This window comes from Micromys minutus, assembly GCF_963924665.1.
Source record: "Micromys minutus genome assembly, chromosome: 6".
NCBI lineage: Eukaryota > Metazoa > Chordata > Mammalia > Rodentia > Muridae > Micromys > Micromys minutus.
Window position 1 is genome coordinate 25,666,822 of NC_137975.1, and position 143,664 is coordinate 25,810,485.

The 143,664-nt window shown below is 44.6% G+C and overlaps 2 protein-coding genes and 1 pseudogene across 3 annotated transcripts; 1 reads left to right on the forward strand and 2 right to left on the reverse strand.

The window, feature by feature from the left end:
- Positions 1 to 649: 649 nt before the first annotated feature.
- Positions 650 to 6,211, reverse strand: LOC308421735 (alpha-1,3-mannosyl-glycoprotein 4-beta-N-acetylglucosaminyltransferase-like protein MGAT4E; the record flags this gene model as incomplete). Its single annotated transcript, XM_080918151.1, has 2 exons — positions 6,094 to 6,211; positions 650 to 1,779 (listed from the first exon to the last, which is right to left on the reverse strand). Exon 2 carries the CDS (start codon positions 1,724 to 1,726, stop codon positions 650 to 652), a length of 1,077 nt encoding a protein of 358 aa, XP_080774277.1. The 5' UTR covers positions 1,727 to 1,779; positions 6,094 to 6,211.
- A 14,318-nt stretch (positions 6,212 to 20,529) lies between these two features.
- KDM5B (lysine demethylase 5B) lies at positions 20,530 to 85,909 on the forward strand. The gene is made up of 27 exons (XM_080918431.1): positions 20,530 to 20,830; positions 45,184 to 45,261; positions 47,321 to 47,447; positions 48,149 to 48,315; positions 52,486 to 52,620; positions 54,406 to 54,502; positions 55,548 to 55,657; positions 58,184 to 58,342; positions 59,672 to 59,791; positions 61,612 to 61,770; positions 62,588 to 62,769; positions 63,769 to 63,931; positions 64,965 to 65,084; positions 66,570 to 66,764; positions 67,776 to 67,957; positions 68,451 to 68,575; positions 70,078 to 70,228; positions 70,380 to 70,494; positions 71,807 to 72,162; positions 73,853 to 73,991; positions 75,005 to 75,184; positions 75,987 to 76,145; positions 78,506 to 78,991; positions 80,995 to 81,106; positions 82,266 to 82,420; positions 83,671 to 83,991; positions 84,503 to 85,909. The coding sequence occupies exons 1-27, from the start codon at positions 20,627 to 20,629 to the stop codon at positions 84,638 to 84,640; spliced, it is 4,635 nt and encodes a 1,544-aa protein (XP_080774557.1). The 5' UTR covers positions 20,530 to 20,626; the 3' UTR covers positions 84,641 to 85,909.
- Positions 85,910 to 107,442: 21,533 nt separating this feature from the next.
- LOC308421772 (alpha-ketoglutarate dehydrogenase component 4-like) lies at positions 107,443 to 107,750 on the reverse strand (annotated as a pseudogene). The gene has a single exon. The product of its transcript is annotated as an alpha-ketoglutarate dehydrogenase component 4-like (transcript).
- Positions 107,751 to 143,664: the final 35,914 nt, after the last annotated feature.

Consider the following 143,664-nt stretch of genomic DNA (forward strand, 5'->3'; position numbering starts at 1 on the left):
TACACTGTGATTGCTGGGAATTGAACTCGGGACCTCTGGAAGAGCAGTCAGTGCTCTTAACCACTGAGCCATCTCTCCAGCCCCCTGATGAACTTGGGTGACATCATGACCCTATGTGAAGTATTTTTGCTTTATGATGATGAGCCCTTGCACATTAATCACGCTTGATTGTCACAGTAATCCTACAGAGATGTCACCTCTGTCTTACATCCCTGATCCAGCACATCATCCTTACCCTTCCTTCTGGTACCAGCAGGTACCTGTCTCCACCCACACTGACGGAGGGAAGGTGGTAGGGGATGTTGCCAGTGGGAGCTCAGGGAACCTGGCTTCTCTGTCCTATCTCTTGTGACATATTGCTTCTTGAATCTCAGGTTTCTTAAAGTAGCTCAGCCAGAAGGGAGAGAATCCTACTCTGAGGCTTTTTGGTTGGAAGAAAACCCACCCCTCCCTTCTCACCTGGGACAGAGGTGGCGATAATAAAAATGTCCTACATGTCTGGGCCTGTCCGAGACTTCCTCTGCAGACCCAGTGAGCCGGGCGTGTAGGGCTGCCAAAGGCTGAGGCTGAGGCTGCTCCATTTGTGGATTTCTCAGATTGACTAGATGAAATGGTTTGAGCTTTTAATTGTTCATATGCTGACATAGCATCAGCTCTCATCATCTTGTTGATAATATTCTCTGTCTTCTGCATTTTCCCCCCAGATGTAAATATGCCTGACCATGAGGCCACCGGCCTGCTTAGCATTCACTGCCAGCTTCACACAGCTTACTTCATACCCAACGCTTTTCAAGATGATCTGATCCATCTGCCCTTGCACAAGATGGCCCAGCAGGGTAAAGCTGGTACAGTTTGGGGGCATTCCTTCAGGCTCATAGCCGAGCTCCACCTGTCCTTTTTCTAGGATGTACTTGCCATCTACAATGGAGCCTGTTCTGACTTGCACTCTGTTGAGGTTCGCTGGATTGTTCAAAACCACTATCAAATAGTTCCCTGTACTGACATTGTAGGACCAAAAGAATGACTCATCCAGAGTGTAGGCCTCCTGTGGGGAGTGGATAGCAGAAAACCTCATGTCCGTGTAAACAGTCCCAGTGAGATTCTTTTCCTGGCCTGTTAAGTCCTTGTTCCCGTAAGTGAAGTGAGTCAACCTGTGGTAGAAGAGAAATGGTCTGTAGATGATTGGACTTTGCTGGGCCAGGAGGGTGCGGAAATGAAGGATCAGCCAGTAGAGAGGTCGATCCTTGTGGAAGAGGAGGAGGAAATGGGCCAGGAGTGGAAGGTCCCTGCTGTGGAGAAGTTTGCCCAGGATGCCCATATTAGAGAACTCCAGGAGCACCCATGTGTTGGGTTTCTCGTGGATCACCTTTGAGCGAATGTGCCTGACAAAATTGGGGGCACAAAAGACATTGTCCTCAATCAACAGGAAATAAGTGGAGAGCTTTGTGGCAAAGCTCATGAGGAAGGCGTGATCTACATTCTGCTTGGAGTAGATCTGCCCCTGAGAGGTCTCATTCTGGTCATCACTCACAGGGGGGTAGGCACCAGGTGGGGCATGGATCAGTAGTAATTGTCCTGTCAAGATCTGGGACCTGTAGAGACTGGAAATATGGAAGACGGTTCTTCTGAGGCAGGTGGGATCAGACTCTGTTAGGTGGACCAGCACTGTCATTTGTCTCTGCTCAGATGGGGAGGAGGCGTGGTAGACGGAGGCCAGTGTATCCATGAGGGCGTTTTGACCCTGTTGTGACTCTGAGGTGATCCCCACTGTCAGCCATGCTGAGAGGTAAAACAGAGACAGCTGTCAGTGGATGGTAGTGATGAGTGTTCAAAAGGTTAGAGAAACTAACGGTGAAACTCACGGGGAGGCATGGCTGGAGCCTCATCTTGGTACCAAGGAAGCTGAGGTAGGAGGATCATGAGTTTGTTAAAACCCAGTCATAAATAAAGTGAACCTTAGGGTGCTGGGGAATAGGCCTAGAGCAGTGCTCACCCTTTGGTCTTGCAGAAGACCCAAGTTTGGCTCCCTGTACCCGTGTTAAGAGGCTTAACTGCCTGTAACATTGGCTACCAGATTAGGTACCTTCTTCTGGCATCTATGCACATTGACACACACATGTGTGTATACTCATACATAAATCTTAAAGATTAGAGGATGCTATTTGGGATATTTTTCTTTTCTTTACTGAGCAGAAAGAATATGCACATTATTGCTACTCTTTTTTTTTTTTTTTTTTGTTTAATCTTTAAAAATAGATCATGGGTTCTGTTTAAAGACCAATTCATTATTTATTTATTTATTTATTTATTTATTTATTTATTTAATGTGAATTGGTGTTTTGCCTGTATGTAAGTCTGTGAGGATATCAGATCCCCAGGAACTGGGATTACAGACAGTTGTGAACTGCCATGTGGGTGCTGGGAATTGAATGAGGGTCCCCAGAAAGAGCAGGCAGTGTTTGTAACTGCTGAACCACTTCGGACCCCATTCTTGGTACTCTTAAATGTGGTATCAGTCTGTATTTTAGCCTCATCTGCAATGCTATTAGACACACAGAATCCTGAGGTCATCTTCAGAATATATTTTGACTGTATCACTGGTATGTACTTAAGAGCTGAAGAAATACCAAGCTCCGTGCTGCTGAATCCCTGTGGAGCCTTCTGATTTTTTTTTTCTAAGACAAGGTTTTTGCCAGGTATGCCTTTAATTCCAGCACTTGGAAGACAGAGTTGGGCAAATCTCAACCTGGTCAACAGAGTGAGTTCCAGGACAGCCAGGGCTACACAGAGAAACCCAGACTCAAAACCAAACAAACTACCACCAACAAGAAGAAGACAAGGTCTTTCTCTGTAGACCTTGCTGCCCTGGAACTTACTTTGTCTTCTGCAATGACCTTGACCTCTCATCAGTTCTCCTGGCTCAGCCTCTTAAGTGTTGAGATTGCAGCCTGTGCCAGCATGTCCAAACTTCTGTGTCTTTTCTTAAACCTGAAGCTTGTGGCTAAAAAGCTTGATAAATATTAGCTAATTGTTATGGTTATTATAATTCTTTTGGCTTTAAGCCTTTCATCCAGCCTATCTTCCCAGTGGTCCCTTTAAAGAGGATACATTAGAAAGAAGAAAGAAAGAAAGGAAGGAAGGGAAGAAAGAAGAAAGAAAGAAAGGAAGGAAGGAAGAAAGAAAGGAAAAAAAAAGGAACGACATTTTCTAGAATCCAGGAGCCCAAGGCATTTGTTTTGTTCTCATGCACTGTCTTGGTTTTTGTCAACACGACACAAGCTAGAGTTATCCAGAAAAGGGGAATCTTAATTGGAAAAAAATGCCTTTATAAGTTGGGCCCATAGGCAAACTTGTGGACATTTTCTTGATTAATGATTGATGTGGGAGGGCTCAACTCCCTTTGGGCAGGGCAGCCCCGGGCAGGTAGTCCTGGGGTACAGAAGAAAGCAAACAGAGCAAGCCAGTAAGCAGCATCCCTCCCTGGCTTTTACATCAGCTCTTGCCTCCCGGGTTCAGCCAGTTCCTATCTTGGCTTCCTTGAGGGATGATTGTCAACTGCAGGTGTATGCTGACAGAGCCCTTTCCTCCCCTTTGGTGCTAAGATACACACACTCTGGACATACACTCTCTGGGAGAGCACCTGATCTACACTGTTCCATTTTCCCAGCCCAGGATTTTTACCTGAGTTCTGCTACTTCTGACTGTGTTGTTGGCCAATTCCTTTCACCCTGAGCTTAGTCCTAAAACCCAAAAAACCAAAAGGATTTGGGCTCCTTGATCTACAACCCTCCTGTTTCCGATACCCTTTAATCCAGCAACTGTTCTTTCTCACAATGATCAACTTTATTCTTTTCCACCAGTAGTTTAATCTTCTTTTTCAGAAGAAGATCATATATTATATCATATTATAGAATATATTCTGTTTAATCATTGAATCCCTCTACCTAAAAATACATGTAGACAACTTTAGCCACAACTCTTTAAAATTTTTTTAAAATTAATTCCTCTTCCCTTTCATTTAAATGCTGTAAAGCTGGACATGGGGCACACTCCATTAATCCCAGCTCTCAGGACTCTGAGGCAGAAAGAACTCAATTCAAAGCCAGTTTGAGATACACAGCAAGGAGGAGGCCAGCCTTGGCTACATAGTGAAACCTTATCCAAAAGCTTGACTCTCGGAGGACCTGAGTTCAGTTCATAGCATCCAAGTGCAAAGGAATTTTAACCCAGCAGCATGGCTACTCTGGCTGGAACACAAACAGGCCTTTAATCCAAAGAGACAGAGGCAAGCAGATCTCTGAGTTTAAGGCCAGCCTGGTTTAGGGAAAAACAAAAACAAAAACAAAAACAAAAAAAAACAAAAACCTTTGGTCTAGGCATGGTGGTGGTGCACATCTTTAACCCCAGAGCTCAGGAGGCAGAGGCAGGGGGATGTCAGAATCCAGTCATTTTGATTGAGTCTGTGAGTTGAGAGGTGAAGCAGGAAGAGAGAGTGGAGTTGAAGTTGGTTCTGTTGGTCCTGGTCAGACTGTCAGTCAGTCCAGTGGAGTTGAGGACAGTTCCATTCAGTTCTTGCAGTAAAGGCAGTTGTAGCCAGAGAAGGAGGAGCCAGAAGACCAGAACAAATTGCCAGTGTTAGTTTGAGCAATTCAAGAGAAGCCGAGAGAATGCAGATTGAATCAGTCAGCTTGGAGAAGAGTTTGAGTCAGAACAGTTGAGTTGACCTAGCCAGCCAGAGTTCAGAAAGAGGGAGAAGGGTGAGTGTATTCAGCAGAAAGCTTCTGAAATGACAATTACATCTGACAAATAAAAGTTACATTTACACCCAAGCCATGGAGCTCACAATACCTGCAACTACAGCTCTCAGGAATCCCTATATCATAATATACATATGTATGTGTACATATACTATACACATAAGCCAACAAAAAACAATGGCTGATTCCCCCCTCCTGCTTCCAAAAAAGGCCACATGAGGACTGGAGGGATGGCCCAGTGGTTAAGAGTGCCTACTTCTCAGAGGAGCTGAGTTCTGTTGCTATCACCCACCTGGAGGGCTCACAACTGCCTGTAACTGCGGCTCCAGAGAATCCGATGCCCTCTTCTAGCTTCTGTGGACGCTTGTATGCATGTGCATATACCCATAGACAGAGACACATGCCTTCACTTAATTAATAAAGCTGAATGTATGGTATGATGGTGCACACCTTCAATCCCAGCACTCTAGAGGCAGAGGCAGGAGCATTTCTGAGTTCAACCTTATCTACATGGTGAGACCCTTCTTCAAAATCAACCAACAAAAAGCCGCAAGATCATTCATTCCCCAGCTCCCCCCATCCCACAAAAGGCACATAGCAAACCATTTCTAGGGCATAATCATAATTGCAGATTGAAATATTAAGTTACACTCCTTGTTTACCCAATGTGAGGATGTAGAGGTGTTGCAGACAGGTGTATATACAATGTAATTAAGAAATATGTGATCAAGATACTGTTTCCACCTGTTTTATTTTTTTGAGTGTTTTTGTATATGTGTGTGTATGTGCATGAGTGGTGTTTGTGTGCATGGTATGCATGTGTGTTTGTGTGACAGAGAGAGATATGCTGGGAATGTGAACTCAGATCCTCCGGAGGAACAGCAAATACTCCTAACCACTGAACTATCCCACCTATTTCTTAAAACTGCCTCTCTTCCTTCCTCATATTCCTGATTTGTCAGTGTCCCGGGACTGGGGAGGGAGTTGTCAGGCAGATTCAAGTGTCCCTGGACACAGTGCATTTCTCCTCCTGCCCTCTTCTTTCGAGGTCTTCCTTCCTGTGGTCCTCCTCTTCCTGTGACTCTGCACTCTCCCTCTCCCTGGTACTCACTCTTTCTTCTCTGATGGATTTTCTTCAGATACTTGGAAGTGATGCGCTGCCAGTCCTCTTGTGATCTGGAGTTCTTCCTGCCATGTTTGATTACCTGGACCATTGACAAAGGCCAAAAATGAAGGTCTTTTCATAAAACAACAGCCTTTATTTCTCCCAGCTTCCCATATGCCTTTTTAGGTGGAGAGAGTCCATGGTTCTGGTGGAATCTGTTTTGTCTGTTACCTTGAGAAACATGACAGCAAATGTAGCTAACTTACAGAATGGTGGGTAGATCCACACCCAGCTCCACTCAGGGAAAGGTTGGGAAGGGAAGTCCAGGGGCCTTGGGCAACCTGCCTGTCCTCAGCTCTCCCACCACACACTTCCAGTTTCCCAAAGGATAGTCACCACGTTGTGGACATCATTTTCCTCAGGGACTTGCAGGATGATGAAGAACCACAGAAATACGAGGGCCACAAAGGTTCTGAAGCAATGCCTGATGGAACACCACATTGTGTCTGCACCGGGGCAGGGCTCCTACAGCAAGACAGTATGCACACTGGGAGACGGCTCTCCTCCCTGCCCTTTCCTCCCCGACCCTAAGATTACTGGCAGTTTACAGGAGCACACACTGATCTAGAAACCTGACAGAACACAGCCTTGTTCCCTTCCTAGAGAAAGAAGGTCCCTTGTCCTGTGATGACATTTGCTGCCTCTCTTCAGACATTTGTTTGAAGTTTCAACTCTCCCAAAGTTTCCCCTGCTCAGAACGATGTGTCACCTGGAATGCTGTTAACATGCGAGTTTGCACTAAGATGCGGATGGGCTTTGTACTTCATCATTTCAAACAAAAGTCAAACTGTCAGCCAGCTGGTGGTGTGGCTAACAGTTTGATTTTGTTGTTTCTCGTTTATCTTTTTTTTTTTTTTTTTTCATGACAGGGTTTCTCTGTGTAACACTGGAACTCACTCTGTAGACCAGGCTAGCCTTGAACTCAGAGAGGGACCCGCCTCTGCCTCCCAAGTGCTGGTATTAAAGGCCTGAGCTACCACCACTTGGCTCAAAGATATTCTTTTTTTCTTTTTTAAAGAGTTATTTGTTTAATGTAAGTACACTGTCATTGTCTTCAGACACACCAGAAGAGGGCATCGGATCCCGTTACAGATGGTTGTGAGCCACCATGTGGTTGCTGGGAATTGAACTCAGGACCTCTGGAAGAGCAGTCAGTGCTCTTAACCACTCAGCCATCTCTCCAGCCCAGATATTCTTAATATGTTCCTGTCTTTATGCATACTTCTAGGCCTCCATTAGAATAGGATTCTGTTCCCTTGAGTAAGTTAAGTGAGTGCTGGGTTATTGGGACACAGCTCAGGTGCCTGCATTCAGCCCTATTCTTGAGTATCTTTTCCGATTGCTCCCCAGCTATCAGAAGCAGGGCTCCCACGTGTCTTGTGACTGAGTTCTGTTCTTGCTCTGCAGTCCTCAGAACACAGAGAAAAAATGCTGGTCTGTGATTTCTGTGCTCCAGTGGCCACAGTGTTCTCCCATCTCCTTCATTCTTAGGACTGTCCCCCATCTTAGTCGGCTTTCATATTTTTTAACTAATTAACTAGTTAATTACTATTATTATTCTTTTTTCTTTTTAGAGACAGGGTCTCTCATCAGGATAGCTTTGACTGTCCTGAAATTCCTTGCCTTTACTTCCAAAGTGGGAAGGTTAGAAGGCATATGCCACCATACCAGGCATAAAGTCATTAATTTCTTCCTCCTTTTTTTTTTTTGGGGGGGGGTGAGCCTAGTCTCCTTTAATGGTTAAACTATCTCTCTAGTCTGATTTCTTTATTAAAAATTTTGTGCTTATGTCTGTGGAGGCCAGAAGAGGGTGTTGGGTCCCTTAGAACTAGAGTTAAGATGGTTATGAGCTGCCTGTCATGGGTACTAGGAACTGAACTCAGGTCCTCTGAGTTAGCATCTCCTGCTCTTAAGTGCTGAGCCCTTCCTCAGTCCCAAATGTTGTGATAGGCATTAACATGCATCTCTCCCCTAGTTTTTTGATAATAGTTACAAAAAACAACAAACACAAGAAACCCTTACTCATATTAAGATAAAACTTTTCTTACCTGTTTTCCTTAAAGCTTTCTGTCTTGTGAGTATGAACTTCTGTATAAGATACCCAGATGACCCAGACTTCTCCAAACCATAAACACATGCACAACAATGTGTAATGAAAAGGGGCTATATAATTACAGTTAAAAGACCCCAGCACTGGGCTGGAGAGCGGTTAAGAGTACTAAGTGCTCTTTCAGAGGTCCTGAGTTCAATTCCCAGCAACCACATGGTGGCTCACAACCATCTGTAATGGGATATAATGCCTTCTTCTGGTGTGTCTGAAGACAGCAACAGTGTACACATAGCATAAAAAAAAAAAAAAAAAAAAAGAACAAATAAACATGTTTAAAAAAAAGAAAAGAAAAGATCTCAGCACAATAGACATACCTCAGTCCCCTTCTGTCCTTTCTGTGACAGTGTTGGGCAGCAGGGAATTCTTTCCTTATTCAGCCAACTCAAGTCAACACTCCTGGGAAAGGCAGAACAAAGAACAAGAGGAGCTGGAATGGCAGCCAGTCACTCTAGAGTTAGGGACAGAGCCTGGGGTCTTTGCTGCCTACTCCCCTGAGCTCAGCTGCTTCTGTGATGTGACCATTGTGTCCCAGCCCCCACTCATAGCATCAGAAGGGCACAGGTACAAGATACATGTGATGATTGTGTGCTTCATAATCCCTACCTACAAATTGCTCTTTGCCCTAAGAAGCATCAGCAGCTCTCTTTGAACAGAGAAAAGAGATGCAGAGACCGCTGCGCAGAGAACCAGGAAAGGTGGGTTCGCAGAGAACCTCCAAGCTACAGCCCGCCCCATCATACAGTGCTTCCCAGCGACTCCGCCCAGTCTCCCCTTCCCTCCTGAGTCTTTCCTGGCCTCACCTTTTGAATTCCTCAGTCTTGTCTTCATTCTTTTTCTTTTGCAAGATCTCTTCTCCCTCCCTATTGGGCCTTTGTCATTATGGAAAAAGCAGGTCTGTTATCTGCCTGTGGAAGGAAAGTCAAAAAAGATAATACTTCTCTTGAACTCAGGCTTCAAGTTCTGTCCCACTTCTCTGAAATGCTATACAGCAAGTCCTTGGGAATGTGGACTTTAGCTCACTTTGTTGTTGTTGTTATTGTTATGATTATTGTTGTTATTATTATTATATGTATGTGAATATGCTGTCCCTGTTTTCAGACACACCACAAGAGGACATTAGATCCCATTGCAGATGGTTATGAGCCACCATATGGTTTCTGGAAATCGAACTCAGGACCTCTGGAAGAGCAGTCAATGCTCTTAACCACTCCAGCCCTCTTTAGCTCACTTTCAATTCTTTCTCAGCAAATCTACAGTTTTCACTCCACCCAGAACTGCTTCCTTTCTGATACCTGCTTTCCCCTGGCTCATCTTTTTCCTAATGCATCAATGCATATGGTCCTAAAGCTATGTTTCTTTTTACTCACTCTGGCTAATCCCCAGACCCATTCCCCTAACCCCCCCCCCCCCGTGTGTGTGTGTGTGTGTGTGTGTGTGTGTGTGTGTGTGTGTGTGTGCCCATGTATGCGCATGCATGCACACTTGTGCAGAAGTGTTACTATGTCCTCCTGATCTTTCCACATCTGCTATGATTAATTGGTTCCAACACTGTACCACTATTCTCTGGAATCTAACCTCTACTCCAAAGTCAGAGATACCATTTAAAATTACAGAGCAAACTGGGTGTGGTGGTCCCATTTTAGCTCACTGGGAAGCAGAGGCTGGTGGATCTCTAGGAACTCAAGGTCAGCCTTACCTATAGAGTTTCTGGATGTAGTGAGACCTTATCTCAAAAAAAAAAAAAAAAAAAAAGCAAACAAACAAGAACCCCAAACAAACAAAACAACTCCCTCTACACCAAAATTATAAATCCAAGGCTGGGAGAGATGACTCAGTGGTTGAGAGGTTGAGAATACTTGCTGGTCCTGCAGAGAGCCCAGGTTTGAGTCTCAGAACCCACATGGTAGCTTACAATAGCCTGAAACTCTAGATCCAGGGAATGTGATGCTCTCCTCTGACCTCCACATGCATTAGACATGCATGTAATATATACATGCATACATATATACACATAGGCAAAAAACATATAAGATTTTTTTTAAAATTAAAGTTATAAATAAAAGCTAGTGTGGTAGCATATGCTTACCTAGCACTCAGGCGTCTAAGGCAGACTATGAGTTAGAAGCCAATATAGACTTCATAAAAAGACCTGACCTGTCCAAAAAGGGGAAAAGAAGCAGAGCTTTAATAATACACACCTTTCATCCCAGCACTCAGGAGACAGAGACAGATCTTTGAATTCGAGGTCAGACTGATTTACAGTTCCAAGACAGTCAGGGCTACACAGAAAAACCATCTCAAAACCACCATAATCAGTAGGTAGGTAGATAGACAGATAGTGTTGGGATTCTGTAAACCCCATCCCTCAGTTACTTGGCAATAGCCAGATATGCTCTGCTCCAGTGACCTGACACTGTAAAAGTGGCTGCTTGCCCCTCCTCCTTCTCTTGCTCTCTGTCTTGCCCTCTTGCTCTCCCGCCCTTACCCCTCCTCATCCCCTTCCCTCCCCCATTCCTCTCCACATGCTCATACTACTCTATTTCTCTCTCTCTCTCTGTCTTTCTCTCTCTCTGTCTGTCTTTCTCTCTCTCTCTGTCTGTCTTTCTCTGTGTCTCTCTGTGTCTCTCTGTATTTCTCTCTCTCTCTCTCTCTCTCTCTCTCTCTCTCTCTCTCTCTACCTCTACTACCCTCTTAACTGCCCCATTACCTAAATAAACTCTATCCTATACTATACCATCTCATGGCTGGTCCCTTAGGAAGAAGGGATTCCCAACATGGATCCTCCAGAGGTATCCCCCTCCCCTCCAGGCCTCGCCACACCTCCATGGGCCATATCGCCCCCACTCTCTTCAACCTTTTCCTAGCATTGGTGCTGAAACCCAGGACATCATCTTTTAACAACTGATAAAAAGACAGACAGACGGACAGACAGATAGAAAACAAAAAGTCCCAAATCAGATGAGATCCCTCCTTGCCATTCTCTGAGGGCCTTTCACCGCATTTAAAAGAAAGTCCTGGCTCCTGATTATGGCCTGTCTGTGAGGTTACTCTCTCTAGACTTAGGCTTGTTTTCTTGGCGCATGGCCTGTAAGGCACGTAGGACTCTTGAGTCAGGGTCTTTGAACATGTTCTTTGAGAACACTTTGTAGGATTACCATTGCTGCCTCTTCCCTGCCACGGAGCCCAAGCTCAGATGTTCTTCTCTTTGCTGCCCTGCATCAGTCCTGGCTAATGGAGCCCAGAGTCACTTGATGCCACCATTTTCATCTTTCCCTACCTACTGGATGGTCTGTTATGTTTTCCTGAGCATTTGTTGCTTCAAGAAATAATGTTTGTTGTCTGTCACTGTTTACCAAAAACCTAGAATTAGAAGTTCTAGAAGGGCACACACTTTGTTTCATTTGGTACTATATCTACAGCATTTTTTCAGAGAGTTCCTGGCCCAGAGAACATGCTCAACAAGTCATTATTAGCTCATGGGTTGAGAGAGTCCTGATAGTTTGACAGTGATCTGTTCATCAAGAAACACTATGGGAGAGGGCTGGAGAGATGGCTCAGTGGTTAAGAGCACTGACTGTCCTTTCAGAGGTCCTGAGTTCAAATCCCAGGAACCATGTTGTTCACAACCATCTCTCATGAGATCTGATGCCCTCTTCTGGTGTGTCTGAGACCAGCTATAGTGTACTTATATATAATAAATAAATCTTAAAAAGAAAGAAAGAAAGAAAGAAACACTATGGGAGATGCTGGGGGCACAATAGTACCAGGAGCCAGAGAAGGACTGTGGACATAACATGGTTAGAACACATGTGGGAGCTCAGGACTGTCAGGGATACACAGAGAAACCCTGTCTCGAGAATGCAAAACTAAAATAAAAACAAAAATAAATAAATAAAAAACAGATAGATTATAGGTGCTTCTGTTTGACATGTTCATGTGATCTTGGCCAATGACTCAGTCTTTCTGAAGCCCAGCTCCTCCCCTATCAAGGGAAGATGACAGATGACTACCCTCAAGTGCCTACAGGCTCTTCTGTTGTTTAAGACAGGTTCCCATGTAGTTCATGATGGGTTTGGCTTTACTCTTCTTACTCCTATTGGCAATCCTGTAACCTTCTGTAACTCCAGTTCCTGGGCCCCAATGCTCTATGGAGACAAGGCACATGTATACATGCAAGCAAAACACTCATATACATAAACTAAATATTCAAATTGGGGTCTTAGTGGTGCATGCCTTTAATCCCAACACTAGGGAGATGGGGTGGTGGATCTTTGAGAGTTCAAGGCCAGTCTGGTCTTAAATAAATAACTAAACAAATAAGATGTTTGAATTTCTGATATGTGTGTGTTTACCTCTCAAGTGCTAAGATTATGGCTCAAGGGCTCTTATAAGAACTTAAAAAGATCATCTCCACAGTGATACTTGGAACAAACCTCCAGGAACTCAGTGAAATTTTACTCTTCTATACAAGGAATCTCCCACTCTTTTTTTTTTGGATTTTTAAAATTTACATTTCAAATGTTATCCCCTTTCCTGGTTTCCCCTCCATGAACCCCCCCCCCCCATCACATTCCCATACCCTGCTTCTATGAGAGTGTCCACTAACCCCCTGGAATCTCTCACTCTTGACTGGGTCTCACTCAGTAGCTTAGAGGTTTGCCTTGATCTCATGGCAATCCTCCTGTCTCAGCCTATCAACTACTTAGATTACAAGCAGTCTAGAGTAGCTAGCTTGGCCAACTTTCACCAAACTTTTGAGAGCTCCAGATCCCTGATTTCTACATTGCTATCCGAATTGTACTTTTGTATATACACAACCACTCAGAGAGGCTGTCTGTCTGTTAGCACCGGACTCCCACTTCTCTCAAGGATTTAGAGGAGGCAGAAACAAACAAACAAAATCAAAATAAAACAATAAATCTGAAAGAGGCCTGACACCTCTCTGGGTCCTCACCCACATTGTAGTTAGGGGCAGTTGTCAATCTGCCCCACAGTGCATGTTGGTCCTGATGTCCTCTCTAAGGACTCGAGGTCAGAATTCTCCTCTAATCTGACCACACAACACACTCTTGCTTGTGTTCCATCTTGTAACACCCTAGGAAGAATAAGTGCCAAGCATAAGGCCAAGATGTATGTAAGTTCTTCCAACTTTTGCTTTGTTTGGGGTTTTTGAGAGGAGCAATCATTATATCCTGAGCTGACCTTGAACTCACTATGTGGTCCAGGATAACCAGGAATTCCTGGTCCCTTTTCCTCTCTACCTCCCAAATGCTGGGATAACAGGCCTGTGCCGCCCACATTGTTTTGTTTTGTTTTTATAGTTTATTTATTACATATGCTTACACTGTAGCTGTTTTCAGACACCAGAAGAGGGCATCAGACCTTATTACAGGTGGTTGTGAGCCACCATGTGGTTGCCAGGATTTGAACTCAGGACCTCTGTAAGAACAGTCAGTGCTCTTAACCACTGAGCCATCTCTCCAGCCTCACACTGGTTTTTTTGTTTGTCACACTCCTTATCTCTTACTATATAACCCTGAATGGCCTGGAATTTCCAATGTAGAGAAAGTTGTTCTGAATTCACAGAGATTTCCCAGCCTCTCTACTTGGAATTAAATATAGCCTGAATAACTTGAAGTTTTGGAGGCGCTTTCCCATTATGTTTTTTTTTATTTATATTTTCTTTTTTTAATATTTATTTTTATTTATATAAGTATCCTGTAGCTGTCTTCAGACACACCAGAAGAGGGCACCAGATCCCATTACAGATGTGGTTGCTGGGAATTAAGCTCAGGACCTCTAGGAGAGCAGTAAGTGCTCTTAACCACTGAGCCATCTCTCCAGCCCTAATTCAGATTTTCAAATATCGGGGCGGGACTGTTTGGAGCACTGGCCTCTTTATCAGCCAGATGAAACCAGTGGCCAATGAGTTCCCTAGGTCCCCAAACAAACAGTGATTGTCAAGATAACAAGGATGAGCCCCCTGGGGAGAAGGACACAAAAAGGAGGGTGTTCCTCATCATTCCTAACCTGTAGGTGTGGTTCATTTTCCCAGATGGTGGTGGTGGGGAGATTGGGAGGCAGTGGTATACACCTGTAATTCCAGCACTGGGGCTGCCAGCCTGTTCTACAGATCAAGTTCTCAGACAATCAAGGCTACCTAGAGAAACTGTCCTAAAATAAAAACAGGGCTGGAGAGCTGGTTCAGCAGTTAAGAGCACTGACTGCTCTTCCAGAGGTTCTGATTTCAATTCCCAGCAACCACATGGAGGCTCACAACCATCTGTAATGGGATCTGATGCCTTCTTCTGGTGTGTCTGAAGACAGCTACAGTGTACTCACATAAATAAAATAAATAACTCTAAAAACAAAAACAAAAAAAACCAAAAACAAAGAAACAACAAAAAGTGGCCCCTAGGCATGATGGGCTATGAACAGAGGGGGAGGGGAATGAGTGGAGGAACACAAATATATAAGCTGCAGTAAAACCCAAACTGAAGAGCCATGGTATAATTCCCGACTTCCTATACTGTGAGGACAGTGTTTCAGGGGTTAGTGAGGAGATATGGGGGAGGGAGGGGCAGTTGCTGAAATTAAAGATTAGTTAAGTATTTGAGGAAGACTTGTTATGGGATAATTCCCAAGAGCTCTCTAGGGAAAGGAATTCAATAAGGATCTGTAGCTCTGTTCCTAGTCCTAGACAGACATTTGCATCACTAAGATATATCTACATATCAAGAGAGAGGCGGATTTGAAGGAATTTGTTTAAATGGCAACCTTGATAGGAAATTCTGGAAGCTATTTGCCCAAGATCAGAATTGTGGGACTTTTTCTCTAAGGCCTGGTGGCCTAGCTTCTCACCTGCCTGTCCCTCTGCACCTGGTACATCGTTTTAAAGTTGTCAAAACTGTGGGGAAAACTAGCCTTAGAGCAGTCTATTCTCAAACACAGTCCATCACTGGTCACAAAAATCAACTTCACAAGACTCTGCCAGAATACACTGCACCATTGTGCGAGAATATTATTCGAAATGTTTGCTCCCATGTACGAAAAACACTGGAGATTACCAGAGTCATGGTTCGCAGCCACCGCACAGGGGCCTAGAAGGAAGTCATAGGACCCAGGCAGAAGGTGAAGGCACAGCTGGTGGGAGATGAGGCGAGAGTTTTCAGAAGCCAGCCTAGTGTTTGGCAAAGATCATAGGCAGATGCTGACTTCGACATTCTCACCCTGGCTTAGCTGTTATCAGTGTGATCTTTACTGATGGCGGGGGAGGGGGAGGTGTCTCAGTTTCTCTATTTGAAAAAAAAAAAAAAAGAAACAAAGATGATAGCAATACACCTACTTTGTTCATAGGGTTGTTATGCCTAGTAGACTTAATGCAGTATTTCAGGTTTTCTTTCCTTCCTTTCTTTTTTCTTAAGATTTATTTATTACACCTTAAGATTTATTACACATGAGTACACTATAGCTGTCTTCACACACACCAAAAGAGGACGTCAGATCTCATTACAGATGGTTGTGAGCCACTGTGCGGTTGCTGGAAATTGAACTCAGGACCTCTGGAAGAGCAGTTGGTGCTCTTAACCACTGAGCCATCTCTCCAACCCCTTCCTTTCATTTAAAAACACAGTAGAAGTTCATGTCAGGAAAGAAAAATGTAAAAAAAAAAAAAAAAAAAAAAAAGCCTCCTTTTGCATTTTGGAAGTCATGCTGAACATACAATGTAATTTAGTTGGTTGGGAAATTTCAATTAGATAGATGCTCTGGAAGGTCCCAGCGCGTTGCATCCCAGAGACTGAGAATTCTAAACATTTGAGCTATCTGAGGAAGGGCATGCTGACAGGAAGTCTGGAGACCTGAGGTAGGAGTACTGGGGGATAAACAGGGAGTATGACTTTCACCCTTCAGGAGCACAAGATGGCTTCCTTGGCTCAGAAGTAAGGGAGGTTGAAGCAGGAGAATTGCTGTGAGTTTGAGGTCAGTTTGTGAATCTGAGACCATTCTAAGCTGCCTAGAAAGACCCTATCTCCAAACAAACTATACAAATATTAAAAACTGTTCCTTGAGAGTCTCAGGCCTCCAAAGTGGCCCAACCGGAATGGGAAGAAGGACCTGAAGCCCAAGCCTTGGTGAGGGTTACTTTGCCTCTCCCAGCCCCTGTGGGTAGGGCCAGCACCACCGTGGGAACATTCTACTTGAGAGTGTCTGATCCACACAAGGGTCTAGTTCTTTGGGTCTCACACCCAGTTAAACCGATGGTGTTTGTTTTCTGGTTCTCAGCTGAGCTGCTGAGTCTGCAGATATCCCGGGAGTGGCGAGGGGCAGGGTTTGAGACTGTATCTCTGGTGCAGTGCCAATCTAGGCGAGATCTTCCCCTCTGCCCCTCCCTTGTGTGTGTGTGCTTCAGAAACGTGTAGTGATGTGGCGGTGGTGTTTATGCTTCCCCAAAACCCGACCTGCTTTCCAAGGACAGAGCCCGTAATGGGATCCTTTATCCTGGTGTCAGCTGGGGGTGGGGACCAAGAGAGTTCAGATATCCCATAGGGAAGGCCTTGCAGTTGAGAGGGAGGGATACTGGTTCCAGAGGAATTTAGCAGAGGAGGAATGGGGAGGATGCTTTATCTCACTGTATTCACATACTGCGTGGGCTGTTCAACACTTCGCCGCCGAGTTACTGAGAGACAAGTAGAGTCTTCTCCATGTCCAGCCCAAAGCTTCATCCTCAGACAATTGGAGTCACAGAAACTCAAGGCCATTTCCCCTCCCTTTCTACAAATATTTGTGGAGCAGCTCCCACGTGCCTGGTACTGACTTTACTCCTTCCCTCTAGCGGTTTACCAAGGGGTGGGGCACATGTTGAGGAGTTAGCAGGGGAACAGATGCCGTGTTATAAAACTAGCAATAAAGAGAAGCAACGAGACGTTTTGGAAAGACACAAGTAAAGCGGAGGGAAGTCCCATGGTCGCCCATGGGACACCGGACACCAAATATTCCAGAGCATGAAAGGTGCTGAGTTCAGATGTCGCTGAACTGGAGATGAGTAACTGAGATGCTGCGTCGCCGATACTTGGGAAAACAGGAGATGGGGACAGGAAAATACGAGTGGTAGTAGACCCGAATCACTGAAGTAAGGCCAGGTCGGAAGGAAGGCACACGGACGACACCAGAGCCCGGCTGAGTCGGCAGCCGTGCGGAGGGGGTGAGGAGCGGAACCCACACGTGCGCTACGTGCAGTGCCGGCCGCCGCCCCCTCCTGGGCTTCTGGAGAGCCAGGCCTACCCTCCCTCCCCCCATCAGTAGCTCGGACCCCGAGCCTGGCAGGAGGGGTAGGGACGACATAAACGGAGAGCAAGAGGAACACAGAAGCTTGGTCCCCACTGCACCGGCGACCGGAAGAACCAGCGCCTCTTAGACCAGCAGGCAGATTTAGGGCACAGGCTGTGCTCTTGGGGTGCAGGTCGGGGCTGGAATTCAGCCTGCTGGGGGAGGTTAAGGTCTGACGGCTGAGTGGACTGGATAAAGTCATCCATCCCTAGAGATGTATCTAGAGGTTCTCCAGCACTTATGGGGTGCCTGGGGGACGGAGTCGGGGCGGAGGCGGAGTGTTGTTCAAGAGTAAGGAGGGGGGTTCCTGGAGACGTGGCACTCCGAATGGGTCGGTTCTACTCCTGCCGCCGGGGCTGCAGCCCCTCTTTCCCCCCAGAACCTGGCGCTGTGGCTCCGCCCAGCCCTCGCTCCTAGCCCTCTGGGAAGCCGAGCCCCGGCACCTCCAGGCCGGGGTTACCCAGGTTCGGCCTCTGGGGCGTCCAGCCGGCCCTACGCTAGACAATGCGGACCGGGCCCCGCCCCCGGAGGCTGATGCGGCTCGGGCCGCGGCCAATCGTCGTCTGTGGCTAGGCTCTTTAAAAAAAGAAGAGCCGGCCGCGGTGTGGCTGTCAGCTGGAGAGGGATCCCTCCGCCCATGTAAACACACATCATAAAGGGCAAGAGGAAGCATCTGGGGGGGGGGGGAGCTGGTACCTTCAAGTAGAGATTCCGCTCAGGCTCTACTCTTTCCTAGCTTGGCAACCGCCGGCTCCCTCAGTGTCTCTCTGGGATGATGTGGAGCCAATTAGCTGCTCCTTGATTTGAGAGTTGTAGTATCTCATGATTTAGGATCACTACCGGAAATGGAGGAAGACCTTGAAAGTTGGGGGAGAGAGAAGATGCCTAGGCCACAGACAATTAGATTTTTTTCCCCCTAAGCTTGTACCCTCCAGTTACATACCCACAGTTAATGTATTTTAGAAGTCTGAAAGTTATAACCTACTTGTAGGATGCAACGTCGAGGGTAAAAGTACTGCGCTCTCCCAAGGCAAAAAACAGGGGATCAACTCCAGGAAGACTCTCAAACGCACACAACACATATAATACCCAGGGCCAGGGGCAAGAGCGATAAAAATAAAAGATTTTTCTCAGTCAACATGATGGATCATCTGAAATCATGGTCTTTGGGAATGAGGTGATTTTGGGTTACATTGTGAATTTCAGGCCAGCTTTGGCTACAAGTATGCAATCCAGTTTCAATTCCCTCCTCAATACATTATCAGGAAAACAAAAACAAAAACCAAGGTTAAAAAAAATATGGCAAGCTGGGTGAGGTGACACACATCTTTAATCCTAACACCTCCCAGTCTGAAACCAGCCTGGTCAATAGGGCTAGTCAGAGATACATAGTGAAACCTTGACTCAAAAAATTGGTAAATTCTATACTTCTTACCTAGGCTTTCCCATGACTTTATAACCTGCCCTTATCACCTTATTTTACAATGATTTTTTTTTTTTCTGAATAGGTTGTTACCTGCTTCTTTAGTTCTATCTCATCTGTAGCGGGAGAAGTCTTATTCAGTCTCCAATTCCTTGTGGAGCTAAGAAAAGGTTTTCCTTCTCCAGGAACTGCTGAACTGTTTTGGAGGCCAGGTACCTCTATGGAGCTTAGTAAAGAATGAGACTTTTCTCCCCGTTAATGAAAAATGATTTGTGTTTATTTTTATTTTTATTTTAAAATTGTGTGTGTTGCCGGTAGAGGCCAGAAGAGACATCAGAGCCTCTGAGGCTGGCGTGAAGAAGCAGTTGTGCGCTGATGGGCATTGATCTGGAAACTCAGGTTCTATCCTCTAAGGCAGAGGCTTTTTTTTTTTTTTCTTTTTTTTTTTTTCATGCATGATCTCTCATTCTGGCCTGGAACTTTGTGGAGGATTAAAGGTGTGTGCCACCATATCTAACTTCTTGCCTTTAAAGCTGAAGAACCTTAGTGTGTGTGATGGGATGCATCTGTAATCCCAGTGTTTAAGATGTGGAGGCAAGAGGATCAAAGACATCTTTGGCTATATAGAGAAGTCCAGACCAGCCTTGGCTACATTTGTCCTATTAAAAACTAAACCCAGAGGCTAAGAGAGACAGCCTATTCTGAAGGGAGGGCTAGATCCACCGACAATGAGTTTGGTTGCGTTCTAGATTAAATCATTTTTGTGTTCAAGTCCTACTTAAGACCTTTTGACTTTCCCATCTTTGTATTTCATAGTTATTTAGTCTTTCAGCACTTTCATTGCTTCCTCTGAGACCAAACCTCCAGTTCTGATCGCTTCCCTTCAGACTTGCACCCTCTGGCCTGTTGGAAATCTGGCAGAGAAATCTCAAGCTCAGCCCGTTCAGGAGTGAATACACCTTCACTAAAATGGCTTGTGCATGGCATAATCTGGATGCTCGTCCCAGCAATGCCAACTGCTCAGACCCTTAGTATGGTATCCCTATGCTCCCTTCCTAGTCTGGCTTTTATTTTCTACGGTCTCATTTCAATTTATAGCGCTGTTGACTTCCTTTAGGCCCCATCATTCCTTGACTGGATTATTTCAAGATTCTTTTACAACCTTGTATATGTGTAGACTTCTGTGCAGCACCCCCACTTTCCAATAAATAGTCTGAACTGTTGGATTTGGTCAAATGCTTAAGCCCCGCACAGACTAAACAATCCCCAAAGCACTTGCACTTTACACTGTGTCTAGGATAAGCAAGTGCTGAAGAGTTATTACTATCCTCGTTACTATAGCTTGCGTCTGTCCTTTCTAATTTAAAGCTGTTTTCTCTACCTGGAGAATCCTCCAATTTCAGCTCTCTGCCTCTCGGGTTTTACTATGTCAATCCTTCCGGGCGAAACGTATGACGTGATTGATCGATTGTAGCTCTGTTCTCTCTACTACACTGTTAACTTCTTGAGAGCAAGAATTCTGAAACTTGAGTGGTCAACTGTAGCATTAAGGATAAACATCCCAGGCGGAAGGCCCCTGCCCCTCCCGGTTAGGGGGCGGGGCGAGACCTGGCTCGGGGTGGCAGCGGGGACTTTTTTCCTCGCCGTGGCGGCGGAGGCGCACGGCGTGGGGTAGCGGCAAGACGTCGTCGGAGGAAGGCTGAAAAAGCCCTAGGTGTTGCCGTTGCTAGTAGAAGTCGGACTTGTCGCCCGAGCTGTGCGTGTGCACGGGTTTCTGACGGAGCGGAGCTCGCTGCCGCGGTCGCGGAGCCTGCCTTGTGCTCGCCCCTGCCCACGTCGCGGTGATGGACCTGGCCACCGCGCTGCCCCCAGGCCCGCGCCCGACGCTGCCCCTCGGGGGCCCGGGCCCGCTGGGAGAGTTCCTGCCTCCCCCCGAGTGTCCGGTCTTTGAGCCCAGCTGGGAAGAGTTCGCGGACCCCTTCGCTTTCATCCACAAGATCCGGCCCATAGCCGAGCAGACTGGGATCTGTAAGGTGCGGCCGCCGCCGGTGAGTCAGCCAGCACCCCGGATCCTGCTCGCGGCTGGGGGAGGGATCGAGGACGCGCGGCCCGGGAGGCCGGAGGCGCGGGGGCGGGGAGCGGTCGTCCCGCGGGCCCAGTCAAGTTTTGGGAGACTCAGAGGGTGGGAAATGCGGTGGTGGGAGGAGGGCTTCCCGGGGGAGGGGGCTCGTCCCGGGTGGGATGCGGGCCGTGAGGACTGCGGGCTCTGGCAGGGCGGCGGGAGGGCCGGGTCCGTGCGGCTCCCGGGGCTGGTGCGCTGCACGGCCGGGGCAGCAGTGCGGGCTGGAGTGGTGGCAGCCGCTGGGGTGGTCGCTGGGGAGTCCTTCCGAGCCCGGCTGAGACGCGGGCGCGGAGGCAGGGCTCTGGGCCCGCACGGCTTGGTGGCTGGTCCTCGCCTCCTTCTCGGGGTGCGGGGGTGTGTGATGGGTGGGGGTGGGGGACTTGCGAGTTGTCGTGTGAGGAGGAAAGTTTTCAATATGGCGGCGGGAGCCCCTGGTCCTTTGTGTGGTGGCGGCGTCGGCCCGGAGCTGCCCTCACCTGAGCGCCCCACCCTCTGGACCCGGGTCCCCCACCACCACCTGGTCCCTTGGCCTCCGGGAGTCTCCGGGGCGAGCTGGGGCAGGGGGCGGCCAGCGCCACTGGGGGCGGGGAGGAGCCGCGAGTCCGGTCTGGAGCGGATGGCTGAGTGGTGGTGGGGGGTGCAAGGGTCGGGGGACACTTTGAGGATTGTGGGGACAGGCCAGGCGGTGGGGGGCCTGATGCTCGCACGTCCTGGAGGACGCTCCCACACGGACTTCGGGCTGGACCGCTGGGCTCCCAGGGGAGGCCTGGCCGGGGGCTGAGGTGGAGAGGACGTGCTTGTAGGGGAGATGTCAGACGAGCTCTAGGAGATTTTATCCCTGTCCCTAGCCTTCCCTACTCGGCCCCCCAGCGGTGGCTCTAGCCCCTCGAGCTTGGGGGCCTGAGAGGGGTGGGGTGGCCCCGAAGACAGTCCTAACGGCTACAACGTCTGCAGAGAGCCCGGCCCACTCCTTCCCTGTCTCCCCCCCTCCCCTCCCCCCGCAGCCGGAACTGCATGCGCTGCGACACCCCAGGTTTTTCGTCTACCTTTTGGGATGACCTGAGTCTGAGTTGGCCTAAACGACCGTTGGACCGGCCGGGACGGTTGGAAAGGTTTAACTGCCTTGCCTACCGTTTAAGAATTTTTAATCTTCCCCTGCTCTCTCACAACTGGAAGATGACCCTCCCCCCACCCCTGCCTTTTACCCCCTTCTCCCTTAAACTTGCTCTTTGTAATGGCATTTTTAGTTTCCTGATCGTGTACGTAGACGTTCTAGAAAAGCTGTTTGCCAGAGATCCGTGAATAAACCTTATCTTTCCACTACCCCCACGAAAGAAAAATTAAAACATAGGCACCATATTTCAGTTGCTCTTAGACAACTTTGAAGACAAATGAAATGCCTTAGAAAATAACTGGTCAGGTCATGTCGTATGGGAGAAATGTTTAGAAATAGATTCATTTCTTCTGGTGAAATGGACAGGGTCGATTGTCATAGCTCAAAGGAAGGTTTCTCTTACTGTAGAGGCCAGCAGAAGTTACACCCTTGCCTGGTTAGACTTGGGGTTTTAATTCTGAAAAACAGACCACGATTCAAACATTGATCGATTTAGCTTTATTAATGTATTAGGAAGGATGAATGTGACTAATTGCATGTTTGCATTAATGGAATTTTTATCCAGAAATTAGGAAAGTTGACTAAGTTATTAGAAACTAAAATATAGGAGGAGTTGGGTTCCTGTGAGTTGTCCTCCATGTTAGCATTGTGGCGTACTAGGACTGAAGTAGGTCCTTTTTGTTACGTCGTTGCCTGTTATAGAGCTATTTTCTTGGACAAATAAGAGTTGCTCGGGTTAGGTTGGCTACCCATTTCCTCATCTGGGCTAGCAGCTTAATGGCAGTCTTTAGGATTTGTGTGTTTTGCTTTTTCTCATTCTGAATGTCACACATGATGGCCACCATTTTGTATTGAGAATACTATACACTACAGCCTGAGAGGAAAGGGGTAAAGAGAAGAAGTAATGTTCAAACACAACTAGTGCTGTTTTGGAGCCCTCCTTTGTGTGGAGGGGACTTGCTTCCTCCTTTGTTTAACAAACTCCTATGCCAGTGTGGAAGAGTTTACCAGTATTTGCTGTGGATAGAACCACAAAAAAGAAAATCCAGAAGTTGTAGCTCTTGAACAGAGGGGTCCTGGAACAAAGGCTTCTTAAGAGACTGTAAACAGTCTTTGTTTGGGAAGTGTTTTGTGTTAGGAAAGCTGGAACAAGTGGTTTCATATAGTTGAAATGTGGTAACAAAATAAACCTTTAAAAATAAGAAATATCTTCCATGGTGTAGCTTTTTATAATTCCTGTATCTCTAGATTTCTGTTCAATGAGTTTTTGGAACTCTAATGGCTAAATTTAAGTGATTTGTGTGGCATACTTTTAGTATGTAAGGGGGAGAATTATTAAAGCCTATTTCCCTTTGTTTTTAACTTTGTGTCTTAATTAAATTAAAGATACTTAGATGGCTTTGGTCTGTACCTGTTTTCTTAGTGAGGGCCCTGAGCTGCTTGGCTTGTGAAAACTTAGGTGTTTACATTACTTTGTGTATGAGAGCATAAGAGTTAAGAGCAGCTTGTGGAACTAGAATACATACAGTAAGGTAACTGATAAAATGATGAGTCAAGACTATATGCAGACCTCAGGTTTGGAAGGTAAGCGTAAGGGATAGCTAAGCTTACTGTCTGAAGTTAATTTTACTTGGTTTTTATTGTCTTAGTATGCAAGTATTTCCTTTTTGAGTACATCAATGTTGAAGTACAAATGTTATTTTCACTGTAGTATTTGGCTACTCAGTAGACATTTTCCTGAATTTCTCCAATGCAATAGAAATGTGTGATAGCTTTGGGACCTTGACTGCTTTCAGATACCCACCAAGGCTGTGGCTAGGCAGATTCTCCTTCAATGTTGACCAAAAATCAGATTTAAGTCAAGCCCCAGATGTCACAATAAACAGTTTTTAAAAAAATTTTTAGCTTCCTTTGGTTGTTTTGAATCCTTCATCTTTATTGCCATTACTTGAAAGAATGTTGTAATGAAGTCAGCATTAGAGTGAGCTTGTTAATTCCACTTGCAGAACCAGGAGGAACTTAAAATACACTGTAAGAAGCACTAATTACCACAGTGCTAGAGGGGCAGAGGCGTGTCCGTAGCTTTGGCCAAAGCCTTGAACTCCCAGGTCTGCTGGGATTAAGGGTGTGTGCCACCACACCTTCCTCAAGTTTCTCAGCGAAACTCTGGCCGTCCTGGAACCTTCTCCATAGACTTGGCTGGCCTTGAACACTGAGATCCACCTGCCTCTGCCTCCCTAGTGCTGTTTTGTTTTTTTGTTTTTTCCTTCTCAGATTTATTTATTATATATAGCTGTCTTCAGACACACCAGAAGAGGGCATCAGATCCCATTGCAGATGGTTGTAAGCCACCATGTGGTTCCTGGGATTTGAACTCAGGACCTCTGGAAGTGCAGCTTAATCCTAGTGCTGGTTTTAAAAGTGTGTGCCACCATTTTGTTCTGATTTTACATTTTATTTGTGTGTGTGTATTAGTGTGTATGCACATATGTAGACATGATGTGCACATGTGGAGGTCAGCAGACAGTTTGTAGAACTCTGGTCATTTGGGTTCTGGGATCAAATTCATGAACTTGTTTAACTTGGAGGGCAGTAAAAGTCAAGGATGTTTGGACTACAGGAGTTGATAGGCAGAAGTTTGCCAAAATGGCGATTTGCTTTTAGAGGGTTTAACATATATTACATACATAGATATACATATACACATATATAGTCTGTATAGTTATGTGCAATGATGGGATAATTTCATAGATTTGCTACCTTTTTGTTTTCTTTGTGATTTTTTTTTTTTTTTTTTTTTTTTTTGCTGTGTGCTTGGCCTGTATGTGTGTGTATGTGGCCATGGACATGGTTGTTGTTCGCAGAGGCCAGTCCAGTAGAGGGCATTGGACAGACCCCCTGGAACTGAAGTTAGGGAGGGTTGTGATCTGCCATATAGCTGTGGGACCCAAACCTGGCCCCTTTTCAGGAACAGTGCCCTTAGATACTGAAGCATCTGTGTGGCTACTCATTGCTGTCTTAGTGGGTTCACATGAAGATTTATAGAAGGAAATAAGTAAGGGCTTAACAGTTCTAGACCAGTTCCTACATAGCAAGAACCCACCTAAAAAAACAAAAGGCTAAAGAAATGGTCCAGATTAAGAGCATTTGTTCTTCTGGAAGACTCAGGTTTGATTCCCAGCACCCAAATGGTGGCTCACAACCGTCCATAGTTCCACAGGATCTATTGCTGCCTTCTGACTTCTACAGGTATAGGCACCCATGTGGTGTTCATATATACATGCAGACAAACACTTAATATACAAGTCTTATTTAAGGGATGAATAGTTGTCTCTATAATTAAGTTATTTACTGTATAACATGAGGACTAGAGTTTTTTGTTTTCTTTTAAAGATCTATTTATTATATATAAGTACTCTAGCTATCTTCAGACATACAAGAAGAGGGCATCAGATCCCATTACAGATGGTTATGAGCCACCATGTTGTTGCTGGGATTTGAATTCAGTACTTCTGGAAGAGCAGCCAGTGTTCTTAACCACTGAGCCATCTCTCCAGCCCAGGACTGGAGTTCTTATTCAAATATCCAAACATCCACATAACAAATTGGGTCTTGTCTACATTCCCCTGTAATCCCAGCACTGAGTAGGGAATAGAAGATAGGAGGATTGCTGGGTAACCAACCAAAGACTCCAGAGTTTCCAGGTACCAACCAGTGAGTACACATGGCTCCAGGTGCACATGTAGCAGAGGATAACATTCTCTGGCATCAGTGGGAGGAGAGGCCTTTGGCCCAGTGAAGGCTCGTTTTCCCAGTGTTGGGGAATGCCAAGGCACTGAGGTGGGAGAGGGGGGTTGGGAGTGGGAACATCTTCTTGGAAGCAAGGGAGGGGAAAGGGAGGGTAAGGGGATAACATTTGAAATGTAAATTGAGAGAATATCCAGTGAAAGTGATAGGAAAAAAACAATAGAAGAAAAAAAAACCAAAATCTATTTTTTTTTTTTTAAAAGTAGGGTTGCTGGGGTTTCCCTGGTTTCTAGCCTAGTGCAGAGAGTTGTAGAGGACTGTACTTGGTGCCCTCCTCTGGTGCACACACTAGCACACACACATATCATACATGCAGCAATTCACACATGTACACACAGACTCTTCTGACACAAAACTTTATAAAAATAATTTAAATCTTTTTCCTGGACGTAAGGACTACTTTTTTTTTTTTTTTTTTTTTTTTTTTTTTTTTGATCAAGCCTTAACTACATGGGTAGAAATGAAGTTTTAAGCTTCTATTATTTGTGCCTATGGTATGGGGAGGAAGTGAGCAGGTACACACGTTCTCCTGACCACTGTAGGTCAGGACAGCTCTCTTGTTCCCTAAATCATTCTATTTGGAGCCAGGTGTATTTCTGGCTAGCTAGAAAGCTTGAGCGTGCTGGAGATGCCTGCCACCACATCTGGGTTTGTATATGTGTCCCAGGGACCAACCTCAGTTGTCAGGCTTGTGCAACAGGTGAAAAGTATTCACTCACTGTGCCATTCCACCATCTCCTAACTTCTTTAGTTTGTTTTGAGTCAAGGTTTCTCTGTGTAATAGTCTTGGCTATCCAAGGAACTCTTTCTGTAGACCAGGCTGGTCTCAGAGATCCACCTGCCTCCTGAGTGCTGGGATTAAAGGCCTGGGCCAACACGCCCAGCTCTTTGTTTTTTTAAAGACAAGTTATTAGTATAGAAAATAGTTGCTATAGTTATTTTTCTAGATAAAAGCAAGAGCAACATTCCTAGGATGAGGACCAAGCTGATGTAGAGACTGTCAGATTCTGTCCTGTTACAGTTAAACAGGGTGCAGTACTTCACAGTGAGCCCTCTACTATTGGGTGACTTGCTTAGTTAAGTGTGTGGTTCTATTGCCTGGTTTTAGCCAGTACTTTGGTTGCCTTGTTACAGTTTTCAGAACTTGTAAAGAAACTTGATGCTTTTGAGAACAATTCTTACTTAGCAGGCATAGAGGTGTAGGTAGTGGGTGGTCAGATTCTCTGTCTGCCTTGATCCATTGCTGGAATTGGCCATATTTTATTTATATCAACTAATTTGGAAGGGACTTGCTGGTCATATTAATGATTTTGTCTGACAGAACAGTTGAGAGTCAGGAGTGCTCAGGAAAGAGAACAAGGCAACTTTCCAAGACTGTAATGCGTTGATTAGGTTCTTAGCTAACTTTTCTTCTACGCAGATAACTTTCAGCCTTGATACAATTTCTGTGAAAAGAATTGCTAGTTAATATTTTAAAAAAGACTTATTTTATTCAAATGAGTACACTGTAGCTGTCTTCACACATTGGAAGAAGGCATCAGATCTCATCACAGATGGTTGTGAGTTACCATGTGGTTCCTGGGATTTGAACTCAGGACCTCTGGAAGAGCTGTCAGTGCTCTTAACAACTGAGCCATCTACAAACCATTTTATGTATCAGTTTTTTCTTACTTTGTGCTGAGGATGGACAGCCCTGTTGGTGTTGGACAAGTTCTGTAGCACAGAGGGGGCTGTCTGTTCTCAGTCCTTGTTTTGTTCTGTACACAGGGTCTTGACATTTTTATCAGGCTATCATGGAACTCCCAGAGCAGTCCAGGCTGGCCTCAAACTCAGTACTTTGCTTTGAATTCTAGGATTATAAGAGTATATTAACATTGGGCAACCACTCCCTTTAATTTTAAAAAAGTTGTTGCCAAGCATTATGATGGTGCAGCTGTAATACCAGGATTTAAGGCTGAGGGAAGAGGATAGAATGGTTAAGGCTAGCTGCTAATCTCTTAAAAATCTGTTTTTTTCTTTTTAAGAAATGTTTTTTAGGGATAAACATTATTTATCAAATCTGTGTATGTTGTGTGTGTATTCTTCAGTTTCTCTATTATGCAAAGGAAGGACTATTTTAAAAGCTGCTCTGAGTTGTTTCTGAGAGTATCTGTATGCATATTTGCATTGGATTTTACATGGGTTCTGAGGATTCGAATTCAGGTTTATGCAGCAAGCTCTTTTACCCACTGAGCCATCTTCCCAATCAGCCCTAGAATCTTTTAATCTGATTGCATCATGACCTTGGGTAAAGTCTGTTTACCTCAGTGTGTATACCATCTCATCCGCTCTAAAGGCTCTGACACTGACCTAGGGCTTCTGTCTAGATTAATTAGTGAATTGCAGGAGCTTAAACCTTCCAAGTTTCCCCCCCTCCTTTTACATTGGCTAAGGAACAGATGTAGCAAGACAAAAGTCTGGGCCAAATACGTATCCCTTATTTTCCTACAAAGAAGAGTTAATTTCATGAAACTTGGAAAGGCAAAAAGACCTGCAACACCAAAGCTAAAATAAGAACTGGGCATGGGGTACATCACAGTCTGCGTTAGTTTTGAGGCAAGTGAATCAATTAAAGTCAAGCCTGGGGTACTCATTCTAGGTTAGTTTTGGAAATATAGCAAGCCCTCCCAATCCCATTTTTAACCTCTAACCCTAGATTATACCTGGTTGTGATACGTTATTCCCAGCTTTCAGGAGGCAGAGACAGAATCATGAGGTCAAGGCCAACCCTATATATATATATATATAAACCTTAATTTAAAAATTCAAATTAGGGGCTGGAGAGGCGATTAAGTGCACTGACTTTTTCCAGGGGTGCTGAGTTCAAATCCCAGCAACCACATGGTGGCTCACAACCATCTGTAATGGGATCTGATGCCCTCTTGTATGTCTGAAGATAGCTAGAGTACTTATATATAATAAATAGATCTTTAAAAGAAAACAAAAAAACTCTAGTCCTCATGTTATACAGTAAATAACTTAATTATAGAGACAACTATTTATCCCTTAAACAAGACTTGTATATTAAGTGTATATCTGTAATGAGATCTGAAGCCCTCTTCTGGTGTGTTCGAAGACAGCAACAGTGTGCTTATATATATTAATGAATATAAATAAATATTTTTTAAAAATCCAAATTAGGGCTGGGAGGGGGTGGCGCACACCTTTGATTCCAGCACTTGGGAGGCAGACAGATCTGAGTTTTAGGCCAGCCTGGTCTACAGAGTGAGTTCCAGGACAGCCTGGGCTCAGTTACATAAGAAACCCTGCCTTGAAATAAATAGCAACAAACCCCCAAACTAGTGGACACTGGAGGACGGAAGGCTAACTGAAGGGAGGGCAGCTGTGGGGACATCATCTTTCTTGGGGGTGAGACTTTGCAGTGATGACTCTTGTTTTGGGGTTGTTTACACTCCTGTACGTAACCCCTCACCTATTATCTGGGGACCCCAATAAATTCACCGAAAGAAAACCCACACAGAGAAGCCTCCCCCACATGAATCTAATAAATATAATCTTCCTGTTACTTCTTTAAGAGGACTTCATGTAACCCAAGTTGTCCCTGAACTCCCAACCTCACAGGTGTTGGATTATAGCTATTCATTATTCTACTTTATTTATTCCTTGGTTTATATGTGGGAATGTTTTGCTTGCATGTGTGTGTGTGTGTGTGTGTGTGTGTTTGTGTGTGTGTGTGTGTGGACTATTGAGTGCCTGATGCTTAAAGTGATCAGAAAAACCTGTTGGATCCCCTGGAACAAGCTGCCTCATGGATGCTGCGAATTGAACGTGATCTTTTGGAAGAATAGCAAGTGCTCTTCTTAACCATGAAACCATCATTTCTCTAACCCTTATTTGTTTTAATTTTTTAAAGATTTATTTGCCTGTATTTCACTTCTCTCTGTGCGCATGCACGCAGGCATTTATATGTGGGAATTTGTGTACTTGTGTACCTGTAGAGGCCAGAAAAGGACATTAGATTTGTAGAACTTGTAATAAAAGTGTTGGCAGATGCCCCGCTTTGAGATACAGGTTCTGAGATCAGAACCCCCGTTCTCATGATTGTTCAGCAAGTGACTTTAACTGCCGAGCCATGAGCTTTAGCAGCTTTACCTTATTCTTGAGACAGACAGGGTCTCTTGATTCAGATGTTGGTTTTCTCAGTACCTGAGTCTTTAATTTGAAGCCTGCCAGGTCTACAAATTTTTTTGGTATGTGTGTGTACCCATACAGTAATAGCAATTGAACAGGGCCTTGTGCATGCTAGGCAAGCATTGTGCCAATGAGCTCAGCATATCTCCTGCCACTTTTTGTGTCTCTGTAGTAGACAAACTTTTTTAAATGAAAGTAACTAGAATTCATAATCATAAAAGCCCATGAGTTATAGCTTATGGATTTCATAGTGTTTTTGTAAAGAACCTGATTGGGTTCCTAGTGCTTATGTCAGGCTCCTAACTGCCTGCAGTGCCAGCTCCAGGAGTTCAGGGACATCTGAAGTCCCGGGTATATCGCGACATACATATAACTTACTTGTGTATGCCTTGGGATTATGTAATACCTTATTACTTATTAGGTAGATCTGTATTTTATATTTTATCTCTCTTAAGTGGACCTGTGTATTTTATACATTTACTATGTTTTACTACTGTGCTTTTGTGTATGCACCATGGCAAGCATGTGGGGGTCAGAGGGCAACTTTTGTCAAGGTTGCTCTTTCCTTTCACCCTTATAGGTTCCAAGGATTGGTTTGTGAGGCAAAAACTTACTGCTGAGTCAACACTACAGCCCCAGGTACTAAGTTCTAAATCTTCAAATGTTAGGTATTTTGGTTGGTATCTTGTAATTTGGCTAGGTTCTTTTTCTACCTGTGTTGTCCATGTGGTCAGTCCTAGGGGATCCTGTTTATTCCTTTCAGTTTTTGTTATATTGACTTGGGCCAAGTTGGAATGTCCAGAGAACTGAAGTCTAAACCTAGTGTGTTTTTTAAGCTCATACTTGGAGCTATTTCTCTTTTGGCTTTTGAGACTGGTTCTCTGTGTACCTTGGCTGTCCTTGAACTCATTTTGTGGAACAGGCTGTCCTTGAACTCACAGATCCTCCTGCCTCGCTCTCCTGGCCACCACGCCCTGCTGGAACTCTTTAAAAGTATATGTAACATATATTCATATATTTGTTCACGAAATTAAAATATTGCATCATTTCCCTTTTTCTTTCCCAAACCACTTCCACATACCTTTCCCTCAAGTTCATGGGTTTTTTTCTTAATTGCTAAATACACACATTCCTAATGACTTAAATGCATCTTGTTTAGTACATGTATTACTTGTATGCATATGATTGAGTTCAGGGCTGACCACTTGGATAACCAGTAGGATTTTCTTGTTGAGACTTTCCTGTTCCCAGCATTTTTAGTGATCTCTAGTTCTTTGTCTATGGTCCGGGTCCCATGAGATTTTCTTCCCTATTAGCGAGCCTATTGGTGTCATCCTTGTTCAGGTCTTGTTTAGGTACTGTTTAGGCAATGATGTGGATGAGTCTTTATGGGTGTAGCTTCTCTGACATTTTTAAGAGAAGCTCTCATATCAAACTTTCTATTCTCGATCTTAAGAGGTTTTCTCTACTTCATGTTGAACAAAATCTTCAGTTGAGTTGTAGATGTATCAGTTGGGTCTGGGCACCACGCTTGTTCTGAGTTTTGATTGGTTGTAGTTTTCTGTAGTGATCTCTTGTTTCTTTGAGAGGTGAGACCACACAGATTTTTTTTAAAAGATGGATTTATTTATTTATATGAGTACACTGTAGCTATCTTCAGACACACAAGAAGAGGGCATCAGATCCCATTACAGGTGGTTGTGAGCCACCATGTGGTTGCTGGGATTTGAACTCAGAACCTCTGGAGGAGCAGCCAGTGCTCCTAACCACTGAGCCATCTCTCCAGCCATAGTTTTATTGTTTTTTATTTCAATTCTATTCAATCTTAGTTCTCTCATTGTTAGTCTTATGTTTCTTTGTATTTTCTGTTTGTAAAATGTGTCTTTGCTATAAATAATGTGTAATTGTTCAGATTTTTTTTTTTTGGTCATTTTAAAAGAACAGTGCTTAGGATTTTACTTTGGATCTAAAAAAAACATGGTGTGTGTTTTGTGTCTGTATGCACACATACACATCCATAGGACAGTATTAGGCATCTAGTAAATGAAAACTGTAAGAGAAAAAGTTATTTAGTAGGAATTCCAAGGCTTCAATCCGTACCCTGAACCTGGGCTGTTTTCAGAGTTTTCTTAGCATGCGTATAAAGGAAAATAATGCTGACACATGTTTATATATGGAAGCTGGAAAGATAGCATATGGCAGAACTAGGATTTGAACCTAGCCAGTGAAGGTCTTTAGTTAGTGATCATTTGAAGAAATAAACACAGGATCTTACTGTGAATCTCTGCCTGGTCTGAAGCTCACTAATCCAGGCTGACCTGAAACTCTGAAAGTCTGCATGCTTCTGCTTTAGGAATATCCATGACACCCAGTGGCTTTGTCGTTTGTTTTTTTTTTTTTTTTTTTTTTTTCCTTAAACTAATTTGTACTTTTAGTTTTTCTTTTCAAGACTGGGTTTTTCAGTGAGCCCCTGGTTTTGTAGCCCAGATTGGCCTTGAACTCAGAGGTCCAATTTCCTCTATGGTCATGAATGTTGGTATTAAAGGGGTGTGCCACCAAGACTAATTTTTCTCTAGCTCAGGCTGGCTTCAAACTCAGTTACCTCTTGCAGGAGTATTCATGCCATGTGTATAGCTCTTTAACAGGTTTAGTGAAGGTAGCTTTCCCCCTCTGGTCACTGAAATACACGGAAACAGTATGTACAGATGCACATTAGAGCACCATTTTGTATTCAGAGGGAGCCCTAGCTGGCCTTGAACTCTAGCAGAGTGACTTGGAACTCCGGATGCTAATCTAGCTCCTAAAGCACAGGTGTTAGAGCCAGATTAAACATAAAACAACAACAAAACAAAAAACACCAGAAAAGGTGGAGATTTTCAATTACATTCTATCCCTCGTAGGTGTGTGTTTGTGTGTTCATGTGTACAGGGTACATGTGATGATCATCAGCTTTTGGGAATTGTTTCTTCTTTCACCATGGTCACCTCAGCCTGTCAGACCTGACAGCAAGTGTCTTTATCCATTGAGATAACTTTTATAGAGCAGATCCACTGAGCCCAAACAGCTGTAGAAATGATGGCCAGTTCATCTGGCTGCAGGTTTTTAAAATTTTAGGCTAATATGTTGTTTTGGAATGTAGCAGTAGAGAAGCAAAGCAATTGACAGTATTGACAGCAATGACAGGCGTTTGGCCAGCGTGATGGACGCTTCTGTGGGATGGTAGGGAAAAGGAAAAGGCCCACTTACATCTTTAATTGGGCTCATTGGGCATGCTCATTACATCCTTTTCACAGGGAAACTCAGATACTGAGTCAGGAGGATGGTGAATCCTGAGTTATGACCAGGAAACTTTGTCTCAGAGAAAAAGAACAAAAAACTGTAAACAGCCAGAGATCTAACCGTGATTTTTAGTATATTTGTGCTGCTATAACAAAATATTTGATAAGGATACAGTACAGTAGCAGTACACATTCTTTTTAAATTGTCAAAGCTGGCAAGCGCAGGTTAGGCTCTCTTCTGGGTTTTCTGTCTTACAATGCGAGCTATGTCTAGATCTGTACTCAAGTAAAGTATACTAGGTGACCCAGACTTCTCAGACATCATGATGACACCCCACACTGGTTATTAAGTTTCAGCACAGAAATGCTCAGAGGGGCACAGACACTGAAACTCCAGCAATTGGAATTGTATTGAGGGGCTGGATATTACAGCTCTGTTTACAAATGCTTACCTAGGTTGGGGGTTTGATCCCTGGCATAATTTAAGCCTTGGGTGGTGGTACAGACCTGTAATCCCTGCACTCTGGGAGGTAAAGGCAGGATGTTTACAAGTTTGAGGCCAGTTTGTGCTAGGACCCTTTGAGCTCTGAGATCTAGCATCCTATATTCAGGTTTTGATTAGTCATTTCACTGCCAGTGAAATGAACCAATTCAAGCCAGATTAAAATAGATACAATGCAGGTTTATTGGGAGCTGCTCTCAGGTGAATTGGCTGGCCCCAAGGACTGACACCAGGGAAGTCTTCAAGAAAGGGGGAGAGAGGAGAGGGAGGGGGGAAAAGAATGAGAGAAAGAGTCCTTGCAGAGAGGGGGGAGGGGAAGGAGAGAGGGAAGAGGGAACCCTAAGGGAAAGCGGGGAGCCCAGATTATCTGGGCTAGAAAGTTCATCATTGGGGGCAGGGTATGCTAGGTAAGGGACTAAAGGATGCTGGGAGTATTTAGAGACCAGATCTGCTTTGAGATGTAAAATATGCAACCCAGTCCCTTGTCCTGGTGGTGTGAAACCAAACAGGTTTAAATTCAGTACTGTTTGGGATCATGCATGTTTATCTAAAAGAATGTGTCTCCATCCTTAATGTAACATTATCAAATTGTAGTAGGGTTAAATCTCTAATTTGGAAGGAAGTAACACAACTGTTATTTTTCTTTAATGATTCATTTATTTTTATTTTATGTGCATTGATTTGTGTTTTGCCTGTACACGTCTGTGTGAGGGTGTCAGTCGGATCCCCTGGAACTGGGGTTAGAAGGTTGTAAGATGCTACATGGATGCTGAGTGTCCTGAAGAGCAGTCAGTGCTCTTGACTGCCAAGTCACCTCTCCAGCCCCACTGTCTTTATTTTTAATTAATTAATCATTTGTTTTGTTTTGTTTTTAGCTTTTCAAGACATGGCTTCTCTTTAACCTTAACTGTTCTGGAACTGGCTCTACGGACTAGGATGGCTTAACACAAAGAGATCCCCTGACTCTGCCATCTAAGTTCTGGGATTAAAGGAGCTCACCATTACCACTGACCAGCTTGTTTGTGTTTTTGAGCAGACACACACACACACACACACACACACACACACACACACACACACACACACTCGGCCTTTTCCAGCCTGGAAGTCTCTATGCAGACTGGTCTGGCCTAGGGTTCACAGGCTAGACTATCTTTGCTTCTCTGGTGCTGGGATTAAAGGCATCAATTAATTGAAAAAGGGTAGACAGGTACTCCCTTTGTAATGTAGGCTGGCTTTGAACTTCTTGAGCTGATACACATATTCTCCCCACCCCCCTCATAGTGTGTGTGTGATGACTGATGTATGTAGGCACATGTCACTCACTGTGAAGGAGGTCAGAGGACCACCTGTGGGAGTCTGCTTTTTCCACTTTTAATGGGTTCTAGAAATTAAACTCAGGTCATTTAGTTTGCAAAGTAAGTTTTATATGTCAGTGTAAAGCTCCCCTAACGCTGGAGTTACAGAGAACTGTCATGTGAGTGCTGGGAATTGAGCTCAAGTCCTCTGGAAGGGCAGCTGAGCCATCTCTCAGCCTCTGGTTTATTTTATTTTAATTCTTATGTATTTTATATATTTTATTTTAGTTTTTCTAGACAGGGTTTTTCTGTGTAGCCCTGGCTCTCCTGGAACTGGTTTTGTAGACCAGGCTGGGCTTGAACTCAGAGATCCTCCTGTTTTGACTATCAAATGAGGATAAAAGGCGTGCCACTTTTTTTTAATTTTTAAGTTTCCTCTACAGGAAGTGCTTGTTCTTAAGGCAGACTTCAAGAAGTCAGCATTGGATCTGAAGAAGACAAGAATTTTATAAAGCTCAGTGGTAATTCTGGAGCAGAACATCAGTGCAGCAAGTTCTGGCAACCTCCTGAACAAAGACATGATACACAGTGGTCGTAACTAGGTCGTCATAGCAAGGTGGTTGCCAAAGACTCGAAACAAAGATAGGGCTGCAAGATGGTTCTGAACAACTTTCTGAAATAAAGACATGATCACCATTCCTGGAACAGGCAGTGCAGAACCTTTTATAGTTAAGGTTACAGGTGGGGCAGAGCCCAATCCTTGAGAAACAGGTTTAATTATAAATAGGAATGAACTTAGTTTTTCTTTAAGATGGCTTTTAAGCTTAAAATGGAGGCAGGCTGCTTTTCTGTCAAACAACAGCTCTCAGGAGTCAGTGTGTTGGCATGGGTTTCTCTTGGTGGTTCTCTGCAGTGTATTCCTGGGTAGCTTATCTGACAATGGGACAATTCCCCTGTCCTACCTCTCATCTCTCTGCAGGGTTGCTGAGATCACAAATGTGTGTCATCTTAATTTTTGAGTGGGCTCCTTGGATTGTATTTAGGTTGTTAGGTTTGCATAGCATGCACATTTACAAACATCACCCCTAAATGTTCTTTGGAATAAGTTTAAAACTGAAGCCTTTGGGCCAGCAAGATTGCTCGGTGAATAAGGAGGTCTGGTCACCAGTCTGGCAATTTGAGTTCAATTCCTAGAACACAAACAATGGAAGGAGAGAATGAGATCCTGCCGGTTATTTCCAGAAACATAGGCTTGTTGGCTCACTGCATGTAATCCTTGCACTCCAGAGGCCAAGGCTCAAATATTGTGAGTTCAGGCTCAGCCTGGGCTTAATATTGAGACTCAAAGCAAAACAGGAAAGTTGGCTTTCCTTATTAATTTGTACATTTTATTTTGCATTGCTAAGGTTTGAACTCAAGGTCTTTTGAATGCATAGTAAACTGCATTCTCCCATATTTAAGTTACAATTGTTTCCTTTCTTTCTTTCTTTCTTTCTTTCTTTTTTTTTTTGAGACAGTGCTCAAATTGGCTTTGAAGTTGTGGTAGTTCTTATACTTTAATTCCCAGTGTTGGGCACATGAACATAACACCAGCTTATGAGTTAGAATTCTGTTGTTGACAGGGTCTCAGTGAAGCTCAAGCTGACCTTGAACTCCTCCCAGTGTTGGGAGCACGGGCATATGCCACTACTACTAGTTTTAATTTTTAAAAAAAATAGCTTTATTTTGTTTTGAGTGTTTTGCTTGTATTTATGCACCATAAGCATTCTTGTTGTCCACAGAGTTCAGAAAAGGGAGTTTTATTTCCTGGAACTGGAGTTGGATGGTTGTAAGCTACCATGTGGGTGGTGAGAACAGAACTGGGGTTCTCTGCACTTAACCACCAGTTCTTCTTCCAGCCTCTTGAGTTACAGTTTTGTCTCTTGGGATTTATTTATTTATTTTTCTTTCTTTTTAAAAAATAAGCTTTCTTAATATTTATTTATATATATCTATATCTACATATACTGTAGCTGTCAGACACATCAGAAGAGGGAATTAGATTCCATTACAGGTGGTTGTGAGCCATGTGGTTGCTGGGAATTGAACTCAGAATCTCTGGAAGAGGAGTTGGTGCTCTTAACCACCGAGCCATTACTCCAGCCCTTGGAATTTATTTTGAGAGAGGGTCTTACTATGTAGCCTAGGCTGTCCTTTTGCTTTGTGCTTTTAAGTGTTGGAGTAACAACCACACCAAGGTGGAATGATGATGATGATGACAGTGTTATATATTAATATCATTATTATGTGTGTGCACATACTCATATTTGTCCTGGGGCACAGGCATAACATCAGGGCAGTATTGATCAGAAAACAACCTGGTTTTCTCCTTCCACTGTAAAATTCATTTCAGGTAATGAGGCTTTAATAGCAAGAACTTTTATGAGCTGGACCATCTTACTGGCTCTGAAGTTTTCTTTGTCCTGAAACGCTGGTTGTCCTGTAGCTCACTGTGTAGGCCACACTGGCCTCCAACTCCACTTGTCTCTACCTCCCAAGTGTGGAGATTGGTGTTTGCCACTACATTTTACTGGAATTTGTTACTTTTAATTCAACTGTTGGAAGTCTACAAATAAAATTGGATCTGGTAGTGCTCACACTGTAAGGCTAGAACTCAAAAGATAGAGTGGAAAGATGCCAGGCTACTTGTATACATACAAGATCAGTCTCACAAACACAGACAACACAGATAGCGTCACAAAACCGTTTGAAGTGTGGGTGTGGGTGCACTGTGTGCACAGGCCACGTGAGAGCAGAGATGAGAGCTGCACTCGGGCTTGCAGAGTATACTCCCCTACTGCTTTCTCCTTATGACCCTAGACAGCTCTTCCACTGAGCCAGAAGAGCTGGCCTTTTTAGCTCGGCAGGCTTGCCAGGGAGCTCTGGTGATATGCCCGTGTTCATCCTGCCTATGTCATGCCTGGTTTTTCAAGTGCATGCTGGCTAGTCACACCCAGGTCTTTGTTTTCAGAGTGAGCATCCTAACCCATTGGGTCATCTGCTGAGTCCCTTTACCTATAATTTGCTTCTGTGAAGTGAAATGAAGTGTTTCTAATCTTAAAGAGCAACTAATATATATTTGATCACAGTCCTTGGGAGGTAGAGGCAGGTGGATCTCTGAGTTCAAGGCAAGCCTGTTCTACATAGTGAGTTCTAGGCGAGCCAGAGATATATACACAGTGAGGCTCAAGAATGACAACTAAACATGATATACTGGATGGAATACTGGAACACAAAAAAAGGGATAGTAGTTTAAAAAAATATATGAGTAAACGATAAAGTGTGGGGTTCAATCAATGAAATGTGGTGTACTAATCCAAGATATTAATAGAAAGATAAACTAGTTTGACATAAAACCTCTAAAAAGTCTATTAAAGATGATTTTGATTGTTATGTTTTATACTCTTCTGACAGCAATTGAAGAGCTCTCAAAAGGATAAGCATGGCTGGGAGTATATCACAGTTCAATGGTACAGCACTTGTGGTCCACCTTTTAAGGTCCAGGGCTTGATACCTAACATCACTATTAAAGAGTATGTAAGGGTAGGTGCTAGACAGCTGGTTTAAGTTGTAAAGTCCAGGTTTAATACTCAGCACCCATGTGACAGCTCATAACTTGTAACTCCAGTTCTAGGGGACCTTGACACCCTCTTTTGGCCTGAATGGGCACTGCACACACTTGGTGGTACAGAAACTTACAGGTAGACAAAACACCTTTACACACATAAAGTTATATGAATACATTAAGAAGAATAAATATATTAGAGGCCCGTGGACAGCAGTTACCACATTAGATCCCACTGGAGCTGGAGCTATATGTGGTGAACCACTTGAAGTGGGTAATGAGACCTGAACTCAGGTCCTCTGTAAGAGCAAGAGGTGCTGGTCATGTCTTGAGCCCCTTGTTTTATCTTTTATTTATTTACTTTGTGTATGTATGTACACATGTGTCACAGCAGATGTGGGGGTCAAAGGACCATTTTCCAGAGTTGTTCTTTCCTTCCACTGAGTGGGTCCTGGGATTGAGCTTACCTCTGACAGGCTTGGTGACAAGTGCTGTTACCCACTGAGTGGTCTAATTTGTCCCAGTCACTGAGAAAGCACCTAAGTTGTCTTCTGTATGTGCTTCTCAAATCCTTATGGTAATCCGTGTCACCCTCAGCTGAAAGAATTGCCAATCTAGCTTAAAATACCCTCTAAAACAGATTTCTTTGGATCTTAACAAAATTTCACTGAACTTTTGTGTTAATTTTTAAGACCTATAAACTGTAAGAATATGGATTTAGGCATCTGCTCTTCCATCTGCTGGCATTGGATTGTAATTCTGTGAATGCATAATACACCTATAATCTTGAGTTTCATAGAATACGTGTACTTAGAAAAATGTTTTGGTCCTTAATGTTGTTAGTTTACTATCAGTACAGAAAATAAGAATAGGCTTTTTTTTTTTTTTTTGATAAGCTTTAAAATTTATCTTTATCATCATTACAATTCATTGGCTTTTTGAGACAGGGCTTCAATGTGTAACAGCCTGGCTGTCCTGGAACTCACTCTGTAAAGCAGTCTGGCCTTAAACTCTTAGATCTGCCTGCCTCCGCCTCCTGAGTGCTGGGACTAAAGGCATGAGCCACTAATACTTGGGAAAATTTTCTGAATAGCATGTTTTGATCATATTCTTTCCCTCCTTAACTTTTCCAGATGCTCTCCAGCTCCTTCCCACCTAAACAGGAACCACCACAAATAAACCAAATAAACCCAAAACCTAGGCCCCAAATACACCAGAGAATCATGAATTCTGTTTTCTGTTGGCCAACTAACTACTCCTGGGCATAGGGTTTGTCTTGGAGTATGATTGGTAAACTCACTGACACTAAATTGCAGAAAATGGGTTTCCCTTTCCAATCAGGTATCAATTACAAATAACTTCTTGGGTTAGCTTTTGATCCACTTCTCCAGATCTCAGTGCTGGAATTTTGTCTGGTTTGCTTGGTGCAGGTCTGTGTAGCAGCCTATTGTGTTTAGAGTCATCTCTACTTTTGGCTCTTAGAATCTTTCCACCTCTTTTTCCTTTATAGAACTTTTGTGGAGAGCGGTTTGATTTAGACATTCCTTTCTGGACATAGATTAGTGCTCAGAATCCTCACCCTGCAGGTGGTCCAGTTGTGGGTCTCTGTGTTAATACTGTCTACTGCAAGAAGCTTCTCTGAGTTGAGCCAATGTCCTCACCTAGTGTGGCCACGGTGGGTCCTAGTAGAGACTGGTTCTGTGGGTATGGCAGGAGTCAGAAAGGATGGGAATGTGCTAGGAAAGGAACTAGGAGAACCTGGGGTCTGCACTGGCAGGCCTAGTCCCTAGAAGATGGATGTGGGATGAGAGGCAGGCTCCTCAAGAATGGGCTTTTGGGGCTGGAGAGATGGCTCAGTGGTTAAGTGGCTCTGCTCTTCCAGAGGTCGTGAGTTCAAATCCCAGCAACCACATGGTGGCTCTCAACCATCTGTAATGAGATCTGATGCTCTCTTTAGGTGTGTCTGCTGACAGCTACCTGTACTTATATACATAAAATAAATAAAATAGTTAAAAAAAAAGAATACACTAACTTGTGTAGCTTCTATTGAGTATACTTTCTCATTTTGCTAATAATTAGAAGCATTTGATATGTTAAATACATGGATATAAGACTTGCTTATCTATGAAGGGAATTCTTAGGCATTTAAGAAGACTTTGAGGCATTGTTTGAAAGTTACTCTCATGGGCTAATTTTTGCTTTTGAACCGTCAGCAGTTAAATGTGCCTTAAGTGATTGTTGCTAAGCTAGTGCTGGGATTAAGGAAGATGTTTACTTGCTTCTCAGTCCTCTCTTGGGACTTTCAGTCTTCAGCTGTTTTCCCCAAGGAACACATTTCTGACTGCTAACAAAAATAATTGAGCCTTTTAATAATAAAATTCTCATAATTTCTGTTTTGAAAGAGTTAAAACTTTTGTTGGATGGTGGTGGTGCACGCCTTTAATCCTAGCACTCGGAGATGCAGGTACGGGTGGATCTGTGAGTTTAAAGCTAGCCCAGAGTTCCAAGAATCCAGGACTATACAGGGAAACTTGTCTCAAAAAACTAATGAACCAGGCAAACTTTTAAAAGCAAAGGAAATAAAAATAAATCCAGCATGAAAATAAATAAATAAAATAAATCTAAATAAGTGTATTTAGAACTGCTTTGTAGTATTTCACTTTTTTTTTTTTTTTTTTTTTTTGGAGACAGGGTCATGTTTTGTATCCCTGCCAGGCTAGTAATAATAATTATGTGTAGTCTAGCCTGGCCTCAGACTCACAAAATATCTTCCAGCCTCAGCCTCCCAGATGCTGGTATGCCATACTATACCTAGTTTACTATAAATAAGCTCCTATCACCCATACTTGCATGGGAGTTCTGTATTCTGTGTAAGAGTGATTTATGATCCACATTATTGTATTGGTAGGGGATAAAAATTTTACCTTTTTTTTTTTTTTGTCAGATTACATAGATTTTGCCAAATATGTGTTAGTTCTCTTGATAGTGTATTACCCAAATAGTATGTAGTTTCAACTTTAGGTCAGGCATGGTAGTACATGCCTCTAATTGCAGCAGAGGCAGGAAGACCACTGACTTAAGGCCATCTTAGTCTATATACATAGCATTCCAGTCACTCAAAAAAATAAGTCACTTATTTTTTTGAGATAGGTCTTTTTTGAGGTAGTCCTGGAATCATGGAGACCAGCATTGCCTTGAATTCATAAAAGTCTACCTGCCTCTTTCTACTCCTGAGTGCTGGAATTTAAGGTTTGTGCCACCCTACTAGGGCCTGGTTTGTGACTGTTTCATTGCAGTAAATAATATAGCTCTGCTTTTGACACCCCCCCCCCGTCTCTTTTTGTAGCTACAAAAGAAAAGGTTTGAAGTGATTTGTATTAATAAAAAATGGTCTTAAACTATTTTTATCTCTTCTAATCCTCTTGTCAACTTAACATTTTCCTTTTGCTGTGCCATTTTTAGAATTTATTTGAATTTACAAACTAAGCCCGCATAATTCATGCATATGAAACTTAATTTTAAAGAAAAATCATTTACCGTGTGTGTGTGTGCGTTTGTTCGTGTGCATGTGCAGGTGTGTACTCCTGTACTGCTGTGGCAGTCAGAGGATAACGTTGGAGAATCAGTGCTTACCCTTCTGTGGTACCCAGAAACTAAACTTTGGCATATGAGGCTGTGTGACAAATGTTTTCACCTACCGAGTGTTTGTTTGAGGGTATGAAGGCTGTAAAGAGGTCAGTCAGGAATAACCTGTCTATTGCCTTTAGTTCTTAGTATATATATCCAAGCTTCAGACCACAAGAACAGCATACTATGCCGGGACTATGATTTGCCTGCCAAGCTTGATTACTTGACTTCCACGTGGTGGAAGGAGAGAAGTGGCTCCCTAAACTTAGCTTTTCTAATATTTTGTCTTTCACCATTTGAATTTAACCTTTAGTTGTGACCAGTTCCTCCTTTTCTTCTTTTCTCTCCCCTCCCTCCCTCCTTCCCTACCTTCCTCCCTCCTTGTATGGGTTCTTCTCCACCCCTTAACTGGGGTTGAACATGGAACCTTAGACATCAGGTAAGTACTGTACCACTAAGCTGTATACCCAGTCCTAGTTCTTTTCTAAAAGCTAATAGCGTTTGTAAAGTATGAGAGAGCAAAGCTCTTCCTTTTACCTTGACAAAGGACATCAAGAAGCATGTGTTTTTTTTCCCTAGGATATCTTGTTCAGTATAATTTTAATTTAACACTTCAATGTCTTCAGATATTGATCTAAACATAAACTTTAATCTTTTTGGTTCTATAGAGTATTTTCTGTTTTTTTTTTTTTTCCCTTTCTTCTTCCCTGACAGAATCTTGCTATGTAGTTCAGGCTGGTTTAGAACTTGCTGTCTTCTTATCAAAACCTGCTGAGCTTTTTTGTTATGGTAATGCTGGCATATCTGGACACGGAATACTTTGATTTTGACTGTGTCTCATCTCAGGCTGGCCTTAGCTGAAGATGACCTTGAACTTCTGATCCACTTCATACTTCCCAAGTGCTGGGATTACAGGTGTCATCACCAGGCCTGTTTTGTGTGCAGTGTTGTGTGCTTGCTGGTGCAGGCTTGTCTGGAGACAAGTTTGCACTGAGATGCCTTCTGGGATCTGTCTGTCATCACTGGGGTTACAATTGTGGGTAATTATGTTCAGCTGTGGTTTTTGTTTTGTTTTGATCTATTCACTTGACAGTCTGATCAATGCCCCCTCTTCCTGGTCCCCCTTCACACAGTCCCTTCCGCCATTTTCCCTTCTCCTCTGGCACATAAAGTCTGCAGGAAGAGTCTCAGGAGGGAGAGGATGCCAGGCAGCTCAGTTAGGGGACCGGGATCCACAGACAGGCAACAAATTTAGGAACAGCCTCTACTCCAGTTGTCGGGGAACTCCCCACCCCGAGCTGTATATCTGTAGTCTAGCCCCAGGGTCCAGATTAGCTGACTCTGGTCTTCCTGTGTAGTTCCTATCCCTTCCAGGTCTCTGTCTGCATCTCAGTCATTGGGCAGGTGGAGCCTCTCAGAGGATCGTTATCCTAGTCTCCTGTCTGCAAACTTATGTCATTAATAGTGTCATTAATAGTGTCAGGGAGTGGTGCTTGCCTAGGGATGGCTTTCAGGTTGTGCCAGTCAGTGGTTGGCCATTCTTTCAGTCTCTGCTCTTTGTCCCTGCATTGCTTGAAGTGAAGGCAGGACAAATTTTGTGGGTGAGTTGGTGTCCTTATCCACTGGAGTCGTTCCTGGCTATAGGAGGTGGCCACATCAGGGTCCATTTCCCTACTGCTAGGAGTCTCAGCTAGAGTCACCCCCTTAGACTCCCTCCAGTGAGGGACTATTCCTCATGGGTGGGCGGAGTGGGGCATGTGCAGACTTCTCAGAAAGGGCTTCAGATCTCAGACCTCTCAGCTGGATTTGAGGTCCTCAGGCACTTCAGTTTGTTCTGGGTGCTGGATCTATACTCCTCATGATTATTCTGCCAGTGTTCTTAAATGCTGACTCATCTCTCGAGCTCCACCTAAGGTTTTTTTTTTTTTTTTTAATTGAAGCATCAGGAAAATAAGCTAGACAGGAGCAAGCACTACTTCTTAGCCACATTCCCAGCTTGAATACACTCTGAGTATGAAATTGGAGTAAAGGTTGTGAATCTCCGGTGTAGGGGAGGGTAGTCACTGGGGATTGAACTCCTCCATTCTACCACTGGGCTACATCCTCAGACCTTGACTTTGCTTTTTACTCATGGAAATTCTACCACTTCTGACACATTCTAGATAGAATATTAACATTCTCATAATCTAATATTATTGAAGTATTTTGGTTTGTATTTAAATCGGATAAGGAAGAAAACTTACCTGTCTTTTTTTGTCAGTAAAAGTCTGTCTTCTACCATTTGTCTTATACTATTTGCCAAGTGAAAGTACACAATATAAAACCTATTGTTGTAACCACCAAGTGCATGAGTGTTCAGCATTAGTGCCGAATACTGTTGTGAATACATAGCTACTGTCTAGATCTTTCATTATCCCAAAAGGAATTCAGCAGAACAGCATTTTAATCTTCAGTTGTACCCTTATTTTAGATATTAAAGTTGCTTTTCAGTTTATTCCATATTTAGGGAACAATTTATACATACCTTGCTTTTAATGGCTACACAGCATCTTTTCGACATGAAGCAAACATGAAGCCTTCCCACTGAGCCACATCCCTTTTTATTTTGGACTTGGTGAAGACTGAGCAATGGTCTTCTTACTTAACAGCTCTTCTATGACAGCAGGATGCTATAAAGAACAGGCATTAAGAATAGAGATAGAAATGAGTGTTGACTCTCCGTCTACTGAAGAGTTGATCCTCATAAAAATTCCTTATTCTTGTTACACAAGAATTTATAGCCCAGAACTGGAATTTACCACTTGCTGAGGATGACATTAACCTTCCTATTATATCTAATAGCTTTTGCTTTCCCCTAGGATTGGCAGCCGCCATTCGCTTGTGATGTTGATAAACTTCATTTTACCCCACGTATCCAGAGGCTAAATGAACTGGAGGTAATGTTCTGTTTGTCTGTGTTCCAGAGGAGTTTGCCGCTAATGTTACAGTCTTAGTGAGAACATGGCCAGTATCTTTAGATTATAATCAATGAATTTTAGGTTTTGAAAATAAGAATGCAGGAGGAAAGGTTTTATATCCCTCATTTTCTTTTACATTTAAAACTTTTAACTTTTAACTTTCAACTATTTTATGTCTATATATGTTTTGTCTGCATGTATGTCTGTACCATAAGCATGCCTGGTGCTCTTGGAAGTCACAAGAGGATATCACATTCCCTGGACAGTTACAGATGGTGTGAGCAGCCATTCTCAACCCAGACTTGATTAAGTAACACGCTTTCCCCAATGAAGAGAGTGTGGCACAATCACATGTTTGTAAAGTGCACATAAAGTTTTTGCTCTTTTATTTTAACTTGCTAGTTTCTAAGCTGTAGATGGTATATACATTTTTAATGATTTCTGTTTTTATGTACATTGGTGTTTTCTCTGCGTGGATATTGGAAAACCTGAAGATGGAGTTACTGAGTTACTGACAGTTGTGAGCTGCCATGTGGATGCTGGGAATCAAACCTGGGTCCTCTGGAAGAGCAGCCAGTGCTCTTTAACCACCAAGCAATCTCTGCAGCCTACAGAAAGTTTTAAAATATAGGGGGGAAGGGTTAGAGAAATGGTTTAGCTGTTAAGAGCATTTCTTGTTCTTGCATCACCCTGGCTCATTTCCTGACCATTCGTAACTCCAGTTCCAGAAAAATCTTGATGCTCTCTTATGCCCTTCAGCCATTTGGCATTCATGTTGTACACATATATACATGCAAACAAAACATTGATACACATAAAATAAATGTTAAAGATAGTACAAACTAGAAAATACTACTTTTTTTGATAAGAGTCGGTCTATGTCAGTACTTTACAAATTCCTTTAAAATTTTTTTTGAGACATATGTAGCCTAGGCTGACATGAAATTTACTGTATATAGCCTAGTGCAGTTTCTAATCTATAGCTGTCCTCCTGCCTTCAGCTTGTGAGTGCTGAAAGTAAGAACCTTCACCTGGTTTTGTGTGGTGCTGATGATTAACTCCAAGGCTTTATGTGGTAGGGAAGTGCCATGACCAGTCGAGCTTCATATCTGTCCCTTAAGCATTTTAGCCTATTTTCAAATTTGCAGATGAACATCAAGGTAGGAGGTATTATTCAGACATGGTGCCCACCTTTGTAGTCCTAGAATGAGGAGGCACAGAGGGTGTGTCGAGGGCCACCTGGAGCATGTAGTGAGGCTCTCCCTGTCTTGGGAAAAATAACATCCAGCCATTGGGAACTAACTGAATATGGATGAAACTTTCAGATTGTCCCCCCATCTGTGTGTTATGATTAGGGGAATATAGATGTATGTGTGTGTATATATATAGTAATAGTTTGATAGTTAACATTTATCATTTTTTCTGTGATTTTTTTTTTTTCTTTTTAAATTAAATGCCATAGCAGTAGTAGTTGGGCATGGTGGCACGCACTTTTAATTCCAGCACTTGAAAGGTAGAGACAGGAGTTTAAGGCTGGTCTGGTCTACAGGAGTGCCAGGACTTGGTGAGAAATAAAAGGTCACTGCGAGCCATTTCTGATTTCAACCAATAACATTAAATTGTGCCTGTAGTGAATCTTAGTTGAGGCATTGTTCAGAATAAGTCTATTTTGTATGTTTTTGCCTGTTTCTAAGTTGTATGCAGAAAATATATTGGCCGAAAATCTTTTAGTAATTTCACATAATAAAATACAAGAATCTTAATCCAGTCCTTAGAAATGGACAGAACCTACTTCTAATTTACGACTTAGACAAGCAAACACTCTTGTACTTAATAAGTAGAGGTTAGTTTTGTCCTTAGTCTTAAGAGTGAAAAGGTAACATGGGCAACAAGATGGTGCCAAGTACTGGCACTGGTGAGGAGCCAGCTGTGTACCACCACTCCGGATGAACTGACTCACAGCCGAGAGCCCGCTCATCCTCGACCAATAGCAGGACAAGCAATAGGGGAGGTTAAAATGCATTTCTTTGACATTTAGGCCCAAACACGTGTAAAATTGAATTTCCTGGACCAGATTGCAAAGTATTGGGAGCTACAGGGAAGTACTCTGAAGATTCCCCACGTGGAGAGAAAGATCTTAGACTTGTTCCAGCTAAATAAGGCAAGTGCCGGCACAGCTGTCTAATCCCCCCTCCAACCTTAGAAAGAAAGCTACTTGTTTGAAATAGGTAAAATGAGGTTTGTTTTTTTTTTTTTTTTGCTGTTAAGCATATTATCAGAGCTTTCTTTACCTGTGTAATCTGTAAGCTTTATTTTATAGATTTAGTGACAATCTTTCATTTGAAATGTCTCACTACTACAAAGGGTCCTTCCCATTGTAGTTTAAATAAGGAAGAACCCAAGGCTCAGGGAATTTGAAACAATTGAAAATTCAGCTCTTCATTCTACTTCATTTTGTCAGACACAATGGCACACTTGTTGCCTTTTTTCTTAAATAGAGATTTTTTTTTTTTCTTAAAGGTAACCAGGTGGGACCAAATATGGGGAGCTTTGCTTTAGTGCATATAGAATTGTTAGTCATCTTCTTTGGGAAATGAGAAGGAGCCTTGGGAGCAGTGAGTGAATCTGGACCGACCACACTGTCAAAAGAGCTGTTCATATTTTTACCTTAAAAATATTAATAGCTGGTTGTTTGTTTTGTTTCTTTCTTTTGACCTAGGAAGTGAAAAACAACCAAGGAGAGCTTATAACAAAAGTATAACTAGGATTTTTTTCTTAGAATCTTACCTGTCTGAGGGAAGTAGAAGTAAATTTCTCTTAATATTTCTTTTTCTAATTTCTAATTACTTTTGCTATTAACAGTTAGTCGCAGAAGAAGGTGGGTTTGCAGTTGTTTGCAAGGATAGAAAATGGACCAAGATTGCCACCAAGATGGGTTTTGCTCCTGGTAAAGCCGTGGGCTCACATATCAGGGGACATTATGAACGAATCCTCAATCCATACAATTTGTTCCTGTCTGGAGACAGTCTCAGGGTGAGTATTGGAGCTGCCTTCAACTGTGTATTTAGCTGCTTATTTATTGTTACACTGTTCCTTCAGGCAATGAGATAGTCTTAATTAAGTTTCGAAAACATTGTTAAATGATTTTCTTTTGAGGAAAAAATCCTAGGACTTTGGTTTGAGGAGCAACTGTATTAAATGTTTGTTATCAGAATGAATAAGATTATAAAGGAACTATCTTTTTACTGTCAAATCCAGCTAAAATCTGTATTTATTTCACTATAGTAGTTGATTATTAAGTACTTTTAAAAATAAAATACTCTATTTAAAGCTTCCCTCCATGGTTTTCACATGAAGGTGTAACCTGGGAATTAAGTGGCCCAACATTTGTCTGCTGAGATTTCCAAGGAAGCTGTCAAGACAGAATATCTAATAAAGGGAAAGGACTTAGTGCTGCAAAGCACCTTGCTCCCAGGAGTTCTGGTCTGCAAGCCTCTTGGGTTTCAGCCAAATGTTACAAAGCTGTCCTACATTTTTAAAGGTTCTGGTAGAAAGGAATGTCTTGATCCATTTGCATCTTTTGAGATACTCTAAATACTAGACTAATAAGTCTTATAACTTCACTTCTCTGCTGTGAAAAGTTTCTCAGGTCAAAAAGCCATTAAAATTGTATCCTGGTATTATAAACTAGCAACACTTTAATGCTAAATCCTAAATCCTAGCATTTTTTTGTTTTCTTGATTCCTTCTTGAACTTCTCTTTTAGACTAGAAGAGATACTTGTAAAGCTTTTAATATTTTTTTATATTTGCATACTGGTCATCAAACTGAAGCTCTATCCTGTGATGGGCAACTGCTCTTCCACTGATTGTACCACCCAGTCTTCCAAATTGGAATGTTGTTGTGTGTAGCCCTGGCTTCCCTGTAATTTGTTATTTAAGATAGGCTGGCCACGAACACACAGAGATGCCTGTCTTTGTCTCCCAAGTGGTGATTATAGGCATGTTCCTACCACTCTTAACTTTGTATGTTGAGACAAGGTCTTATATGCATAGATTGGCCTCAATTTCTTGTATACCTCAATGACCTTGAACTTGCACTCACCTTGCTTCTCCCTCCCAAGTGATGGGATCACAGCCTGCACCATCACCACACTCGGTTCATACAAAAGACTCAGGACTTTTGTATATCTGAGTCAAGCACTTTACCCACAGACCTATACCCACATCCCTCTCCCCTATATAAAAACGTATGTTAATGTTCAGTGAGCCATGAATGATGTCATTTATGTTAGAGATGTTTTGCTGTATGAGTTATTGTGAGTTTATAGTCCATTATGGCAGGCAAGCATGGTATGAGAAGCATGGTGAAGAGATGGTCATGCTGTGTCTGCAGTCAGGGGGCAGAGAACTGATTGATCCTACTTACCTTGTTCATGCCCTTTATGTGTCTACTGCAGTCTGTGGGGTGGTGCTACATCTTTCTAGCTTAATTAATCCAGACAAATCCTTATGGGATGGAATGTATCTTGTCTCCCAGGTGATCAATCACAGTGTGCATCCTGGGCTGCTCTTGAGCGTGTGATTCTCCTGCCTCAGCCTCCCAAGTGTTGGGGATTATAGTTGTGGGCCACACACTAGATTTTGGTCTGTTTTATAGTTGTATCTTTTAAACATTTAGTTGTCCTGTATAGATATTCCATCTCTCTGTGCAGATTATAGTGAGTAAGGAAAGCAAAGATCTTATCTAATTTATGAATTGCAGCCTTTTAGAAACTTGTCAGTTGCCTAGAGAGCCAGTGTAGTTAAAAATAAAATGAACAATCCTAGAACAGCAGATGTCTTTATAGCCCAAGCTTATATAGTAAGGGCCATTCTCAAGCAAATAAAAGGTAGGGGTTGTTGTGTTGAGACTTAGAAGCTACATACCAGTATATTCTAAGCACTGGTACATTTATTTTCCTTGTAGAAAGCTTTAAAAGGGGCTGAGGATGTAGCTGTTGGTAGAAGGCCTGCCCTGGATTTAACCTCTAGCACTTCACAGGCTGGACAAGGTGGTACATTGAAGGCAGAGGCAGGCGGGTCAGAAATTCAGGGTTATTGTTGGTTACACAAGTGAATTCAAGACCAACCTAGGCTGCTTGAGACTGAGCTGTATACTCGCATAATGGAACACAGGCTTGTTCTTGCATCACCATGTTTTCTGAATGCTCTGAAGGAGGACAGCAGTCTCTGCGGGATGAGGTGATTATGGTATAATGATAATCTCTTTGCAAGAAGATAAAATCCGTATTAGTGATAAAACCAGTGTATTAGGCTTGTGTTTTGAATCATTGGAACAAAAGATAGATTTCCTTATATTCTAAAATGTTGCTAAGTTTGGTTTTTTGTTTAGTGTGTCTAAAGGTCATGAATATAGATGGTAGAGCCACTAAGGCCAGTGAGTAGGGAATAGATTTGTGATAGAATAAGTGAATTACATCATCACTACTTTCTTAATCCCACATAATTTTAGCGTCAAATTCACATAATTTTTGTTTCACAAAGTTCATAGAGTATATAAAATATTGTAAGTTTGTTTTTAGAAAAAGGGGTCTCATGTATCCTAGGCTAACTTAACGGTGTAGCTAAGGATAGTTTTGAACGTTCTGATTTTTCTGCCCTCACCTCCTGAGTAGTAGGATTGTAGGTGTGCCCACTACATCCAGTTCATGGTAGCTGGGGATTGAACCCTGGGACTCATACTTGCTGCATAAGCACTCAGCCAACTGAACACATCCCCACCCTGACGCCTGCCTTTTTAAAAATTTATTCACAGAAAAGTTTATTGAGCTACATCCCTAGTTAATTTCACGGTAAACTTCCCTGGTTGCCAAGTATAAATGATGTGCCATACCCCATATGGACTTTAGATAGTTGCATTGTGGATCCTACTTTCAAAAAAGCTTCTCATAGGGCTGGAGAGGAGGATCGGTGGTTAAGAGCACTTGTTGCTCTTGCAGACGACCTGCATTTGGAGCCCAGAACCCACAAGGTGGCTCACAACCAACCATAAGTTCAATTCCAGGGAACCTGATGCCCTCTTCTGGCTTCCTCAGACATTAGACATGTACACAATTTGCATGCATATATGTCAGCAAATGCCCATCCAATACAGATTGTAAAATCCTTCTCATGATATTTATTGTCTTCATAGGAAAAAGAAATATATAATTGAGAAATTCATGTAGCTTCAGTAAAAATAATTTTTTGTGTTATGTTTTGGCATTAAATACTACCTTTATGTCAGCTTAGTATGAAACTACAAAAAAAAAAAATGAAAAGGGAACTTTGGTAAGAACTGTATCACTGTCCCTGTGACAACTCCTAAGTAAGCAAGTGAAGGGTTGGTTTGGTCTCACGATGTGAGGGTACAGACATTGCATCCTGGGGAAGTGTGGCAGTGAGGTGGTATGTCTGGGATCCTTGATGTGGTGGACCAGAAAGCAGTGGGCAAGATTATGAGACCAGGCCTAGAGCTCATATGGTTCATCCCTGTAGAACAGTATTTTCTCCAGGTAGGTCCCAACTACTGATGGCCATGAAATTTCCCAAAAGAGTGCTGGGACCAAGTATTACAAACAAAGGGACCTATGGGCCATTTTTATGTCAAAAAGATTTCAGTTTTGAAACAGTCTTTATGAAGGTTGGATGGCCTGGAGCTTATGTGCAAACCTGGTTGGTCACCTGCCTTTGCCTCCCAGCTGCTAGGATGAAAGGTGTGTACCGACATGCCCTGCAAAGAGCACTCATCACTTTCTGCCACACTAGATTTTGCAGGTATATTAAGAATTAAATGAAAATCCCTGGAAGGGAGGGAGGGACAGAGGGAAGGAAGGAAAGAAGGAAGGAAGAAAGGAAGGAAAGAAAGAAAACTACAGTCAGAGGACCTATTTTTTTCAAGTCAGGATATTTTTGATTGTAGCACTATTAGTCATGTCAGAATCGGCAGGATTGTACTCATGTAGAAGTAATTCATTTTGCTTTTTATGTTTGAGACACCTAAACTATATAGCCCAGGGTCTTCTTGCCACGGCTTCCTGAGTGCTCAGATTACAGATATGCACCACTATGCCTGGCCTGCCATGGCTTTTTAAAACCCAAGGACATAAGCACTAAGAAAAGCACGGAAAGAAAATTCATTGGTACAACTGTTTTCTTTTTAGTGTCTTCAGAAGCCTAACCTGACCTCAGACACCAAGGACAAGGAGTACAAACCCCATGATATTCCCCAGAGGCAGTCTGTGCAGCCCTCAGAAACCTGCCCTCCCGCCCGCCGAGCAAAGCGCATGAGAGCAGAGGTGAGTCTTCTATTGGATTGATGAGAATTGCTTGAGTTTGCTGCTCATGGCTGCTCATCACTGACTTTCTCTCAAGGGAATATGTCAGCGATGGGGATGTTGTCCACAAAGGGGAAGGAATGGGTTGTCGGAAAGCTGCTTAGTTGTTACTAGTCAAAACCAAAAGTATCATTGTGCTTCTATCAAGGGTGGGGCTGTGTGAAGACAGGGACTTGGTTCATAAATACGGAATCAGGAATATATGTACCCAATATAGAAAGACTGCCAAGGTGGTTTGCTTTAGGAGTTTCTCAGAAAGGAAGAATGTTCTCCATGCTTTTTCTTAGAGAGACATGTTTGGATTTCTGTCTAGCACTTGATAGGATGTAAGTTTTAGGGAGCAACTTAATGCTGAGGAGCCTCAGGGTATTTAATTATCTATAACAAATGGTTTTATGTAATGTAAAATGTAGAGATTCCTTATTCTCTGTAAAAGAAAGTAATCAGAATAGAAAATTATTATGTAAACTCCACAGACATGTTTAAAATTCATTAATCTAAAACCAAATATTCTTTTTTTTTTGAGCATATTTTTTTGATTGATGACAGGGTTATACTGTATAACACACAAGCTAGCCTTGAACTTCCTATGAGATCCTCTTTCCTCAGCCTTCCAGTTGCTAGGAACACGGGGGTGTCCATAAAGTATGACTTGTGCCCTGGTGCTGTGGATTCCTAGGGTCTGCATTGATAGAGCAAAGGTAATGCTAATGCCCACAGAAGAAAGACTTTCTGACTGTGAATGAACACATGGGTAAATTAGTAAACAGTTCTATTAACACTTCAGTTCTAGACCACAAAGTGGTTTTGCTTATGTCATTCTAAGGAGCAGAAGGGCTGAGCTTGGCTCATTTGTCTGATTGAGAATGAACTCTTGTGATGTTAGATATATAACTTACTCTTGATTTATTTTTCTGTATTTTGCTTGAATGTCTGTGTGCCATATGAGTGTACAGTACCTGTGGAGGTCAGATACCCTGGGACTGGAGTTACAGATAGTTAGCAGTCATGTGGGTGCTGGGAGTCAAACATGTAGGTCCTCTGGAAGAGCAGCTAGTACTTCATTTCTTCAGCCTCAGAGGTATAATTTATAATAGCAGTAACTAAAATAATAGTGAAGCTAAAGGTGAGTGTACTTCTCTTGCAGAGGTCTTGAGTTTGATTCCTAGTACCTAGGCAGCTCACAATCCTCCTGTATCTTCAGGGAATCTGATGCCTTTTTCTAGTCTATAAAGGGACCTACTCATACATGGGGATGACACCCTGCCACACAAACGTAAATAAAAACAAAACCTTTAATTTTATTTAAAAAAAAAAAACAAAAAACAAAAACCAGAAAATCGGTGTAGTGGTTCAGGCCTTCAATGCCAGCACTCAGGAAGCAGAGTCTGAGGCCAGCCAAATTTTTACAAGTACCGATAGACCTTTGAAGAGGTTGGCAAAAATTTACATTTTAGAAATAATGAAAATGTGATGTTTTTATTATCATTTTGATTATAAAATAAGTAACTAAAGCAAAGTTTCTAGAGGAAAATATGGCCTTGTTATGACCATTTTGGGTAGTAATACAGTTTATAAATTGATCTAATTTCTCTATTTTTTTGTCTCAACTCTGTTGTTGGAGAATACTTTTAGTTTGTGTGTAATTTTACAAATGTGATCTCCTAAGAAAAGAATAAAGTATCTTTTGAATTACTAAGTAGTAACAGAAAGAAGAAACAGTCATGTCTATGACAACCTTTTTAGGCTATGAATATTAAAATTGAGCCAGAAGAGGCAACTGAAGCCAGGACTCATAATCTGAGACGTCGAATGGGTTGTACAACTCCAAAATGGGAAAATGGTAAGAGTTTATCCATTAATGAGAAAGAAAGAGTAAATGATAGTGATTATTATTTCGTTATCACTTGGTAGGGTTTGAGAAATAAAACTTTAATATAATATATTGTCTTTTTTCTCACAATTAACAGATGGTAAAACAAGTAGAAAAATGCATATTTGGAATATAGGTGACTTTCTCAGATGCATCTAGCTGCTGTTTTGAAATTTAGTTGAGTGCATTCACTCAAGAGGTGATTTGAGAAGTCTGTAGGTTCCTTTTCATTTCAGACCAGGCAGAAGCTGAAGTTGAGCTGATAATACTTGTATGTTTTGTGGTTGTCCCTGTTTTCCTTTCCCCTATTCCCTCATCCTTTCTTTTCTTGAGATGAGGTCTTTCTGTGTATTCTTGTCTCCCAAGTGTTGGCAGTATGGGGATGTGCCACCATGCCTAGCTAGAGGGAGATTTGTAGTTGGCCAAGGGCGAGTCCTATATTACAAGCACAGGGGCAGCTGCTTACTAGTTATTAGTAAATGCGGTAGGTCTTGATATGTTAGTGCAAGGTGTAGTGGGGAGTGAACCACTGAGTCTGTCCTGACTCAACCACTAACTAGTTGTAAGACTACAGAGAAAATTCTTTCCTTTTCTGAGGGGCATGTTCTTCCAGGCATTCTTGTTACAATGTCACATGATAGTTCAATAACTGAAACAGGAGATCTTAGATTATGGAGAGACAGTATATATGTTGTTCTTCCCAAGAGGTTGTGACCCTTTTCAGCTCCTTTAATGTATTATTCTTATTTAAAGAAAACTTTAGCTCCAGTTTTGAAGACTTACACTATTCATAATAGCACTTACATGCTAAAATTTAATAGAGCTTATTTTGTATTTTATCAGTCAGTATTGCACTCTTGTGTCTAGTAACACTAGGTGTTATTAAAATGAAAACAAATATGGAAGTGCGTTTGTGTTTAGTTCTTTGGAGGGAGGAAGAGGATGAGCTGAGACAGGAGCAGAGATAAGCATAGTGCATTCAGACAGGCCCAACGTTTTGGATTGCTTCCTGCAGAGAAAGAAATGAAAAGTACCATCAAGCAAGAACCCACTGAGAAGAAAGACTGCGCCTTAGAAACTGAGAAGGACAAGCCCAAAAGCCGGGCTAAGAAAACGGCCACTGCTGTGAGTTGACAATACCTGTCCTCCTCACTCCCTTTTATTTTCCTCCTTCAGTTACTCTAACAGGATCTCTCCCTATTCCGGGTGGCCTTAGATCTGTAATTCTGTCCCAGCCTCCTGAGTAGCTGGGACCCTTTGTTCCTCTTTCCTCGTGCATATCCTAGGCAAGCACTCCATCATGAGCTACATTAAAAAAAAAAAAAAAAAAAAAAAAAAAAAAAAAAAAAAAAGCAAGCAGGTCCTTTGCTATTGAATTCCCTAGCCTATTCTCTTTTCTTACCCTACTTCCCCCAGCTTCCTGTTAGCAGTTGAATGTCAGATGGAGAGGTGGGGCACCACTGTAAGAGGATCACAGACTCTAAAGTAGAAATAAATCTTTTACATTTCTGCAGGATGTAAATTCAAGACATTGGCAGGGGTGATTTCTATTGAGGTCACTCCCTGCTTGTGACAACCCATCCTATATATATATAACTACTAATAACTATGTTTTGCTGTTTCCTCCCTCTCTTTCTCCTTTTTTTTTTTTTTTTTTTTCTTTTTGAACTTCATATAGTCTGTGAGTTGTTTCTGGGGTGTTCTGAGCTTTCTGGGGCTAGTATCCAATTATCAGTGACTGCATATTATGTCCGTTCTTTTGTGACTGGGTTACCTCACTCAGGATGATATTCTCTAGATCCATCCATTTGCCTAGGAATTTTGTAAAGTCATTGTTTCTAAGGCTGAGTAGTACACCATTGTGTAAATATACCACAATTTCTGTATCTGTTCATCTACTGAAGGACATTGGGTTCTTTCCAGCTGTTATAAATAAGGCTGCTATAAACATGGTGGAGCATGTGTCCTTACTGTATGTTGGAGCATCTTTGGTGTATATGCCCAGAAGAGGAATAACTGTGTCTTCAGGTAGTACTATGTCCAATTTTCTGAGGAACCGCCAGACTGATTTCCAGAGAAGTGTACCAGCTTACAACCCCACCAATAGTGGAGAAGTGTTCCTCTTTCTCCACATCCTGGCCAGCATGTGCTGTCATCTGAGGTTTTGATCTTAGCCATTCTGACTGGTGTGAGGTGGAATCTCAGGGTTGTTTTGATTTACATTTCCCTGATGACTAGGGATGTCAAGCATTTCCTTAAGTGCTTCTCAGCCATTTGATGTCCCTCTGTTAAATTCTTTGTACCTCATTTTTTAATAGGATTGTTTGATTTTCTGGAGTCTTCTTGAGTTTTTTTTTTTGTATATATAGGATATTAGACCTCTATCAGATGTGGGATTATTTTTCTAATGGACTTTTCTGTGATGAGGAGGTCCTTCAACATTGAAGTTGTACATCTTCCACTGTAGTTTCCTAGTGCCTTCCTCACAGGCATCTGTCACTACTACTGCTTACAGAGTGTATGCTTAAAGTAGTTAATTGCTCGACGAATAATTTATTATTTATGAGAGTTATGTTTTTTAAAGATTTATTTACTTATTATATAGTGTTCTGCCTGCATGTATGCCTTTAAACCAGAAGATGGCACCAGATTTCATTACAGATGGTTGTGAGCCACCATGTGGTTGCTGGGAATTGAACTCAGGACTTCTGGAAGAGCAGCCAGTACTCTTAACCTTTGAGCCTTCCCATCTCTCCAGCCTGGAGGATTATTTTCATCTTACCAAAGTGACTATTTATACCAAAAAGAAAAAAGATAGAAAGAAAAAAAAATGAAAGGGAGAAAGAAAGGAAAAGAAAATTGAGAGAGCTTGGAGATCAGAGTTCAGAATTTAGAGAACATAATTATGAAAACTTTCTATAAAAATTGCATATATCTGTCTATATGAGTCTGTCTGTCTGTCTGTCTATCTATCTATCTATCTATTTATCTATCTATCTATCTAATCATCACTGGTTAGCTTAGTATCAAAAAAGGAAAGCTATTTTAATGTCTGGTTCTATAGACTATCTCGTTCTATAGACTAGGCCGGCCTTGAACTCACAGAAATCCACCTATCTTTGGCTTCTGGAGTGCTGGGGTTAAAGGCTTGCACCACCTGCATAGAAGGTGTAGGTATTTTTTTCTTTAAACTGTGTATGGGCTGCAAAGATAGATTAATAAGGTAAAGACATTTAATGCCAAACTTGATGGTCGGACTTTAATCTCTAACTCGTGTCGTAGAAGGAGAGACTTCTGACTTTATTTATGGTTGCCATAATGTAAACACTCACACGTTCACAAAAATGTGCACATTAAAAAAATGAAAGAAAATTTCATTTTTTATGTGGGTTGGTACTTGCATGTCTTTTAAAACACTTGTCTAGTTTGACTAGCATTGTAAAAACCAGGTGTGGTGCTACCTGCCTCTGATCCCAGGACTTAAAGGTGGAATCATTACCAGAAGTTCAAGATCATTGTCCAGTAAGTAATTCAGAGGCTACCTGCCTTAATGAAGACCCTGTCAGAACAAGAGAAACAAAATGAAAAAAGAAACTCACATAAACAAGCAACAGGTCACACATAATCTTTTGTCTGTTTTCTTCGCTGCAGGTGGACCTGTATGTGTGCCTCTTATGTGGCAGCGGCAGTGATGAGGACCGGTTGCTCCTGTGTGATGGCTGTGATGACAGTTACCACACATTCTGCCTGGTTCCCCCTCTCCATGATGTTCCTAAGGGAGACTGGAGGTGTCCTAAGTGTTTGGCTCAAGTAAGGATTAATCAGTGAGCAAGAGAATTACTTTGGGATCATTTTCCTCTGTCTGTGTGTTTTAGATTCATCAATAATAAAGTTTATAAACAAAACAAGGCTTGGAAGTGAATGGGAAAGAAATCTTCCAAAGTTTCTCAGTGTATGTATGTTGTTCGGAGGCAGAATTTTTTTTATTCCTTTATTCTTTTAGTCATCAACAGAGTTGTAAAACAATGTATGTTCTTTGTAGGAATTTATGAACACTTCCTTTTCTCCATGTGTGTCTGTATCGGGTTGACAGATCTTTGAATCTGTCACGGTGCATGTGCGACAGGGTCTCTGCTGATTCTGAAGTACATTAATTTGGTGACATCTGACTGGCCAAGGTGCTTCAGGTGCCTCTATTACCCCCACCATCAAGCACTAGTGGCCTGGCTTTTGAGTTCTTAGATATAAGCTCAGGCCTTCATGCTTCTGTGGCAGGTACTTGAGTTATCTTCCTTGCTCTAGACATTTTTTTTTCTGTTCTAAACAAATATTAGACAATTAATCTTAGAAACTTACTTTTTAATCTTAAGTATTTTCAATGTAGTGTGTGTAGTGCTGATATAACTACAGTGTAGCAAAGTTTGCTGTTTTCCATATAAGGAAGTGCTCAGTCACTGGAATATGACATTTTGTGTTAGAATTAGGTTATAATGCTAAGAATACTTTTTAGGTTTTCTGTATAGCTATAGTGTAACATGAGATGACCCCACAAGGACAGGTTATTAGACCTGGAAGTTGGAAAGGTTCCATGGTGTTAAATATTAATATTTAAATGTTTAAATATTTAATAGCTGTGTAGATATAACCTGGCTAAATAGGTCTGAATTTGCCAATTTATTTGACTCCATTATGCAGGAGAGTTATATAACAGCTCAGTGTTTTGATTTTTGGTTTTGATAGCATTATTTGGTTATCATTAAATGTTTTCACTCTTGAGTGCTATATTGTTTCCATCTACTTATTAATTTTTATTTTGATACTTTAAGTTGATTTTATAGTGTAAAGTCTTGAACATTATTCCCCTTGTTTTCAGTATTGAAGACATTTTATCATGAAAATAAATGAAGGTTAAAAAATTATAATTGTTAAAACACAGTTTATTTCATCAGTAACCAAATAAAAATTATTTCATTTATTCACTGGAACAATCTCCTTCTCCAGATATATTTAATTTTTCTCATGTAGACCTAATAGGATGAAAATTAAATTTAAAAATCTTCAATTGGCCATTGTGACTATTGGCTAGATCTGATATTTTCAAGTGTCACCTAGAAAACAGCTTTTCTTTTTCCCATGCAGGAATGTAGTAAGCCACAAGAAGCTTTTGGCTTTGAACAGGCAGCAAGAGACTATACGCTCCGTACATTTGGGGAAATGGCAGATGCATTCAAATCTGATTACTTCAACATGCCAGTCCATGTATGTAGGTTTATCCTAACTTGATTTAGACCTTGAACCTTTTGTTACTAATGAATTTATTTGCTTATGTGTGTATTGTCGGCGCTCAGGTAACCTGAGCAAGTAAAAATCAAAGAGAACATGTGGAAATTGGTTCTTTTTGGTTCTAAGGATTGGACTCAAGACTGTGATTTAAGATTTATTTAATGTTCCTTTTTTGAGATCAGCATCATTTATGTAGCCTAGTTAGCCTGGAATTCACTCTGTAAACCAAACCAGCCAACATACAACTTAAGGGGCACTACCACACCTGGCTTAATTACACATTTTTATTTTGTTTTTTGTTTTAAATGAGGCAGCTGATGATGAAAAAGAGTTAACTTGGATAGTGTAGATAGTTTCTCTGCAACTCTGTTTGACTGGATAAAGAAAAGCCCTGTTCTAGTAACAGCATACACCAATAGAGAAAATTCCACAGTTCTTGTGGTCCAGCAGGTGAGCTTAAAGACAGTGTCTCAGAGTTGGTGGAAAGATTGCTATGTACCAAGAAATGCAGTGTCTGCTGTGTCTGGAGACACATCTGTTACATTCTGTTGTCTAATCATTAGATTGTAAACTCTACAGTAGGATTCCATTGTTACTTTTTGTTTATTTAGAAACAGAAGCAGTATCAGTATTCCATCAAATAATCCAAAATGAGTGGTTTCCAGCATAATTCTGAATTTTTCTCATGTGTGTCATAGCACACAGCTCATGCATGAGATTACTGAGGTTAGATGAGAGTTTGATCCCTATGGAATTCCTGAAATACATATTCCTTTAAGTCATGGACATAGGCTTTTAGTTACCTAAAATAGTTTCTTTTAATGCACATTCCACATGATTTTATTTTGACTCGTCACAAATTTTAGTATTTTCTTATATTTGCATAATCAGTCATATGGACTGGCTTATGACATCTGTTGTCAGAATTTATTTTATTAAAAAGGTAAAACCACTAAGGGCCTATACTGAAAACAGTTCCCTGGTGCCTGATAGCTTTATATTGTTTGACATGCTGAGGGTCTGCAATTTCTTTTAGTTTACTACATTTAAAAAAAAGTTTATTCATTTTTGTTTTTGATATAGGATTATTTTGCCTGTATGTATGAATATGCAACATGTGTGTTCTTGGTGCCCATGGTGGGTCAGAAGAGGTCATTGGGTCCTCTGGATCTGAAGTTACAGATGGTGTCATGTGGGTCCTGGGAATTGGACCCAGGACTTCTGCAAGAGCAGTAATTGCTCTTTACTATCAAAACATTTGTCTAGCTCTTTTTATTTATTTATTTTTAATTCAGCCAGGTTTAGTCATATAATGTGTTAAAACTTATCCAAGTTGGGTGTTATTTCTCAAAGCACAAGTATATCTCAGAATATTAAATTTTTTAAAACCTCCCCATTAGTTTCTTTGGCCTCATGATCAATGAACATGAATTCTTAGTTCTTATGGAGTTGGTTTTTTTTCCCCCTTTTTCTTTTTCATTTTTACAAGATAAGATTTTGCTGTATAGTCTTGGCTGTTCTGGAACTCACTCGATAGACCAGACTGGTTTCAAACTCAGAGATCCACCTGTCTCTGCCTCCCAAGTGGCTGGGATCCAAGGTATGAGCCACTGCTGCCCAGCTGGTTATTATAGTTCTCAGTTTTAAAGTTTATTTTTGAAAATAGAGTTGCTGCCTGTATAGAGTTGTTCATTTATTGGGAAATTTAAGTTTATTCTTTGATTTCCATCTCTTAACTAGTCAAATGGTTTGTGAATGAATGAAAAAGATTACTCTTAATTTTCTTGTACTTCCAGATGGTTCCCACTGAGCTGGTGGAGAAGGAGTTTTGGCGGCTGGTGAGCACTATTGAAGAAGATGTCACAGTGGAGTATGGAGCTGATATTGCTTCAAAAGAGTTTGGCAGTGGCTTTCCTGTTCGAGATGGGAAAATCAAGATTTCTCCTGAGGAAGAGGTAGGTCCAGCTGTCAGGACTTGCTGTGTGGTGCAGCTCTGCATCTAAAGCACAGCCTGGGAATTGTTAGTGGAGTTCTGTTTAGCTAGATTGAAGTTTTCCAGACACACAAGAAGAAGGCTTCAGACCCCCTTACAGATGGTTGTGAGCCCCCATGTGGTTGCTGGGAACTGATCGGAGAACCTCTGGAAGAGCAGCCAGTGTTCTTAACCGCAGAACCATCTCTCCAGCCCTGCTTCAAGTATTTATAATTATTTTCAGCACAGTCTTACTGAATTTATTAATTTCAAGAAAGTTCTCAAACAACCCTAGTCCCGGTCCTGCACTGTTCTGTGGTGGTGAAGGAACACTATTACTGCCCTTTCTTTCAGGCCTTACGTTTATAAAAAGATCAACTGAGACCGTATTTAATTGTAACATTTTTAAGTGTCTTGCTTCCCTGCAGCTGGACTTATAAGCCCAAATGACTTTGTCTGTCTTGGGGACCATCGGATTTACAGGGTGTATGTTTGTGGTTTTCATAAGTTTTGCATATATAGAGAGAAGTGTATACATGTGTGTAGCTTGATTAGTTTTCACAGACTGAACAACCGCACACTTGCAGCCAGCACCAAAAGAAAGTAGAATATGTCGGCCTGAGCTTCCTCTGTAGGCCTTGTCATTTTGTCACTTTCTCTCAGGACAATCTAAGGATGTAGATTATTCTGTCTGGCTTTGAACTTCATGTTTATGTTCAGTTTCTGCTCAGTTTATGTCTCCTAAAACAAAACAAAATGGGCATATTCTATATAAGTGTGGGCTTCATTTTTTTTCTTAGGAATATCTTGATAGCGGCTGGAATTTGAATAACATGCCAGTGATGGAGCAGTCTGTCCTCGCCCACATTACTGCTGACATATGTGGCATGAAACTCCCCTGGCTCTATGTGGGCATGTGCTTCTCTTCCTTCTGTTGGCATATTGAAGACCACTGGAGCTATTCAATCAACTACCTGCACTGGTGAGTCTATGAGGAGAATCCAAGCTGGGTAGGAAGGAAAACTTCCTCATTCAGATATTTGTTGCCCATGACTGTGAATAACAAGTTCTTTTTGTTTTAACTTCTGTTATGTTAGGCTTCCTATCAGATTGGGGCACTTCACTTTTTTGCAAGTATAGGGTGTTTCTAGGAATAGTATTTATGAACTATAAAGCTTACAAACAGACATGCAGCCACACCTGTTTGCTCACTTGCTACATGAATTCTCATCTGTTCGTCATGGTAACCCATATCCCTTTGGGGAGGAGCATGTCCTTTAGGACCATCATTCCTTTTGTTGTGCTGAGTGCTAAGTTCTGACATCACATCATCATACTTAGCATACCTCTTATCTGTGGAGATATGTAAACTTTATTATCTAAACTTTTCATCCAAAGCTATTTTTTTTCTGCAGCTGTAATACCCTCTTATTTTTTCTACTTGCAAGTCAAAAATATTTTAAAATCCATAAACCACTTGAATGGTACAGAGAAATTTGAGAAGGAAATGGAGGGAGCTGGCAGTGGGTGTTCAATGTGACTCTGCTTCCTTGGCAGTCACCAGCTGAGACTGGAAGGTGACACATGTATACCTCACTGATTAATTGGTCAACAATTTAAAGTGTTTTGGAGAATAGGACTCTTTAGAAATGCTAATTGTCTTTTTGGTATTTGATTTAAGCCTTTTTCAGCTGAATGGACTAGGTAAAAGGAAGAAGGAAGGTTGTCATTCTCAGTTGATGTATCAAGTGTGATTCCTTATATTTTTAGAAACTCTAGATACTTGTGTGTTTGTAGATCGGGATCTGGGAGGACACCAATGCGCTGTGTGTGTTCCACTCACACTTCTCCTGATTCTTCTTTGATTTGAATATTTGTTTGTAGCTCAGCCTTAAACATCAAGGTCAGAATAATATGAACTAATTAACAAGTTGCTTTGTGTTATGCTTCAAATTGATTGATTTTTATAATCTGTTTCTAGGGGTGAGCCAAAAACCTGGTATGGAGTTCCAGGATATGCTGCTGAGCAGCTAGAAAATGTCATGAAGAAACTGGCTCCAGAGCTCTTTGTGTCCCAGCCAGACCTCCTCCACCAGCTTGTGACGATCATGAACCCCAATACTCTGATGACTCACGAAGTGCCTGTATGTCTGAGCTGACCCCTGAGGTTTCACCCATAATACACTGCTTTTCCAGCACCCTCTCCTTCTTTTTTAAAATTTTATTTGGTGTTTTTTTTTTTTTTTTCTTCTTTTTTTTTCTTTTTGTTTGTTTCTCCCTATAATATAACTTGGTAAAAGAAGCATCTGTTTGGTGCTTTAAAGCACTGTTCCAATGGGCCAGATATTAGACACTATAAAAATGTACAATACTAAACTGACTGCTTTGCAGATGAGTACAGTACTTTTCAGTGTACATTTCAGAAGGTTGGAGATTGTTTAACCATTACGGCTAATGATCCTTGTACTAAAAATTTTGTTTATAACTTTAGTAAACAAAAATATCATGTTACCTTTCAAATCAAAATGGTTTATTTTAAAAATAGCTAGCTAGTTACTATTAGATCTACTCTCAGATTTATAATCACTTTAAAAATATTTATAAATATTATAAATCTATACTGTGTTCTTGATTGTTGAGCCATTTTTCCAGTTTTTGGTGCCAGTCTTTTATGCCTTTTTCCTCTTTTCTAGAAGAGGAAGTTGAGTAGGTATGTTTGTTCGTTGGGGTGCTTGTCTAATAAGCACAGCCCCTGGAGTTAGTTCCCAATACTCCACAAGGAAGGAACAGTGAATCTTGTGGGATCTCATGCTTAACCAAAATGGACTGCTTGGTAGGACTATTTGATGGTGCTGATGGGAATTGAACTGAGGGCTGAACCAACTTTAGGAGATTCTTGATTGTATCTTAAAAGAAAAAAAAGATGTTTCTTGCCTCTTAGATGGGAGCTTATTTTTGTGATAGGAGCACTATTTTTTTGTTCAGAGACTGTGTTTGGAGTTCTATTAGTGTGATATCCATTGTGTAATAGAAATTAGGTGATTCTACCACAGTATTTGTGCATGTACCTGTGTTGTTCTGTTCTATTTGTCTAGAGAATCATCTAATGCTTTATGTCCAAATTGTCTTTGAGAATGTTACTATGAACCCCTTAATCCCTCACTTCTCTCTCTGTAGGTTTATCGAACGAATCAGTGTGCTGGGGAGTTCGTAATTACCTTTCCAAGGGCCTACCACAGTGGCTTCAACCAAGGTTTTAATTTTGCTGAGGCTGTTAACTTCTGCACTGTTGATTGGGTATGTTTTATGTTTAGATTTGAACTCTGAAATCTTACATTTTTTAGTGGAAATAGTATAGAATGCTTTAAAAACTGTCACATAGACTTAGTACTCATCTGGCTTCTATACAAATTCATTTCCAGTCTACAATGAAATAAGGTACTTGGTAACTTGTGTGACAACCCAGACTGACACCAAGTGGGTGCACACGTCCAACATGTACATATGAGTTTGGCTAGAAAACTGCAGATAGCTCAGAGTAACCTGGTATGGGTCCTAGGAACTGTACTTTGGACCTCTCCAAAACATCAGAACATGCTTTTAACTGCTGAGCCACCTCTCCAGTTCCGTCTTTGTTTTTTTCCAGTGTTGCCAAGGCCTGTCCCAAGTTCTTTATTCCAAACCATCCTGCTACAGCAGGTTTCAGGGAATGTTGCAGTAAATATTTAAAAAATACATTTTTTTTTTATCTCTTTACCTGCCCTGAGGCACTCCTCAGGCCTGACCCTGATAAGGAGCCAAGCGCACCTCTGGAGTCCAGTCTGAACCGCCTACACCGCCCAACTTGTCTGCTCAACTCCCTTCCCTTGGCGGTTACTACTGCCTGTTCTCTGCCTCTGTCCCGAGGTACTTCTGTACCCCCAAATCCTACACAAACACAACTCGATAGCTTTTCATACAGGTTTATATATTCATCTCTTAATCCACAAACCCTCTACACAACAAGATTGCATCAAATAGACAAAGATACAAACTGCCTTTTTATAAGAGATATTAGACCTGTAAAATCCTTAATGTTCATAGCTTTTTAACACCAATCAATCCCACCTGGGTCCAGCTGGTCCTTGGGAAGCTCCATCTCTAATCTCCGTCCTCTCTTCCGACCCCTCAGCCCTCTCTACTTCTCTTGACCTGCCCAGTCACTGGCTTTCCTTTATTTTACTAATTAAAATGGGAAGGTTCAGCTGGGGTCTCTTGACTAGCCAACTTTTCTTGGGGAAGTGGAATTAACATTAAAACACAAACAGCTTTAGGACAATCTACAGGGGAACCTAAATTATAGCAAGAATTTTCATGAAGAGTAGAGCCTAGTGACTTTTAATAAGGCTGAAGCTTATTAAAGCTCACAAACTGGGCTGGAGAGATGGCTCAGCCGTTAAAGGCTAGGCTCACAACCAAAAGCTCACAAACTAGTAACAAACATTCCAATCTTAAAACTTAGTAGGGTTTCAGTTTAGTGCTCTTAGTTGAGGAATAGTACAAATATTACTTGTTACACTTCACATTGCCCTTTGATTCATTATCAATGTCTTTTTCCTAAACCAGTTTTCAACTAAGTTTATTTAATGAGTTAGATCTTTGGAGCACAGCAATAGGCCCAGGGCTCTGTGTGTCTAGTTTAGGGTTGATGAGTGATAGGTGTTTTGACCTGGATAGTATTATTTAGTAATATGATACTGTAAGTCAGACGAGTGAATGTGTCTTATACCTGTCTGTACACAGCTACCATTGGGCCGCCAGTGTGTGGAGCATTATCGCTTGCTGCACCGTTACTGTGTCTTTTCCCATGATGAGATGATATGCAAAATGGCTTCCAAGGCTGATGTTTTAGATGTTGTAGTAGCCTCAACTGTTCAGAAGGACATGGCCATCATGATTGAGGATGAAAAAGCTTTAAGGGAAACTGTCCGTAAATTGGTAGGTTTCTGGAAATGCAATTTTATGTCATTGACTACAAAGTTCTCGTGTACTTTACTACTGTCTTAATAAGCTTTTCCATATTGTATTTAATGTCTACAAAAGCCATACTTTGTATTATATATATTGACTGAATTTTATCCCTTAATCAGTTTCTGTACATTATCTTTTCAAATTGTTTGTCTGCTATATTCAGTTCATTAGTGCTGCTTCATCTGTCTGTCCCCTTCCGTCTTTCCATCCCTTCCCTCCTTCCTCTCCTCTAATAGTGCTTCATGTATCCTAGTATGGTCTTGATCTCTCCTGATATTCCTGCTTCTTGTTTCTAAGTGCTAGATTACAAACCAGTCTCTTTTAAATATTGTTTATTTTATTATGTGTCCCTCTTAAGACATCTGTGCATAATAAGAACCAGAGTCTTTTAAAGTGTTTGTGGTAGAAGACATTGGATCTCCAGCAGCAGATAGAGGTACAGGTGGTTGTGAGCCACTTGGCATAGGTGCAGGGAACAAGAGCAGTGTTCACTCTTCCTAATCAGTCATCTTTGCAGCTCTTCTGTTTGTCTTGAGGCTGATGCTAGGGATCAAGTCCGGGCTCTGTGCACTGTACTATGCATGTGCTCTGTTAAGTGTCCCAGTTTTTTATCTTTTCTTCTGCAATAGAAAGCATGTGTCCTTTGCTCTCCCTCTGTGCCCTAAACTTTATGTAAGGTGAGGTTGGTGTCAGGCTGCTAACCTCAGCAGTATTAATTCATCAGTACTTTTATTTATGCTAAGATAGAAATGGTTAGACTTGAGGACTTGCTTACACCAAGAGTGATGCTCCTTGACAAGTGGAGTAACATGCTATTTTTTTTTTTTTTAGATTATATGGTTCTAAATAGTGCTTATGAATTTTTACTAAGGCTTTTTTTTTTTTTTTTTTTTTTTAAAGTTCAGTGCATATTTTTCTTGGGTCTTTTAGATTGTGCTATCCTTTCAAATCCATCCACTAATACAGATTTTGTTTTAGGGAGTAATTGATTCTGAAAGAATGGATTTTGAGCTGTTGCCAGATGATGAGCGGCAGTGTATAAAATGCAAAACTACATGCTTCATGTCTGCCATCTCCTGCTCTTGTAAACCTGGCCTGCTTGTTTGCCTACATCATGTAAAAGAATTGTGTTCCTGTCCCCCTTATAAGTATAATCTGAGGTAAGTATGGGTGGGTTTTTTCCCTTTGGGAAAGCATTTATTTCCCTTTGTGAGTGCGTGTGCATAAATGTATTTTTGATGCTCTGGGTTAGATGTGGGTGTGTGGTTATGAATCCAAAGGGAGCAGGAAGAGAGAGATACAGGCCCTAGCTTGAACATTTGACACCCTAAAGCCCAGTACCAGTGATACACTTCTGGCAAGGTTACATCTACCAATCCCTGTCAAGTCACACCACTCTTTAGTGATCAAGCACTCAGGTATTTGAGCCTATATGGGCTCTTTCTAGTAGGACACCACACAGATCTTGGGGTTGAAACTCAAGTTCTTGTGCTTTTAAGCAAACTGCTCTACTAATTGAGACATCTTCTCAGCCCACACTGAATCTTTAGTAAAAAGTTCAATGATACCTCTGTAGGTCTCTAAAATGCTGAGGATATGACATCTGTTTTTCTCCACAGTCCCATCTCAATGCTGTTTGTGTTCTGTGTCCAGGTATAGATACACTCTGGATGATCTCTATCCAATGATGAATGCACTGAAGCTTCGAGCTGAGTCTTACAATGAATGGGCCTTAAATGTGAATGAAGCTTTGGAAGCAAAGATCAATAAGAAAAAAAGTATGTAATGCAGAAAGTGGGACTCATTAACCAAAGTAGAGTTGGGTTTTGTTGCAGCCAACTCTTTGAAACAGCCTAATTGCATACTGAATTCTTATGCCTTAAATTTCCAGATCCCTGGCAGAAGTTTTTAACCAAGATGGATGAGGCAAATTGCCTCAACATCTAAATGAAGTCTGGGTATATAGATTATACATGATGATTTTGGGACCAGAGAGATGGCTCAGTGGGTAAATGTACATGCCATACAAGCCCAGTGGTCTTCCAAGGTGCACATTTCCCCTCTTCTCTGCCTCTGTACCCCGCAGTAAAATAAATAAATAGAAGAACAAACTGAAATCTTTTAAAAATGAAAATAGAGCTGGTACGTAGGCTCAGAGGTTAAAAGCATTTAGTGTTCTTTCACAGGACCTGGGTTCAATTCCAGCCATCTGTATGGAGGCTCATAACTGTAACTCCAGCCCCAGGGCATACAGTGCTTCCTTCTCCACAGCCACCTCATGCATACAGTATGTAGACAACACGTGCAGGCAAAATACTGTACACATAAAAATGTATAAATCAAGCCAGATGTGGTCGCATATGCCTTTAAACCCAGCACTTGGGAGGCAAAGGCAGGGAGTCTGGCCTACAGAGTGAGTTCCAGGACAGCCAGGGCTATAGGAAAAAAAAAGTAAATGGTTAAATAAAACATATCTTAGATGTTGGCTTAACATTTCTAGTTTATTGTCCCTGGCATTATTCCTCTTACACTGGAAGAGCTGTGTATGTATGTGTTTTGCCTTCATGTATTTGTTTGTATATTTATCTCCTCTTTGTGTACCTGATAAACCCTAAGGCCAGAAGAGGCCTGGATCCCCTGGAGATGAGCTGAGGGTGATTGTGAGTTGCTGTGTGGGATCTGGTAACTGGACATGGGTCCTCTTTAATAACAAGTACTCTTAATGGAGTCACTTCCAGCCATTATCCCCCTTTATGATTTCTGTGTGTGTTTGTTTGGGGGCTTACAGAGGCAGAAGAGAGTGCTGGGTCCCTGGATCTGGGATTATAGACTTGAGAGTCATTATGTAGGTTCTGGGGTCTAAACCTGACCCTCTGCTTGCTCAATGCTTCTAAGCCTGCCTCCAGCCAGCCATTTCCTTCAGACTCATTTCTGTAGCTCAGCAGGTCGCTCCTTCCCTTTTCATGGAAGGGAAGGAACCACCACCAGTTTCTTGTCTTTATAGTGAAAGAAGAGACTACAAAGTAGGTTAAGCCCCAGTAGAATGGATCTCTGTTGCTTTTCTTACACAAATCAGCAGATTTTCACTTTAAAAAAAAATCCTAAACTTGTATTCTGAAGATTCAACTCTAAGCACTTCTTGTCCAGCTATTCCCCCTTCCCCAATCAGATAAACACTGCTTATGTCACATTTCTGGGTGAGAATTGACAGAAGGCCCTCTTCACTCTGTGACTGTGAACTTGATGATCACCAGAGAGATGACTTGTTCTTTGTTTTTAGGTCTTGTCCACTTTAAAGCTTTGATCGAAGAATCAGAAATTAAAAAATTCCCAGACAACGATCTTTTGCGTCACCTTCGTCTAGTTACGCAGGATGCAGAAAAGTGTGCCTCTGTTGCCCAGCAGTTGCTTAATGGCAAAAGGCAAACAAGGTATATGTTCTATTTGAGAATGGAATCTATGACACCCGAGCCTAGAAACCTGTTAGGATTTTTCCTTCCATTCTGGGATTCTGTGATACTGGCATCTGAGTAATGAGTGTATGTGTTCTCATGTGGCTTTCTCGGGCCCTTGTCTTTGTAGGTATCGATCTGGTGGAGGGAAGTCTCAGAATCAGTTGACAGTGAATGAACTTCGACAGTTTGTGACTCAGTTGTATGCTCTGCCGTGTGTCCTTAGTCAGACGCCATTGCTAAAGGTAACCATATACAGATGTGTAGGAGGACTGTATATTCAGTTGACTCTCTTTTTGTGGTTAATTTGTATGTGTGGGTGTACATATCTGCAGAGGCCAAAGGAGAACATCAGATACATTAAATCTGGAATTAACAGTGGTTCTGAGCCACCTGACATGGGGGTGGGAGCTGCAATTTTGTCCTCCTGAAGGGTGGCAAGTACTTCTGACCTGAGCTAATAATTTGCTCCTAATTAATTTACAAATATTTAAGTGACATTAATGTCATATAAAATGTGGATATAGTGGGTGGGTATAAGAAGATTATATTAGAAGGACGATAGACATTTTTATTGTGAAAGTGACCACTGAGTGACCCACACTTATAATCCCACCATTTAGATCCCAAAGCAGGAGGACTTCTGTAAGTACGAAGCCAGTCTAGGCTCCATATTAAGTCCAACGAGTTGGAGACATGGTTATGAGCTCTTGCTGCACACCCAACAGGATCAGTTCTAACCCCAGTTCCACTGGTGCCCAGAGCAGAATTATCTAAAGTGCTAAGGCCTGTTAGTTTCTTAGCCAAAAAAATGTGAATACCATGGTGGATCAGGGAGGAAGAAATAGAGGATTCTTAATGCCCTCTTCTGCTCAACACATGTATATAAACTCAAGTAGACTATAAAAACCTTCACTCACACACACACACACACACACACACACACACACACACACACACGAAATGAAAACAAAGGTAAGCAAAAGTGACTACCATCCAGTTCTTAGGCCTCTGTTACGATCTCCTTTTGGCTACCAGATGGCATGTATGTTGCTTTGTTTACTCACATTATTACCAACATAATATAGCTTGGTGAAGAAAGTTAAACCCTTTCAGTTTTTTTTTTATCTTTTTGGTTTTCGGAGACAGGGTTTTTTTTTGTGTAGCTGTGTGGAACTTGCTTTATAAACTAGGCTGGCCTCAAACTCAGAGCTCTGCCTGCCTCTGCTTCTTAGTGCTGGGATTAAGGTGTGCACCACCATTGCCCTGCAGAACTTCATATTTTTTTAAAAACTTTTAAATTTATGAATATAAGTACACTGTCGCTATCTTCATGTACACCAGAAGAGGGCATCAGATTTCATTACAGATGGTTGTGAGCCACCATGGGGTTGCTGGGAATTGAACTCGGGACCTGTGGAAGATCAGTCAGTGCTCTGAACCACTGAGCTATCTCTCTAGCCCCCTCAACTTCAGATTTTAAGTTAGAAAAAGGCTATGTACTGAACTTGTATTTTGATTGTTTGACTTCTATTGTTTGCCTTTGTTTTCTTCTAGGATCTCTTGAATCGTGTGGAAGATTTCCAACAGCAAAGCCAGAAACTACTGACTGAGGAAATGCCTAGTGCTGCTGAGCTACAGGAGTTGCTGGATGTCAGCTTTGAATTTGATGTTGAACTTCCACAACTCGCTGAGATGCGCATTCGCTTAGAACAGGCCCGTTGGCTAGAAGAGGTTCAACAGGCTTGCCTGGACTCTAGCTCCCTTTCTTTGGACGATATGAGACGACTCATAGACTTAGGGGTGGGGCTGGCTCCATATTCTGCTGTGGAGAAAGCTATGGCCCGCTTGCAGGAACTGCTAACGGTCTCAGAGCACTGGGACGACAAAGCCAAGAGTCTGCTCAGAGCAAGGTAAAGCAAACACAGCGGTGTCTAACACAGAGAGGCCAGTGTTTGGCAAATGCTTATAAACTTTTCTTTTTAAGATCTATTTATTTTATGTATGTGAGTTTTGTAGCTGTCTTCAGATACGTCAGAATAGGGCCATCAGATCCCATTATAGGTGGTTGTGAGCCACCATGTGGTTGCTGGGAATTGAACTCAGGACCTCTGGAAAAGCAGTCCGTGCTCTTAACGGTGAGCCATCTCTCCAGCCCGCTTATAAACTTTTGCTGTCCTTTTAGAATACTTCTGCTCATCAGTTTGGGCTTGCTTTGACACATGATTAAAGAAAATTAGCCAGGGTTTGTGATACACACTTCTCAGCACCTGGGAGTCAGAGGCAGTGGATCTCTGTGAGTTTGAGGTCAGCCTGGCCACAAAGAAAGTTCCAGGACAGCTCTTGTTAAGAAGTGAGGTTTTATTTCATAAGAGAAAGAGTTTTTTTTTCCCACTTACTTGCTTATGAAATAAATTATTTAGATGGAAATGACTATTGTAAAGTTCGGTTGAATGAGATTTCCTGGTAGTCTCCAGTGATTGGAGGAAGAAAAAGTTTATAAAATAAATACTAAGTAAATAAATGCAAAATAAGTAGAATCCAGAGTCATGAAGACAAATTGAGAGTTGACGTTCATTCTGTGTAGTGATGTACTACAGAATATTTTCAGTAGGAATATTTATTTTTCCTGTTGGGTCGTACATCTGGATGCGTCATCTGTTTTCGACCTTTGATAGAGGTGTGATAGGCATCTGGGCCAGGGGTGAAACTGAAGTCATTTCCTAATCCTTCTTTCTGTATGACAGACCTTTATTGGTTCAGTAGACAACATAGACATTAAAAAGTCTAGGTTACAGATCTTTTTCTTTTTTTTTTACTGCTTTGCATTCTTAAAATAGTGGTCATTGAACTAAGAGGGTGTGAATTTTTTTACTATTGTGCTTTGAGTGTGTTAATGTTAATTTTCTTAGTTGATCTGATTTTTAATGTTTACCTACATCAACATAGAAGAAATTACCAGTTATTAGTATTAGTAAGTTACTTTTTGCATTAGAACTTTGTTATTGCATAAAATCAGGAACATGTAGAACTAATTGTGCTTTTAGACTCTGGGGCTGAAGAGATGGCTCAGCTGTTAGAAGTGCCCCTGCTCTGTTGTAGGACACAAGTTCACAGTTGCCCAAAACTAGCTCCAGGGCTTCCTATGCCCTCTGCAAGGCACTCCTGCATGTACTTGTAAAATAACATGCCGTCGTAAAACAAAATGATGAAAACCTTGCTTTAAAAATCTTGATCATTTGAAATGAGCTAATTTGATAAGTAGTGATCAGTGCCATTAATATGTTTTTGTTTTTGTGGTGGTAGTGGTAAATTTCTTTAGAAATGATTTTTCTAGTCTTCTGGCATCTATAAGAAAAATGCAATTTGTGGCTGCAGAAATGGCTCTGCAGTTAGGAGTCCTGGCTGTTCCTCTAGAGGTCCTCAATTTAATTCCCAGTACCCATGTTAACCACTGTCTGTAATGCCAGTTACAGGGGATCCATGGTACCAGACAAGCATATAGTGGACATGCAGGCAAAATATTCACACACAAAAAAGTAAAATAAATCTAAGAGAGAAGAACAATGCACTTCTGACATGTCTTTGTTTTTGCTTTTGCAGACCACGGCATTCTTTGAGTAGCCTTGCTACAGCAGTAAAAGAGATGGAGGAGATCCCTGCCTATCTTCCCAATGGCACTGTCCTAAAGGATTCTGTGCAGAGAGCCAAAGACTGGGTTCAGGATGTAGATGCATTGCAGGTGGGTTGAAAAGGAACAATGCCCTGCACTCCCTCGTGCATGCAGTTAGCTGTGGTCTCCTCCTCTATGGACAGGCTGGGGTAAGATCTTCAGGCTTTGACGGCAGCGAGTAGTGGGGTAGGCAGGTGGTAGCCGGCGCTGGAGGCTGCAGCCCTCCCAGGTGGGTCTGCAACCCTTGATGCCGAAGATGCAACAGCTTTCAGACATGTATGACAGTGGCCTATATTGAAGCCCTTTTTAGATTTCTTTTTTCCGTGTATGACTTTTGTGCCTGTCTGTGTGTCTGCATCCAATGGATGCCTGGTTCCTGAGGAAGTCCGAAGAGGGTGTTGGGTCCCCTGGAACTGCAGCTACATGTGGGTGCTGGGAATCAAACCTGGGTCCTCAAGCCATCTCCCCAGCACAGTTCTATAAATCTTTCTTTGACAATTTCCTTATCTTCCCCCTCTTCAGACACCTCCAGTGGGTCCCCTCCGTCTTCATGCTTTCTCTCTTTTACGTCTAACCCACGCATCCTGAATCAGAATGTCTAGGACGAGAACCAGGAAATTGTGTATCAGTAAATGGGCTTTGCACATGATTCTTTTATGTGCTGAAGTTTTAAGAAACCTTGGGCTTTCTAGCCTATATTTTAATTTCCTGAGTTATTTTAGTAAGTCAAACCACTGACAAGTGAATTAGAATAAAATACTATTATCTTCAAAAAACGCAAGTTAAACTTTTAAGTTAGTACAAATATTTCTGTTGAGGTAATTTTTATATTGTTATTGGAACCAATGTGACAGGATGACTTTACCTATAGGTATAAAAAGTTTATAGGTGGGTGTAAATAGTCTTTTTTTTTTTTAATCTTTTGGCAATAGGTGTTAAGTGAAAAACAAGGGCTTCTCATTTCTCCCTCACCTGTTCTTGTTGAATTTAACATGTTAAAGTCATGGAGTCATTGACTGTGAGCTAGCCTGAAGTATACTTTTCCTATTTTACATAGAAGTATTATTTTCTTAATTTATTAGGCAGGAGGACGTGTGCCAGTGTTAGAAGCACTCATTGAACTTGTTGCAAGAGGCCGATCTATCCCAGTACATCTGAATTCTTTACCAAGATTGGAAACGCTAGTAGCTGAGGTTCATGCTTGGAAAGAATGTGCTGCTAAAACATTCTTGCTTGAGAATTCGCCATATTCTCTGTTAGAGGTAAGTTTACAATGAGCTTGGATGCAGGTACTTTGATCTCTAGTTTGAATATAGTTTATAGCAAGGAAAAGTGACCTTGTTGTATATATATATCTATTGTGAGTTGTTTTTAGCAACTTTTAAATGTTTTCTGGCTTCATTTAGGATTTAGGTGAGAACATTTTTCATTATGTTTTGTGTCTGTGTGTAAGATAAGAGTCTCTCTCTGTTCTAAGGTAGGCTCGAAGTATGGCAGTCTTCTGCTCTGCCTCTAAGTTCAGGGCTTACAGGTGTGTGCAGCTCCACACCTGGTTATGTAAAGGTTTCTGTTACTGCTCAAATTAGACTAAACCTGGCTGTGATTCACTACCTTTGTTTTATTTCATGTGTATGGATGATTTACCTGCATGTATGTCTGGGCACCATTTCTGGGCAGTGCCTATGGAAGGCAGAAGAAGTCTGGCCTTTGGAATTGGAGTTAGATAGCTGTGAACCATATGGGTGCTGGGAATTGGATCCTAGTTCTTTTGATCAAAGAACAGCCAATGCTCTTAAGCACTAAGCCATCTCTCCAGCCTACTGCCTGCATTTTTAGTAAACCTGAGATACAACCTCACCAAGTTTTTCTAAAAAGCTTAAGCATTTTTTTTTTATATTTTCTGTGAGCTGTACATTATCATAGAACCCCACATTTATTTGTGTGTGTGTGTGGATGCACATGCTTCAAAGAAAATGGTTGACTGTAAGAAACATGCACTGTCAGTCCTTTACTGCGGCTCATCTGAAATCTGCTTCACCATTGGTTTCTTCTCTCTTACATTAGGTTCTTTGTCCTCGATGTGACATTGGCCTTTTGGGGCTGAAAAGGAAACAGAGAAAGTTGAAAGAACCGTTGCCAAGTGGGAAGAAAAGAAGCACCAAGTTAGAGAGTCTGAGTGACCTGGAGCGGGCTCTGACTGAGAGCAAAGAGACTGCGTCAGCTGTATGTAGCAGGGTTTTTCTGCTCTGTTTTGGGGGAGGGCAATGTCTGACCCTTTCAAAATGATGCAGGAATAGCAGCATGGTTAGTGGAATAACTTAAAAATGGCGAAGTTTAAAGCAGCCGCTAGGATCGGTGAGGTCTGTTTCCATGGTAAAACCCTTGCCTGGCACTAATGATTGCCTTAGTTATAAGACACAAAACATCCCCACAGGTGCATAAATTTGATGTAGCCCTGGTTGTCTCGGAACTCACTATGTAGACCATGATGTCCTTGAACTTGCCTAGGTGCTTGGATTAAAGGTGTGTGTCATCATGCCTAGCTCAGTCTGAGTCTTGAATATTGAGTGTCAATGGATTTATCTAGAAATACTAGCTAAGGGGATGAAGGCTGCCAGAAAGGTGAAACTGCAAGGTTAACTTGTTAACCTGCCACATGAAACACATACAAAGTATATTGGAGCCTGGTGGGGTGGGGCTTAGGAGGCAGAGGCAGATGGATCTGAGGTCCACACTAGTCAAGGCTACACAGGGAGATGCTCAGAAACAGTTTTAAAAAAAAAAAACAAAAAAAAACAAAAAACATCACACTGAATAATTGGGTCTTGCCTACATTTTGTAGGCATTGTTGATTCAAGATAGTACCCAAGGAGGTTCACCAGTGTCTAGCTGATACTTAATTAGCAGTGTCTTAGTGAAAGGTGCAGCTGTGTGATGGGTGAAGGCCCTTGTCAAATGTGGATCCTAACTAAGAATACAGTTCTGTGCCATAGAACAGTGGGATACATTCTGGGGAGTGTGTTGTTGGTGACTTTAGCACCTCAAACAGACTAGTCGACAGTACAGTCTTACTACATTGCCCATTGCTGATAACAGTACACAACTAGACTGAATGGACCCATCCTTGGGCCACAGAGCGTTTTCTCTAGTAGCTATCTAGTAGCTATTGGCATGAAATTGCCTTGGTTTATTTATAAATTTTGACACCTAGAGTCTGTCCTTTATTAAAGACAGTTGACAGTTGAATCTTTGGAAAGTTTTTTTGTTGTTGTTTTTTCCCCTTTAAGGAATGTTTATATATGTCTACTACTTTGGTACTGTTCAGGCGGCTTATTTTATGAAAGTGGTGGCTCTCTCCTTGAAATACATGAACATCTGTGTCAACTTTGCATGCATTATCTTTTATAGATTCTAATGTCTGCTCCTGGATATTCTGTGGTCTTCATGTCCTTTCCATTGCTGAGCTGTGGGAGGGGACCTTGTTAACACATAACATACACATGCATACACATGTATATATTTATATGAACATGAATCTAACAAAAAATAGATGTTATTTTAATATACCATAAGTTTGTTTCTGGTTTACTTCTATTCCCCCTACAAAAAATAAGACTCCATTGTGTATCTACTGAACATCTGAGAAGAACTAGTGGAGAATTAATTCTATCCTTATAATTCAGGCATCTCATGAATCAAGATTGATCTGAATTGGTTCTTAAAGAGTGTGTTTCATTGGTGTTTCTGTTCTCTCCTGGTCCTTTTCCTTGGGACAGTTGGCCAGTTAATCTGTATCTAGTAAGCACTCAGTCTGACTTTGTAAATGTTCCATTTGTAGATAGCTTGTAAGTGATGTCTAGAGAAAAGGTGTTCAGCGGTGATGCTGATCCTGCTTATGTATTTTCAAGCCCCTTCATACGTTTAAGAGATATATGACACCATGTCCAACTTATAGAGTGCTAGGGGTGGGTTCCAGTGCTTCATGCATGCCAAGTAAGAACTCTTTGGCCACACCCCGAGCTCCAGATGGTTTTCTAGGTTTTATTTTGTTTTTGTCAGATACTAATCTCACAGCATGTCACAACGCACAGTGAACAACAGTGAGGCAGGCGGCTTGAGCACCCCAGCCCAGCCCCATTGTGTAGTTCAGACTGGATCAAAGCTCTGACTGCACTCAGCTCAAGTCTTTTCTGTCTCCTATTCCTTTCTAGAAGACCACAAAATCTAAGGGAATGAATACCAGTGAAGGTCAGAAATGAGCAGATGTGTAAAGTCTTCTCAGGAAAGTAAATATTCTAGGCAATAAATCTACAGGAGATGGTACAAGTTAAGTAGTAGCTAAGTAAATAGTTATATGCAGAGCAGTGTGCTGAGTCTCATCATAGACTTTGTAGGGTTGCAGCCTGCTGTCCTGTTCATTTTGTGCATGCAGAAATTTAGCCATAGTAGAATGTGGCTTAGCTTGAGGCAGAGCTTGCTCTGTATTTGAATGCTGATAATCTACTCTAGAGCCCATCTAATTAACTTTTAGGAGGATGGATAGTTGATTATGACCATGCCTTTGACAACTAACTCCTTTTTAGATGGCAGCTCTTGGGGAAGCTCGCCTACGCGAGATGGAAGCCTTGCAGTCTCTCAGGTTTGCCAATGAAGAGAAATTACTGTCACCTGTCCAAGATGCAGAGCTGAAAGTCTGCTTGTGTCAGAAGACTCCAGCCACCCCCATGATCCAGTGTGAACTCTGCAGGGATGCTTTCCATGCTAGTTGTGTGGCAGTGCCCAGTACTTCACAAATCTCCCAAATCTGGCTTTGTCCTCACTGTCGGAGGTCAGAGAAGCCTCCATTAGAGAAAATTCTGCCTCTGCTGGCCTCCCTTCAGCGTTTAAGAGTTCGTCTTCCCGAAGGAGATGCACTCCGATATATGATTGAAAGAACAGTGAACTGGCAACATAGAGCCCAGCAACTGCTTTCTTCAGGGAATCTAAAACTTGTGCAAGACCATGTGGGCTCGGGACTGTTGTTTAGCAGATGGCCGGCCTCAGCAGGACAGGCGTCAGCGACAGATAAGGTGAGTCTGCACTTTTGGGATACTGTGGTTCTGTCTGGTGTTGCCATTCCTGAGACTGCCCCCTGGCATCAGTAGCACTGGCACTGGCTTATCCTTTTACCTTCTATATGTGTTGTGAGCATGTCTGGTCATCAGGCTTATGCAGGAAGCTATCTTGCTGGCCCTGCTTTGTGTTTTTTGAGGAAAGGTTTCAGCTAGCCCAGAATGGTTTTTGAACTTAATGTGTGTGAGGATGATCTTGAATTGCTGTCCTTTGTCTTTTGGGTGCTGCTATGGGCGTGTGAGACTGGTTCTGGGGACTGAAACTAGGACTTCCTGCATGCTGGTCAGACACTCCAGGAACTGAATTGCACCCCACTGTCAGGAGTCATTCTTAGACATGCTGTTTCTGTTGTGCCCATGTGTGCCTCTTCTCTGTCTAAATAATAATCTTACTTCAGCATGTGTTAGTCTATATGTGTGGTTAGTTTATGCCTATACTTTTTATGCATATAAAAATTTTTGCTTGATTGAATTTTTTCCTTTCACATAAGTCACGGTGTGGAAAGGGAAACTTGCTTGTCCTTTTAGCCTTTAAGGAAGAATAATGTTTGAAGTGTTTGGATGCATTTGTACATTTATTTTGTGTGTAGGCTTCTGGAGCTGCCTGCCTTTTTATTTGTTTGAGTCCGGGTTTCTTCACTAGAATCCAAGGATCAACCTAACTTATTGTTTTGGTCTTGCCTGCTTTAGTGTAGGTGCTGGAAATCAAACTCAGGTGTTTCATGCTTATTTTTGCATGAGGAACACTTTACAAATTGAGCTGTCTCCCCTGTTCATGATCTTATTATTGAGAGATAGCTACTTCTACCTCCAGGTGACCAGTTCCCGTTGTCTCCTGTGTGTGAGCTGCAGGAGGAGTGTGGTGTAAAGGAGAGTGCAGTTAGCTTGGCGATAGTTGAGGTTGACACTGAATTCTCTCTTTCTCTTTATTATTTATTATTTGTGTATGTTTGCCACATGTGTGACTGTGCTGACAGAGGTTACTGGGTCCCCTCAAGCTGAAATTACATTATGTGGGTGCTGGGAATTGAACTTAGGACCTCTGCTGGAACAAATGCTCTGAGCCAACCCTGCAGCCCTTTTACTTTATTTTTATTTTTTAACCAAGACTAACTTTTATCCTGAGTCCTGGTTATTGAACTTGGGTCATTAAGCTTAATGGCAAGCACCTTTACCCGCTGAGCCATTTTGCTGGCCCTCTATCCTAATATATTTCTGTAATAGATATTTACAAACTCATAGTGCCTTCACCTGTATAGTGCCCTTCACCTGTACCCTATCTGAAGGGTGAGGTCACTGGAGCACAGGAGTTTAGACCAGGCTGGACCTGCATCTCTCTAGACAGCTTGAGGATAGATATGTCCTAGTATGTTTGACCCCCCAGAATCACAAAGGTGGAGGAAGAAAGGTTCAGGATTCCTATGTGTGGTTGACTGTGGCTGTGGAGTTAGGTGATCTGCAGGGCACAGATGTAAGCACTGTAAATGGCCTGTCTTTCATCTTTTCCTCTTCGGGCTTCTGAATAGCACATGATTAAATATTTGCTGCTTGTGTAGCCAGCAGTCATTTGCACTCCTTGACTAAGGGTGTGTGGAGTTTGATTTGATTATAAAGGGACAATTATAAAATGGTAGCTGGTTTTTGAGACAGTGTTTCATAGAGCCAGGGATATCCTGAAACTCCTGAGCCTCCTGCCATTACCCTCCAAGTGCTGGGTTACAAGTGTAAGCCACCATGCCTAGCTCATGACTTGTCTCATTCTGTCTAACCCTCTAAAGAGTCAAACAAGCACTGAAAGAGGTGATTTGATCTCTTGGCTTGCTGAGGTCAATCTGAGTTAACTTGGGAAGTTGAATGGCTTTGTTTCTATGAGGGTGGGTTTGGCCAGATTTTAGATGCCAGAGGAGACTTACTGGAAAAAAAGCCAAAGCCTCATATACTAAGTTGTTTCTCTTCATCAGGTGTCTCAACCTCCTGGCACGGCGTCCTTTTCATTGCCGGATGATTGGGACAACAGAAGTTCATATTTACACTCTCCCTTCTCCACTGGACAGAGTTGTATCCCCCTTCATGGTTTGTATTTTATTTTATACTATTCCCTAGATAGTCACAGGCCATCCGGCCTGGGTGTTTGTGACTCGGACTCTAAAGAACTTGTAGTTTTGCTCGTGTGTAACATGAGCATTTAGGATGTGAGGTGATTATGGGTTCAAGGCCTCTGGGCTACAAAGCAAGGAAGACCTTTTACTGTACATTTTCCCATAATGATGGTTGTATTTGAAAATCTATAAATGCAAAGGATACCAGAATGCATCAAGTATTTGATTTATTTTGATTACATTTAAGGATAGTCCTGTGCCATTTACCACCAAGCAGGGCAGATGCCAAGTCGTGGATGACCTTGTTTGCGACTTCTGGAGGATATTGAAAGTCACTTTTAAATTTACCTCCTTCCCATTTCCCTTCTGGGTGACCTTAAATTCAATCTTTAGTCAAAATTAATCATTTTTTTAAACATTATATTTTATGTGTTTGGGTGTTTTGTTTGCCTGTATGTACCATGTGCATGCAGTGCCTACAGAGAATGCCAAGTCTCCTGCGACTGGAGTTATAGACAGTTATGAGTCACCATGTTGTTGCTGGGAATTGAACCCAGGTCCTCAGCCAGTGCTCTTAATTTCTGAGCAATCTCTCCAGCCCTGGAAATTCTGGTCCAGGCTCCTCTTGCCAAGTGCTGAGATTACAGGTGTGTGCTATCACACCTGTCCTTCTCCTCTTTGTGGGTGGGAGTGTGATGAGGGTTTCGTTAGCTAATATTGGCCACAAACTCCCTGTGTAGCTGATCCTTTTTCTAACTCTGTAGTGCTGAGATTATAAATGTGTACCACCATTCATAATCCTCATTTCCTAAGAATTCTGCCTAACTGGAATCTCAATCCTTAGCCATCTTTATTTCAGGGTGTTTAGTCATGTGGTCTGAGCTTCTTGCTCTCCTCTAGTAGTTTATGCTCTCAGTGATTTTGAAATCTGTCAGTTCTGATGGAGTGGGTATTTCCCCTGTAACCAGAAGTATTAGGGAATCTACATTAGCCTCTCTTTGGCCTGTTGTGGTTTGGGTACATTAAGTAAACCTAAGAGACTGCAGTTCAGGGTGGTGTGAAGACCTTCTGTACCTGACAGGCTTACCAGTCCTTGTGTTAAACGTCTTTGTTCCCACTCTGATTGCTAACAGGTTTGAGTCCAGAAGTGAATGAATTGCTGATGGAAGCCCAGTTGCTCCAGGTATCCCTTCCTGAAATTCAGGAGCTTTATCAGACTTTACTCACGAAGCCCAGCTCTGCTCAGCAAGCTGACCGAAGCTCACCAGTTAGATCCAGCAGTGAGGAGGTGAGTGAGCCCAAGATCTGCAGCCATGCTGTGCTTGGCGATGTCATTTTGACTAATGATTTTGCAAAAAAAAAAAAAGATGGCTGTGTCTCTGATCCACAAAGCACAGGCACTGGACGCCATTGGCAGCAGTTTGGGTGTCACAGTTTAGATTTGGGTGCTGAATCTTTACATCTCTATTTTTCTTCTTTCCTTTTTTAGGGAACTTTTCTTATCACTCTCACATAATATTGAGAAGTAGGATTATTTTCCTCTATAGAAGCATTGCTGTAAAGATGAAAATATAATTGTAGCTGAAAGGCCCTTTTGTTAATATTTAAAGATGCTAGATAGCAGGCTTTTCATTATTCCTCTCAACCAGTAGGTAGATGCAACCAGTGCTGCAGATGTAGAGGCTTTGGGTACTTCCTAGATCCTGACAAAAACCCTGTAATGTTTCCTGTGCCCCTTTCATGTGTATTTTTGTGTGGTGTGTTTATATGTGCACATTTTCACATGTGTGTGTACGTGCACTCACTACACTGATTGTGAATTGTGGATTGCTTTCCACCGGATGCACTGAAATTGGATCTCTGAATTGGACTCAGATACCAGACTGCACATAGGCTGTTCTTGCTAGCCAGCTTTTTCCTGGAAACCATGGACAAGCCAGCACAGCCACTGAGTATTGACATGGATTTGCTTTTGTGACAAACACATTAACTGCTGAGCCATCTTTCCAGTCCTGTGTCTCAGCACCGTTAAGGAGCTTCTGCCTCCCTTCCAGCTCTGTCAGGAGCCATCACACACAATGCCCCTGAGATTATAATCAGGATAAAAAGCATACTAGGGAAGATTGTAGCCACATGGAGAAAGATCCTTATGAAAGGTGCCCTGAAACTGATCACAGCCAACCTAGTCACCTTGCTTCTGTAAGGGCTGTAATCACAGTCAGCAACTCAGTCAGCTTAAGGATTTGCCAAAGAGGGCGTGTGTCTCTTCTCTGCCGGTGCTATCCCACCGCTTTGAAGGTTAGTCGTGTTGTTACTGCCCTTTCCCAGTGCATCCCCAGCTCACTAACAGTGGGTGAAGAGAGTTGAGCTGCTTGTTGTGAAGAATGAGGCCATGGAGATGGTGGTAGTGGTTAGGATGCAGTATATTCCAGGGATTGTTTGGTTTCTCATTTACATATTTTCTGTTTTTTCATATTTGCATCAATTTAATAATGGGCAAACTGAAAGCTAAAATTGAATTTGCCATCTCCCACCCAGAACGATTGCCTTCGAGGGAAACGAGATTCAACCAGCAGTCTTGAGAGAAAACTGAAAAGACGCCCAGAAAGAGAAGGCCTTCCCAGTGAACGGTGGGATCGAGTCAAAAAAATGCGGACCCCCCAAAAGAAGAAAATCAAACTGAGTCACTCCAAGGACATGAATAATTTCAAGTTAGAAAGAGAGCGTAGCTATGACTTAGTCCGTAATGCCGAAACTCATTCCCTGCCCTCAGACACATCCTACTCCGAACAGGAGGACTCTGAGGATGAAGATGCCATCTGTCCAGCCGTGAGCTGTCTGCAGCCAGAAGGAGATGAGGTCAGTGAGGTTTGGGCCATAGAGGACGTGCTTTCCCTTAACTCAGAAACCCTGTAAGCTAGACCTCATCTCCTTGGGTCTGTCTCTTCTGCTTGTCTGCTTTGAGCTGATCTGAGTGGATTGCTCAGTTCTCCCCTCCTGATAATCTCTGCCTTTAACATCGTCCTGGGTCTCCTCCTTTTCTTGAAGAAACTCTCGTTCTTCCTTTTTTCCTCCTCTCGCTCGCCAGCTTTCACCGTCCCGGCGCTCAGAAGGTGGGAGGGATGCTGATGGAGTGCCCTTTGCTTACTGTCACAGGGCGGCGCTGTCTACCCCAAAGCAGAAGAGCGACTCTGCCTCCCTTCCTCGGTGGCTTTGGAGGTGGGACAGCTACATCCTGTGGTTAGCTGTTGTGCCAGAGGCCCCATTGCTGGGACAGTGGCAAACGGCCTGAATATCTTGAGTCTGGCCTGCCCAATTTCGAATGACATTTCTCCTCTGAACACCCCATCTCCCTGCTCTTTGTAACCAGGTGGACTGGGTCCAGTGTGATGGCAGCTGCAATCAGTGGTTTCATCAGGTCTGTGTTGGTGTCTCTCCAGAGATGGCAGAGAAAGAAGACTACATCTGTGTGCGCTGTACTGGAAAGGACGCACCAAGCCGAAAGTAAAAACAAAACACACACTCACTTATGTAATTCAGGACTCCAATAAAGAAGATTTCCTCAATCTCAGCAAAGCTACAGGACTGGGATGGAGCCAGCCTGTACATGGTGCTATTTCTATTCCTTATGGGATCATTTTTCCAGAACTCTTTGAAAAAAAAGCAAAAAAAAAAAAAAAAAAAAACAACTAAAAAATTTTGACACTTTTTTGTAATTTTTTTCCTTAAAAGCTGTTTGTGGTTGTTGAAGTTGAAATGCTGACTGTGTTTTGCAGGGGTCTCACTGATGGCGAAGGTATTGGAGTCACACCTTTCTGTGTACAGCATTAACGTTGTGCTTCTGCCTGGGATACACTGGCATAAGAGTCCAACTCAGTTTCAGGGCCCAGAAGGGGCACCAGAATTCCAGTAACCCCCACTGAGCAGCCGCTCTCCCTGCTCCATCACCACGTTGGGGGATTTTAAGTTTTCACTTTGGGGTTTTTGTTCCTTTCTTTCTCCTTTTCCTTTCTGGTAGACTAGGCTTATTTATCTGAGCAATAACTTCTATGTTGGTTTCAGTGGCTGGAATTAAAACAAAACAAACTTCTAAACAGTGTGTTGGTGCTTTAGCATTTGGTTAATGTACAGAAAGCAAATGTCTAGTTTCTGGTGTCACTGAACTAGTGATGTAGAAAGAGACTGCGCTGTAAGTAATTGCCACGGCTGTATTTTGGCTTTCTCCCCACTCGGTTCTTACCTCCCCTTCCCCTTTTTGGTAGACTGTATCAAATGTTGCAGTTTATATTGTGGAATAATAAATCCTTGGTCCTATTATAACACTAGACTACAGCTTTTTCTGCCCTTCCCCCTTGTGGGCCTGCAAAACCAGAAGGGGTTGCTTGCTTTTGCTTCTTCCCAGCAGTCTGCAGCAGAAGTGTGTTGCCCGAGGAGACTCTGTAGCCTGATTCTTTAGGTGGGCCCATCCCTTCATTCCCCACTAATTAATAAAGAATCCCTGTCTTCAAAGGCCATAGCTAATTCTTCAAGCCATGTTCTTTTTCAATAAGCAGTCAGAATGTTGGATTGGTCCCTATATCACTCCAGACTGTAAGACAGCTCTCCCATAGGATGCTTTTGTCATGTTTGAACTGACAGGGAAGTTTGGTTGAGATCTAAGTTGCTGTGGTCCCTCATCTCAGAGGGTTGGTTCTGTTGTTGAGAGGAACCTTGGGCCTGCCTGGGATTTCTTTCCATCTATGTAATTCTGTCTGTCCTTCTGGTTGTGGGCAGCCCATACTGTTTCCCCCTGTTCTGCAGAAAGGAAGACTTCTTGGAGAGCAGAACAACAGGCTTTTTCTTACTTGTTTTCCTCACTGTCTATAGCCATAAGCCTAGTGGGGGCAGAGTTAGCAGCCCTTTGATAAAGCATCAAAAAGCAGTTTGTAAAGTAGTGAAAATTTAAATGTACTGTCCCCTATGCAATCCAGATAATTAAATCTATTTGAGAATAACTCCTAGTGGTCTGCAGTGTCCTGCAGTTGCTGTGATGTCTCTTCTTGTCTGGGGATAAAAGTGAGCTCTGAGGGGGGTATTACTGAACCTGAGGTACACCTTAGTGGTAGAGCACTTGCCTAGCACAAGCAAGGTCCCAGTTCCTATGTCTGGCACTGCCCAAGGAAGTAAATATTTGTCAAAGAAGGGCTGCTGCTAAAACCCAGTCTGACTTCTGAGAACTTTGACCCATTGATTATGAGTCCTCTGTGTAGGCCTGGCTGTCCCAGAAGTCACTCTGTAGACCAGGCTGGCCTTTGACTCATGCCTCCTGAGTGCTGGGATGAAAGCCATGCTTCACCACTACTACCAGCTTCCTCAAGGTTTTAATGGTTGTTTTGGTTATTCGTGTTTCATGGGGTCCAGGCTAGCTCTGTAGCCAGGAATAACCTTGACCTGAATTCTTCTGACTACTTTTTGAATTCTGGGGCTAGAACGTGTGCACCACAGAGCCCGATTTATGTAGTGCTGGGGATCAAATATGAGGGCCTTCTACCATGCCAGGCAAGCCCTCCACCAAGTGGGCTGTTATGTGCCCCTTACCACCTTCTCTTTGTGTGTGCCTTGTGTATTGTATCTGATATTAGCAATCTTATTGATATGATCGGAGATATGAACCGTCCCCTTACCAAGTGAGACTCGTTTGTTTTATGTGTGTTGACACCAAATCTGAGATGTCTGTCAGCTGTGCAAAATCAAGTGAAACCTGGGATTGCTTCATTTCCACAAGTGTTTTCATGGCGCCTACCTTGTGCAGATACCCTGCAAATACCCAAGACATCCAGCTTTCATCTGAGGCCACATGTGTGCCTGGTACAAACTAAGAACAAAACAAACAAACAAACAAAAAACAGAACAAAACAAAACATTTTGTTATGTGTGAGCTTTGATGCTTGCTGATGCCTTAGAGCAGTGGTTCTTAATGTGTTGGTTACAACCCTTTGGCAAAGTAGCATTGGGATAACTATGGCAGAGGTGACCACAACATGAGGAGCTGTTGTGCTCTCAGCATTAGATAGGTTGAGAACACTGCAGGGAGGAATAACTGGAGAAGGTCAAACCACTGCGTTCCTACCTTAAGAGGCCCTGCAGGCAAGAGGACTGGAGTTGACACCTGAGTCAGGAGGGGGATGGTTTGTGGGCAAGTAGTGAGAAGAGAGAGAGCAGAGGCCGAGGAGAGTAGGGACAAAACTACAAACCTTCATTCTGTCACCGAGCATGTCATCCTGGAGAGTATTTTGCCTGGATTAAGTAGCAAGACCCTATATAAAAACAAAATTTGAAAAAGAGGGATTAATACCTTCTGCTTTGGTAGAAGGCTGAAGATGCATCTAGATTATCCACCACTGAAAGCAGGGTTTTAAGTGGCCCTTGTAATCCAAGCACCTGGGATGCTGAGTCAGGAGGGCTGTGCTCTGAGCGACACAGCACAACTGCCTCCAAAGTGCAAACAGTGAAATCTGCTTTGGGTATTGGTGTGTGGTTCGCTGGAGAACAGTACCCATTCCCGAGGTGGTGATTGGAACAAGGCTTCTCAGTAGGGCTGTGCTCTAAATGTCCTCTCCCACCTTCCCCAGGCTTCTAACAAGCACTTTCTCCACAAGCCATTGCCAGCCCTGAGGTGTTGGATTTCTGCATTGCCCTCTTCCCACATATATCTGGCATTTGGCAGACTTGTAAGACGAGCTTGTGTCTTGGGATGGGCTTGGAGAATTTTTTGTGCCCATGGGAATTTTACTGGGCCTAGTTCTGCCTAGGGTTGTTCCTGTAACTTGGCTGTAATAGATTCCTATATACTTGTAACAGGAGGTGTATTGGACAGCAGGCATTTTAAATGGGCACTTAGCATGAAGCCAGAGCTGATCATTGAGTTACAACTGACATAAGATAGCCTGTGCTACATGTCAGCCTATATTAAAGTGTTCTGTTGATGAAACTTGGGGGAAAATGCTTGCCAAGTACCAGAGGCCCTGGGTTTGGTTTTCAGAAACATCAGAAGAAAAGTTTTCTCCTGCCACGATGTTGCAAAAATAGAATCTGGAATATTGCTTGTTGAGAAGAATTTTGGAAGACAGCATTGAAGACCCCATTGTTGGCATGTTATGGCTTGCATTTGGATATGTCCTAACTCAACAGAGCTTCTCCCTAGGTGGCCTTCTGTCCTTAGTCTTTTGCATGTGGCTCAAGTTTCTCAACTGTGAGAGACTTCGTGTGTAACTTGTACAGAAAATGCTGCTTAAGACGTTTTAAACAAAAAGCAATGCTGTTGTAAATCCATTTTAAGCCACAATCAATTTGTAAGGTATTTGCAGACTTTGCAAACAAATTTTGTGTTTAAATATTACATACAAATGTTCTTGTACACTTTCATCAGCATAGATGAGGCGTCTCAAGCCAGCCAACAGTGGAAATGATACCCACTCTAAGTTTGGGTTCTGAGAAAAGGGGTAGAGGGCTGTGATGGGGAAGGTCACGTGTGGTGAGTGATTGGAATAGTGACGTTGGGTGATCCATTTCAGGTGAGTAGAGGCCACAGGGCTGTTGTATTTTATAGAAACAAAGAAATGTAAGTTACCTTAAACGTCTACCTTCCAATGTAAGACAATTACTTTATTAGTCCCCGGCAAGCTTGATGCTAGAAGCAGAGCAGTGTTGAGCACCTGCCCTTGCCCGTGCTTTCCCATTGTCTTGCTCTGTTGTGAGCACACATCGGAGACTGGATATACAATCTGGGCTGCTGATCTGACATCGAACGATAAAAGAAATTTGCATGTAGTTTTAACCTACATATCCATTATACTTTGAAATTGGTATGGGATATGAGGGTCTGTGCAGGCTCTTAAGTGATCTTAAGGCAATGACCGTGAGTGCAGTCTACTGGGGAAATGCAGAGATGGTGTTTCCAAGCCTGTCAAAACTCTTGCAAGGGATCCTAAGCTCTCGGGAGACAAATGCCAGTCAGGATGAATATCACCTATGAAATCTTTCCTTTGTTCATCCACTTGGCATTCAGTGCCAATTAACTTTGTTTCAGGCTCCATAATATCTCATACAATGTAATCACAACTACTATTTATTAAAATTCGATAGAGGCCCATACAGGTTTTTGGGTTTCTTTATTATAGTTCTCCTTAACTTTCTATGATAAAATTTTCCAAAGTCCTGATCCAATAGCTTTCCTGATCCAATTGGGAGTTACTTACAATGCTCAGGGTGCTGCTCACTTAGCTCACCCTCAAACCAAGTGTTTCAACGTGGCTAACAGTCCTAGCAGAGGCCAACTTTGGGACTGGATCTATTGTAAGAACATTTGTTCTGTCTCACTTCTTGCTTAGGACTTCCTGCAGGTTCCAGAGAACTAATTGTCCACGAGGTTTGGGGAGCCTGCTTTATCTCTGAGTACAGTGGGCATATACCCCTAGGGTTCAACCTACAATTACTAGCCAACCATTGTTTCTGTGGATGACCCTGGAATGAGGTGCCTTTTAGAGAAGTCTTAAAATCATAGTGGTCATGTGTAACCATGTCTTGAAATGGCCACCCTGTGTGGAAGACCACCTCACAGTCTGATTCCTTTGCCTCACTGATGCTGAGAACACATGGGCAGTACTGGGTGCCATGGTTACTCGGGCAGAAAGCAAGTCTCGAGTACCAGCTTTTGGTAGTTGTCATGCCTTGGAGAATTGACATAGGTCATGGTGAGTGTGGCCCAAGCTTATTGCTTTGTTTCTATCCACTACATCCCTACCCTTTCCATCCACAGAATGAGCAAAAGCAAACAGGACTTGAGTGGAGTCGTGTTTGGAAGTAAAAGGTGTGGGGTGGGTGGGTGTGGTTAAGGTTGGGGAAGGGATGAGGCAGTGAGTCTGATGAGCCCATTGCCCTGCTGCTTGGTTTCCAGTCTGGCCTGCTTTCTGTCTGCTACCCCAGTGGTGGCCACCAGATGGTGCTATTTTGTCCCCTTGAGTGTTATGGAGCTTTTTGGTATTATTTTTTGGGTTCATCCTGTCTAGTGGCCAAAAGAAGAAAAACACATTAGGCAACTTTCAATGAGATTATCAGCAGCTTTAAAGGCTCCAGGTCTTTCGGGGGTTGGGGGGATACTGTGCATTGGATTGGTTAGTTGCTTTGTTGCAGCAAGATCTGACACAAGCAAGTTAGAGTTCAAAGTTTGAGAGTAAAGTCAGTCATGCTGGGGAAGCCATGGTAGCAGCAGTAGCCTGGGCAGGTGGTCAGGTTGTATCTGCAGCAGGAAGCGGGGAGAAGACCAATGCCACTGGAGTCAGCAGTCAGAAGCCACTCACAGACTTGTCTCCAACATCACGATTACCTCCAAGTTCTAACTTAAGAGATTTATGTATCGACTCCAGGGTGGGCACAGGTGAGAGGTCCTCTCGGTGTTGGCATTACTATTTGGGTGGCTGGCTTTGGTCAGGCTGAGGTGTGGTCATGGGAACCCTCAGTGTTCTTTCCCAAGAAGCATCTTCACTGGAGGAGGATTGAGGACAGTGGACACTTAACTGAGGGTCCAGAACTGCTGGGTTAAGGATGCAAACAGGACACCACTTTCTCTTTCTGGCCAGCCTGTAGAGTGAGCCTTGGGGAAGCCACTGTTAAGGGTGTGACACAATTCCTGGGCTGTTTTTTTACTTCATCCTTCCATTGTGTCTCAAAAGTTTTTATTGCATTTGTGTGTAAGTGCGTGAGTGGAGGGGAGTTGGTTCTACCACGTAGGTCCAGGGATCCAACTCTGGTTGTCTGGCACGACAGCAAAACCAACACGCTCTCATTGGCCCCTGTTGAGATTTTAGAAAAACGCTGCCCACCAGACCCGATTCTTAGAGATTTACATATGATTAATTCTTGTAATACAAAATAGAATTTCTTTGTAGTAAGGGTAGGATATTTTATTTTATGTGTTTGGGTGTTTTGCCTGTTTGTGTGTATGTGTACCATATGTCTGCGAAGAAGAGGGTGTTGGATCTGGGGTTGGAGAACAGTTGACCCATCATGTGGGTGCTGGGGATTGATTGCACCTGTGTCCAGTGGAAGAGCCATCAGTGGTCCCAATCACTGAGTCATCTCTATTAGCTCCGGGGGGGTTTATTTAAGGAAAAAAAGTGTGCATGTCTGTGTGAGTGTGCGTACTGGAGAGGCCCTGTCTGGAGTTGGAGTTCCGGGCAGTCATGAGCCCCGTCACAGGGGTGCTGGGAATGGAACTCAGTTCTCTGGAAGAGTAAATACATGCACATGGGGCCATCCATTCTTCCAGGCCTGGGGATTTAAAATAAATATCTGACAATGAATGCCACAGGTGGATGGGGCCTCCAGGAGCTAGAAAAGGGAGTAGAATGTCCATCTGAAGCGCTGGATGCTGGGAAATGCTGGGTCTTCTGGGAGAGCAGGATGAACCCTTAACCTCTGAGCCGTCTCTTCAGGCCCAAGAATGGGATTCTGATGGCAAAAGTTCTGCCTCTAATCATGAACTTTACACAGTTCGAAGTAAACGTTTGTTTTTATGTCTGCCAGCTACTCCAGTGTTCAACAGGGAAGGACATCTCCAAAGAATCTTTTTTTCCTTGCTCAGAAAAATAATGGCTCTTTTCCTAGTCTGAATTAACAGCAACCACAGTTACCTCTAATGCAGTGAAACTATTAAGCAGGGTGGATGATTGGAGAAGAGTGGGCTGTTTCCCAGCCTTTGAAGAAGTCAGAGGAAACTTCTAGTTTACAACAGAAGAGGGCAGCAGAGGACAGGACTGGTTACTTTCCTAGTTCCCAGGGCTGGAGCTGGGTCCATGGGAGGAAAGGCAGGGTAGACTGAGGCGCTCAAGGTCACTTTACAATCCTTAGCTCTGAGCTGGACACCAGGATCTGTCTTCTGCAGTGTCGCACTTGCTGTTTGGGAGGAGATTGGGTCGTAGGATTAAGGGAAGGTCAGATGAATTTGTATTCCACCAATTGCTAGAAACCAGTTGGTAAGCTAATGTGCCCAGCAGGCTAAGCATCTCCTGCATTCTCAGGGCTGTGCAGCTATGTAGCTTCATGAGCGTTTACAGAACCTGGTTTAGCATTGGAGGTGCTGTGCATACAGATCTTAAGTTTCTTTGGTCATTCTGTTTTTGAAACTGATTTTCTCTATGTATGTAGCTCCAGCTATTTTGGAACTCACTAGGTAGATCAGGTTGGTCTTGAACTCAGAAGGCTCTGCTTGCAGTACCGTGCTTGTCTCTAGACATGAGGGAACTTAGAAAAAAGAACAAGGCTTTGAAAAGGGGAAGAAAAAAAAAAGAATTGACAGAAACTGTGTCACTGGTAACCTGGCTGCATGACCTTGCTAAGGAGTCAGGCCTGCCACACAAAATGAAACTGGAATACAAGATCCTCGGGGGCAGGGTGGGGGATGATGGCATATGCCTGAAATCAAGGTACTTTGGGAGCTTTGGCAGGAAGATTGCAACTTTGAGCTTTCATTCATAGAGAGCAGCCTGAACTATCTAAAAGACTGCATCAAAACCTAAACCTTCCCAGCCACACAGTCTTTATCTGCTTCACCCCCTATCAGGTCGGCTTGTCCTGGCTCCCTTAACACCACCTTATACAGTGGGTCGTTTCCGTGTTTCCTAAGTGGGGCCAGGTCTTGGCTCAGTAGGATTCTTTGATGACTTTGAGACTAGATGGAACTGATCTCATGAGCTAGCTCAGTACTAGTAAGGGAGTGACAGGAACGTGATGTTTATTTTGGAAAAGCTGAGGAAGAAGCATTGGGAATGGCTTGTGTGGTGGTAATGAGCAAGCTAGTAGAACGTGCAGTGTGTGTGGCAGCCTGTGTGTGACTACTTTCCTGTATCCACTTTACCTGAATCTGCTCATAATCTTCAGAACATCCAATGAGGTACTCTTAAGTTTTCAGATAAGAAAATTGGGAATCATCTTTTTTTTAAGATTTATGTATTTTATTTATATGAGTACACTGTAGCTGTTTTCAGACTCACTAGAAGATGGCATCAGATTCCATTACAGATGGTTGTGAGCCACCATGTGGTTGTAGGAATTGAACTCAGGACCTCTGGAGGAGCAGTCAGTGCCCCTAACCACTGAGCTGTCTCTTCAGCCTGTGAATCTATAGTTAAGGCTAAATTGGCCAGCCCTTGGGAGGTCAACACAAGGAGATCACGAGTATTAAGCTAACCTGGGATACACTGTGAGACTGCCTCAAAGCAAAAAGAACCAGAGGTTGGGGAAAGGCTACCCAGCTGGTACACAGAATGGACAAGAGAAACCTGACCCAAATTCTGAGCCTTTGCAGAAGGTGGCCTCTGACTCCTCGAGGCTAGAGTCTGAGAAACTTGTCTCCTCAGCAAAAGCCCTGACCCTCTCTGCTGGGCAGTGGGCTTCCTTCTTCAAACCTCGGTGGGAAAGGCTTATAAAAGCTTTCCTTTTAGGGAATATTTTCTCAAGCTGGATGAGCATTTATACCAGCTGGGAATGTAGTTCAAGAGACTCTGGAAGGCCTGCGTGTCTTGCTTCAGAGGGTAGTGGGTCACTTGCTGCCCTCGGGCTATGGCAGGGGGCTGGCTTTCGGCTTCCAGACACCTTCATTGTGAACAAAGTGTCTGGAGCTGCACCTGAGCCAGCTCTTGGTTATGGAGTTTTTGTCAAGAAGCAAGTCAACCTAAGAAAATAAGAAGCTCTTTAACTGATGAAAGTGTCTAAGCAAAAGTGGAAAATCTCACGATGACCATTCTGCCTGGGAAGGGAACCTTAGTACCGGGCAGGTTGGGTTCCGATAGACCACACTCTTGTGTGAGAACATTCCTGGGTCACGAGCTCCTGGTCTGCCCCACATCCAGCTGACACACCCACCTTGTGTGCAGCTGTGGAGCCTCAGCTGCACACAGCCATTGAAATACAGTTGTCCTGGCTGTGGGGAGGAGCAGAGGGCCAGCTCAGGGTGTTCCAACCTTAATCTTCCCCCAGCCAGCAGTCTCTAGGCTTCTAGACTCACTGACTTCCCTCTGCACGGTCAGCTTTTCTGAGGCAAATTATGTGGAGAGTTACAGACTTGGTGACCTGTTGGACCTAAACAAGAAGTAGTTGCCTGACACATATGGACTTCCTGAGCTGGTTCTCATCCCTCCTGAATGGACTGATCTACCCAAGGACTCACAGATTCAAACTCACACCGTCAGGCTGCAGAGTTGAAACTGGTGGATGTCTTCCCCACCCCCACCCCCACCCTGCCTGTGGGCATTTTGATTTGAGTGGTTTTTAGAGGGTTGCACTCTATGGAGCTTACTGTGTAGCTCAGGCTGGTCTTGAACTCAAAGAAATCAACCCATCTCAATAAACAAAACGCTGGGATTACAGGGATACCTGCCATTCCTGGCTTTTGATCTGTCAGTGTTGTAGGCTCGAGACCAAGACTTAGTTCCTCAAGAAGTGCTACACCACTGGGCTACATCTCCTTCCCCATAGGGCATCTTTTGAGAGGCCAGCAGCAGGAGGACCTTATAAGCCCTTCAGTCCAACCCCAGAGTTTTCCTGAACTTAATTCCTTCAGTGCCTTTGATTCAGTTGCTTTACCAAAGAAAATCAAAAGGCTGGTGTGGGTTCTAGTGTGGTCTTGCCCAGGCTTCTCTGACCTTTTAGGACTCCCCATGTGGTTCCCCCAAAGCTGTTTTCTCTTTTCCTAGTACCTTTTGCTGAGGTAGCTATTTTTTTTTTTTAGATTTATTTAATGTTTTGCCTGCATGGGTGTCTGGGCACCATGTGCATGTAGTTCCAATGTATGCCAGAAGAGGGCATCAGATCTCTAGCAACTAGAGTTACAAACAGATGTGAGCCATCATGGTAGTGGGTTCTGAACCAGACTGGAAGAGCAGGCCATGCTGAGCCACCTCTCTAGTACCATGAACTATTTAGCCAGTGGAGTCTCTTAGGGTGGTGGAAGTCTTCATTCAACCACAAAGGAAACAGGGTTTGGAGGGATCCGAGGGCTATCCTCTGCCCAGGCTCTCCACTGAACATGCCACATACCCTGCTTTTCTCTGCTCTGCATCCCTGGGGAACGTCCGTCCTACAGAGGCAGATAGCATTCTTCCTTAGGGGAAGTTCACAGTCCTCTGCTGCTCTTCATAGGGGACCCAACACCACCTTAACTTGTATCTCTCACTCTGTCACAAGGTAGCTGTGAACTGGAGGTTTGTCAGTGTCCCCTTTTCATTGCCAGTCCCTAACACAGCTCCCAAGAGCCAGATTCAGGTAGCAAAGTGTGTAGTGGGCAGAAGTATATTGATCAGTCTGGACCTCGAGAGACTTGCTCCATCTTTATTGGTGGCAACTAGAGAAGGGTGGTATGTGAGCCTGGGGAATGTGGGCCACAGCTCCTTCCCGGCCTTCTGTTTGGTGCTCCCTCCCACAGTGAGGGGCTATCTGAAAGACAGTTATACGGCACAGCCCCAGTTTATGGAGGTTTCATGGGCACTGGGATATTAAACACAGAGGTTAATTGTTCCGAAAGGGTTTCAGCCAATTTGCTTTTCATCTTGTCATGGTGGCAGGCTTCAAAGCCCATGGGTGCCCTCGGAAAAGGACAACGTCCTGCCTTTTATGATTGCTAATTCTGAGCCATTTGTTTTTCATGTTCCAGAAAGCTCACAACTCCCCCCATGAAGCGTCTCTGTCTTAGCTGGTTCACCAAGAGCGTTCAGTACAGCGGGTGGGTAGAGTAGCTCAGAGCCCTGTCCTGCCCATTCAGAGGGTGAATCTGAGAAGAGAGAAAGATCATTTGGATTTTTAGACAAATAAGGCAAGAGGACAGGGAAAGACTGAGTTGGAGTTTTCTCCACTCCCTGGGATCTGATCTGCCTATGATCACTATCTGCAGTTTAATGAGTTCCTCCCTTAAGCTGGGCAGAGAACAGAGACGTTAACCATGTTTTCTTCCAAGCCCCCCCCCCCTCCACTGTTGTGATGTGGTCAAGAATCTTTTCCTAGCCTGGTAGTGATGTTTTATAAGATTTATTATTTTATGTGTACGAGTGTTTTATCATGTCTGTACCACCTGTGGGCCTGATGCTCATGGAGGCCGGAAGAGGGAATTAGGTCCTTGGGAACTGGATTTATGGATGCTTGTGAGCCACCATGTGGGTGCTGGACACCAAACACAAACCCTCTGAAGAGCCGTGAATGCTGTTAACTGACAAGCCATCTTTCCAGCCACAGCAGTAACACTTTATTGTTTTGTTTGTTTTGCAATGAATAAATAATTATAGTCTACCCTGGGATACTTGACCCTTGCCATTTGTCATAGCAGGATTTATTGACAGGCTAAGTGACTGGTTGAGACAAGGTTTCTCTATGTAGCCCTAGCTGTCCTGGAGCTGTCTTTGTAGACTAGGCTGACCTCGAACTCAGAGCAATCTACCTGCTGCCGGGATCAAAGGTGTGCATGACTACACTCTGGCAGGATCTTTATGCTTAATTAAAATCCAAGGTAACATATGGATCACATGGTGTCTCACTTTATTTTAATCCCTGTTTTATCCTTCCCTCTGTGGTGACCTAATGTCTTCTGTATTTAAGGCATTTTTATGGGAGATCTAAAAGATCGAGTAGACTAGTATAAGCATACTAACAGTTAAAATACAGTTTAAAATACAGTTTAAGGTTGGCATGTCTACAGAGTCAGATGGTAAGCAAACCAAGACCACTGGAGCCAGGGATTGCATGTGAGTCTGAGAAACCCATAGATTCAAGAGCTCTTGTCAAGCGGTGCTTCAGAGTCGCTCTAGCCAGCGTTTGCTTAGTTGTCAAGAGCAATGCAAACCTCTCAAGAGGAGTAAGGTGTGTGTGTGTGTGTGTAGAGGATGGAGGATGGGACTTCCGTTTCCTGGCTTAGTGCTTGTATTCCTGAGTGTGCTGGGAGAAGGCAGGCATCTTGAGCTGGCCCCGCCTGTGGAGGTGAAGGCCTGCTTTGTCTTGTTTGCCACAACAATAGACAACAGCAAATCTTTGAAAAGCTGTGTGAGGTTCTCTCCTGGAAGAGGGGAGAGAGCAAGCGGGGTGTTGCGGGGTATGAGTTGAAGCAAGGGAGGACCACAGTGCAGGTAGCAGGGAAGGAGAACAGGGACCGTGTGTGTGTGTGTGTGTGTGTGTGTGTGTGTGTGTGTGTGTGTGTGTGTGCAATTCCCTGCTGGCTTCTCTACCCTATTTAGACAAAAACAGAACACAGGAGCTCAGGGAAGCAGCTGGAAGCAGAGAAGCAATGTGGCCGAGGGAGGCAGTGCTCCCTCCCCAGTGTTAGACCCCCAGCCACACTGGTTCAGACCCATCTTGTGTGGAGGCAGAGCCTTGCCCCATAGCCCTTGGATGGGAATGTACTTCAACGATGGTGCTGTATCTTCTGAAGGAAAAGAGTTGAAAACTGAAGCACCCAGGAATATGCTGGGTGTGGAGGGAGCACATGCCTTTTACATTCTTTCCTCTTTATGTTCTCGAAGCCGAGGGGAATGAGCAAGAGGGACAGCAAGCTGGTTAAGTTTATAACCCAGACATTCTTGAATTAAATTCTTGAATTAAAAGAACATTAACGATGTAACCAGGGACAGCACACTTTCACTTAACCAAACTGATTGAGGTGCCGACTCTTCTAATAGTCTTGGGAAGCAGGCTGGCTTCCTGTAACCTCCAGCTTCTAGGCTCAGCAGCTGGCTGCTTGGGAGGAGGTGGGGTGCCAGGCTGAAGTGGGCTTTGAATGGACGCATGCTGCCTGCCACATAGAGTTGAAATCCATGGACGCTGCACTTTTTCTGACTGGAATCCTGTAGATACATATTATCAGGAGGGGAACAGAGCTTGCCCCTTGGACATGTCCTCAAACACATCTAAGGCTAGAGTGGCTGGGCAGAGAGCAACATGACAACACTGGTCCCACCTCACTTCCCAAAGATTCAAACCTGTTTCCTCACTTCCCCTGCGTGGCTTCCTTAGCACCATTCTGTGGAGGCCATTGCGGGGCTGCAGAGTGGTTCAAGAACGTTCCATTGTCTCCTGACCACCACTGAGCGGTCACTTGCTCCCTTTCTCTGAAGAGTTCTGACACTGGCAGTGTGGTCATGAAGTCCCACTCTGAGGCAGTCTTCTCGCCTTCACCCCGGAACCCCCACGGTCTGTTCATCGTGCCTTTTATTTTCTCAAAGAGCAAATATGCACCGAGGACTTACTTCCGGTCCACCGTTCGGTAGCCAGGAGCAAGGCAGGGTGCTGCTGCCTATTCTAAAAGGGGACTTCAAGTGGCACACTCCTTTAATCCCAGCACTCAGGAGCCAGAGGAAGGAAGATCTCTGTGAGTTCGAGGCCCACCTGGTCTACAGAGTGAGTTCCAGGACAGTCAGGGCTACAGAGAAAAAGTGGGTCTCAAAAAAAGTCTACTCCAAAAGAGTTAAACTGGGGGGTCTGAAAGGTGGCTCAGTGGATAAGGACACTTGCTGCCGAATCTTCTGACAGCCCAGGATCCCAAGGCTCACATGGAAGAAGTGAGAGAGAGAGAGAGAGAGAGAGAGAGAGAGAGAGAGAGAGAACAACAAATGTAATTTTAAAAATGTAAAAAAATACTTTAAGTAGATTGTGCAGCAGAGCAGTCTCCCGGTGCCCGGCATCTCTGCAGGTTAGCGGCGCTGCAATCCTTTCTCCCCAGGCTCTACAACGCAGGGAGCTGCTTTGGGCCCAGGGCCTCGAAGCTGTTTGTCCATCAGCAACCATCCGCTCATCTCTTCACAGCCACATCTTACACTTTTAGAAAACACATGTGTGAAAAAGCCCTCATTTAGTTGCATTTCTCGCTATCCCTTCCTAAGGTCCGTGTCATCTCCGAATACCCTATTTTCACAGCCCCCATCCCGCCTCCCCCTTGCCGGGATCCTCCTCCTCATTATTCTTATCCGCTCAGAAGCCCACCATTCCCGCAGACCGCTGTAGGTGGAGGTGGCCATCCTGCGAGGGAAAGGGAGAGGAAAGGGGTCCAGGGATCCCAAAATGGCTATGGGTGCTCTTGTGCCCAACTACTTAGCCCGGGGCTGCAGTGAGCGGTTGCAGTGGTCAGGTGGAAGCCGGCTCTTAGGAGCCGAGCCACTTGGGGTGAGGGGACCGGACCCTTGCCCTGACCGCTCTTCCTGTCCAGGAGCGGCCTCCCTGACCTTGACAGGAGGCGAGGCGTGGGTGCAGCGCTCGGCGTCCTGCGCACCGAGGACAGTCCCGCAGGCACGCCCGCCCCGCACCTCCCGGCGCGTGCTCGCCCTCCCGCGCCGCCCGCCGGGTCCCCTCCCCTCACTGCAGCGCTCGCCGCGCTCGCGCTCGCCCATCGATCAGCCCCTCCCTCCGCCCGGGCGCAGACTGCTAAGCTCAGCAAGTCTTGCGGCAAAGGCACTTCGGAGCGGAGTTGGACCCGGGGCGGAGCGGGGACTCCGCGCCCCCTGGGAACGGCCATCGCCGCTGGACCACAGCCAGCGCCGCATCCCCGCAGCCCGTCGCTGCCTCCCGTCGGGGACCGCGGATCTCTCCTGTCGCGCCGAGGTCGCCCTCGGGTGAGTCCCGATGCCCCTCCAAAGTTTCTCCATCCTGGCTTCTGAGACCAAGGGTAGGAGGGACCTGGCTCCTGAGGGTGGGTGGGGTCGCGGGAGTTAGGGGCCAAGGGAACCGGACGCCCGCACCGTCCTTTACGGGGAGTTTGCCTCGCCACCGGCTTGGGAGAGCCGGAGCCGTGGAGCGAGAAGCAGGCTCCTCTGCGGGTTTGCGCGGCGAGCTGCAGGGCGGAGGGGACGGGGGTCCCTTGTGCCCTCCCGCTCTGTTCCTGGCGTTTCCGTCCCTGGACGCCCTCACTCGCAACTCGCCCATCCCCCGCCTCTTTGCTCCGTCTCCAGCCTGTCTCTTTTGCCCCGGGTCAAGCTTCGGGGATCTGCGGCACCGTCGTCGTGGGAGGAGAGGGGAAGGTCGCCCGTGGGAGGCTAGGGGGCCAGACCAGAAGAACTCTGCAAGTGAGGAGTCGGGGAGCAGTCTTGGACGCGACGGGGGATGGGGGTGGAGGTGGGAGATGTCCCTTCAAATCTCATGACTCAGCACCACCTAGGACGACGGCTTGTCGCTGCTTCAGCCCAGGTCGTCCAGGCCAAACAAACCTAATCTTTCTGAACCCTTCCATTTGTGATTCCTATTCGCCCTTTGCACCGCCATGATTTTCCTATTTTAACTTAGAGGCCGCATCTTTCCCCCTATTTCATCCCATGAATCTTTGTGCTCTCTTTTTTTTTTTTTTTTTTTTCTTTTTCCTGCCTTCCCACATTCCACAGGTGCCTCTAGCGGCACGGGGTCTCCCCTTTTCACGTCCCCACTCCTGGGGTGCTGGTGGAGATCTCTTTCCTTGGCAGGCAGCGGAAGAAGCCAGCGCAAGGACTGGAGGCACTGGCCCAGCAGGACCACTGCAGTGTGCAAAGGGCAGAGGGAATGAGATGGTGGGAATGGGGTGGGCAGAGGAGAAAACCCTTAGGTTTTCAGGGGGCACTTGAATGAAGACTGGGGGCAGATTGGGGAGCCTGGAGTAGGCCCTCTTCCTCCTCTTCTGCTGTCGGCGTGAGGCCACGTCTTCAACATAACAGATTGTCCTCAGTCCAATCCTTAGCTCATGGAAACCTGGACATTTCATCACTCAGATGCTGAGGAGGAGCAGGACCAGAGGCCCTTAACCCTTGCAGCTTCCTCCCTGCCCCCAGCCCCAGTTTACACCAAGACTTTGGGCTGCTTAAAAAACAGAAATGGACATGACTTATGCCCCTCAGGCCGGGCCAGAGGGGCAGACACAGAGGTAGGGCAGCTCTGATGTAATGAGGCTGCCTGGCTGACACTGCTCAGCTAGTGTCAGGGCTCCAGGAGTGAGTCAGCTTCGGGGGTCCACACCAGGCACACTGCGGCCATCAGAACTGGGTTCTCTCCTCAGCTGCCTCTGCCCTGCTCTGCTCCTTTGATACATCCGGCTTAGTCCTCACCCTTTCCTCTCTGCACCTGGCCTGTAGTGGCCTAGGAACTGTGGAGGGAGAGGACACACAGGTAGGTGTCCAGTTACCTTCTGGAGGGGTAGGGGCTAGACCCTCAGTTGGGAGTCAGCTTTGTTCAGCACTCCACCAGCTTTCCCCAAACAGCTTGGGATCCTTTCTGGGGAGGGTTTGTGCAAACACATTTCTTTCCACTTTGCCCCCTCCCCCCAGTCTCAGTAACCATACCAGACGCCCAACATCCACACAAGACCCGGGGAAGGACAGGCATTGGTATCTGTAGGCTGCCTGGCCTCACCTGTGAGTAGCATTGGTTTTATCCCGTGATCACAGAGCACCTTTCCAGAGCTGGGCAGGATCTCCTGACCACACTGCAGCTGCGGCTCATTTTAGCTGTTCACCTTCAGGCTGGTTCCAGGCAGATGCTACAAGGCTGCCCCGATACTGCAGAGAGCCTGGCCGGGGCAGGAGGGCTGGAGGTGTCTCTTCCCGGCTAGGCTACCCCATGGTCCTGGATCTGGGCATCTGACCTTGAATGGCTTCTGTTCTATCCTTGTGCTACCCTAACTGAGCCCTCCCTTCCCTCTCCACTGAGCCTGGACAGCCCTCTCAGGGGAGGGTGGCTAGAGGGGCAGCGAGTGTTGGAAATAGGAATACAGGCACACGGGAAGACAGTGAGGGGGAGACCCGGGGCTGAGGCACACTCATGGAGGTCAGAAGGCTGAGCTAAGGAAAATACTGCTTCCTTTAGCTTTGGGATTTGTTAGGTAGACTTTTCTTGGTCTAGACAGGCTCTAGCTTTAGATAAATTTGCTTGTCTTGAGCTAGATAGTATAAATGTATGTCTGGGGTAGAACGACATTGCTTAGGGACTGGAGTGACCAGAGGAGGCAACAGAGGGCTTTGATCCAGCTGGTGGTTAGTGTAGGAAGTACAATTCAGAGTCACAGAAAGCCAGGTGGACCTGGGTTCTAATCCCAGGGTCAGTGTAATGGTTGGTCTTGATGCTCAGGTGGACCGTATTAAGAAACACCTAGGACATCACTGAGGTGCACCTTTGAGTGTTATCGATGAGGATTTTTCCAAAGATTATCTTGAAGGGAAGGACTGGCCTTCTATATGAGTGGCAGCATCCTATGGGCTGGGGCCTGGGACTGAATTAAAAGAGAAAAGGAGAAGCCAATCAAGCACCAGCATTTCCCCTTCTCTTTGCTTCCTGAACTTTCCACGTGTATGTCCTCATAGCTACAGCAGCTGTGGTACCCCTGTTCCCACAGCTTCCTACTAAGGTGGATTCTGGCCCCTGACCTCAGAGCTAAAAGCCAAATGGTCAACCAAAAACTATAAACCTGGTTTATACAATGCTAGGGTTTTTTTTTTTTTTTTTTTTTTTTTTTTTAATATATGCTGGGCAAATGTTCGACCAACTGAGCTACATTCTCTGCCCCCAATCCCTGCTCTTCTGGAGTCTGCATTCCAGGGGACCTTAGCGAGTATTTAGCTGCTTTATCGGTTCTCACAGTTACTCAGAATTACCTATGGCTTTGTTGTTTCTGTTTTGAGACAGGATTTTGCTATATAGCCCAGGCTGGCCTTGAACCAGCTCAGGCTGAGCTCCAACTCATTATCCTCTTGCCTCAGCCTCCTCAACGCTAGAATTATTGGTGTATGCTACCACCTGACTCTTACCTGGTTGTTTGTTTGTTTGTTTATTTATGAGATGGGATTTCTCTGTGTAGCTCTGGCTGCTCTGGAACTCGCTCTGTAGTCCAGGCTGGCCCTTCACTCAGAGATCTATCTGCCTCTGCCTCCCTACTGCTGGGATTAAAGGCACGCGCCACTACTGCCCAGTTCGCTATTACTTTCTGTTGTGTGCCACATGAGGTGATAAGCATCCTGAGGACAAGGAGACATATATACCTGGCTCCCACACCTGAACGTACTACACTCACTGCCACAATCATGAAGATGTCCTTACAGAGAACTCATGACAACTGTGACAAAAGCTGTTTGTGAGAGCCTGGGAGTAGTGCTTTGAGCAGCTCTCGTGATTTAATGCTTGCAGGGACTGTGTGTAAATACTGTTAACACGATCGTCACGGTAACCCACGGTAACCCACGGCTCCATGTGAGAGCATCCACACATACAGCGGGTTGGTTATTCACCATCTGCTCCGCCGGAAAGTCAGGCCAGGAAATGGAGACTTGGCCCTGGACTCTCTTGGCGTCCAGGAAGCCTGTAGTAAATGACATAGTTTAAGTGGAAAAATGCCACCTAACATTCCCCCCCCACCCAAGGGGCAGTATAGTGACTATAGACAGATAGCCTGGTTCTGCGTATGCTCTGACTTTTGGGCATATTGCTTATCAAATCTTGTCCTCAGTTGTCCTGTGTGTAGAATGGAGCTTAATGGTCTGTGCCCAACACAGGGTGTTTGGGGGGCGACTAAGTGACTGAGAGCCTGTATGTTCTGGAACAGTCCAGGGTGAGTAGTTTTTAACCATGGTTGTCTGTCCTTGTCCAGGGAAGGGTGGCTGCTCATTCCGGTACCTCCAACCTCCAGCCAGCTCTGTTTGATGCCTAATGAGCCGTTTCTTGCCAGAGCTTAATTTCTGGGAAGGACCTGTCCCAGCCACCCTTCATTTCCATGTCTGGAACAGGCAGTTCGAAGAGGTCACTGGGGTGACAGGTGACTAGACCCCAGTCCAGTCTGACTCTGGACTGCAGGCAGCATCCGGCTGCTAGCTCCAAGAGTAAATTCCAGGCCGGGCTCTTCAGTTACATTTGGAGTAAGTATGCTGTGAAAGCTTCCTCCCTGGGTGGTCTCCAGGCTTGGGCACAGTGCCCTGATGCTGAGTCCTGGATTCTGGATGCCCTTCCAGCCCTTGCCACATAAAAGAAAGCAGGTGTGAGTTGCACCCAGTCTGCATTTTCCAAGTAGCCCCCAGATACTGATCAGCCATTTTATCCTGGGCCTCAAGGCTGCAGTTGTAGAAATAGTTATAAGGGGAGGCAGAGCCTGGGAGGGTCACACATGGGTGGTGGCAGAACTCAGTCCCATACATCTCCTGCTTGTATAACTCCTGCCCCTCCATCTTGGCACAGCTGTCACTGGCCCTGTTTTACAATAAAGAGCTCTCCTCTACTTTGTACTTGAAGAGGCTAAGCAACTCTCTGAAAGGCACAAGGCAGGGAAGATCCCAGAACATCTGGAGACCCGTAACACACGAGAGGAACATTCGTGATAGCCAGTGTTGGGTGGCAATGCTTCCGGAGCCAGGGTTGGCTGCCTGCCAGCACCAGCTTCCTCGGTCCTCGGAGCCTGCCTCCTTCCTTTCTGCCCCGTGAACAGAACAGAAGGGCCCTAGCACTGAGCATTGGGCAGCCTGGGCATTTGCAAGGGCAGGCACCTCTGGGCGGGGGTAGGGAGTTCTCAGCCATGGAGAACCCTGTCTGGGCAGCCTATAATTGGGCTGATGTGGTGGCTCTGGAGCGGCAATTAGGGAATACTGCAATTAGAGGTGGAATTTTCCCATTACCACTCCCTGCCTCTTAATAGTGAGTGCAGGTGGTTGAGACTGTGAGCAAAGCACTAGGGAGATGGGAAATAGAAATGCAGGAGAGGGTGGGATGGGGTTTACTCTGAGAATGGGGCAGGCTTGGGCGGGAGAGGCTTAACCCTTTCTATTACTCTATATACTCTATTACTTGGGCTACTCAGCGGGTGATCTGGTGGAGAGGCAGTTGTGGGGCAAGGGGTCTTTGGTGTGTTACAGTGTAATCAACTGAGGCAGAACCACTCAGGTTAGATTGTGCTTTTGTGAGTGTATATATATGTGTGTTTCTGGATAGGGCATTACTGTGTAGTAATGCTGGTCTGAAACTTGCAGAAAATCCCAGGATGGCCTTAAACTGGGCGTTAGGATAACAGGTATGAGCCATCACTGGGATTTTTAAAACATTGTTTTTGCTGGGCACTCCTTTAATCTAAGTACTTTGGTGGCAGAGGCAGGTGGATCTCTGTGAGTATAAAGCCAGCCAGGTCTACACAATGAGTTCCAGGCAAGCCAGGGCTACACAGTGAGGCCCTAACTTAAAAAAATGTATTTATTTTAACCGACACATAATAATTGTGTATATTTACTGGGTTGAATGTGGCCTCTTAATATATATATCCTACAATGTGTGATGCTCAGATAAAGACACTTAGCTAGCACATCATTTGCCTCAGACTTTATTATTTGTTTGGTACTTTTTTTTTTTTTTTTTTTTTGTCTATATTACCTTGGTCCTCCAGACAGCCCCTGGAAAATTTAAGAAAAATAGCATTCCATTATCATTGATTCTGGTCTGAACTAATGGTTCACATGTATTGGGCCTCTGCTTTCTGCTTTGAAAAATAACTGGGGAAATTTTAACGAATTTATTGGAAAAGAAATTCTTTGTGATATGCCATCTTACCTCTTCCTGCCTCACCACAGCTTCCTGGAGCAGAGAAGAGCTTTGGGGGCAGCTTCCAAGCCCCTGAAGGGGGGCCTGAGGAGGTCCTCTGCGTCTTAGAAGTCCTCACTCACTTCTCTCACTTCTGTGTCATTTGGGGGAGAGCTTATTTTAAAAGCACATAGCCCCTTGCCTTCTTTTTCAGACCTGGCTTGCCAAGTTCACAGTCAACCATGAGTCCTTTTGAGCCCCAGAGCTGGAGCAGTCTCGGGCCCAGTGAGGGACCTAAGATCAGATAGTAGGAGGGGTGGAGACTTGGAGGAGAGAGCTAGCATCCAGTCACAGAGCAGGCCTGGAGGAAGCTTCGTGAAAACCTATTAGGACCGCACTCTGGCTTCACCACTGGAATCCAGAGAAGTTAGAGGTAAACCTCAGGGGCAGGAGCTGGGAATTGTGTGAGCAGGCAGTGTGGAGTTAATTGGTGGGGGAGGGCTCCCTCTCCCAGAGTCAGTCTCCTGTGAGGAGAAAAAGCATCACTTTAATAAGGCCGCCCTGGTTCCAAATCAATCCTGGCACTGCAGGAGAAAAGGGGGAAACACAGCCACAAAATTGGATTAGCTCTTTGATGCCGGGAACCACGCCGGCTGTGGTGGGAGACAGAGAAGGGCAGACTGAAGCTGCCCTAGAAGTCTGAGGCTGTCAGGGACCTGGCTCCCATTCCACCTGGTCTTCTGATGGTAGAGGCACAGAAGTGTGTCCAGGGGGTGGAGCCAAAGCTTTAGCTACTAACAGGTTGGAGGATTCCCCTGGAGTACGTGTGAGCTACCAAGCTCCACAGGGGGTGAGGTGATGAGAAATAGCTAGAGAGGATGCTTGCCCCCAACCCAGCTGGGTCTCACAGATGCACATTCTGGGGATCCTGTACAAAGGGAACTCACATGTGTCCAGGAGTCGGGGTTGGAGGATGGGGTGCTGCCGGTATATCCACCAGCAAGTTAAACTTCTGAAGCCTCAGAGATCCCCTTAGAGAACAGAGCTAGTTGCACAAGAGTTGCTGCATCCAGAACAATTGCACAGGGGAAGGATCCATGATAGCAGTTCCCAAAGTATGTTCCCTGGGGGACTTCCCAACAGTTTTTTCAGAGGGTTCCTTAAAGTCAGGGCAGTTACAACAGTAGCATCAAAGTGCTCAGCATGTTCACAGAAGACAGCTTTGATACTGAGGCAGTGGTGAATATATATATATAATAAAACTATACTGATACCTCATGTGAACATAGTGCCAAACTAAGTCATTGTATTCTTCCCTACAGGCTGCTAAACATATAGTCACAGAAGGAGGTCTTTGATGAAACTATCAAAATACTGATTCTACTGAGCCTGAATCCTGGAATGAATGAATGAATGAATAAATGAACCTTTTAAAATACTTTCTAAAACTAAATGAATAAAAAGCATTTCGATTATCCATTGCAATGGGACTGGAAGCCCAAGTGCCTGGATATCTGTTTGAGTTACAAGCTAAACTAGCCACTTCTTTTTTCTTTTTTTTTTTTTTTTAGCATTTAAAAATGTAGACTTTAATAAGTGTCCAGGTCAGCTCGTGGGGAAGCTGACCAAGATACACAATGTAGGATATACATGTGACCACCTGGAGTTTCTATAATTCATTCTGCTTACAGAATATTTATTAAGGTTGCTTAATATATGATTTTTCATTTGACATTGTGGAAGTCCTTTATTGTAAAGCTAATCCTTCTGTCTGGTGACAAGCAGCAGCCACAGCGGTCACTCTGGACCCCCACGCTGGATAAATTCCATTTCCTCTTGAGACATAGGTTTCCTCCTGTACTTCTGAGGTAATGATTTTATTATTTCTGCAGTGTCTGGTGGCCCCTAATGCATCAGTAAATCTGGGGACATATTTCCTTTAGAATGCTGTGAAATTACGGAGGAGTGGGGGGTTGTGCAGCAGATCCCAAAGCTTCTGAGGCACTGAGTTTAGGTTTGTCTCTTCTGTTAGGGAACTTTATTAGTGGAGCATGTGGTTTCACTATCTGCACGACCCTGGTGGCAGAAGCCATCTTGCTGCCCATCGTGACCCCCAAGCCACTTCTTTCATGGGCCAATGTTTTCAACTTGAGAAAATGATTGACAAATAGAGTCATTTGGAGTAGCCATTTGTGCAAAACACAAAAACAAACAGAAAACCAAACCAAAGCAACAACAAAAATCCCTGAACGGATTGAGTCTATAATTTTCAAAACACTCAGCATGTCTGTTAGCAATGGTGTGATTCAAGCCTTCAAGCAAAACATAGAATTTTGGAAATCTACTGTTGTGAAAAGACTGTTCAGGTCCAAAGGGTGGGAATTTTACAGAAGACTGGGTAATATTAGTGTGGTTTGTCAGTACTTAGAAGAGCTACAAAGCGGACTAAGCTGATGTCTTCCATGATAAATGAGAAGCATTAGGTTCTAGAGTCTAGAACCATCCTTAATCTTCCATTGAGTACAAGGTTGCAGATTGCATATTACAGTGACTCTAGAAACCATGACATGGTAAATTTTGATATTATATCAAGGATATCCATAGTAATTTGAAAGCCTTAGGTGTGGTGGTGCATACCCACAATCCCAGCACTTGGGAGGTGGGGGTAGAAAGGAGTTCAGGACCAGACTGAACTATGTGCAACCCTATCAGAAAATAAAATAGGACTAGCAAATTGCCTCTGTGCATGAAGGTAATTGCCACCAACCTTGGTGACTTGAGTTTGATCTCTGGCTCCCCCACACTGGAAGGAGAGAACAGACCTCTGAATGTTCTTGCATACACCACTCATAAAGCTCCCCCTGACAATACATACAAGTAAAATAAATGCTCTGAGTTCCATTGTTTTTCTTCCTTCCTTTCCCTTCTCTTACACTCCTCCCTGTGGTAGATTGAACACAATCTGGTATGGGAGATTCCAACTCCTTCCAAACAAGACATTAAAAAAAAAAACTTGGACATATTTCTTATGTGATAACACATCTAGATTCTTTCTCCTCTTAGAAAATAGGTTTATTGAAATCTATTGTGCTCACATATATGGAATTGTTTCTGTCAGCTAATAACAGAATGGTTTCTCAGTCTGGATTTCTAATATGGCGGCTCTCACTCCAGCCCACACAAGCATATGCTGTTAGTGGGTTCAGTCTGTGGCCCTCGGGGTAGCCTGCATGGGAGCTGGACATGCACACAGGACTTCCCAAGATGTAGTTCCTCAGGGCAGAAGTTAGGGGTGCTCTTGTGTCTCAGATGTCCCTGGCAGTCTTCTGGGAAGCTGGCATGGGAGAGTACACAGAGACATAGGCAGCTAGTATTGGGAAATCCTTAGGACATCCAGTCTTAGGACATCAACTGGCCTCTGGGGTCCAGGTTCCATCCCTCACTGACTTCTAACTCTGCCATGATCTGCCTTGCATATTGGGATTCTAAATGTTGGGGTTCATTTAAGCTATCGAAGGGGGGGGGTAGTTGGACCATTAGAAACATTTTATTATACTGGAGCAGAAGTCTTTGCTCTAAAGACAAAGCCCAAGTCTCACTACTTGAGGCAGGAGGATTGTGAATTTTAGTCTAGCACGTGTTACATGGTAAGCCCTTGAATCAAAAGAAGCAAAACAAAAGGGAAAAAGCTGTGTGTACACAGGGCAGACAGTGCATTGGACTATGATGAGGTCAAGATGGCCTAGGAGGCCATCTGCTGTGGATGGAGGAGTTTCTACCCCAACAGTGCCAGCACACCGAGAAGTGGTCACATCCAGGTCAATGGGCTTTCCTACTCTGTAAGAAGCCTCAGCTCTGTGGAGGTAGCATTTTCAGAGATCCGAGCTCTGCCTATTTCAAATGTTGGGTTCAATGGCTTTTAGTATATTGACGACATTGGACAGCCATCATAATTCACTGTTAGACCCATACTTCACCCTCTACAGGGGGAGATAGTGTCCAAAGGGTAAAACAGGTCCTCTAGATTGCCCTGCTGGTGGATAGCCTCCAGACCAATATCCAAAGTCAAGTGTGCCTGTGTCAGGGCTGTTCTCCTAGCTGCCTACCTTAGAAAAAGTCAGGCTGTCTCTTGCTTGGGGACTGTAGACAAATGTGACCACACAGGGCTTCGTCTGGAATAGGTCCTGTCTACACAGTCTAGGGATACTGAGGGAAAATCCAGAACTTAGCCCTTCTCAGGAATCAGGTTCCATTAATGGGCTAGCTTATAGGAGATCCAAAGCTCCTTCTCAAACAGTCCCTTTGATGGCCTAGGAAGTAAGGTTTCGAGAAGTAAGACTATCTGTTGTGCTGGTTACCCAGAGGAAGTTCTTCCTTATGTCTAACCACATATTCTGCTGCACTGAATGGCAGTTTCCTCTTCCTGTACACCCTTCCTTCCCTCCAATCTGCTGGTGCTAGGAGCCGTTGTTCACGGGAGAGACACAGTGATGAGCTCTGTCCACTTGGCAACATAACCATTGAGACTTAGCTCTGTGATGTCTGAAGCTCAAAGAGAATTGTTCTTTCTGTGAGAAGACCAGGTAAGCTTTGTGTCTTTCCCATGGCAACTGTGGCTCTGGCACAGAGACAATGGGCCAGTTGGTCCAGGAAGGACAAGCCAGGGCAGGTCAGAGAGGCTGTGTAGGACAAGAGAGATTAGGGTGTGGCAGAGGGCTGGGGGCATTGCTGCTGGCTGCCTTGGCTTGTGGCTCCTGTCCAGTCTTGCAGTGGCCATCCTGTCCTTGGTACACCCTCTAGAGGCTGTTTCCAGTGCTAATGATAATCAAGAGTGGGGAACAATTAGGACACAGCAAAAGATGAGGGGAGGGGCACTTCCCTGGCTGATAAAGGTCCCTTAGATCAGAGGTTCTCAACCTGTGGGTCACAAACCTTTGGGAGGTTGAACCACTCTTTTCACTGGGGTCATCTAAGACCATTGGAAAACACAGATATTTATATTTACAACAGTAGAAACACCCAGTTATGAAGTAGCAATGAAATAATTTTATGACTGGGGGTCAGTACAACACAAGGATCTGTATTAAAGAGTCAGTATTAGGAAGGCTGAGAGCCTCTGGCTTAGGTTGCTTGGACTTGCCTTGTGGGAGGGGCACTGAGACCCTGGACACTGTCCTGTGGGGGTTCTGAGTCTTCTCCTTAGGGTGCCTCAGTACACTCTCCTTCCTCCTGGAAGCCGTTTGTGGCTCTGACCCTGTTGAGCACAGGGAAGATCACTAGTGGATTTGAAAGTACTTGGAAGCAGGCAGGCATCTCACTAGGACAGATTATTTGTAAATTAAAATTTATTTTGTCTGGTTTTACTGAGACAAAATTGATAAATAATTGCAGATATTCAGGGTGTGTGATGACTTGTGTACTGCCTGGTTTTGTGTGTTAACTTGGCGCAAGCTAGAGTCATCAGAGGAAGGAGCCTCTGTTGAGAAAATGCCTCTACAAGATTCAGCTGTAGGGCATTTTCTCAATTAATGATCAACAAGAGAGGGTCCAGCCAATGGTGGGTGGTGCCATCCCTGGGATGGTGGCCCTGGGTGCTAGAAGGAGGCAGACTGAGCAAGCCATGGGGAGCAAGCCAGTAAGCAGCACTCCTCCATGGCCTCTCATCAGCTCCTGCCTCCAGGATCCTGCCTTGTTTGAGTTCAAGTCCTGATTTACTTCAGTGATGAACAGCAATATAGAAGTGTGAGCCAAATAAACCCCACTTGCCCTTTGGTCATGGTGTTTCGTCACACCAATTGGTAAACCTCAAGATAACTTGGTAGACATGTACTTTAGTGACACTTCCCACTATCATATAAGCCTACACTTGGCCATAGGGTGACCTTGTGGGGACAGAGACTTACAGTTCTGGGACACTGGGCTCTTGACCTTCCTCCAAAATGAGCCATAGATACTTCCCAAACAGCCCCTTGTAGTGGCTCAACCGTGGCCTCTTAGAAAGCAAATGTTTGTTTGATTCATGGTACCCAGCAGCCTTAGGTGGGGAAAGTTTCTCAGACGTGTGTCTGCACACAGATGCAATTAGGCAGCTTTCTGGCAGAGTGCCCAGGGCACCTCTAACACTTGTCAGAACATGACAATGAAATTGAACCTCAGGCCTTATCTCTAGGTCAAAGGAGACTTTCTGGTCCCACACAGCCTTCCTTGCCCACATGCTACTTTCTGGCAGGAATCCTAGGCTAGGGTTTGTTTAGATACTTGGCAGTTGTGTGTCTTGTCTCTTTGTAGACTTGGGAACTCTGGTTCCTCACAGGTCATTGCTGCTTCCCCGGGGCTTACAGTGGAGGCACATTGGGGCCTCTGGCATCCCTAGCCTTCCCTTGGCATGTCGGGTAGGATTCCAGGAAGTGCTGAGCTCAGAGGCATGATCTGGCTGTAGAATCCTAGAATCTAGAGTTTCTGGCTCTGCCTCTAGCTTCCTAGGTGTCACTAGAGAGACCCCGGTGTGCTTTCCCAGAGTTTTGGAAAATGTCCTAGGCTTCTAGGGGGCAGCTGTAGTTTTTATCCAGGATGCTGAGAGAGGAGTTCTAGAGTTGGACTCTCACCCCAGAGCACTAATGAGCTGGGGTGGAATGAACACATAAACTGATTCTCTGCTCTGATTGTCTTCTCTGAGGCTTATCGCCTCCATCTGCTAACCTAGGCTTAGTCCTGGAAGCTTCTCGCCTCTGCACAAGCCTATCTAGGCTAGAATGTTTTCAGCTTCTGAGGCTCACTGCAGAGTAAGCTCACTAATTGTTCTTTCTGATCTCTCGCTGGTTCAACTCAGCTGTTCTGGCTCAAAAGTCCTCTCCTGGCTGACTGATTCAATCTGGCTTCTTTTGGCCTTTCCTGAATTGCTCTGCTTGGCCTCAAATTAACTCTAGCGATTTGTTCTAATCTTCTGGGTCCTTCTCATTCTTTGGCTTGTTCCGTCTTCACCCATGTCTAGCTTGTTCTCTCTGCAACCCGCCTCTCTGTAACTGTCCCGGGAAAACTGCCTCCTCCCTCTCTCCCTCTGCAGTGCTCCCTCTTGGTTGCCTCTCTTTTCTCTCTCTTCTTGTGAGAGCGGGGCATATCCTAGTCTGTCAAACATTCTCTGATTCTCCACTTTCAAACATGGGTGCTTCCTTCTACAAATTAACTTCACCTTTACTGTCTGGGATTAAAGGTGTGTACTAAGAGTGTGTCTGTATTCCAGCCAGAGGGATTAAAGCTGTGTGCGAAGGGTGAGCCACACCACAACTAAAAACAGGCTCCCACCCCCAGTAGATAATACAGTCTTGGGGTTCACAGTGTGGTCAAATATCCTGCAATAGGAGAACAGCTCAGATTCAGGGAGTCACTTGCCTTTGACAGTGCACAGGTGAAGTACATGGCAGGTGAGTCCCAGAGTGGCCGGGATCAGGGAGGAAGGCTAAACTGTCCTTGCACTAGGATGGAATGAGAGCAATGATTGCAAATGAAAGCAGATAGAGCTTAGGCTAGATATTGGGCAGAACTTCCACACTTAGAGCACTAGGAATCTGGCAATTGATTAAAGGGGTGTGGTAGTATTGACTAGATGTTTTAGGAAAACAGAGAGAACAGTCCTAGTGGAGATGCGTGCATGGTGACTGTGGTAGTGTTGGCCTCACAAGGCTCTTCCTCAGACAAGCCCATGAATCACTCTTGCTTTGCAGCTGAGGTCAGTGCTGTCTGGATGTCTGTGAGAGGAAGATGTTGGGCCCTCTCAGATTTTTAGCATAAACTATCCCCAGTTCCCGTCTCTCGGTGACACATGTTGGCTAACTGCAGCTGTCACATCAGTCACGTCAAGCCCAATTACACCTTTGCTCTCTTGTCCTGCTGTGACATAAATTGGCATCTGAGACATGTATTAGTTGCTGGTGGTGGAGGAATGGTCAGTTGGCTTTCAAGGCAGTGGGGAGACAGATTCATGTTTCAGACCCAAGGACGAGCACAGCAGACAGGCTTCTTGAGGGTGTGGGAGTGGGTGGCCTGAGGCTCTCCTCTCAGGGACCCTGAATAGTTCATCTCTAGAGCAGCGGATGCTCTCTCGGGTCCTTTGTATCCTTGGATTTTTTTTTATTGTTGGCAGCAGTCCCGGGCTCTTCTAGTGTGGGGGTCTACCTGCAGATGCCGGAAGGGCCAAAGATGCGCAGCAGCCTCATCGCTGAAGCCCATGCTGTGTGCCTGTACAAACAATTTATGTTGCCAGGAAGTTGGTGACAAGTCAATCCCATGAAAGACCTCAGGTGTCTAAAGAGAAATTGGCAGTCACTAAACACAGGCATTGTCACAGAACCAAGCAGGCAGTGAGGCCGTCTCACTCCATGAAAGGTCTGACACAGGCTGTGCACTTGGGAGGAAAACTTGTTAAGAACTTTGTATAGCATGGCTTAAGTGTTTGTGTGTGTGCATGTGTGTGTGTGTGTGTGTGTGTGTGTGTGTGTGTGTGTAGACATTCTAGGGAGAGTTGAGTGTGTGCACAAGTGTCAGCCAGTTAGTTGGCTTGCATATATCCTTCATGTCAGAGAGATTTGGCAGATAAGAAGAGAGAAAAAGAGGAAGTGATGGGGGCTGGAGAGATGGCTCAGTGGTTAAGAGCACTGACTGCTCTTCTAGAGGTCCTGAGCTCAATTCCCAGCACCCACATGGTGGCTCACAACCATCTGTAAGGGGATATGATGCCCTTTTCTGGTGTGTCTGAAGATAGCCACGGTACACTTATATAAATAACAAATAAGTAAGTGTTATAAAAAAGAGTGAGAGAGAAGGTGATGGGGAGAATAGTCTGGCTTATCAGGGTGGGGTCTTTATCTATTCCAAGATGTTACGGGAAGATGGCTGATATGTAGATGAGGGTATGCTATAGGCACCTAGAGACTTAATGAGACAAAGCTTGCCCCAGGGCATATAGATTGTCCTGCTGCATGTGGGCTGCTCACATCCTCTGTCCTTTTGCATGTGGTCTTTGAGACATGCAGAACTTTCACTTTGCCAACAAGCTGATCCCTCAGCACTGGAGGGAGATCAAGAGTCCAGAACTTTGGAATAATGTGACTTCTAGATTAACTTAACAGGAACTCTAGTCTGGAACCTGACTAGACTTGCTTTTATAGGAACCTGGGTTCAATGCCCAGCACCCACATGATGTCTCACATCTGTCCATAGCTCTGTTGCAGGGGATCTGAAACCCTCCTCTGGCCTCTTTAGGCATCTGGCACACAGATGGTATACATACACTGAGACAAGGCACTGATCCACATAAATCTGTAAACAAATCACACTGTTTCCTGGAGGGTTTCAGTGTCGATGCTAGAAGATGCAGAAACCGAGGCTGGGGAGACAGCGCCCACCATAAACTGCTTGTCCTGAAAGCCTAAGAACCTGATTTTAGTCCTTAGAACCCACATTAAAAAAACAGGGCAAGGTAGCTCACAATGAGAGGCCCTCTTCTCAAAAATAAATAAATAAATAAATAAATAAATAAATAAATAAATAAATAAATAAATAAATAAAGTGGAGGCTGGAGAGATGGCTCAGCTGTTAAGAACACTTGTAGCTCTTGCCGAAGACCTAGATTCGATTCCCAGCACCCACCTGGTAGCTCCAAATCATTTGTGTCTCTAGTTTCAGAGAATCTAATGTCCTTTTTCATCCCTTGTGGGCACCAGGCATACATGCAGTTCACATGCATAAAGGCAAAACACCTGTATTCATAAAACAGAAATTTAAAAATCCAAGAAGCAGATACCTTCTGAGGAGTCACACTCAAGGTTGATCTATGACCTCTAGATATATGCACATGTATCTGCACATATAAATGTGTGTGTGCATGTAAGATGTACAAAGTATCTGTGACTACTTTGCCATCACAGAGTAGTATTTGTCACTGATCAATCAAACTTGACTCCAAGAACCCACAAAAGGATATGTGCAGTGAATGGCAGTGGCCACCATGGGCTCATATGTTAGAATGCTTGTTCTCTAGTAGGAGGAATTGTTTTGGGAAAATTGTTTCTTTAGCAGAAATTTAGCAGAACTTTAGCAGAACTTAGAGACCGAATCTCTCTCCCCTCCCCTCCCCTCTGAAAGGGTATTTATCAGAATAACTTACAGGCTGCAGTCCAGCTAATTCAACAATGGCTGCCCATCAATGGAAGGTCCAAGAATATATAAGTCTATGTGGCTATATCTCAACTTGTTTTCAGTACATGTCAGGGTCTTGAAGAAGTTGGCTCTAATTTCAGAGGAGTGAACTTGCTAGTAAGGTGAGAGCAAGCAGGCAAAAAAGGACACCTTCGGTTCTGCTTGGCATTAGTCTCTTGGATCCTGCGAGCATCATTCTCTGAATCTCCTACAGTGCCTTACAATTTAGGAAGCCCCAGAAGGCTTAAAAAGCCAAACCATGGTTACACCTCAGGATGTTCAGCACCACGGACAGCACCCAGTGCACTCCTCTGAGGGTTACCCGTTGACAGCCGACATCAGCTTTTGGAGATGGAAGCAGGAGAGAAAATGGATGATGTAGCACTAAGTACTTCCAGAAGAGAGGGCACTACCAGGATTGGAAGGGAGATTACAGACCTTGCAGTGTTGGTAGGCGGGACAGAGTGAGGTCTCTCTTTGTCACAATGGCTTGGGTTACAGTGGACACAGCCTTCCCTGGGAGAAGAGGCACAGTGGCAGCCTTAGGGTCAGAGCTGTGGGGGTGACCTGCATGTATGTGTGTGCACCAAGTGTGTGGCTGGTATCCAAAGAGGTCATCAGATTTTCTAAAACCAGAGTTAAGGATGCTGTGACCACTGTGCTAGATAGTTTTATGTCAAGTTGACACACACTAGAATCATCTGAAAGGAGAAAAGTCCAGTTGAGAAAATGCTTCCATAAGATCAGGCTACAGGCAAGCCTATAGGGCACTTTTCTTAGTGACTACCGAGGGAGGCCCCAGCTCATTGTGGTTGGTGCATCCCTGGTCCTGGGTTCTGTTTGAAAGCAGGCTATAAAGATCAAGCCAGTAAGCATCACTCTCCCAAGACCTCTGCATCAGTTCCTATCCAGTTTGAGTTTCTGTCCTGACTTTCTTCAGTGATAAACACTGATGTGGAAACATAACCCAAATAAACCCTTTCTTTCCCAAGTTACTTTTGGTCATGAAGTTTCACCACAGCAATAGTAATTCTAAGACAACCACCATGTGATTGCTGGGAACCAAACCCAGGTCCTCTGCAAGAGCAACAATTTCCCTTAATAGCAGAGCCATCTCTCCAGCCACTCGTTTGACCCACTCCTAAGCAGATGATTCCAACAGAGCCAGGCCTTTGTCAACTTCAGCTGTGAAGCTGTTGTCTCATTGGGTCCCCAGTGGGACAAAGATGCTCAGTGGATGTCTAGGACCAGGGAGGGGCTTTCCCTGTTGTTTTGGGTGAAAGCCTTTTCTTTGAGCAGAACTTAGCAGAGGCCAGATGATTACTTGTCATGTTGTGGGAAGGACTCCAGGCTTGGGGGCTCTCTTCCTCGGCTCTGAGAACTTGTAATTCTGAGCTTCTTTTGAAGAAAGGCTACCTCAAACCATGGCTGTGACTGAGTTGGCGATGGAGGTCTTACTCAGGGACAAGCAGTCTGGTGCCTTTTGCCCAGATACCCCTGTCATCTCAGCTTGTCACCAAGTGTGTTTACCAAACTGGGAAAGGGAACACTTCCTTCTGTCTTAGAGATGCTCACCAGGGAGATCACATGTCCCATCTCAGCTTGGGTTGTGACTTGCGTAACATCTGTTCAGTGGGGGTGATGACCATCTGACTCCCATGTGTACTTTCTAGAGGCAATTACTGTGTGTGTGTGTGTGTGTGTGTGTGTATGTGTGTGTGTGCGTGTGCATACGTGTATACGAGAGAGAGAGAGAGAGAGAGAGAGAGAGAGAGAGAGAGAGAGAGAGAGAGAAAGAGAGAGAGAGAGAGAGCGAGAGCTGAGCATCTGCTGCTGGGAGAGTGGAGAGAGTAGGTACAGGTCCCAGCTCCAGCTTCTCTTCTTCAGTGTCCCTGTCCCTGACTGGAGATGGGAAATGAATAATGGATGCTGAATCATGGCTCACTGCTCCCATGGGAGTGTTCAGTAGGACTCTAGCAGGTTTGTGTACTCAGGTGTCATCCTCCTGGTGGGTGCAGACTCTCGGGTTTCCTTTGCTCTTAGGGTAGGAGGCTCATCCTGCTGAGACAAGTGGACTGTGCCGGGGGCCTGTGTCAACATTCTCAGGTACATGAACTGGAGAGAAGGTGCAGACTCATAGTCCACCATTCTAGGGAATGAACTTGCCCAGGGTTGTCAATACTGATTGATGTTGACAATGTTGGGGGGACTCTTAGGAGGGAAAGGGCTTGGAACAAAGTGTCACCATGTATTCCTAGGATGTCTAGTGGGATGCCAGATGCCCTCCTCCTCTGGGTACTAAGACCTTCTTAAACCATCTCGCTATGCCATTGAGGAAAGGCTTCTCCTAGCAGGGTGCCACCCCATAGCATTGGCATAAGTCTGTCTGCTACAGCAGCCTGTTGGTGTCTCCCTGCTTCCAGCCTCTGATGACCCTATGGGGATGATGTCATCGGTATCTCAGGATAGAATTACAGCCATAGCCACCATATGCTTGGGAGGGCTGGCTGTTCCTGTGTGTGTGTGTGTGTGTGTGTGTGTGTACATGCACATGTGCACGACCCTACACATATGTTAGGAGTGTACTGGCACATTCTTACATATGTATAGAGATATGCCTATCTGTGAACTCTGGGAGGGTATTGTATGCTAGTCTTCCCCTCCTTAGGAAGCAGAGGACCAAGAACAGTTTAGTTACCATTACTCCTCTGACTACTAAGACCCCCGAGGACCCAGGAACACAGGAAGCAGCCAGACTTCCTAGTGGGCTTTAGAAGGCTTCCCTGCTGGATGTTTGGCCATGAAGGCTCTTCTGTGGCTATGTTTTTACTTCAGCAGAGTTCCAGACCCTGTGTAGAATGCACATGTCATTGATTTCCTGTTTGGATCATTCCTCTGCCACACTGCCCTCATGTCTCCCATGACTGCTGGAGGCTGGGCCAGGAGGCCACCTGAAGACACCCCTTCTCAAAGGCTGAACAGCTTACCTCAGTTTGGAGAGGTGCCAAGAAAGGCTGATCTCTAGCCCCCCTCCATCTCTGACCATCACGAGTATCTTCCATTGTCAGGAAATTCTTCCTGCTTTCTAGTCTGAGGTCCTCCAGCTGTAACCAAATATGTCTTCCTGTCCCTTGAGGTCTCATGTAACACTGTGGGTGTTGGAGGCAGATGAGTAATGTCTGCTTAAGAGAAGCTAATGCAATTCAGGACTTGGACTTCAGAGCCAAATCCCTCCACGCCTATCACTCATCCCCAACTTGACATCTCTCTCCTCTCACTAGCTGGGTCCTGTCAAGGAGGCTGGGGCAGAGCATCCTCACAGGAGACAGTGAGGACCAGGCAGTCTTCTCGTGCATGCAGTCTAACTCGTTCTGGACTCCCACTGGGTCACCCCTGCTAAGGAATGTGCGAAAGCTTAGGGATCTTTGGCCAGGGGCTCAGGGGCAGATGGCATTAGACCATTTGACAGATGACAAATGAGACAGATAAGTGGCATCCCAAGCTTGGACGGTGGAAGTGGCTTCTGGGCTCTGCTCTGCAAGGGACTCTATAAGGAGAAATAGTGATGAGGAAGTCAGGCTCTCCCTCCTCACATGGCCCAAATGCTTATCTTCTGCTGCAGGAGGGGTTCCAACCCAAGTGGGTTATGATGCAGAGCAGTGTCCCCAACCTAGGAACATCTCTCCTGTGGTGGTTTGAATGAGAATGGCCTCCATAGTATATTTAGTCTACAGCCGGTGGAACTGTTTGGGAAGGATTGGGAACTGTGGCCTTGTTGGAAGAGGTGTGTCCCTGGGGGCAGGCTTTGAGGTTCAAATGATTCATACCATTCTCAGTGTGCCCTCTTTACCTCCTGCCTATGGATTAAGATGTGAGTTCTCAGCTGTTCCTTCCATCATGGACTCTAACCCTCTGAAATTGTAAACCTAATTAATTGCTTGCTTTTATAAGTTTGCCTTGGTCATAGTGTTTTGTCACAGTGATAGATAGAAAAGTAACCAAGACATCTTGGTTGTGTGATGGAAAAGCCATTCTCCCTTGCTCAACTTAATTTCAGTTCAGTGGTAGGCACCAAGAATTTGACAATTGGGAGTGGAAAAGAGAGGAAAAGCTGAGTTTTTACCCAGAGTCTATGAGAGAAAATTGAATGGGTTATGTATTAGCTTTCTTTGACCATGACGAAATACCCTGGGAAGGGAGCCATGTATAGAGGAACACCCAGAAGGGTGAGGGCTGGGATCTGGGAGGGGGCTAGGAGGGAGCAGTAGTACCCAGGGACTTGGAGGGCTGGAGGAGAGGCAAATGCTAGAAGAGAGGCAGGGAGTGACCAGGCTGGGGAGGAGAGGGCCAGACCCAGAAAAGCTTAGAAAGTTAGGATCAGTGGCAATGAGGGAAGGCAAGAGACGCTGTACCTTTGGCGGGCATGGAGAATGGCCTGGAGGTGCAGGCACAACAGAGTCAGGCAGAGACAGGTGGACCTTAAATTCAAGGTCCAGATCTTGACCTTAAATTCTACATAACCAGATCTTGTGTTTAAAAACAACCACTTGGGATATAGCCTGTGGTGGAGCACTTGCCTAACATGCATGGGGCCAAGGGTTCCATCCCCAGGAACTAAAACACTTCAGCCTGATAGCACATGTCTGTGAGCCCAGCACTTAGGAGGCCAAGGCAAGAGGACTGCCCTGAGTTCAAGGCTAGTCTGAATGACATAGTGGGTTTAAGCCAGCCTGGGTTACATAATAAGACCTGGTCTCAGGAAACAAAGGGGTGGAGTGGTGGGAACTAGCAGAGAGCTAGGCTCAGGGGTAGTAGCCTCAGACCATGTCAGGAATTAGGCAGGGCAGAAACCGTTCTGTCTTTTACTCAACAGAGTGGGTAAGACATTTTGAGATTGGGGCGGGAACAAGAAAGAAGGGGGAGGCAGGGAGCAGTGGGGACCCATGGACCAAAGCCCTAAGTACTGGGCTGTGTTCTTCTGAGCAGGAAACTCCCTGCAGCAGGCTGCCTGTCCTCTTCACATGTCCCCAGGCGTGTAGGGAGTTAGACCCCTCCCCTGCCACCCAGGACCAGGACCAGGAGAATGCCGATGATCTCATCCCTCATCTGGCTTGCAGCGAACATGCCTGCAGTGCTAGCCTGTTTCCCTACTTAATGGAGCTGAGGAAATGTGCACTCATTTTTCCCCTGAGCTGTGACAGGCGATAGGAAATTTACCCTGAAATATGCTTCATTGCGGATTGAAATAAAACACGCAGTGCTCTTTGCAACAGAGAATTAGGAAGGAATAGTGAGGACGTGTCACCCCCTACCCCAGCTCTCGGGCTCCCCAATTTTCTTCTGTTCCCCACATAGGCATCTCTGCGTGAGCTGGGGTAAGATAAGGTAGTGACTTTCCTGAGGTGAAGACAGTCAAGGAAGGGATAAAATACCAGCAAACCTGAGGCCTAAGGCTTCTGGACCCATGGTGACTTTTGGACTCTGAAGGCAAGCACTGGTGTGTTTAAAGATTTATTTACTATGAGTTCGGCCAGCATGTACACACACACACCAGAAGAGAGCATCAGATCTCATTACAGATGGTTGGGAGCCACCATGTGGTTGCTAGGAATTGAACTCAGGACCTCTGGAAGAGCAGTCAGTGCTCTTAACCATTTAGCCATCTCTCTGGCCCTGCACTGGTGTGTTTAAAGCCTGCTGTGAAAGGTGTAAGTGGACCTCAGCTCTTCCCTGCACTGCATAGAGAGAATTTGGGGAGCCTAGGGCAAAGGGTGAGGATCTGGTCTAAGCACATACTTCTAGTTTTCCCAACCTGCTTACACACTGTCCCAAGATAGATTAGTCCTTAGTGGATGGGATGTGGCTGTTTTCAGACTCTTTCCCTGGGTGGTGAATGTACTGTTGGTTCAGACAGCCACCTCTTTAGCAGGTTGCTTTGCAGGGCTAGACACTTATAACCTTGCTCTGCCTGGGGCTATCTTTTTCCTGGTGACCTTAGATTTCCCCAGGAAGCCCACCTTGGTAGGTTGCCCTGGACCCCATACCTCTCCTGTCTCTCTCCTTTCTAGCTGCCACACTCCTAGTGTGAGTTAAGGCTGGGCATTCCCCACACTGACTCTTTCCTGAGGCTCCATTCATATCCCTAAAATGCCTTTTGATCATGCCCCGACCCCTCTACCTCATGTTGTGCCCTTGAGTGGGGTTGGGGTGCCAGATGGAGGAGTGGGGTGTCAGTGTCAGGGCAAGAGTGTCAGCGGGGAATGGGAGGGTCAGACAGGAGTTTGCCAGGATGTCATGGCTTGGAGAACAGAGGTAAGCTTAGCAACATGTTAAGAAACACATGAAGCTAAAGTCAGAACAGGGATAAAAGACAGAGTTTACGAACCAGCTACAAGCGATGTTGAGGAAAGAGCCAAGGTGGAGTGGAGGACACCAAAGGCAAGTTCCTGTAGCCAGAGCTCTGCATGAGTTCTTGTCTGGAAGGGACCTCTGTACTCCCAGGCTCAGAAAAGCACTATTCACGATATTCAAGAACCTCCTGGAGCTGGAATCATAGGTAGCTGTGTGCCACTGAATGTGGGTGCTGAAAACCACACTCGGGTCCTCTGGGAAGCACTCTGAGCCACCCAGCCATCCCTCCAAGCCTGGCATACCTCCTTTGAGGTTTCCATCCAAAGCTCCTCCTTACCCTTCTGCCTCACGGTCTGCTTCTTACTGAGTTGTGGGCATGGTGGCGCCTTTCTTCCAGGCTCACATTCTGATTCTTCACCCCTGCTTCCTCTCCCAAAGCAGGACTGGGTGGTGTTGGATCCAGGATCCAGCTGGTTAGTTGCACGGTGCTGGTTTTTACTGTCACCTGCTTATTGGATCAGGTTTGCTTTGTGCCTGACATGGAGGCTGGCCCATGCTTGACTCTGAGTTGATTCTCCATCCCTTTTCTCTCTGTGTTCAGGAACCTCTGAAGGCTCACACCTTGGTCAGGTTGGACCATATACAGGACCCATGCCCATGCTACACTCCTCTACCTCCATGCTATGGTGCAGGTGTGCTGTTCGGCTGGCACATTGTCTAGGAGTCTTTGGGCTCAGTTAAGGTTTGGATGAAACCCCCTTTCTGCTGGAATCCTTTCCTTGCCCCAGTGGCTCGCCTCCTTGGCCTGGGAACCTCCTTCTTGTCTACTGACCTCTGTGATCAATTATTTTGTCCTGTGATCACTTTTTCCCTATATGTATGAGTGTTTTTCCTGTATATGTGTCTGTGCACCACATGCATGTTTAGTGCCTGTAGAGGTCAGAAAAGGGCACTGCACCCCCTGGGAAGTGGAGTTATGAATGGTTGTGAGCCACCATGGAGGTTCTGGAAGTCAAACCAGGGAACTCTACAAGAGCAGCGAGTACTTTTAACCACCGAGCAGTCCTTCCAGTCTGCTGGTGATCACTCTTACTGCCGGCTCATCTTGTGATCTGACTTCCTGTGTGCTGAAGCCCCAAATCCCCAGGTCGATGGTGTCTCCGTTCCCACTATGCATACCGGCTTGAGTCCAGAAGGAGAGACACTCAGGAATCCATCCCAGGACAGCCATGCTCTACCTGCTAGAATGTTCAGTTGGCCAAATTGACTTCTGGGTACCTCTGAGGCCTGGGCTGGGTAGATGGCAGCAGGGGGCGCGATGAGGCCACTCTTCTGAGGAGACAATGGCAGTCACAGGGGTGATATCAGACAGAACATGTGTGGGCAGAGCAACCCAGGCTAGTCTAGAAGGCCAGACCACAGAGATGTAGACCAAGCACACTGGTCTCTATGGCCCCAAACCTAATGGACAGTGCTTGAATCACTTGGCTGGCTGCTTGCTGAAGCAGCTGATGAGGTCACAGGCTCAGATCTGATCTCCAGAGGATCTTAGTGGCTCTCAGGCAAGATGCATAGCTCACTCTGCTCCACAGGCTTGCTACCCTGCCTCTCTGTTGAGGTGGTGCAAAGACAGACAGGCATACAGACATGCATGTGTGCACGTGTGTGCACACACACACACACATGCACACACACACACGCACGCACACACATACTGTGTGTTGGGGGTGGTTTTGTGTCACTTTCTGTGTTGATACAAATAACCATTACCGTAGTGGTCTGAGGCCCTGAATCCCCCTTACCAGAGGCTGGCACCTCTGCCTGCCCTGCTCCCTATGTTCTGTCTGAGAGCTTGGGAGACTTTAGCTCTTATCTGAAGATCCTGGACTTTTGTCTGAAGCATTTTTCCTCCTCAGAGCTGTAAATGAAAGGCTTTCAGTAGAGTCTCTTAGAGAGTCCATTTAGTGTTTCCTGAGTGCTCAGTGCTGTCTGCTGAGGCTGGAGGAGTTAAGGACCCTGCCCTGGGGACTCTCCTCCAGTTAAATAAGATGAGACCAGTCGTGCTGTGGAAGATTCCTCACAGCTGCCGACGCTAGCCCCAGGGACTCTTTCTATCTCTCCCTTCACTGTAGTCACTGGCCATGAGGCTAGATCCCTAGACAGTCTTGGGTCAGGAGCTGGGCTGAGTAGCTTTAGGGTGGTGAGAGATTAGAATTGTACACAGCTAGAAAAGGTGGCTTGACCAAGGCTAAGGCAAAAGGACTATGAAGGGGCTTGGCAGATACATTTAAACTTATAACTTCACAGAGATTATAGCTAGACCGGCTGTGAGCCAGGACACGTGCAGAGCCTGTGCTGGAGCCATTCCTACCTGTCCCAGGCACCAGGATGTTGGCAAGGTGGCTGGGGTTGTGTTCAGGGCTTTTTTCTTGCTCCTCAGCTCCTTGCAGCTAAGCCCAGATGTCTAATTTGCTATCTAGGTGCTGTTTTAAATGCCAGGACCAGAATCGATGTGGGGAGGAAAGAGTTTATTTCAACGTATAGCTTAGAGTTTGTCTTGAAGAGGAGTCAGGGCAGGAACTCAAGCAGAGAGCATGAGGGAAAGTTGCTTCCTATGGCTTGTATCCTAGGGCTTTGCTCAGCCACTTTCTTATAAAACCCAGGACAACCTGCTTTGGGGCGACACCGCCCACAGTGGGCTGAGCCCCTCCTACATCAATTCTTAATCAAGAAAATGTCTCATAGATATACTCGCAGGACAATCTGATGGAGTCATTTTCCCAATAATGCCCTCTTCCTAGACGTGTTTAGGTTAGTGTCGAGAAGACAAACACTAACCAGCCGGCCTCTCCACTACCTCTAGCAGGCAGGGGAGGGCTGGGCATTTCCCATTTCCCTCTGCTGCCTGCCCCTCTGCACTGGCTTCCCAGTCTCTGCTACCTGAATACTCCTGAGTCTGGGCTTCAGCTTTGGGGGTATATTTATATGGAGAAAGGCAAAGAGGGGCCAGGAGGAAGTTTGGAAGTGGTGACAACTGTTAACTCAGCTGGGGTTTGGGTCCCTCTTCCTTGTCCCTCACAGGTGCTTTCTGCCGCTTCCTGTTTCCTTCCCATATTAGCATCCTCAGCAGTGAACGTACCTGCCACCTGTACCAAGTGAGAGGCTGACTCACTCAGGAAGGTCCCAGGGGCAGATCCTCTTAGCTCCGGCTCCAGGGTCCAGGCACTGGCTCCCTACTTCAACAGTTACATAATGTTCTAGATACATTGGCATTCTCTGAGTTTTCAGGCTTGATTTGAAGAAGTTTATATTTGCTGAAACAATGGATGGAACCTGAAAGGCAGGCATTATGGTGGGTTTGGGGATGCAGAGATGAGTAGCCACAAACTCTAGTGTTAGACAGCAGGCATATTGGGGAAACAGCCTGCTTCAAAAGAGGATGTTCAGGGGAACAAAACACTGGCCAGATGGGTGATGTGTGAGACATGTCCTGTAGAGAAGGATAGCACACATTTGATTAACAGAGGGTGTTGAAGGCCCAGCCAATCCCAGGAGAAGCGGGCTGAGTGTTTGCTAAGGGGGAGTGCCCATTTCTCTTTAGAGTTGGGCAAGTATGGCTCTCACTGGAGGAAACTAGGCAGGTTGGGAGATGACCATAGCAGCATTTCAGAAATTGCACTTGGGTGGGGTTGTGATTCCTGCTTTGAAGGGAGCAGGGCAGACATCATGGAAAGCAGTTAAGAGTTAATTGGAGAATCTAGGTAAGAAATGATGCGGGCCTGGACCACTGGGAGACAGAGTCTGCATTGGAGAGATAATTAGGAAGAATAATGCACTAAACTTAATAACCAGTTTTGAGTGAGAGGGGGGAAGGCAGCCTGGGGACAATTCCTAACCTCAGAGCAGACGGCCAAGTCTGTGGTACCTCTGGGGTTTACCTCTGGGGCAGCTGTCTCGCTTTCTGCTGCAGGGACAATACCAGAGACAATGATTTGTCATGAATGGGAACTGGCTTGCCTCATAGTCCTAGAGGCCACGGAATCCAGGAACAAAATGCTGGCATCTGGGGACTTAGCCATCCATGAAGGCAGAGCCCGCATGACACAGTTAAGCCATTACAGGACACAGTTAACCTGTTACAGTATCTGCATGAAAATCACCCGTGCATAGTTGTAGGAATAGGTCTGGTGCTTGAGAGCAGGCTGGCTCTGGGAGTCTTTCCCTTCAGGGAGCCGGGGCAGAAGAGCTGGGAAGGTAGTGCAGGGGTGGGGACAGGGAGTCCTGAGGGTTACCAGTGTCAGTGGGTCAAGCCATGTGAGAACAGCAGTGGAAGGCCTGAGAGAGGCAGGCCAGAGGAGCTGTGGTCCTTTTCACTGTGCAACAGGGGAACACTTGAGAGGCTGTCAAGACCTTATGGAAAGTCCTTTTGCTGGCTGAGAAGGACCAGCTACAAAATGTGTCGGATGCAGGGGCTATGCGTCAGTTATGGGCTGAAGGTGTTGGAGAGAACAGAAGTGTTTCTGTGTGGAGAGAAGTTTGCAGGTTTTAATTTGCCAATGGGACACGTGGATGAGTCTACAGGTGAAAGATAAGAAAAAGATGGGGCGGGTAGGGGAGAAGGATCCCAAAAGAGGCGACAAGTGCAGAGGAAGGCAGGCCTGATGCAGAAAATTCCAGAAAGGCTCCAGTCATTGCAGGGGCCAATCTCAGAGGCCACAAGAATATCATGAGCCTTGGAACAAAGAGAGAGTGTAGGGAAAGTGGAGATCTGGAGAGATCTAGAATGAACGTATCAAATTGCAGACTCGTGCTGGGGAGATGGCTCAGCTGCAAAGAGTGGGTAACTCCTCTTGCAAAGAACCAAGTTCAGGTCCCAGCATTCATGTCATGTGACTTGCAACCGAGTGTAACTCAACCTCCAACCCTCTTCTGGTCTCTGTGGGTACTTGCACACATGCTTACACACATGTGTGCATGCAGACACACAACTGAAAATTAGAATAAGTCTTTAAGGAAAAACTGCACAAACTCAAATAGGTTCTCATATAGATCATGGAATCAGAACTGTTCTTTTAACAGATGGTCTTTAATTTTGTAGTTTAGACTCATAATCCTCCCAAGTGCTGGGATTATGGGTTTGCTACTCCGCTCTGCTAGGACAGAATCTTTCCAGTGGTGGCAAAGCTTTTGGGGCCAGGCATGGCAGTGGATGCCTGTGGTTCCAGCTCTCAGGAGCTTGTGGACTTGAGGCCAGTGTGGGCTGTACAGCAAGATCTATTACAAAACAAAACAAAGGCCACCATGATGACTGATTTGTACAATCCCAGCACTTGGGAGGCGGAGGCAGGAGGACTGCTGAGAGTTCAAAGCCAGTCTGGGCCACATGAAACCCCATCTCGAAAAACAAAAACAAGCAATAGCAACAACAACAACAAAGAACACCGAAAATTGGGTGTAAAATTCAGCTTGTCTTGCAGGCTCAAGACTGTGGGTTTGATCCTCAGCACTGAAAAAGAAAATCAAAAGAGAAAGGAAAAATGCAGTGTTTTTTAAAAAGTTAAATTAGGAACATATATAAACGTCCATTTAAATAGAATTATTACCTGATCTTAATGTTGTTCTGGGTTTCTATTCCTTTAAAACCTGTTTAGGGCTGGAGAGATGGCTTAGTGGTTAGGAGCACCGGTTGCTCTCTCTTTCTGGGTTTGATTTCTTGCACCCACAGACAGGCTCACAACCATCTAGAACTCCACTCCCAGGAGATATAATGCCCTTTTCTGGCCTCTGTGGTCACTGCATAGACATGACATGCATGCATGCATACATACATACATACATACATACATACATACATACATACATTACATACATAGTCATTGGCTTTGCCTGGGAAGTGAGAGGGCTCAGTGTATGTGTGTGTGTGTGTGTGTGTGAGTGTGTGTGTGTGTATGTGTGTGTGAGTGTATGTGTGTGTGTGTGTGAGTGAGTGTATGTGTGTGTGTGTGTGTGTGTGTGAGTGATCTCTGAATCACAGTGCCCTGAAGACCCATCTCTAAGTAGGTTCTTCATGTGGTTAGCAAGCCCGTGCTGGCTGGGAGCTCAGCTAGGACTTTCAGTTCCTTCCTGAGGCTTGAGCTTCCTCGATGCTTGGTGGCCGGACATCAAGAATGAGTGTTTCGAGGTAGCAAGGAGAAGTGTATTAGTTCCTACTGCTGAGACTTCACCATATAGTGTATCTCCTGCCAATCTCTGTTAGTTGCAGCGTCTGCTGGTCACCAGAAGGGGACATAAACCCTCTTTGTACAAGTCCTGCTGTAGGACCGATACATGAGACAAGAGTTAGTAACGGCAGAGATCCGCTACACAGACGACGGCTCAGACTCCCCTAACCTGTGATCTTCAGCTAACCTGTCCCCTCTTACCATGATGCTCCTGGTACGTGGAACATAGTATAGCACAACAGAGCTGGTGCTCTGGTCCAAGTACTAGAGAAGAGCCGTTGGTAACATGCATCCAGCCAACTCCTCTGTGATTAAGGCTAAAATGCTAACTGGGACAGCTTCTAATTCCATCCAAGCTATCCCACCCACAAAGCCACGCCCCATCTGAAATGAACTATGAGATCTCATGCCACATACTTAAGCATGAGCATCAGCAAGAAATGGGAGGAGAGGGGCTCCCTACCAGTATGAACTGAGGGGAGGGGCTTAGTGTGGTAGGAGATGTAAGGTACACACAAGAAGTTTCGGGAGGGAGATACACAGGAGAGTTCCTGCCTTTGAGAAGCCAGTGACCCATCAGGGGAGAGAGACACCTGTGGATGGTGGCAGGGTCTGTGATCAGAGACTAGGGCTGTGGCTAGGTCAGAACACATGGCTGAGCATGAAGGGTCAGCATCTTTGGAGGAGAGGATGTTGTGTTCACACCTGCCTCCAGCCCTGGAGGTCATCCTTGAGCCCTCTGACTCTCTCAAAGAGTGCCGGACTCACTCACGGTGCATTGATTGCACAGTTGGATGGCAGACTCTGAATTGAGTGGAAAAGAAAGCTGGTGGGCATCCACAGCTTAGACCTCAGCCTGGGCACCTGGGTTGTGACTGTTGGGAAGGCTGGAGGGGTGGAAAAGCCAGAGGCTTTGGTGAGACTGGCCTGCTCTGGAGTTGGGGTGGTGTGGGAGGGGTGAGCTGAAACCAGGTTGCGGTTTGCAGTCTTCTGGTTGTGACGGAGGCACAGCTGACTCTGCCCAAAGTGCTGTGCTGGACTGAAGGAAGGGGTGGGCAGTGTCTATGTCTGACTGCAGGAGGCCTGAGAGGTGTGTGCAATGGCTGTTCAGGTTCTTTGATTAATCAGCTGGAGGGCCATCCTTTGGTCCCTAGGTGGTGTAAGCTTGTTCACCTCACTGCTTTGGGTGAGGGGTGGTCAGAGGAGGTGGGGATACAGAGAGACCAGAAAAATACAGTGAGTGCGTGTGTCTCAGTATTCTGAAAGTTGGAAGTGCTTCTAGCTGGACTTTAGGACCTGAAGTGTTAGTGCTGTGAGTGTGAGCACACGTGGGTGAGCTGGATGTGCAAAAGCCAGCTTTTCCCAGTGTCACCCCCTCTGGAGAATCTCTGCTGAGCCTCCTACTATACCCCACCCTCCATCAAAGCCTGTCCGGGCTCCGTGTTCGTGCCTCGGCATGGTTCTGGTTGTTTTGTGTATTTCCCCTACTGCTCTTGAAGTTTTCTAAGAACAGAGCGGATCAGTGTACAGGGCACATGGCAGATGAGAAGCAGCCGCTGTCTGAATGGGTGGCTGCAGGCTGACTGTGTGGTCCTCAGGCTCTTCGAATTCATGTGCCCAGTGCGCTCAGATAGTCATAGCATCCTAGTTTTTCTCAACGTACATCGCACATATCACAGAAGTGATCCTCATTTAGCAAGGTTCTCACAGAACTGCTCTGGGGACCCCAGTAATAAACAGGAGGGTGATGGCCTAGATTCTGTGCTTTCTCTTAGGAGGCATCGGCAGACAATAATCAAGGCAAAAACTATGGGTGGTGGCAGAGACCGGTCATCCCAGCACCTGGGAGTTCTAGGCCAGTCTGGGCCACATAGTGAGACCTATTGAGATAAAAGGCTGAACACAGGGCTTGGGATGTGGCTCCGTGGTGGACAGAGTCTTCTGTGGTATGTACAAGGCCACGGGTTTGCTGTCCGACAATGGGGATTGAAATAATTAAAAAATGGAAAGAAAATAGGGCTGGACAGATGGCTCAGCAGTTAAGAACACTGGTTTCTCTTCTAGAGGATGCATATTCCGTTCCTAGCTCTCCTGTGGCACCTCACAATCCTCTGTAACTCACTGTTCCAGGGAGCCAGGTGCCCTCTTTTGGCCCACTGCATACATGTGATGCTCAGGTCCACATGTGGATAACACACACACACATGAACTAAAGATAAATACATCTTTACAAAGAAGAAAGAGGGGAAGAATTGCCAAGCAGAGTATTTTCCGAGAGCCCCGGGTGATGGGAGTAGCTGAAGCCGGCATCTGTGAAGTCTGTGCTTCTCGGAGGAAACACTTGGGAGCCAAGGATCTGAGGTGTGGAAGGACTGGGGGGATCTTAGCAGGCTGGTCCTGGCAATCGCTGGCACTCTGTCAGCCAGGATATGAACCTGCACGTGTCCCACGCACACTCAGGCTACTGCAGCTTCCACGCCTGCATTTGTGTGCACAGACTCACACACAGATGCTCACACATTCCAGAACACCAGGCTGACGTCTGGAAAAATGACACGTCTGCCTTCACATGTTCAGATTCAGATTCACACATCTCTCCGCCTGAAATACACACACACACACACCTCCCTACACACCTGCCCACGTCACCCTCCAGCTTCACATCTGTGTAAAATGTGCACTCACTCCCACCAGGAACCTGCCAACGCCTCCTGCCCATCAGCCAAGCACTCGCATGCGGCTTTCTAACTGCAAATGAGATCAGAGCTCCGCAAGGGATTGTCCTCTCTGCTGAGCATGAATGTGCTAAATAAATCTCCCGGCCTCAAATAAATCCTGTACAGATGTAGAAAATGCATTAAAGGCTGGAAAACTTGCGGCAGCTGGCAACAGCAGAGACAGAGTAGTAAATCTGAGAAGAGCCAGCGGCTGAGGCCCGGGAGCGGGGCGAGGGCTAGAGTGTAGAATCCCAAGGTAACGATGGCCTCCTCCTTGAGTGATATGTCTTTTCAGCTGAGGCTATCCCTCCTCCAGAGGATAGGGGTGAGCACTGGTCTTTGCAATGTAGAGGCATCTGTCTTGTTTTTCTGAGAGGAAACGTGACCTTTGAATTGAACTCATTCAAACTGTTTCTAGCGGATAGAAATGAGAGTCAATAGGTTTTTGATTTGTTTGTGCTGAATTTAGATATAAATTGGTGACTCTCACATGTAACTGACATCCAAGGACTGTGGTTTTATTATATCATTGTTTATTTTCACTTACTGTTTTTTTTTTTTTTCTGAGAATCTTGCTGTATAGACCAGGCTAGCCCCAGCTTCCTGAGTGCCAGGATTATGGGCGTTTGACACCATGCCCAGTTTTAAAAACCCTAACATTGGGGATTGAACCTGCCCCTGAGCCACATCCCTAACTTTTTGCTTACTTAAAAACAGTGTGTTTTTACATTTAACTAAGTGTGTGTGTACATGTATGCACACACATGTGCCTATGTCACAGGACATCTGTAGAGGTCAGTTCTCTCCTTTTGCCATGTGGGTCACTGGGGTCAAACTTGGGTCGTCAGACTTGGCAGCAAGCACTCTTCCCCACTGAGCCCTCCCACCAGCCCCTTCACTTGCCTCTGTACTTATGAGTCTCATCACGGAAACTGGCCCGCCACACCCAGTCCCCCATGACCAGCCCACTGTTTAGTCTAGAAGACATCTCATTTCAGTTTCTAAGCAAGGATGAATAGGATGTATGGCTCGTTCAATCCCTGCTTCCAGTGATGTATTAGTGTCTAATAAATCCAGGCCCGTGTCTACACTGTGTGACAGCTCGTTTGTCAGTTCTTCATCACAGAATATTCTTTTAGCTCCTTGCCTCCCAACCATGGGCCCAGATGTCAGGCGAGGAAGTGAAGAGTTTCCACTCGTTTACACACAGCTGGATGGCAAGACCTGTGGAGCCTGGGCTGTCCTCTGAAGGTGGCTCTGTAGACAGAATGTTTTAAGTCTTTTTTTTTCTTTTTTTTTTCTTTCTTTCTTTTTTTCTTTTTTCTTTCTTTCTTTCTTTCTTTTTTTTTTTTTTTTTTTTTTGCAGTTCCCAGATGATGTGTCTAGAGATAAATTTCTATTTATTCAGGATTTGTTGGCATTTTTTTAATGTATAGGTTAATATCTTTTATCACCTCTGGAAACTTTTCAACCTTTATCTCCTCACAAATTACCCTGGATCCCTGCTTCCCACCCCCGTATCCGTAATTCCAATTAAACATGTGTTTTCTTTTCCACAGAATCCTTTGCGTCATTTACTCTTTATTCTACACTTGCCATATTTTTGCCTCTGTGTTCAGGAAGCGTGGATGTTTATGCACGTGTGTCTGCGAACCATGTACATGCCTAGTACTTGGGGATGCTGAAAGAGGACATCCGATTCCCTAGAACTTGAGATACAGGCAGTTATGAGCTACCATGTGGGTGCTGGGAATTCAACCTGGGTTCTCTAGAAGAACAGCCAGTGACTGGCTCTTAACAACTGAGCCATCTCTCCAGCCCTGGGGGAATATTTTTTCAATGTGCTAGAAATTGAACCCAGGGCCCGTGGTGTGCCACTGACCACCCCAGCTCTTCCGTGTCTTATCATGTGAGGATACTGGTCCAGCACAAGGACCTCTTCATGACCTTGTCTAAACCTAATTACCTCTCACAGCTCCCAGCCCCAAACACTAAGTGTGATGGTTTGTATATGCTTGGGCCAGGGAGTAGCACTATTAGGGGGTGTGGCCTTGTTTGGGTAGGTGTGGCCTTGTTGGAGTGGGTGTGGGCGTGGGCTTTAAGACCCTCTCTCTAGCTGCCTGGAAGTCAAGATTCTGCTAGCTGCCTTCAGATAAAGATGCAGAGCTCTCAGCTTTTCCTGCATCATGCCTGCCTGGATGCTGCCATGTTTCCACCTTGATGATAATGGACTGAACCTCTGAACCTGTAAGCCAGCCCCAATTAAATGTTGTCCTTTATAAGAGGTGTTTTGGTCATGGTGTCTGTTCACAGCAGTAAAACTCTAAGACACTAAGGGTCTGCAACATAGAGATTTTAGGCAGACAGAAGCATTTAGTCCATAACATCACATTTATTGGGAACTTTATTGTTTGGAGAGAACGCGGCACTTTTGGCATCTTTTGTTTTCCTACTGAATTTTTCAATGTTGGCTTTTTACACCAACCATTGTTTTCTGGTCAGTATCTACTGATCACAGTATGTATGTCTCTGTGAGACTCACGTTATCTCTGTTCCTGCCCCATCTTCCTAAAGGAGGTTCTCATGTCCTTAACTTTCTTCTCTCCTTCTCTTCCTCTCTTCCTTTTATGTAGCAGGGGAGGGATAGGGTCCTGCTATGTAGCCCTGGCTTGCCTCAAACTCACCAAGTAGCCCAGGTTGGCCTTGAGCTCATTCCTCCTATCTCAGCCTCCAGTGTCCTGGGATTACAGACATGAGTCACCATGCCCAGCTCTGGATTGTCTAAACCTTGTGCTAAGCATTTGTTTTGCCTTTTCTTTCCATGTAGCCCAGGCTAACTTTGAACTTTTGACCATCAGCAGGCTGAAATTATAGGTGTGTGCCACCATGGTTTTTGCTAGATGCTGTTTTTTGACAAATAATTTGTCGTCTTCCCCTAGAGAGAATGATTTTCTGAGTGTGCGTGAGTGTGTGTATGTGTGTGTGTATCTGTGTGTTGGGGTGTGGGTCTTTGTGCCTGTGTCTGTGTCTGTGAGTGTGTGTCTGTGGCTTTGTGTGTCTATATCTGTGTGTGTGAGTGTGTGTGTGGGGGTTCTGTGTGTCTATGTGTCTATATGTGTGTGGGGGTGGTTCTGTGTCTGCAAGTGTATATGTCTGTGTGGGTGGGTCTGTGTGTGTGAGTAACTGTGTGTGTATGTGTCTGTGTGTGAGTGTGTGTATCTGTGTGTAGGTGTGTGGGTCTGTGTGTCTGTGTGTTTCTGATTGTGTCACTTGGTGAACCCAGGACCTTGCACATGTGCTAGGAGCATGCTCTATGACTCAATAACTCTTATTGCCTTTTTTCATTTAAATTACTATAGCTTTTTAAAAAGATTTATTTTACCTTTAAAAATTATGTGTACACGTATGCAGAATCTATGTACACATGAATACCTGCGTACCTGTGGAGGCCAGAGGTATCAGATGCCCTGGAGCTGGAGTTAACAGGCAGTTAGTCCTGCAAAAGAAGACAGTGCTCTTAACCACCGGTGAGCACTCTCTCCAACTTGTTATTTACTTATTCTCAGACAGGGTCTCATGTAGCCCAGGCTGGCCCTGAACTCACTGTGTAGCTGAGGATGACCTTGAACTTCTGATCTCCTGCCTTGCCCTTCAAACACTGAGATGACAGTCATTTGCCACCACAGCTGTTTTGTAAGGGGCTTCAGACGGAACCAGGCCTGCCACTTGTGGGCCAGGTGCTCTAGAAACCAAGCTCCTCCCCAGCCCCATCCTTCTTATTTTTATTTTCTCTTTTCTTTCATCAGTCACTTGTATTTTCAGAGAGCCCCTGAACATTCTTAAGGATGAGCACCCCAATTCCAGTTGAAGGCGTACATTTCCAAGAGCAGAGAATGTAAAGTCAGATTCCGTTCCATCTGCTCTGATTCTGGTAGGTCCGTGCTAGGAGGCTCCTGTCCTAGTCCCAGGGTAGGGCAATAGGCAGTTGGGAGCTCTGGTGGGCTCTGGCCACAGACTCTTTCTCTAATCAAAGGGGTAGAGGAGCTACTGAACCACAAAGCCCCTGGGCAGAAAGTACGTTTCTTTCTCTTTCTTTCTTTCTTTCTTTCTTTCTTTCTTTCTTTCTTTCTTTCTTCCTTCCTTCCTTTCTTTCTTTCTTTCTTTCTTTCTTTTTATTGTTTGTTTTGTTTTTCTGAGACTGGGTTTCTTTGTGTAGCCTTGGCGGTCCTAGAACTAGCTCTGTAGACCAGGCTGGGGGCTTAAACTCACAGAGAGATCTGTCTGCCTCTGTTTCCCTGAGTGCTGGGATTAAAGGCGTGGCCACCATTGCCTCTGACCAGCTTTACTTACCTCATCCTGGACTAGGCAACAGACCGAGACCCCACTAGTCCCCAGATCCTGAGTAGCCTCAGTGAGGATGGAGTTTTAGGATCCAGAAATGGGAGGTGAATCTGGAGAGCCATGTTTGAAGTTGGCTGCTGTCTTAGTCAGGGTTTCTATTCCTGCACAATCATCATGACCAAGAAGCAAGTTGGGGAGGAAAGGGTTTATTTAGCTCACACTTCCACATTGCTGTTCATCACCAAAGGAAGTCAGGACTGGAACTCAAGCAGGTCAGGAAACAGGGGCTGATGCAGAGGCCATGGAGGGATGTTACTTACTGGCTTGCTTCTCCTGGCTTGCTCAGCCTGCTTTCTTATAGAACCCAGGTCTACCAGCCCAGGGATGGCACCACCCACAATGGCTGGGCCCTCCCCCCTTGATCACTAGTTGAGAAAATGCCTTACAGCTGGATCTCATGGAGGCATTTCCTCAACTGAGGCTCCTTTCTCTGTGACAACTCCAGCTTGTGTGGAGTTGACACAAAACCAGCCAGTACAGCCGCCACCATGGGTCACTGGCTAGTTGTTTCTCTTGTCTCATCAAGCGTCTGTGCTTGACTAGTCAGCCTGTGCTGATCATAGAACTGAGGACACATGAAGGATGGACTCGGTGCAGTGTGGTGACTGGGGCTGTGGGAGGAGCCTCCCCGACACACTGCTGCCTTTGCAGTTGCTCTCACATCTTAGGTAGGCAGAGGGTGAGTCACACGCCACATCCCACCCATGCTGTAGAGAGCTAGCATTGGACATTATGGATGGCCATGGCCACATTCTGCTCCCAGCTCTCCAGGAGTACAGTAATTAATTGTAGCAGGGACTTCATTAATCTTGATTTAGTGCCCAGTGTAGTGTCCTCTTTCCCTCTTCCCCTTCATTGTCTAGCGGTAAGTGACTGAAGGAAGGGCTGATTCCTAGAGAAAGCAGGGTTGGACTGGGGCAGGAATGGCACAGTTTAGCACCTCAGAGCCTCCCTATCCTCCGGCCAGACTAATTGCACTGTAGAGAGGTTAAAGCGGTGGATACCCATTCTTCCTCTTGACTCTCATCCAGCTGCCTCCTGCTCCCTTCTCGTCTTGGTTCCCAAGCCCCAAGGACAACCTGTTCTAGTTCCTTCTGCCTGCTCCCCAAGCTCAGGTGGGGTCCTCTGAGGCTTCATAAGTTGTTGAGGGCTAATCTAACACTAAGCATCATCCCAGACACTGAAAACCCTTAGCTCGGGAACCCTGGCTCCTATCAGGAGGGGTGTTCTTGGAGTCTTGTCTTTTCTCGGCTTGTGATGAGCCATTTCCCACATGATCACAGGTATTTGTGTCAGGTGGTCAGTGGGAGCTGAAAATGCTTGGGCAGCATGTGACCTCACTGCTGGCTGGGTCATGGACCCACACACAACCTATGTGTCACCAGTTGTCCTCCCAAACCAACCATGATGCATGGCACCAGACAGATGGCAGTGTCTCTGTGAGCTGACTGCATGAGGAAGTCAAATTTTATTTCTTCTACAAAGCTATGGCTCTAAGTTCTAGTAGAGTCAAGAATTACACATCAGCTGGGATTTTTAAGAAGTTTCCTGTCTGAGGAGTCCCAGAGACTATACAGTGATGTCACTGCCAGAGTCTCCCTTCGTGTTAGGAGCTGCTTGGCCATAGTGTTTCCATGGCTTGTATGGAATTGATGTACAGTGAATGTGTTAAGTGAACCCCAAACTCGCAGAATTTGAATAGGTTTGACTTGTGTGTTTGAATGCTTGACCCACAGAGAGTGGCACTTTTAGGAGGTATGACCTTGTTGGAGGAGATGTGTCACTGTGGAGTTGGACTAAAGCATAAGGAGGAGGTCTCCTATGCTTAAGCTCCATGTAGTGTGGAATTTCAGCCTCCTCCTGGCTATCTCTTGGCTCCTCAGCACCATGTCTGCCTGCACAACCCCATCCTTCCCACCACGATGATAATGAGGTAAACCTCTGAAACTGTAAGCCAGCCTCAATTAAATGTTGATCTTATAAGAATTGCCTTGGTCATGGTGTCTCTTCACAGCAGAGAGACCTGTGGCACTCAGATATCTACAGCTCATTTCTATCTAAGCCTCAGGAATTTGGGGATGTGTGACTGATTCTATGAGTTTGGGGTTCACTTGACACATTGACTGTACATCAATGTACAAGCCATGGAAACACTACAACCAAGCAGCTCCTAACACAGAAGGAGACTCTGGCAGTGACGTCACTGGACAGTTATGTCAACCTAACTAAGAGACCTTACATCAGGGCTTTGGCCTCTCTGTCTGTGAGAGATATCCTGACCAGTGGGGAGTCAGACTCTGGCCTCAATCCTAGCTCTGGGCCACAGCACCCATGCAATCTCATGTAAACTTAACCAGTTTTCCTTTGAAAGGGGGTGAAGAAGCAGCTGCCTTGCAGAAATTCTCCAAGGACTGAGTACACGGCACTGAATGGCCAGGGCCTGGCGTGGAGCAAGCACTGTCATTGTGGTCTTTTCTCCCAAATAAAAGGCCTCCTCCTCACTGTCCCAGGCTCTGGCCTTGTAAATTTTACATTTTTTCCCCCATGGACATCACTCAATTTCTACTCATAACTAAATACAGAATGTAAGCACAGTCTCAGTGACGTTTGAGTATTTGCTTGAGCGATATGTAATTAGCTTTCTAAAGCACTTTTGTGTCTATAGCCCGTTTATCTCCCACAGCACACCTGAGGGGCCCAGGCTGCGTGAAAGGAAAATTTAAGGCAGACGCCGTGTGTCTTTGGCGCAGCTTTCTCTAAGTGTATCTGAGGATGGAGGTGGGTGTGAGCAGACAGTTGCGTGTCTGTGATTGTGAGTAGCAGTTGTGCCTTTGAGGGTTGTTAGTACATGTCAAATCGCATCTCTTCTGTTCCCACAAAGGGGTCCACTTCTCTCCTTGTGCTAGATGGGCTTTCACAGTGCTGACGGGGAGAGCACCTACCAGGATGCCTGCGGAGGGTTCAGCTAGGGGCTCGCATGGGATGTATTTCCAGCAGACACAACACAACACAGCAACGCTTACCATTTTCTGGAAGCACACAGACAGAGACACAACTGCACTGTGGCTCTTGGCTCTTTGGCTTCCACCTCCTACCTAGCTTTGATTGATTACAGGAAACCTTGCTCCCCAAGCTCTCAGGCCAATGCGATGTTGAGTATCGGGGCCACAGATACACACTGCAGGGACTGGAGGTCAGAATCTCCTGTCCTGGCCTTCAGCTGCCTCTTTGGTGTAGCTCTATTCTCCTCTGTCTCCAGCCTCTAAGCAGATGCTCCCTGAATCTGTCCATCATGACCAGACTGCCTCCTGTCTCTCTCCAGCTCTAAAGTGAGCATGTATTTCTGCTATTGTATTTCCCTGGGTTGGGTCTTCTCTGACAGTCTTTTCACTTCTTATCATCTATCTATTAATCAACCATTCCCTTATCTGGAGTGGATTTTGTCTTTCCAATTATACACACACATACACATACATATACACACATAGATACATGCACAGACACACACAAACATATACACACAGATACATAAAGACATATAGACACGCATGCACACATACATACCAACACACACACAGACACACAGAAACACATGCATAGACACACAAGCAAACACATACACACATAAATACATGCAAACACATAGGCACACATACACACGGTCACAGACACATACACACAGAGACACATATAGACACACATACACACACACACACACACACACACACACACACACACACCATGGTAAAGACTGTAGGCTGATATTCAAGTGATGTTAGACTCATAGCTGTGGGAACATGCTGTTCTCACAGAGCCCAAGAGATTGCAGGTATGTCAGAGTGTGTCTTAGGCATGCCCAGGTACCTCCACTGTTGGCCCTCAAGCCCTCCTGCTTATTCAAGTGCAGGACACAGAGGATTCAGAGTCCTAGAGGTCGTGAGTCAGCCAGGACCACTCTGTGAGATGGAGCCTGTCCCAGTTTCCTGGATAGGAAACTTTGCCTAGTACTTAGATTTGTGGCATTTTGGCACACAGGCTGGCTCTAGCTTCTGCTGACGCAGCACACTGAAGTGTTAGATCACTAGGGAAATTTAAGTTAAATCTGTGGTTTGGCATTGTGACAACCTAGGTAACTTTTTCCTACTGAGAGCTGCTACAAGCTTATTTACTTGGCTCTTTAATGAAATAAATTAGTTCCCATTTTCTCTGCTTCTAAAATGAACAATTATGAACCTAAAATTCTGTTCAATAAATACAGATAATAAAACACACACTTTGTACTGGTGCTCAACTAAGAAGAGAAACAAGACAGAGGGGACAAGAAGTCATGAGAGAAGGGACTTTGAGAACCCCACCCCCACCCCAGTCACCACCACAGGGATCCTATAGAACCCCTAAAGGAGAGAACGAAGGGGTCTGGTGTCACTCCTCAGGTCATGTTCCTTCTCTCTGGCCTTCTGGGATTGCACCACAAGAGCCTTTTCAGGTGGCCAGGCCTCTCTGAAGCATCCCAAGCCGGCCCTTCCCCGGGAGGCTCTGGTCCAGTGTGGACACAGTCACACCTCATCTGGCAGCTCCCTGACAAGTGCCTTCAGGAAGGATCTTGGCCAAGTATCCTTAGCCCAAGAATCGGTATGAAAGAGGTACTTTTATGTATGTTTCATGAAAATTAGCTTAAAATTGCTGGAGATATTATTCTGAAAGAAAATCAGAATGCTTAAAAAGACAACTGTATAGTGTCTAGACAGGACAGGACCTTTGATCTCGTATTTACATAGGACATGAAAGAAAACAGTCTCAGTCTCTCATTCTTTTCCCTACCTCTTGCTTTCTTCCTTCTCTCTGTTTCTCTTCCTCTCTCACCCCCCTCCTTTGTGCGTGTGTATGTGTGTGTGTGTGTGTGTGTGTGTGTGTTTGCTTGCTCTGTCTTTAAGACAGGGTCTTGTGTAATCCAGGTTGGCCTTAGACTCACTGTGTAGTTGAGGATGACCTTGAACTTCTGATCCTCCTGCCTCTACTTCCAAGTGCAGGGATTCTGGGCATGCACCACCAAGCCTAGTTTTCTGTGGTGCTGAGAGCTGATAACAGAAGCCAGGACTTCGGCACACTTGGCAAGCACTCTCCCACCCGAACCACAGCCTCATCTCCTAGTTTCTTGTCTTACTTTTTCCTCTCTTGCACTTCTGTTCTAGGGACGAATGAACTTTGAAGAATGCAGTAAAGTTTCTTAGGAGACTGTGGGTGGGAATGGAGCGGATATGTATGAATAGATTTCAAGCAAGTCTAAACTTATCTTTAGTTGACACCCCATAGAAGACATACTATATTCAGCAATAAGAAGCAGGGAGGTTACTGGTCCCTGTAACTGTGTGGGTAAATTTGCAAAAGAACCATGTTGAGCCCAAGGCAGCAGCCCAGGGGAGTGCAGATTGTTTGGTTCCATTTACAGAGCGGTTTCAGACAGCAGGCATAGATGGGCATGGTGGTGTACACCTGCAGTCTCAGCCTTCCAGAGGTAGAGGCAGGAGGGTCAGGAGCTCAAGGACAGACTTAACTGTGCAGTGAGTTCAAGGCTGGCCTGGGCTGTATGAGAGTATCTCCAGCAATAAAACAAAACGAGACAAATCTGGGTGAATGGAATCTTGTGTAAGAAAAAAACACTAGTGGTTATTGGAGACTGATGGAGATTGCGGGGTATGAGAACGCTGTTTGGGGAAGAATGATATTACCAGCTACCAATAACTCATTAAATGGAACACACGCAAATATCCTTATTTATGTGTGTATGTGTGTGTTCACTGTATGGGCTCATGTGCACTGTGTGTGCACATGCCTGCAGAGGCCAGAGTGTATTAGATGCCCCAGAACTTGAGTTACAGGTAGTTTCGGTAGTCTGATGGGGGTGCTAGGAACCAAACCCCAATCCTCTGGAGGAGCAGTAAGTGCTCTTAACCTCTGCGCTACGTCCCCAGTCCTCAGATAAGTGTGTTTTATTGTGTGTTTGTGCTTGTACCTTAATGCAGTTGTTCAGAAAGCAAAAACTGGGAAGACAATTGGAACCCATTGCTGTCACATGCTGTCAGGAGCTCTAAGTAGGACTGGGATGAGCCACCTTCAATCCAGCTAAGGATGGCCCAGGAGAAGAGGCTAAGTTTTTTCCAGGGGTCTTCCTAGGCAAATCCTCTACTCCTGAGCCGAACCCCAACCCCCAGAAGCCTCTTGGGGAGTTAGAAAGGGGCTGGGGTGTCTTCCCTTCATCTACCCCTCCCTGTACTCATAGCTCCTAATTAGGGAAGTCTGGGTTCACGTGATGAGTGGTTTCACCATTACTACCTGTGTTGGATAAAAGGGAGAAATATGTGGAAGTGGAAGACTCTCTCTCTATATGTATATATCTCTATCTCCATCTCCCCAGGTGACACACCCCAGCCACTCCCCAGAACTGATGGAGGTGAGACTCCACCTTAGTCCCACCGTCTCTGTGGTTACAGCATAGATACCTCAGTCTTCTGTATGGAAGGCAGTAGGGGGGAAGAGATCAGGCAGCTGGGATCCTGGGAAGCCTTTGAGAAGGGGCCTGTACCTCTCTATGTATACTCCTGCAAGAAGTAGGCTCTTTTTTTTTTTTCTTTCTGGGTTCCTGCTGCTCTGGCTTTCATGAGCTGCTGCCATACCCAGAATCCCAGGCAAAGAAGTTTCTAAAACTTTTGTCAGATTCCCATAGCCCCATCCTGTCTGTCCAGCATTGCTGTTGACATTCTATAAACCCAGGTGAAATGCCCTGGTATCCAGGCACTGTGCTATATGCTGAGGCAGGCAGAATAGCACAGCCCCAAGCTAACAAATGAAGGGGCTAATGAAACAGAGGCTCTGCATCTGTGGGTGTCACAGAAAGTCATCAGGAGTCCTTTAACTATGGCCATTTAACAAAATAGCAGTAGTAGATTCTCCCTTAGGGCCTATAACCTGTTGAGCTGAAGACCCCTGGTCCTGATAATGGTGTTGGCGGTGAGATCTATCTCATAGAGTGGGTCTTCAATCAAAGCAGAAGTGATTGGTTATTCCTATAACGTCTGTGCCACACTGCACCAATATTGCCTCTCAACTCTAACCAGAGAGCTGCTTCTTGTAGTAGTTGGCACTTCACAGAGTTCCATAACTTGTCATTGTGTTGAGAATAAGAGACTGCACAATACTCAGCCCTAAACGGGGCATCTGTGTCACACTCCAGCTTTGGGGATCACTGTGTTAGGAGAGGTGAAGGACTACAAGCAAACAATGTTTTTCCAAACACAACAGGGCAAATGCACATGCAACTCACAGAGATTGTGACAATGTGCCCAAGACGTATACAAGTTCCAGTCAGACAAAAATCCCAGCATAAAGGGGAGGGATGTTGCCATTAGGTCCTACCAGTAGCTGAGGGACATTTGATAGCTGCTGAGAGATGGAGAGCTATTTTTCTTCTAGGATGTGGCCTCTAGTAGGTGGAGCAAGCTGAAGGCTTTGGCCCCACACCTGAGAACATTTGAACCACAGTAATTGTGCTAGGTGGGTTTAAAGACAGAGAATGTACAATTGGGTTAGGAGGGAGATGGGGCAAATATGATCAAACTATATTGTATACAACTTTCAGATAATTAATAAAATATAATTTTAAATGTTATATAGGTACAAAGAAGGAAATTAAGATTGAGACAGGGAAACAGGCAGAGAGGAAAGGTTTCGCAGTAGTAGGTAAGTCTGTGGGGTGCCCGTCGGGGTGTTCAGTACCCAGTGCGAAGGGGTTGGATGAGGTGGTCTTGCCTCCTCTTGAGTCTTTAGAACTAACCATGAGTTTTCAGGAAACAGGAGGAGCTGAGCAAGGAGGCAGAAGACCCAGCTGGCCCAGAGTGTGTGACCATGTATGTTCAGGACACAGAGTATGTGACCATGTATGTTCAGGACACAGAGTGTTGGACCATGTGCAGGACACAGAGTGTATGACCACGTGTTCAGGACACAGGGTGTATGACCGTGTGTTCAGGACACAGGGTGTGGGACCATGTGAAAGACAGAGTGTGCAGGACAAATGATTGGCTTCATCCACTTAACCAATGATGTGAAAGGGAGAAGGAAGCTGGGTGTTCTATGCA

What these genes read in the sequence shown, in the direction of transcription:
- KDM5B (XM_080918431.1), top strand. Translation starts at nt 20,627, where the DNA reads ATGGACCTGGCCACCGCGCTGCCCCCAGGCCCGCGCCCGACGCTGCCC. An exon ending in CAAAGCGCATGAGAGCAGAG is followed by an intron (nt 52,621 to 54,405) that starts GTGAGTCTTCTA and finishes CAACCTTTTTAG; the next exon opens with GCTATGAATATTAAAATTGA. An exon ending in AAGAGTCTGCTCAGAGCAAG is followed by an intron (nt 72,163 to 73,852) that starts GTAAAGCAAACA and finishes TTGCTTTTGCAG; the next exon opens with ACCACGGCATTCTTTGAGTA.